Below are 144179 nucleotides of genomic sequence, written 5' to 3'. Positions count from 1 at the left end.
GTATTAAATCTCTTCTTCTCCCTCAAGAAACTTTGTTCCAAGTCTGCTGGAAAAAAAAATACACAGCATTGTTCCAAGTACCTTCAAATGGACTCCAATGCACAGATGGTTAGACTCAGATCCTCAGTTTGATTTAATTTCTTGTAGCTCTTATTGATTTTACTTGAAGCAATTTTCCTTTTCCATACCATTTTCTTGAAGTATGTATTTTGCAGAGTTGTATGATGAGAGTGGATGTCCATTGTGATGGGTGTAAAAGGCAAATGATGGAAGTGTTACAGAATCTAAAAGGTACTAATCTATTTCGATTGATGTTTTGTCATAACTTATTATGACCACATGAAAATATATTTCTATGTAACATTGACCTTGTTTTACTATAGATTTTTTATACCTGCTTTTATTGGTAGGAGTATATTCTGTGGTTCTAGATGCAGAACAAGGGACAGTGAAGGTCATTGGAAAAGTAAATCCCACAACAATTTTGAATGTCTTTGATAAATATGGGAAACATGGAGAGGTCTCATCTCTTAGGTTTGATGGTGAGGTCATGGAACAAATACCTTATTCATTTTATGGAGATAATCCTTATAATCCACATGAGGTACCATACCCTCCAATTCCAATTCCAATTCCATATCATTTCTTTAGAGGGCCAGAACAACAATTGTATGGGAGAAATCCGTATCCAATGCCACCGCCTCTGCTAGGGACAATGCCACCGCCTCCATGGCCTCCACCACCACAGCAGTATCCACCACCACCTCCTCTACCACAGCATCAACAGCAGCAGCAGCCATCACCAGTCAGTAAAGCTCCATCAGCACCGCCAGCACCCCTTCCACCTGACCCTAAATGTTGCACCATAATGTGAAAAGGCAGAGTAGGCCTATATTTTGTCCTTGGGTTTTCCTCATTTAGCATTTCATTTTTTTTTATGGGTAATAATGATAGTTATTTATTTTGATCCCCTTGTTTCCTTAATCTTTGTAGTTAAGAGGGAATATTATTGAATCTATTAAATTGATACTAAATATATTTTTATGGTTTTTCTTATAGAGAGATGTGATTTTTGAATTCTTATTAGACCGTTTATGGCTCTATATTTCCATAATCTAATACGTTAACATTAATAATAAATAAATAAATAAAAAGGCTCTATATTTCCATAATCTAATACATTAACATTAATAATAAATAAATAAATAAACCTGGGAGGGGGGGGGGGGCGCCTTTACTAGATCGAGTGGTTTTTTTTTTTCTTCAATTTGTTTCTTTGAAGTTGTCTTTAAGATTAAACTTAAAGGTTTGGTTATCTAACTTTTGTCACTCGATTAATACTAAGTTTAAAAACTAAAATGAAAATTTTAAAATTATAAGGATTAAATTTGAATAATAGATAAATATTCAACATCTTTTTCTTGGAAGAATCAATGACTGAATTGCTCGTGCAAGAGAAAGATCAACTCCATGTTTTATAGTTACTTGATTTTTATTTTTCAATTTGATCATTTAAAATTGATTTTATTTGAGATTGGATTTAATAGTGTTAAGGCTTAAGGGGTAAAATTTGAAACTAAATAGGACTCGGGTCTATGGGTATTGGTAAAGAGCCTAGTGCTTGCATTGCACGCGCCAACATATGAAGAAAGTCATTGTGTCCTAGCAGTTTGTGCAGCTTCCTCTTGTGTAGTGGTGTCGTCTTTCTTTTTTAGTTTAACGTGGGTGTCCGGGCCAGCTTTCGCGCACCTCGACTAATCCCACGGGCCTTGAAGTTAACGACCATGTAAGCCTCCAGTGGCCATCATATGAGCAACCACAGGGCTCGAACCTGAGACCACAGAGGGAGCAAACCTTTTGATCTCAAGCTTTTACCACTGGACCACCACCTAGATGGTTATGGTGTCGTCTTTCTTAATAGCATTGGAAGTGTCTCGGCAAGACCGACCTAGTAATGCAGTGAGTGACAATTTCTCTTTTTTTTTCTCTCTCATCTCCTCATTTTTCACGTCTATTCTCTTCAAAATAGCAAGGGGTCTTGTCATTTTATTTTTATGTTAAATTTGATTATCTTTCTTTTAATTGCTGATTATTTTGTTTTGGATTCTTTTTTTTTTTAATTGGATTTACTGTTTGATTTCAATATCCCTCATTATTGGATTAATTGGGGATTGAGCTCTGTGATCGTTTTTTGTTTGTCTTCTATGAGATAATTCCGGCCACATGACTTGGTTCATGGATTTAGAAGGTTACCTTGAATTGACGTCAGCTTTTTTAGGTCCTTTCTTAAAAACTTTTTTTTTTTAATTTTATCCTTTAAAACTTGATTGGTTAGGGATTAAGCTTCATAAATGTTTTTCACTTTCTTTTATATGAGGTTATCTTGGTTTCATGATCTAGACGCAAGTTTGAAGGGTTGACTCAGTTTTTTTATTTTTTTTAATTTGCTTTTTTTCCCAGTTTCACTCTTTAACATTGGGTTAGGTTGGGAATTAAGCTTTATGATTATTTTTAATTTTCTCTCTACAAGATTATGCTGGTCTTCCGAGTAACAGTTTAGAGGGTTAGTCAAGTTGTCTCAGATTGTTTTTTTTTTTTTGTGGTTCGTTTATTTTTAATTTCAACCATCAATATTTAGTTGGTTGAGAATTAAGCTTCCTAAATTTTTTCAATTTGATTGCTATTAAGTTAACTCGGTCCATGACCCGGGTCACGGATTTTCTAGGTTAACCCAGTTTGACTCAGGTTTTTTTTTAAATTATTTCTTTTCTGATTTCATCCTTTAACAATGAGTTGGTTGAAAGCTATGTTTCATACTTTTTTTAATTTGCTTTCCATTGAATAATCTTATTCTCATCACTCAGGTTGTGGGTTTGGTTAGTTGAGAATTTAATTTTGTGGTTTTTTTCTTATTTGCTTTTTATTAAGTTTTTCTGGTCTCATGACTCAGTCGCGGGTTTGCCAAGTTAATCCGGGATGACTTAGATTTATTTTTCATTTTTTAAAATTATTTCTTTTCTAATTTTGTTCTTCAACAATGAACTGGTTGAAAATTGAGCTTCATAGGTTTTTTTTTTTTGTTTTTAATTTGCTTTATGTGAGGTAATCTCGTTCTCATGATCCAGCACAATCTTAGTTGGTTGAGAAGTGGAATTCATAATTTTTTTTATTTGATTTCTATTAAGTTATCCTGGTTTCATAACTCGGGTCGTGAATTTTCTAAATTGACTCAGATTATTTTTTTACTTTTTTTTCAAATTATTTCTTTTATGATCTTGTTATCAACAATGGATTGGTTGAGAGCTAAGCTTAGTGATTTTTTTTTTTAATCTTCTATAGGATAATCTTGTTCTCATGACTTGGATCGCGAGTTAAACAGGTTTACTAGGGTGACTCGAGCTATTTTTTAATTATTTTTTTTATCATTTAATATTTTGGCTAATTAGAAATTGTGTTTTCTAATTTGTTTTGCTTTGCTTCTATGTGGTCATCACGATATCATAATATAGGTTTTGCAAGTTAGTTATGGTTGATCTAGATCAATTCAATATATCATTGTTTTAATATTAAGAAATAAAAGATATGGTATAAAATATCACAATCTTTATATATATATATATATATATATATATATATATATATATATATATATATATATATATATATATATATATTAAAAAAAAGTATATGATATGTGCTGACCAATGATCTATGTACCGTATTACGTGCCCGTTTGGTAACGTCGCTGCGGGTGAGGTTTACCCGCAGCCACACATAATATCGTTTGGTTAAGAAGGAAAAAATGTTGAACGCTGGTAGGACCCACTAAAAACAACGATTGTGCTGCAGGTTTTGAGAAGCAGCATTTTGCTGCTTCTCGTTAGGGAGGAACCACAATAGTGGAGCATGGCTCCACTGTTCAGTGAATAGTGGAGCCATGCTCCACTGTCACGTTGTTCACTAAAGTGCACAGTTTTTTTTTGAAAAACCAGTGCGAGTGAATTAATTCACTCGCACTGTTCACATGAAAAGTTTAGTTTTTTTTCCTGAAAAACCAGTGCAGTTAATTGATTTCACTCGCACTGTTTACGTGAACGTGAACAATAATTTTTTTTAAAAAAAATAGTTTAAGATGAATTAAATTTACTCGTACTGTAATCTCAATTTTATTTCTAATAATATTTTACCTAATTTTATTGCACGCTCAAAAAATCATAGAACTGTAGTTCTTGTCGAATGAATTTTGTACGTAATGAAATTGTAAATGTTTTTTAAAAAATTGAGTTTTACTCGAAAAAAAGTATTTAATATTATTTAATAACACTATATAAATTAGAAGGATATCGCATGATGACGTAGCATTTGTGGAATTTGATCGCAATTCTAATTATGTTCTTGCCGGGTCCAACCCAGTTAAAAAAAATTCAGTTTTTATTTTTTTTTTAATTGTGTTTTATTCAAAAAATTAGAAGGAGATCGCTTGATGACGTAGCCAAAAATTCAGTTTTTGTTGTTGCGTGCTTAAGAAACCATGGAAAATATAGTCCTTATTGAATAGATTTCGTATGTGATGACACTGCATATAGTTTAATAGAATAATAAAAAAATATTTGATATCAATATTATTTATTTCATGATGTAATAACAGTAGTTAAATCTATAATATTTAATTAAAAATCATTAATATATATATATATATATATATATATATATATATATTATGTTATAACCTCAATTTGAAAATCATTTTTTTTTAACCAAACACATTAAGCTACTTTTTGTTCAACTTTAATTTCAACCATAGTTTTAACCAAACATATATTTTTTCAAATCAACCTTAACTAAAAGTATTTTTTATAAAATATATTTTTTAAAACCACAACCACGACAATAAACTCGTTACCAACCTTATTTCTTGTTTTTATGGAGAAATTAGTTAACTGTGAAATGATATGAAAAACTTTCACGACACATGCAGTAAGGAAAATCCATAGCACTTAATTAATGGTTATATGGAAAATATTGCTGATGCTATTCTGATATCCCTTCTGTACATGAAGATGATTTGCTGTCATTTTGGCCCAAAATAACAGCAAATCATCCATAGCCATTCTCTTTCGTGCGTGCGTGCGTGTAGATGGCCCTAAATGGTTTTCTGCTGCGTTCTACCAGATTATCATCATGCCTAGCTACCCATCTTCATCCATGATTCTGGGCAAGTGAAAACCACATGAATTAATATCCCCAAACTTCATGTGTCACGTGGGCATCTAACACAGGGTAGGTACCAGCTGAGAAGTACAGGTTTTCGGACAATCACCGTTCACTATAGCTTAAAAAATCTACTTCGATATAAACTATGTAAATTTGTTTTCTTTCTATGGCTTTTCGAGTGTCCCGCCAAAACAATACCAGAACAGTACAACTTTACCTAGCAAAGTCTTTACTTCCCCTCGAAGATTATAGCAGCAAGTTGCCCATCCAGGTGGGTATGCTGTGTCACGTCTTATCCTACTCTTCAGCCCCACATAATTTGGATGGATTCTTCTAGATCCATTCACTCGCTTTCTACGAGTTTTGAGACACGGGGAGTGTTGAATCAAGCATGTTCGTTCGATTTGGGAACTGGTTTCCCTTTGAAATACGAGGAACCAGCCGTATAGATAGAAATTGAATTTTGATGTGAATCCATGAAAGTGAAAGCTCTTGAGTTTATAACCACAGGTGTAAAGAGCTCATAGATTCGTCGGCCACATGTAGCCGTACCATGCAAATAAGACGTCAATATCTCAATCTCTCTCATACAATATGGAAACAATTTTTTTGTGTTTTCATGCTGTAACAACAATAATGTGTTGAAAGAACTTCCCAAGTCCATGGCTGTCGTCGTTGGCATCGATTTATGATTCAATTGGGAGCAGAGGTAACCAAGCACGAATTAAGCTGGATTGCCTAAGATCATTCATCAAAAGCTCGATGACAAGTTCATATGGTGGGTACTGCAAAAGAAGCATAGATTCTATGCTAATGATTGGTGACATGTGTCAGTTTAAAGGGCTGAAACTGGAAAGTTTTGGCTAGGAATATTGCTTTTGTGAACACCATGCGTGTCTAGTTGAGTGTCCTTGTTATTTTTGGAGGAAGTAAAGATCTGATTTTGGCTTGATTTTACTCTTGTTCCCACAGAATATTGTTGATATGGTAGTAGTGTTCTATAAATATATTTTCAAGGCAGTCAATGTAATGGAGCACGCGTCTTCCTGCTAACCTCAGTTTTAAAAATTAACCAAGCATGGTGTCCCAATTTAATTATTTATTTTAGAAAAAAAGTGATTTTGATTTCGCAAAAACTTCAATACATAATTTAAAATAATTACTTCATTCACAATTTATAACGTTGCATTCAATTAGTTTGACACATTTAATTTTGCATTCGGTTGATTTGACACAAGTAATTATAATGGTGAGTCAATTATTAAAAAAAAAAAAAAAAGCGTAATCTTTAATGGACTACTTATAATCTTGTATATATATTACATAAGTGAAAAGAAATACATTTTGAAATTTTAGATAAAATAACTTAATACTTGTTTAAGAAATATATTAATTGAAAAGTTTGGAAATTGAATTTAAATAACTTAATACTTGTTTAATACATGTTAATTTGTTCGTCAAAAAATAAATTAATTACTTTTAAAATGTGAATTCATGGAAAATAGTTTTTTAAAATAAATTATTTTTTAATATTTAACCGTAGTATAAAAAAATTTAGGTCATCATTGAGGTTTTTATTAATTGAAATTTCCAGTTATCTTAATAAAAACTTGATATATTTATTATTGTCTCACAAAATAATTTATTTTCCACAAGGGATCGGATATCTTTCTATGGGCTCTTCAATTTGTTAATTATTTTTTTGATTAATGTGAGTATTTGGACCAGCTTGCGCACATCTCGACTAATCTCACGGGCCCTGAAGTTAACGACCATATAAGTTTCTGGTGGCTATTATATTAACAATTGCAGAGCTTGAACCTGAGATTATAAAGAGAGCAACCTCCTTAATTTTAAGCTTTTACCATTGTATCACTTGCTAAATGATTTCTTCATTTATTTATTAACTCTTAATTTTGGTGCATAATTTTATGGAAGGTAGGTAATGGTAATGATTGATTCGATAAAAAAAACAAAGAAGGAATACTATATTTTTTTGTTGGGAAAAAATCATAACATTTTACTTGGACTCTTTATAAAAGATATTATTTTATCAAAGGCCATAGGCTAATCCTTTGACTTGTGGTGATGAGAATTTGACTCCACAAGAAATTGAAAGCTGCAGAATTAGCTTATTTTTTACGCATATGATCAATTGCAGTATTTTGAAATAAATCAAAGCACTTTTCTTAGCATGAAATAAAAAAAACCAAAAACAATCCTCTGTTTTTTCTATAACATAGCTTAATATAAATTTCTTCATAATATTGGTGAACCAATAAAATCGTATATCGTAGAAAAATAAAAAATTTGAAAACAAAACTTTTTTAAATGATATTCAAGAAAATAGTATTTTGCATTTTTTGATCAGTATCCATGACATGAATCCGTATTAATATGATTTTTCATTTTTTTGACAAATATAATATGTTTTTGTTATTCTAAGTTTTTTTTTAGTTAACTAAGAACTTACTATTCTTGATTTTTAGGTTAGATAATTCATATATAACTTAACCATACGATAAAAGCCATTTCTATTCATATATCACTTGATCCGTGAATGCTTTCACCGACCATTATGAGCATTACTTTTGGCAAAAGAAGTTCCCAAGTAAAGGGGGTAATTGTGAATTACTCTCTCCAATGGACTTCTGCAATATTGCAGGCGGACAAAATTTGTCAATCTTTCATCTTTTGTCTTATATAATTACAGCAGGTCCTCCTGATTTCAATCTCGACATGAATATCATTGTCATATATGGGCCTGATCTTAGTCCAAAATAATAACATTAAATTAACTCTTCAGCATCATGGACATGATTATATAATTAAGAACCACAAATATTTAGATCTCTTGCAAATTGTCGATAAAAGTTTCTCAGTTTGACAAATTACGACGACTGTTGAACTGTTTCGCGAGAAATACTGGATACACTGATGAATATTGCTAATGAAGCTACGGATGGATGAAAGCCATGCAAATATTTGTGGCTTCTAAGTTCTAATTGTGTTAGATGCCAGTAGCTAGATTAAAGTTCAAGAAGAAGAAGAAGAAGAAGAAGACAAACTATATAGATTAATGTGATTAATAAGGCTGTCTATATTAAACAGAACGAGACAATTATACATCGTTTACAGACATGATAATTGGCTGATAATATGAATTAATTAGCCATGACTAGATATTGTTGTTGAGCTTCAGTTCTTATCTCTTCTTTCGTCTTTCTAATGAATTCTTCAAACTTCTCGTTCAACTCTTGTGTACTCAGCACTCCATTTTCTTCACCATCGTCGACATAATATTCTGCTTGATATTCTTCTTGAGTAGTGGCATGGAATTCCTCATCATTCAAGGACTCTACCTCCTCGTGTCCTTGAAGAGAAAGTTCACTTCCATGGTCTCCTTCTTTCCCAATAATCAAGAACCCAATTCCTCCATCTCCCTTGTCATCATCCTTTTCTTCTCGATCTCCCACGATGAGCTCCTCAATTTCTCTATCTTCTGTTCGTCCATGATCATTATCATTCACGAACCCATCTTCTTTCGTGACAGCAATGTTTTCTTGCAGGAAACCATCAACATTCTCCACCAAACCTGATCCATCCCCCTGCTGCACTGGCATTCTAGACTCCGATGTGGCATCTTCATACTTCTTGAAAGACTGATGATCATCAATAGTGGGGGCCAAACCCGAGTATCTAGCGACGAAAACTAGGAGTCCATTGCAGAGGAGGAAGATGCAGTTCTTGTCTAAGGTATGGGTAAACAACTGGACAGGGACTGTAGACAAGTAGAAGTACAAGGAATGAAGGAAAGAAGGCCCAGAGGAATAATTAGATAAAAGCAAGGAAAACACTGAAACTGAGAGTAGGAATTGGGTTATTTTCTTTAGAATCCGAGACTCTGTTAGCTTACTCAGGACTCGTAGGTTTGGATGCTTAGCTCGGTTCATCTTTTCTTTTTTTTAATCTTGAAGAAGAAGAAGAGGAAGAGTTAGGAGGGGCTGGTGGTTCCTCGGTTGGTGTGTCAAAACCCAGCAAGTACACCTCTCTATATATAGACCATGGAGAAACTGCGATGGACAGAGATGTGCGATCGTGTCGTGTTCTACAATAACATTACTAAAATACCCTTTCATTAGGGGCATATGGACCAGGAAATCAAGATTTTAGTACCCCTTGAAAGTTGTGTGGTGGTCGGGGTTTGCCCGAGCGGAGAGGGTATCTACTTGAAGAGGATACCTGAACATTCTCAGCCACCCCGTCGGTAAGACGTAGTTATCTGCAAGTTTATATTTGGATTACGTTTTTAAAATGTTTTTTATTTAAAAATATATTAACACATCAAAATAATTTAAAAATATTAAAACAATATTAATTTAAAATAAAAAAATTTAATTTTTTCTAAAATACTTTTAAAATATAAAAACAATCTAGAAGATCTCTACTTTAGAAAGTTGATCATGCGCCAATCACAAGGCGATCGGGACCAGCAACTGCACTAAGAAACCAGCAACTGCACTCAGAAAAGAAAAGGAGATTCACTTTAAAAAAAGCTAACTACTCTACTGTAGATTTCCATTAAAAACAGAAACATGTTGTTTTTTTAGAGTATTTTGAAATATTTTAAAATAATTTTTTATTTTTTAAAATTTATTGTCAAAACAATCTAAAAGAAGTAATTTGAAGAAAAAAAACACCTTTAGAGATAAATTAGAGTGGTTCCGAACCGCGTAGAAGACAATATTTTGAGGTTTTTCCTCGAAGGATAAAGGGATGTCGCTGTAGGTGTAGTTGATTTGGATACTGTAGCGCAGGAGGCTTCAGAAGGAAGCATTTATAATAAATACTCTCTCTATTGTTTTCAGCAAACTTCCCACGATACCAACTTCAAGCATCATTACATAATTGCGATCGGACCAATCTCATTGGTCACAATATCTTTCCACGTGTTAGCTTTTCACACATGCACTCCCAGTAAATAATTAAAGTTTTTTTTTTTAAAAAAAAAACAAAAATAGAAGGGTTAGTTAAGTAAAATAATAAAATGGGTTCAGGACTAAGTAAAATTGCCCTTTTAACCTTTATTCTTGTATTTTTTTAAAGCTTTAGCTGAGGGTGAGGGGTAGGATGATTTTTGCACAACATCAATTTGTTATTCTTAATTTATTTGGGCGTAGCACTGACTTTATATTTTTTAATAATAGTGTATTTATTGTATTGCCCTTGAAAAGTAAACAATTAAAATCTTTGATTTAGGAGTTGTGTGGTGGTTTTAATTTTGTTATGAATAGTTAAATTACACAGGTATCTTTAATATGCAAATTTGTTAGTCTTGATTTCAGGGGCTTGATTGTCATTTTTTACTGGTTTTCTTTTGTTATTGTTATTTAGTCCAAGAGCATTTTTTTTATATAATTTTATGAATAGTTGGATAACTCCATTATCCTTGCTATTTAAATTTTTTAGCCTTGGCTTCAAGGGCTTGGTTGTAACCTCATAAGGGTATTTTGTTATTGTTGTTTAGTCAAAGGGGAATTTTTGGTTTTTCGCACATAAAATAAAAGGCTACTGATGTGTGCCTGACACACATCATTCTCTCTGTCGCTTTCGAGCAGCGTATGTAACTGATGATGGTGGTTCAAATCAAGCTTCCGTTATATTATTTGATGTGTCTTGGCCGACAAGGGTCTTTTTATAATTCATTTTTTGTTTTCCTTTAAAACTAATTTTTTTTTAGTTTTTCTATGTTTTTCGATTTTTTATTTTAAAAATCAAGTTTTAAATGTACTTTATATCTTACGGACTCGAATGCTAAATACAAATTGGAGAAAGGGTCCAATGTTTCTAAAACACGAATAATCTTAGTTACTTTTTTTTTATTATTAAAAAACAATGTTTAGGTAATACTTGCTTTTCTTCGAAATCAAAGCAAACGTTACTTTCAAAGAAAAATGTTTTTGTTTCCAACCACTAGCACAATGGCTTATTTAGGTTCCTTTTTATTTATTCAAATGACAGCTTTCTCCATTATTTTTTTTTTAAATGACACTTATCAAAGATATTAGTACTTTTCGTAATTATATTTCAAAATCTTTTTTTATTATGATTTTATTAAAATGATGCGTCTTGATATATTATCATCTTACGATGTAATATCGAAAGCTTTAACCGACAATGAAAGTGTAAACTTATTTTCTTGTACAATGTTACAAGAGTTCAATGTCAAGCACCCATAGGGTGTTGCACCATTATAGCATCACAAGTTGGACAATTACTTCCAACTAGTTTACACTGCATGTCATGCTATGAGTCATATAAAAAGTTTTTTAAAAAATTAATAAAAAATATTAATATCATACAGAACTATTTGATATTTTTATTAAACTTGATTTAGTTGGTTAATCTTGATATTTTCTTATCTGACTTCTTATCTAGCATATATTTAACATTAAACTATGTAGAAGTTATCTTAATATATCTCATTTAACTTGGCCGATTCAAAGACATCTCGGTTAACCAGTTAAAAGAAATTGAGGATGAAAATGGGGGGAAATGATGAAATTGACATAAATAAACCCTTCAGACCCAAGTTCTTGTATAGTCCAAGTTAAAAATTAAACCGTGTGCGAGTTTTTCTAACATGACCGAATCGACTTGGTTGGTCAAAAAATAATTTGGTTGACCAGTAAAAAAACAGTCTAAAGTAGAAATTGAGAAAAGAAAAATATGAAATTGACAAAAAAAATTCTCAATCCAAATTTTTGCTTGGCTTAACTTGGCTTTAAAACTAAATCTTGTGAGAGTTGTCTTGACGTGACCTAATCGACTTGGCATGTCAAAAGGTAACCTAGTTGACCAGTAAAAAAAATGATTATGATGAAATTGACAAAAAAAAACAAACCCTCGATCTATCTCCTTTCTTAGCCTAGGTTTAAAATTAAATCATATGAAAGTTGTTCTGACATGATCCAACTAACTTGGCCGGTTCAAGAACAATTCGGACAATTGATAAAAAAAAAGATGATGAAATTGAGAAATAAAAATAAAAATAAAAATGAAGAAGAAAAAAAGGCGCATCACAATGAAGCTATGTAACGATTTCCAAGTTTTTTTTTATTAACGTGGGTGCTCGGGCTAACTTGTGTACACATTAACTAATCTCACGAGTCCTGAAATTAACAACCATGTAAACTTTCAGTAGCCTGAAGTTTATAGAACTTAAATTGATGATCTTTAGAGAATAAATATATAGTCTAATCAATTAAGGTGAGGGTTCGATTTCCAAGTTTTTTTTTTTAGTTTAACGTGAGTGTCCGGGCCAGCTTGCGCGCACCTCGACTAATCCCACGGGCCCTGAAGTTAACGACCATGTAAGTCTCCAGTGGCCATCATATGAGTAACCACACTGTTCGAACCTGAGACCACAGAGAGAGCAAACCTCTTAGTCCCAAGCTCTTACCACTGGACCATCACCTAGATGGTTGATTTCCAAGTTTTTTAAAAGGCTGGGTGCTAGACTCCAATAAGGCTAGCAATATTAACACTCGAAAAAAAAAAGCATGGTTAATTGATTCCTAACCTAACTTCCTTGCGATCAACACATTCTACTTGTAAGCTCGTACACACGTGTCAGCTGCAAGAGATGGGTATCTCAATAATTTTCCATCACATACAGCACGGCTCTCACATAATATTCCTTGTAATGACAGGTCTGTTTTTTTTTTATGATTGCCTCGCTCTTTGGTATATCTTCTTTTGGAGCTTTTCAGATTAGAACTGCCTTCCTTTTGCTCTGCGGTCTACAGCACGTAAAGTCCTCTCTGCCTAAATTAGTCAACAGCAGATTAAATTTCAAAAATATTTATCCACGCCCCCATTATTCAAGCTTATCCTGAAAAAAAGATAAAGAAAAATCCAGGTTTTCATGAATAATAGCAGATATAAATAAATGTATATTAATTATTGTGTGCGGTTATGCCTTGTTTAAAGATTTGCAAAAATAAATTATGTTAAATTGGTGTGAAAGATCACCCTCATACCTGCCTACTAATTCCAGTCCTCCCCATAATCATATTCATAACTGATAGTACGTTTATTTATGATAACTTGCAAAATCCAACACAGGGAACGGAGACTTTGCTTCAACTTCACTGCTAAATCTAAAGATTTCCAACATGGACTCATTACAGGAAGTGGGGTGGTTCACTTGCTTCTTGTCCTGCTAGCGCCTAGGAAAAGGTTAGTTCATGGGAAGAAAATGTTTCAAGGGTGATCTGGCCACAGGAATATATGCTCCCATGGCAGATGCCCTTTTCTCATCTAGGGCGTATTCCTTGCGAAGCAAGTCAAGCTTCCACTCGGCCTCCATTTTCTCATAATCTGCCTTGGGAAGTGATGAAGAGGCATTTGGAACCCATTTGGACGTGCTTCTTCTTTTGGCAATATTCCAGCAAGTCCCTCTTTTGCGTCCTTCAAGCTCTCGAGACATTCTTGGATGTGTCCTTGATCATTTTGTCTGCGTGACCAAAAACTTGAGCAAATGCAGAATTGAGAAACCATTCCAAGGCCATCCTTCCCAAACTCAAGAAAAAGAGCAGGAAATTAAAGGCAAGAGCTTAAAGAACAGACCTCACCTCTATTAATATATAAACAACATCAACGGCTACATATTCATTATTTTGCATAAATTATCTCAATCGATCAAGCAAGATAGTTTTTTTTTTTTTAAAAAAAAATCTCTCTATTATTGGGGTCTCATTAAATGCATTTTTCGAAAGAAATCACTACACCATTAAACAGTTTTACCAACGGGTTAATTCCGTCGGTGTAAGGCACGCAATTCTTCAGTAAAATTCTTACCGATGGCATCACCGACGGAATACGTCCGTCGGAATATCGATCGTCGGTAATTTCCTGTTCCGTCGCTAACTCTGTCGGAAAAAAACAAACCAAACACCGACGGTCTTACACTGGAAGACAAACATCTATATTCCGCACTGAACTGCTCGGACCTGGTATGACCATAGATAAAAACATGAACGACGATGGCAAGTTATAAACCGTTAGTATGACCGGCCAACAAGAATAAGGAGCAGCAAATGACCCGAATGGGTTGAATCCGTTTGTACACAACCCAAGACGCACGTTCCTTGATTCAGCTAAAAAGTGAGGATACACACTGTTAAAGTGTTTCCATGCTTCGCTGTCAGAAGGATGCACCATCATTCCATCAACTGCATGGTGATTGGTGCCATGTTATGTGCTCAGCAGTCCTTGGTGACATGAATAACCTCTGCAGTCTAGGTGTGATTAGGAAGTATCTAAGTTTTTTATATGCCACGAGAGTCTTTCCCCTGCCAGTTCTGGGTTTTTAACGGGAATGCCCACATGTCATGCACTCGGCCAGCTTAGCATTTTCAAGGTGGTATAACATGCAGAAGTTAGGGCACATGTCAATTTTCTGGTATCCCAAACCAAGGGGTTTCATCATGGACTTTGCAGTATAGAAGTTCTCTTTCAGTCTGTTCCCTTCAGGTAAAATGCTTATCGCCCATTCGATAATCTTGTCATAACCGGCCTCACTCAACCCGTGATCTAACTTGATGGTAAACACATGTGCTACGGCCGATAATTTACTGTGGTTCATATAGTCATTTCATAATGGTTCGTTAGAATCTTTCAACAGATCAAAAAACCTTGCTGCATCTAAATTAGGTTCTTCTACGATTGGACATTCACTAACATTACCTTCACTCATTCTCATTGCATCCATAACCATATTCCGGTAAGGATTACTGTTGTCATTTCCAACTTCATGCACGTTGCTAGCACTAGAAGTTGACCCAACCACCTTTGCTACCATGCTCTCATTAGGAACAAATAGTTCTCCGTGTGCATACCAACACAGGTAATCCTCCATGAACCCTTTGGTTAGAAGATGCATCGTTACAACATCTTGATGCAATTTTTTTTTTTATTTTTACACTTCCTGCATGGACACCTAATACCGCCATCAGTAAAATTTCTCGGAATAGATGTTGCGAAATTAATAAAACCCTAAACCCCGTTACAATAATCCATCATCCGCAATCCTTGGAGTGAGTCCCGATACATTCATGAACGATCATCCATGACTTCTTCGAACCTCTATAAAATTATAACGATAACATGTATTAATTAACCATGTTACGTAAATAAATTTATAAAAATATTGGTTTACCCCGACATTATCCAACAAACTAAAAAAACACTTATGTTAAATATTCATTATCAATTATCAACTATCAACGTCCATACAAATTTATACATATATAAATTTACGAAAATCACAACTTCGTAATAGAATTGATAAAAATTAAAACAGACCCGTTAAACAAGCAATTATTTATTTCATCACAACACATCTAATTCAGTGTAATTCAAACAAAGTTTCAACAATTTACAAACAAATACAATTTGACAAGATCTAAAACAAACTATAACAACTACAAAATTATACATTCATACTACAAGTTTCTTTGACAAATAACAATCAAACAAGTACATACGTTAACAAAATACATATACTAAAAAAAAATTGACATTTAAATGTTAAAACTAAAAATAATAGATTTACTTACAAAAAACGATAAAATCCATAATAAATTGCTCAGAGAACGGATGTTGTGACCACGTACCAAAGTATAAGAAACTTGAGTGCTTGTGTTGAGAAGAGGGGGAGAGTTGGGATGGGAAAGAAGAAGGAGAAATAGAGGAAGAGAGTGTCGGCAGAGTGGGTATATATTGGCTTTTACCGATGGAATCACCGACGGACACGTTCCGTCGGTGAGTCCACCGGTGACTGTGTCACGTCAGTGTATGGAGATCCCGGTTTGAATCCCTCAGTCATTCCGATGGTAAAATCATCTGAAAAAATCCACGTCATCACACCATTGCAACTTTTCAAAAAAACTATATAATCCGTCGGTGATATGGTTGGTATATACCAACAGACGTATTTTGTCGGTATATACCAACCATATCGTCGACGGGGATTGTCTGTCGGTATATACCAACAGAAGTAGAGAAGGAAATTATTTCATTCGGTAAAAATTACTAACGAAAAAATTCTGTCGGTAATTCTGTTGATATTCGCTGATTTTCTGGTAGTGAATTGTATAGACTTAGACTATATATAGATGGCATGTTGTTATTATGGTAGTTGTTTCTCTTTTGATATTTGAGTTCACTAACTTCTTTTGAAGTTGACGACGAGAAATATTAGCCATTTGTTAACTTTCTAATTTTCCAAGTGGCTTCCACTAATAAATTTGAAGGGCGTTATTAAGCTGGGGTTGGTGCTTATTTAAGGAGCCATCGTGCTACTTGTAGTGATGTATGGATAAGGACCAAAATTCAGAGTTAATAGATAAATAAGAGGGTTAATGTCACATATTATCCTTTTATTCTTTAAATTAGATGTTAAAAATTAAGAAAAAAAATAATAAAATTAAGGCGAAATGGTGTATACTTTACCTGGTAATTTTATTTTAATTTCTCTAATATTATTCTCTTAATTTAATTTTATAATAGTAATATTAATGTAAGGATGAAAGGCTTACTGTGTCCCAACGTTTTTAATTGTAGTTATTATGTTCTTGTACAGTGTTCAATTCTCTAATATGTTTTTATTATCAAATCTTTTCGGTCGAATTTGAAAAAATTGTATTTTCCATTTCAAAAATGTCATTAATAATATCATTTTTTAATTCCTTGAAAAAAATTAAAATTTTAGTGATTGAGTAATTTCTTAAAACTTTCCAATAATTTGAGTAATTTTTTATTATATCCTTGTATAACTAGAGGATTTTTTTATATGAAAATACTATTTTATCTGTCAAAAAATTAATTTAACTCAAAAGTTTATGCTATTAGGTGAGGTCTCAAAATATGATTTATATTATTCTCTAATACATCCCCTCAAATGAAAGCTCTTTGAGCTTGAAACTTGCACAGGTCCACATTATGTTGTGCTTAATTTTTATCAAATAAATTAGAATGATGAGATTCGAACTCGTGACCGCTTTGTCATCAAGGTTCTGAACCAATTTAACCTAAAATTAAAGCTTAAGCTATTAGGTGAGGTCTCAAAATATGATTTATATTATTTTCTAATATTATCAATTTGAATGAAAAACATATACACAAGGAAATATGTATTTGAAATATGTATATTTTTTAATTTTTTTTTTTTTTGTATTTGTTGTATTTTTTTATTTGAATACTCGTATTCATAAAATATGGTTAATTAAGTATTTTCGTTAGTTTTGTTATCAAAATATTGATGTGATAGTTAACTCTTTGATGTATCCGATATCCAAGGAATTTATGAACATCACTGTACTATGCACTATGCAGTAGATAATTAAGTTTTTGTGTGTTTTGAAATTTTAAGTCTGAGGCTGATATTTGAAGCATTCCTGCATGTGGCTGGCAATGGATTCTCTTTCCACATCTGTTCTTCTCCATGGTGTCTCTCTCTGCTCATATCAATTTCTGCAATTACTGTCTTGGCTGCTTGTGTGGTAAGTCTACAGTTCAGTGATAGCATGTACATCTGTTTTTCCCAAGAGATTGACGATGCCACGAGCTATTTCATTTCACACTCAGCTGCGCCTCCACTCATTTAGTCCTGGTCTCATCATACTCGACTGCAGCATCTTCCTTCTACTCAGAGATTCAAGAATTCCATGCACAATAAGCCCTACTCATTAAAAGTTTCATCTTTTTTTTTTAGTTTAACGTGGGTGTCCGGGCCAGCTTGCGCGTACCTCGACTAATCCCACGGGCCCTGAAGTTAACGACCATGTAAACCTCCAGTAGCCATTATATGAGCAACCACAGGGCTTGATTTCATCTTTAACCATTCCTGTATTTGTCTGTTATTTCGCTCTCATTTTCGGGTTTCAATCAAGTGAAGTTGATCGGAGACAATTTAAGTTTAATGCAACCGAGAAAGCAATAGACAGAGACACCATTCCTTGTTTTCAAAACATAATTAAATTTAACTATTTTCTTTTATGCATTGGCACATAAGACATCATCTTCAGCTTATTTATAATTTCAATCGCCATCCCTAATGTTGATTTCCGTTGTATCGTTATTATATTTATGTCCGAACAACAGCCATGAGAAATTCCATGAAAACAGACCGGAATACATGCTGCTTTGTGTTTAAAACTTTCATGATGATTGATGAACTATAAGATATTGAGGTTTTACTTTAGCGTTTTTAGTGTTCATTGTTGTTTCTCCTCTCATTAATCTCTGTGTGAATTTTTTTCAAAAACTTTCAATTTAATTCTCAAACTTTTATTTTTGCACAATTGAGTTCTTTTCAACTTAAATTAGAACTCAATACTTTTTTTTTTAGAGGGAAGGTTGGATTGAAAGACAAAAAATTGAAATGAAAAGGATGGATAAAATAGGAGGCATCTTTTAAATTGGTTTGCAAAGTTCATTTTAGCCTCCAATTTTTTTAGCTATTAGGTAACTAGTCTCTAAACGTTAAAAAAATCTGTTTTGATGCTAAATTTTTTTTTTTATTATTTTTCAGTTCTTTTTTGGTGGAAGAGGGAGAGGGGGGTCGCCAGATTCCTGCGTAGAGAGAGAAAGTTGTTGTTGGTGATGATTTCGACCATCAAATCAAATTGTTCCATATAATGAGGAGGGTTAAGATTGAGTGTTATCTTACCTTGAAAACACCTACAAACTACATGAGCTCAGGAAGATTTTTTCGGGTTGATTTTATGTTTTAGGGTTGTTTTTTTTGTGTTTTTGGAGGCAATGGATTGGTTTAGCAAGGCTTTTAGGGTGTTTCCTGGGTATTTTGAGTCAAAACGGTTCGAAAATAAGTTTTTGGATGAAAAAACAACAATCATGTTTTTGTATGACAACAATCATGTTTTTCCAACAATAAGTTTTTGGATGAAAAAAATGGTTTGACATATCATCTTTTTTTTTCCAAACAATTAAATTAAGAAAAAAAAATAAAAGGCTCGCAATTTCTAACAATTTAAAATGAATATCTTACAAACAAAGACATGGTTAATTTCTGACAATTCATCTAAAAATATTATGAAAGATTATCTTGAAGTTTCTTTATATACAAAGGTTGGAGTATTGGAAGTCATAGATGATGAGGAGATAAGTTTGAATTAGAAGACTGTGTGAAGGAACTACATGTGGACTTCATAGGAGCGAAAAGTATAAACATTAAATATGGATGCTTTTTTAGCGTGCACGCATCATAAATTAAATTTTGAAATTCATGAATCAAAGACATGTTACTTCATGAATATGTTTGCTACAATGTTATATTTGAAATATTTATTTTGTTTAGCGTGGTTGAGTTCAATTTTTAACAACTAACTCGAGGATGAGTTTTTTGCAAGTAAAAATGATTAACGTGGGGCATTTTCTTCATTATTTTTGGTATAATTATTTTTATTGTATTATTTACTTAATTGTTAAGATTTTCTAGGTTTTGAGAAGTTTAATAAGAGTCTAAGATGCAGTTTAATAAATCAAATATAACTTTTAATTTTACTATTGGATCAACATGAGATTCTAACAAAAGATTTTGAAGGTCTTGTTTTCTATTGGGTTAAAATTTCATGATGATCGAAAATCAAGAAGGCCTTCAAATGAGAACCGGAAGTTACTATGTGAAAAATCTTTTTATTTATCTTATTGTATTTGTATTTTTTTTATTTAGCTTAAAATTTTTAATTTAATTAATATTTTACTAGTTAAAAACCTAATACTAAATGGATTTTATTAGTTAGATAAGTTTTAATTAGTAATTATATCATCTAGAACTAATATAAATAGAAATGTAAAATTTATTTTGAAAACTTTTATAAAATATCATAGATTTTTCTCTAATTCTTCTACATGTTAGGGCTGTATATCTAAGACTTAAAAATCTTAATTTTTATTCACGTCAGTAGGGAAAAAACACATATATCATCATTGTAATGAAATTTATTTCACTATTTTATATAACATACTTATATACAATATTAAATATTTTGTTTTTGAAGAATTATATTAGAGAACCAACCCTCATGAGCTTTAGGGCGGTTCGTCGACTAGGATTGTTATAATCTTGTTTATAAATAATTATTATATGTATTTGTATACTTCCTATTTATTATACAAGAATATTAACCATCTAGGTGGTGGTCCAGTGGTAAGAGCCTGGGACCAAGAGGTTTGCTCTCTTTGTGGTCTCAGGTTCGAGCTCTGTGGTTACTCATATGATGGCCACTGGAGGCTTACATAGTCGTTAACTTCAGGGCCCGTGGGATTAGTCAAGGTGCGCGTAAGCTGGCCCGGACACCCACGTTAAACTAAAAAAACAGAATATCGATGGATCTCATACCGTCAAAAATAATTACCCCAATTTTTTTATAGCTTCATAGCAATTTCTTCTCTTTTTTTCAACTTATTATCAATGTTTAAATTTTTTTTAGTGATTTTAAAAAACTATATGCCAAAAATAATATCAAAAGGTAATAAAAATTTCAAAAATATATAATATAATTTATCTTCTCGATGCATATTAAATTTAAATTCTTAATCACTTTCTATTTTTTTCTGAAAATATTATTATATCACTAAATTTCATAATTTTATTAAAAAAAGAGAGCTTAATTAAAAAATAATAAGAGTACAAATAATACAAAATTCAATTTTTATACTACCATAAATTTTTGAAAAACATAAAAAAAAAAACCTTACAAGAATTAATCTAGTATTCATTATATATATATCTTAAATTGAACTTAAAATGGGTTTTTAATTGATATAAATAAAAATAATTAACAGCACGTGTTTTAGTCAAGACTTTTCTCATTCTCTCTATTTCTTGAGCTTGTTATCAAATATCTCTAATCTTTGCCTTGGAGCAAACAGAGAGTTGCTCCCATTTTACTATTGCATATACAGATAAATAGATAGAAGATTGTTATGGACCTTACTGTCAAGAGAGTTTTCCAGCAATTGAACAAAGGCACTTCAGGTACGTTATGTGAACTGATAAAATAGAAATCAAGAGAAAGACATTTCATAACATCGACAGAAAATGGCTATCATGTCTTAATGGGTGTTCAATTTCTGAAAAAAAAAAAAACAAAATTAATAACAGAATAGCTAGATTTTTGAAAGCCTAGATTGGCAATAGGACTACAATTATTTCAGTGCTAGAAAATCAGTGGCATGCATCCAAGTGTTGCTACAGGGAAGAAGAAAAACTCAGTGAATCTCAATCTCTTCAGTAATCTCGATAGTTTTGTAAGAAATATGACTCCAAAAGCAGGGGATCAAAAATCACAAATTCTCATGTCAGACATTGAAGTTATGCAGGGAAGTGAATTTCAACAATCCTTATCTCATTAAGAGGGAAACCGGTTTTTAATGGAATGTGCTTTCAATATCTCCAATAGCAATCTTCACTTTCATCTCCTTGTCTACCAAAAATTCATTTACTGTATTGTACACTAACCCCGAGCCTCAACGATGCCAGATGCGACCTTGCTGCCTCTGTTCTTGCATTCGCCTGTATCATCATTTGAGCAACTCAAAATGCCGTTCAAATAAAATATTATTTCATGTACTCAATTTACTTCTCACATTGGTGTCTCAGCTTTCTCAGCACAGAATTTCACAAATTCAACAAAAATAAAAGGACAAGAATGTAAAATACCTCTGATAATCTTTAGAACGCTCAAGGAACTCTTTTCCTACATCTTTTCTTTCATAAGATGCCAACACCTTTCTGATATCAGATGGACTGTTGCGAGCAACATCTGTGTGCAAACCAAAATGGGAATACATTTTATACAATATTAACAATAATAAAGAATTGTGATGATGATTGAAATAAGGTAATAGCCTGGGTATTTACTCCAGGCTCAGTGTATAGAGATCGATAGATAAGAAAGTTCTATAAAGGGAAGAACTGAAAGTATACTAGAGTCTCAGCGCTTCATAAAATAAACCAAATCCCATCAGTAACAGCAAGGGTTATATTATTTTGGCCTTCTTTATGGCTGTGCCTCTTCAAGACAAATGTTTATAACTAGTGTGCAATGAAATCTAAGAACACAACCGTTTCAATTCCATGAGGACAATCAAATGAACTGTTATATACTCATGCAAAAAGGAAATTCAACTTTACTTACACTCGAGAAAGGGAATGAGATCCAAAAGTGCTGTATCCAGTGGTACTTCACCCATTTCGTCGGTCTTAAATGGCTTAATTGGGACACAGTTTTCTGGCTGAAGGCTATTTTCAAATGCATGGCCACTCACATAGAGAATTTTACCTGGATCCCTATTTAGTTTTGAAAGATCCTGCAAACAATAACTAACATCAAATACAGCTTTTCCATTTCACAAAAACACAGTAAAAATAACATTAAGAATAAAACACCACGATGAAATAGAAAATAGTGAAAAGCTTTAGAGGCATTGCCACCATTACCACATCTCATTAAATGGTGCTAGCATTTTGAGAGGTAGCACCACACAGCAATACGAATAGTATAATGCAAAATGGTAGAAATTTGGCTGATATGGTCTATGAGAATTATAAAGCTTCACTAAACCTTTCCAGACACGACAGTGCTACACTAGCTTTGCAAAACCCACGATGGTAGAGACTGTTTTGCAAAAAATTAAAGCTAATGAGTTGAACCCCAGTCCAAATATCAGGCCCTAACTTCAGAGTGTTTCAGCTCTTATCCTCAAATTCAAAGACCACTTAACAGCACCTCATATGTAGATATATATCAGTTTCATTTATGATTCCATCCCAGAATCCAGCCCACCTGTAAACTTTTGCCAAGGCCTAGAGCTTCACTTTTTTTTGTCGCCTTTGTTTGGGGCTTCAGTTTATATCTAAATCTTATGAACCTAAGATAGAATTTCTAACTTTGATTTCCAATTTCATCCTTAGGGTGTGTTTTGGCATTGCAGTTCAAGAAATGCAGTTATAGGAGTAGTTAGCCAAAGATCCCCATTAATGCTTTGGCCAACAACAATTATAAACCCCATGAAATGTATTTGCATTCCAAATCACCATTTCAGGCACTCTTTATAACATCCACAAACTTAGCAGCTTCACATCTAGGACATGAGAGTTTAATCAGAAATGGAAACTAACATCCCTGATTTGGAATGCTTCGTGTATAGAATGAATATGCCCTTATTTTAGATTGTAGACATGAGACTTTCTGGTTTACAGAAAGGCAAGCAGCATAACAGTACCAATTTTAACCAAGTAAACAAATCCAAATTACAGACTTTTTGGTGAAGTTCAATCGTTACCATAACTCACAAATCAAGCAAACTTGAAATGAACGTGAAGAAAATCCTGTATGTAAAACCCTTACATGTGCCCAACCAAATCACGATGATGAAGAATAATGCAGAACTAAGAAATACATGCCAAGGCGAATAGAATGCCAAAAGCCCCAAAACATACTGACAAACAAAATTTGAAATTCTGAGAAATGACTTCATAGGCTTGGTTACAGAATTTTATCAAACTGACTCAGTTTTGCAGATAAGCATCTTCAATTAATTTAACAGAACATTCTAAAGAACGGTTATCAACTCCACTATAACAAAATCAAACCTAGATGCTTAAATGTAATTCAGTAAGCAAAAACACACTGAGAACCGTGCAATGTTTCCAGCTGGATAAACATTAGAAGGACCTCTAATGCCATCATCAGGGCACATGCAGAGGACAAATTTTAACTTCCAAACAGAGGGAGAAACAACCATGGAAACAATCTTGTACAAGCTGCAAATGTCAAAGTAAAAACAAGAATAATGGCAAAAACTGAAAAACAAACCATCACCCTTAAAGGAAAACTCTAAAAGGCACATAAAAGAAAAGAAACGGTGAAAATAAATGGCATGTTGAAAGCAATCAAATATAACAGATTACTCTATAATGCTTGCCATCCTGATACTTGGTAGCACTCCTTGATAGTCTATATCGTATAAAGTGGTTTGTATCCAACCTTTCAACAACAGGATCAACATACTGCAGAAGCCAGAAAAGGAAAATTCATAATGAGCGACTTCATGGATTATAAAGATTACCCAAAACTGGGAGACGGGGAAAGGGGAATTTTGTTACCATACTCAGCTGGTCAGAATACACAACAATTTCATAGAACCGTCCAACATGTTGCAAGAAGTCATCTACTCCAGGTCGTTTGAATGTTCGCCAGCCTCTATCACGCTTCACACGGAGGCACAGAGAATATTATCATTACAAATTCACCAGATACAAATGTTATGTGCATATACAAGTAAGAAGTGGACAGCAAGCACATATAATTTTATACACTAAACATACAGAGACAGAAAGGCTAAAGGAATATCTCATTCTAAATTGGTTACTTACCCGAATAGAAGTATCAAATGACTTGCATAATCATGCCAAAACTATGTACAAGATTTAAGTTATCATGCAAACTCTGAAGACATGTTTGACACTACATACTTCCAGTAGAGGCCTTACCTTCCAATCACTATAAATTATTGTCTCATTAAGATCTAAAACTAGCGTAAAAACATGCTGCTCCGCAGGATGCAAATCAGGAAGAAGCTTTTCTGCAGCTGGTTCAGTAAAACCCTGCATGAAGCAAACAGAGTTCATTGTTTATAAAGGAAATGAAATGAAGATGTAATGGAAATTATGAACTCATAACAATATTTGCACTCACTTTGACATGTTCTTCCAGCAGCCTCCTCATATCCAAGTAAAGTTCCACTGCTTTAGCAGGAACTGAAATATAATAGGCAGAAAATGATATTATTCTAATGCCAGCAATTATCAACAGAGAACATATCTGCCACGTAGCAGCAAAGCAGGTGTGGAAGCATCACTTAATTACAGTTGAACAGCCTGTAAACATGCAAACCTAACTACCAAAAAAACATCATCGCTTCCATAGCTAGATTTGACGTGTATTTCAACATTCTAGAGGTGTGATATGTTTCTGCAATTGGCACGCGTTGATAACAGGAAAAAAAAATCCAAGAATCAATCTTGAGATTTCAAACTATAAACTGGGGGGCAAAAATTAAGAGCTTTGATGAAAAGCAATTTGGTATTAGGTGGGGCTATGAGCACACCAAATTTATAGAGAGAGAGAATGAGATGGAGAGAAAAGTGGAGTGTCATTAACACTTAGAGGGGTGCTTATAGCCCCATCCCTTGGCAGTCAACAGACAGTTGAGGATGGCAGAGAAAAGATCAAGCAAAGCATCACTGGCAACAGAATTCAGTAAAAACGCTTTTAATGGTAATACACTATGATTACCGATATAGATAGAAAATAATTCAGAGGACCACACCTGTCATTGCAGTGGAGTACAGCAAACCTTGATATTTCTGCGAAAGGGAATGATAAAGAAATCTCAATCATCTCTTTATGTCTCATTTGTTCAAGTATTTTATATAACAGCGGCACCCCAACATAAAATCAACTCAACTATGCCTAAAATCAATAATGCCGAACCTATCTCATAACACAGATGACATCAATTCAAAACAATCAAATTGAAAATAAAGTTACGAATCAGAGAGAGTTACCTCAACATTGGACGCATCATTAGCAGCAGTATAGTTCACTGATTCTCGCAACGCTTTCGTCTTTTCCTCCACTTCATCCAAGCTGTGTGCTGAAAGCAAGGGAGAAAAATAGAAATGAAAATCCCAACTAGACTCCTCCTTTTTCCTCCGCATTTAAGTTTTAAGATTAAGCAAGAAACTGAACAAAACCGACAAATTAATATACATAGATATATAATAAAACAAACCGTAAGAAGCGTAGCCAGCAAAAGCAGTGGCTCCAGTGAGAGCGCCAACAATTCCGTACTTAAAGAAATTCCACGCCTTATTCTCCGAACTCCCAACAGCCTGCGCCGGTGCTTCCCCCGCCGCCGCAGATTGATCGGATATAATTGATTGAGAAGAGATGGTGGATTCTTTGTTTGAACAAAAGAATCGGCGATTAGGTTTATTGGTTCTGGATGCGATAGATAAAATGCGAGATCGAAGCATTGTTGAAGCCATTCTTTCTTCTTCTTCTGATTATTGTGTTTTTGGGTTTTCGGGGTTTAAATAGGGTTTTGGGTCTGCGTGGATTTTCCGAGAAGGAAAGATATACGGGGAGGCAGAGAGAGAGAGAGCCAAAAGCAGTGTTTGGTTGGTTGCTTGCTTGCTTTCAAGGCTTCGAAGTATGTAAGAGGGTGTGTTTGGATGCCGATGCATTATGTAACTAGTCCTGTTTAAACAAATTTTCTTTTGGTTTAGGAAGAACAATTAGGGGTTTTACTTTTACCCGTGATTCTTCTTTGTACTCTTTTTATTTGTTTTAGTTAAGCCCTGCTTTTATTTTTTTTGGTTTGACCGGTTATATTTATGATATGCAATGTCTCTATTATTATTATTATTATTATTATTATTATTATAGGCTATGTTTGTTTCTTGAAAAGTGGTCTAATAGTTAACAGAACTTTAAACCCCAAAAGAAAAATAGTTTTGATTAATTGTGGATTATAATAGTGGAATTATATTTTTACCCTTCAAAAAAACTACTCAAGACTATTCATTTTTCATTTTATCTTTGTTCGGGGTACTCAGTCTTTCCACAATTTTTTGCACAATTCAATTACTTGGTGACCCTTAAAAGCAAAAAAAAAAAAATTATTGCCCTTGGAATTAAAAAGTCTTAGGTTTTGCTTTAGGGGCATGTTGGTATTTTCATATTGGTTTCTTTTTGTAATTAACGTGTGGTCCCAAGGGTGATTTGGTGATTTTTTAATTAAAAAATATTTAAAAAAGAAAAGTCGATGGCACGTTCATCGAACGCACCAGCGAGTACGCCACTCCGTCGTCTTTAAATGGTGTGTGTTGTGGCTCAAGATAGGTAAAAACTAGTTTCCCTGGTGTTTTTCGATTCACAGCAACAAGGGCTACCTCTTCTTACGGCACATGAGACTTAATTCCTGACAGTTTGGTGGTGATTGACTTTTTTTTTCTTATTTTTTTTATTTTCTCTTTCTTTCTCGATTTTTATGTATGCCCTTGCAACATTTCACAATAACCCTTCAAGTTTTTTTCCAATAGGATTTGGTCCCTACTTTTTTAATTGCTATTTCTTTTATTTGAATTAGTTTAATGAATTGAATTTTTTTTCGATTTCATCCTCCACCAATTTTTTTCATTTTAAATTTGGTTCTCATTCTTTTAATTGTTATTTAATTTATTTTTGATGGTTTTTGGAATTGATTTTTTTTTTGTTTTTACAATTTCATCCTCCTTCATTGTATTTACATATTAAATTTTATTCTCATTCTTTTGATTGCTATTTTTTAACCTTAAATTTTTTAAAAAATTTAATTTTTTTATTTCATCCTTCTACCTTAAATTGAGCTTTTTTGATTGACTTCATGTCTAAGATTTAACGGGTTATGAATTTGAAAAGTTAACTCAAGTTTAGGAGAATCACTCGAGTTCATTTGTTGTTGTTTTTTAAGCTCATGTATTTTATATTTTTTAAAATAAATTGCTCGATATTTATTTTAAAAAATATATCATCCAATATATCACCATCTCCATTCATTTTATTATTTTTTTAAGGTTAGAAAAAATAAATTAACCCACAAACATAGTGTAAGGTATTAAATCATTTGTTTTTTTTATTTTTTCTTAAACTCATGTTTTTTTTCGGTTTTATCCTTCGACACTTGATTTATTTGAGGATTGACCTCCTTTTTTTTTGTTTCTATATGATTTCTCACTAATTTTAAAAAATAGCATGGGTTATCTCGGGTCTTTTTATTTATAGTTCATTGTTATTTTTTTAATCATATTATTAGATTGACCCAACTTAATGGATCAAATCAAATCAATTACCCTAGTCTTAAATTTTTCTTTCTTCTTTAAAAACACTAGTTTGAGCCTCTTTATAGCGTAAGACACTATTCTAGGTTTGCTCGAGTCATTTTTTTTATCTTTTTTAATTAAATATTTTTGTTTTTATTTCACACCCTCAATATTTGGTTGATTTTAATTAGAGTTTTTAATTTAAATTTGATGGTGTTATCACGAGCTCATGTCCCATATCAAGAGTTTCACAGATTAAATATGGTTGGCTCTGATCGATCTAATATATTAGCATCTCGATATTTTTTTTTAAATGTCATACGGTGTGTCATGATCTTAATATTTTAAAAATTAGTCATCCACTATACATTGGACTTCAGACTTCTGACTTCATATTGTTTTTATATTTTTTATAAGGTTATAAAAAAAAGATCAAACTCGCAGCATAACACGAGTTAAAAATTAGACACTACTAAATAAGTAGATCATGCAAGTCAATCTATTAGAATCTCAACCATTTCTGATATTCAAGAAATATATATATATATATATATATATATATATATATATATATATATATATATATATATATTTGTTTTTGACAATGCTCTTCTTAAAATAATAACATGTGACTATGTTTATTTTAGGTGTGTAATACATATAAAATTTTGTAGTTATATTTCAAAATAGAAAAATTATACTCTGGTCACAAAAATAGCAACAAAAGAATATCAGGAATGACAAATTAAATACTAAATATGATAGGGAAGTGATGAAGAGGGAGAGAGTTCTGGTCCTAATCATGTGAGTATTTAAAAAAAAAATCTTCTTTTGCTTGTCACATGCTTTATATATAGAACTTACAGTCTTTTTAAATCAAATCATGTGCATGATTGACTAGATTAATTTTTTTTAAAAAAATAGACTAATAAATTGGAAACTTAATTATTTTATAAAGATAAAATTGACTAAATTAAAAATATAAAGATATATTAGAAACATATATCATGATACAAGGATAATAAGTCCTAATCGGATTCTTGAATCAAAAGTTATGGTTTGATGAAGCTATAGTGTCTATTTGCTCTTTCAAGCTTATTTTTTGACTTACAAGCGCCAATAACTTTCTTTTCTAGTGAGGAACTTAATAGATATCAAGATGCACTTAAAATAAATTCAAAACATGTGCACAACCGGCTCACCGAGATTTTTTTTATTTTTAACTTTTAATAATTGATTTATTAAAAAATAATTTTTATAATTTGTTTTAATTTATTTTTTTATGATTATTACAGTCTTGTGATTTTGGTCTTGAATTTGGCAAATTAATCCAAATTGACTTAATCATTTCATTTTTTACTTTTGATAAGTTTATCTTGATCTCATGACCAGGATCATAAGTTTAGCAGGTCAAATTTTCTTGTTAATTGTTTTTCAATTTTATTATTTAACATTGAGTTGATTGGAAATTAAACTTCATAATTAGTTTTGATTTGTTTTATATGAGTTGTAATGGTCTCATGATCCGGATAATGGATTTAGTAGATTAACCCAAGTTGATCCGGATCGATTCAATATGTTGTTATTTCAATATCATTATTTTTTTAAAATATAGTCTTGATTCTTTATGAAACAAATTATGTTTTTACTTGTTGTTTGTATTATTTTTTAACCCATCAAATTAATCAAATCACAACAAATTAACTCTATGATTCAGTTCTAAATATTTTTAAATGTTCAAAAAAAATTTGATCATGCAATTGTAGTATAAATCAATGGTATAGTTATGAGTAGTAAACAAAAGTTGACCATCAGTCAGCACAATCAAACAAAAATAGAAAAGGAAATCAATACCAAACGGCTCCCCTTTTTTTTTAACCTAGTTTTTCTCTGACCCGGGTCAAGCTTTCTAAACTCTAACCCAAGTCATGCCTTGATTGTTTTGATAACTTTATTTTTTGAAATTTATTTTATTATTTAATTAAATGTTCTAATTAATGTAATTTTTGTTACCACACAATGGTTTTTTCATCGGCCATAATTTATTAAATCAAAATCAAAATAAATCATAATTAGAAAAAATATTCTAAACATCTATAACAATTTAAACTAAAAAGGAAAGAAAGTGTATTTTTAATCAAAAACCTAATTTCCTTGTTTATGTTTTTTTTGGTAAAATCATGCTAAATATCTATTAAAAAATAATAGAAACATAAATTTTATTTTCATCAATATTCATGAGTTTTTTTTTACATATTAGGTATATAATAATTGAAAAGGAGATTATCGAAAATTTTCATAAAAACCTATGACATTATATAAGAACTATGCCAAATTTGAAAATAATAATTTAAATATCGTTTTAACTATTTTATTTATAATGCATTCCAATCAAATTAAAAAAACAACGGAAAAAAAGACCATAGAAAAAGACAAAGCTTCTAGGCCTAAAAGATTAGGCTTGTGTTTTAGGCCCAACAAAAAAAAGGCCTAGCACACACACTGGCCTTCTTGTTTTTTTTTTTTTTATTATGTTCAAGGATAAATAACACGTTATCCACCCTTTTATTTAAAAATAAAAAAATAAAGCACACGATATGTCATCTACTAAATCGGTTTTCAATCACTGAAGAGATAGCTAGAAAGTCAAGCCAAGGGTTTTTCAAACCCAAAGATCTATTTTCAATTTATTTTCATCTAAAATATCTAATAAACACCCTAAGAATCTTTATAAACCAATTACTTACCTCAAAAACCCTAATTTGGTTTCAAAATACAAAATTAAATTGAATAAAAAAATCTTTCTTAACTTTGATCTACTTTTTCTAGTGATATAAAAGTTTAAAACACCTTAATGACATACTTCTCCTTGAAAGAAAATTATCAACACCAAAATCAACATTTTTCATCGATGGAATATGGATAACCGACTACTTTCTCCTTTTTTCTCTATTTTCCATCAACTATTTCTCTCTCCTCTCAAACTCCAGATACTGAAATATAAGATAAATAAAGCTTAGGATTGAAAAGTAAAATCCTTAAACTAAAATCTTAAAACTCAACAAGCATGCTTTGACAAATTTTAAACTAGATTGTTAAGAACACTTGTTAAAGTGCTTAGAATTTGATTTAGATGAAGATATTTTGTTTTTAATGACTAATTCTTTATCTTCAATGCTTTATTACTTGTCTTTTATTGCAAACTAAATCATTACAATTAGTCCTTCAAAATTTCAATAACACAACATTGATTAGTTACACTACTAAATAAGATCCACAAATTTTAGAACATATGATTCAAAATCCCTTTATAATATAATAGAACATAAGCTTTACAGTGGAATGGAAAAAAAAGGAAAAATCATAGCATAAACTTAAATAAAAGTATTTTAAAAAAAATTAGTTGAAGAAAAGTCCAAAATATATTTAAAAAACCTTTCCTTCCGCCATTATTTATAGTGAATTTTAGAACCAAAACTAATGTAGAATATAATTTTGGTAATCATTAGAATTAATTTTATCTATCTTTTTTCTTAAGAGTTTTTATTGATTTCTTTTATTTACAACTTTTTTTATTTTCCTACACTTTAGATTTTTATAATCCCTCTCTCTCTCTCTAAACTCATGTATTTCTTTATTCGATGGTGTTTCTTAGAATAGATAACCCTTTTTGAGTGTTCAAAATTTAAAGTCCTCACTTCTCGTTCAATAAAAGTAGTTATTATCTCGTTACAAGTTTAATCTTAGATAGATTTAATTGGTAACATATATGTGCCACATATTCAAGATGAGGTTTTAATAATAACATGTCACATTAAAAAAACAACTAAAAGGCCTTAGTGTTTTCCTATGGCATATGATTAGAAATATTGTGGATTTAGATAATGTATTGACTATTTTGACCTTTACTGCACTTAACAATTGCCTTGGCAACATGGGTAAAGTCGTCTTTTTCAAGGGATCCAAATGTCATTTATCAATTGATTGAGAAAAAATTAGTCGTTCATTGTTTTTTATGTACAATAAAATTAATTTGTTGCCCTTAAAAGCTAAAAAAATTGGCCTTTCATACAGGGGTATTTTTGTCTTTTCCTATTTATTTGCACAGTAAAATGATGTTGAAACTTAAAAGCTAAAAAATATTGACCTTGGAAAGAGAGGTTCTGTTGTCTTTACATATTTTTTATACAGTAAAATGATATATTTAACTTTTGACTTAAAAAAATCTAAAGCTAGGTAGGGAAGGCGTTTTGGTCTTTGCAATATGGTTTTTTTTATATAATATTCATACGCCTTGAAGGCCTATTTAGTAATTTGCATTGTTAAAATATTAATAAATCAATTAAAAAAGCTGACACGTGCTACGTAGCGTCTGTGCATCATCGTCCCCTGCTCCGTTTTGGAGGCATGTGGGGAGTATTTTGGTGGTCAAAAACTATCAATTGTTATCTCATCTAACGCGTAAGGTGGTTGCGCAACTGCTAGAGTGGCGTGTTTGGTCAAGTTGACAGCGATTCGACGACGATGAACTTTTTTCTTCCTCCCCTTTTTCTCTCTCTCTCCTGGGACTTGGTATTTGTGTCGAGCCTTTAAAAATTCAATTGTGTCCTCCAGTTTGTATTTGTTTTGAATTTAGTCATTGTTCTTTTGATTTCTATTTGTTTTGATTTTAATGCTTCTTGAAGTTTTTTTTCAATTTCATCCCTCAACATTTAATTTCATTTAATTTTTGTATCCAATCTCGTTCTCGTTCTTTTGATTGCTATTGTTTTTTATCTTTTGCATTTTTTTTTTATTTTGTCCTTTAGGATTTCTTTTTTCATTTTATTTTGTTTCCAATTTTGGTCTTTATTTTTTTATTGTTATTTTTTTAATCTTTTTCTTCACTTTTTTTATTTTTCAATTTAATCTCTAATTAGTTTATTTCAATTATTTTTTGTGCAAGGTTTAGTCCTTATTGTTTTAATTTTTGTATCATTGAGAATTTTGCTTTGTAATTTCTTCGTGTCTACCTATTACAGGTAATTTCAGTCTCATAACCCGGTCCACTAGTTTCCACTACTTCGGTCTTTTTTAAAATTCTTTGTAATTTGTTTTTAATTTTAATCATTTGACAATGACTTAGCCTTGAATTTCATGATTTGTTTTGCTTTTCTTTTAGTGAGGTTATCCCTGTTTCATATCTCAGGTCGCAAGTTGGTCGAGTTAAACTTGGCTGACTCGATTTTTTTTTTAAATTGATTTTTTTTAATTTTTATCATTTGCCATTAAATTATTGACCCCTGAGCGTTGTGATTTTTTCCGTTTTCCTTTATGCGGGGTGGTCAAGTTAACACGTGTTGGCTTGTGTTTTTTTTTCATTTTCTTATTTTACTTTAGTCTTTTTTTTCTAAGTCTTTTTTTTTAAATTTAATTTTTAGACCCCGATCTTATATCGTATTTGGTAGATTTGTAAAGTTAACCAAACTTGACTTGGATCTTTTTCTTTGATGTATTTTTGTTTTAAATTGATTTTTTTTTATCCTTTCATATTTGGTTATCAGACCTTGAGTTTTGTGATTTTTTTTTTATTTTCATCCATTCTTATTATCATTTCTTAATTTTTTTTAAAGAATTACCCTAATCTCATATATCAAATCACGTATTAATCAAGTTGGTCTGAATTTACTTTATCATTGCCAGGACGTCTATATTTATTTTATAAAACTGAGCCACGGAGCAGCCCGGAGAAGCATAGAAACTAAAGATGTTATAACATATGGATGATAAAGAAAGAATGAAGACTTGGTGGGCAATCAACATAAAAAAGAGCACGAAGCTTTGATCAAGATAATTCAAAGAGACATATGCAAAACCCGTTTAAAGCCCAGTAGAAATCAAAACCCTAGAGAAGTCCAAAAATTAAAAATAAAAAGAGAGAGAGAGAGTAAAGAAACCGATGTTTTGATAGTGTGAACGTAATTAGACTACTGGGTCTTTGCTTCGTTGTCAATGGAGTTTGCATTTATTGTGAATGGTTTCAGCATCAGGAGGATTAGGACCTTTGATTAGCTGCACTCCACAATCCAAAGCCGACGACTTGGAGTGTGGAATATGAAAGTCTTTCTGGCCTGTACCAGCTCCAGCTTACCGGCGACGCTAATTCAAGTGGGGCCTGACCCTCCCTTCCTCTCTCTCTCCATGATTTCTTCATCTGCATGTGAATAATTGGACCGAGGAAATTTTAATTCGAGTTACTTGATAGAGGAATCATTTTCTCTGGTGGAAAAACTGGTACCCCAGCGAAGCCCACAAACATGATTTTTTTTGTGGTCCATCCAATAACCATAAAACTGCTGGGTAGGGAGGAGAAGGCACCAAGAACTAAAAATAAGAAAGGGGTTAAAAAATGGAGTTAGAAGACTTTCAAGGGTAAAAGGTGACCTGTTTTGTAGGACGTTGTCCTCTTAAGTACTATATTAGAAATTTATTCATTTCTTTGAGTACAAGCTTCTACCACACCAACTGTGTCCTATATAACCTTGTACTATTTTACTTATCATTTCCTCGACAAATGCTAATCTTTGTTTAGTCTAGGCTACGTTTTAGAGCTATCCATTATTTCTTGCCCCATGTCTCGCTCTCTCCTCTTCCTCTCTCTCTTCCTCTCTCTCCTCCTTCTAACAGCCGGGCACAGTGGCCACAACGACGATGACGAAGCCGACGCCGACGCCGACGGTGACGCCACAAAAATTAATCTCCGTTCGACATCCTTAATCCTGGTTAAGATATGGTGCTTGATATTGATCTTTATTGGCACTTTCATTGGAGCGGTGTCCCCCTACTTTTTGAAGTGGAACGAGGGGTTCTTGGTGTTAGGGACTCAGTTTGCTAGCGGTGTGTTTCTGGGGACTGCTTTGATGCACTTCTTGAGCGAAGCAAGTAAGAGCTTTGAGGATTTGACAGAAAAGGAGTACCCTTTTGCTTTCATGTTGGCCTGTGCTGGTTATTTGTTGACGATGCTTGCGGATTCTATCATTTCTTATGTTTATAGCAAAGATGTGGCCAGCCAGGTTAATGTTGGCGATTTAGAGCTTCAAGGTATGTAAAATCCCTACAATATCTGCTTCTTTAATGTTTTATATATTCATCTACTTCGTGTTTCGTTGAGCAAATGGTTTTCTTGAAAAATAAAATTTTAAAAAGCGAATTGTTTTTATTTTATATTTAATAGTGTTATAAAAAATAAATTAAAAAATAATTTATTAATAATTTTTTTTTAAATTTATCCAATATATATATATATATATATAATATTTAATGTAAATATTTAATCACTTACAATAAAATAAAAGAATAAAATCTAAAAAGTATAATGATGAATTTTTTTTATTATATCCTATATTCATAAATAGCTTATTTTATAAAATATAACTATATATATCATATCATTTTATAAAAAAATAACATTGTGAAATATTTTTTAAGTAAAATCTATTAATATATTTTTTTTAATTTTAAAAACTTAAAATAATTTTTTTTTTAATATGAAGAAAGCCAAATTAGTTTATGGTAGGAGTTAGATATTTGGGTTTTTTTTGGTATGGAGAATTTTTTAAAAGATAAAATAGATATAAAAATATTTTGATGGGTTTTTTGGATAAATATTTTTTTTTTACCAGGTATAGGCAATTATCCCCTTAATATCCCTTTAATATATATATCAAATAAGCATCAAGAAATAAATATAAATATCTAACATCAAACATAATCATGAATAAATATTAAGTTTCGATGTCATATACATACATTTTGCTTCCAATTGTTTTCGAAAATTGTTCTTGCTTCCAATTGTTTTCGAAAAGAGAGAGAGAGACCATGATTTGAGAAAATGTGTGTAATGAAAGAAAGGAAAGTGTTTTCCTTTCCTTATCAAAAGGAAAACACTTTTCTCTGCTAAAGTTACTTTCTTGTTTTGATTGGAATTAACTTTCTTTGACTTAGTTTTTCGTATTGTTACCAAACATGGAAAAATAAGAAAAATGAATTTCAAAAATTTGTTTTCCTGGAAACAAACAAGGCATTAGTCTAATTTCTTGACATGTTCTTGTGAAGACTGTCCACTAATATCAATTCCTTTGTGTTTGTGTGTGTGTTTTTTCTTTTTGAAGTTGCTATCATGCCTAGCTAGTAAATAAAGAATGAAATTTAAAAAAAAAATTAGAATTTGGGTTTTGTACTTTAGGCGTTGATTTGCATTTTGAAAAATAAAAAGTACACAGAGTTTGTGCTTATGATGATGTAAAACCATGGTTGATGTATTTTGATTTTCTTTGCAATGATGGTGGTGGAAAGTGATGAATTGTCTTCTACCTTCCTCTGCTGGTGGAGTTTTGATGAAACACTTTATATTAAAAAAGTACTTAATGTCCGTTGACGCGCCACTAATGTAGATTACTTTTTCTTGCTGAAAGGAAAATAAAAACAAAAACAATGATCAAATGACCATATATCCCCCAACATGTCCAAAATCTGGTGATGCGAACTTTGTCTCTTGGCTACGTTCTTAAGAGAATGGAGAGTGATGCATTCGTTTCTTTCTCCTTCTTTTTGTTATTGCAGGGGGTGTTCTGCAGGGAAAAAGAAGCCACACCAGCAGTTTCCAGTCACATTTTCAGGTGGAAATTATACATGTGATATTTACAGCTTTAGTTGATGCTAACAATTTTCTGTGCTTGGCTATGCACAAACTCCTTTATTGGAATAATTACTTTTACTAATATTTTTCTTGATGGAATTGTGCCTTGAAAGATGCACAATGGTACAGATCTTGCCTCTGCACAATCCACTCTCCCAACTGCCAGTTCATTTGGGGACACCATTTTGTTAATATTTGCATTGTGTTTCCACTCTGTCTTCGAGGGCATTGCAATAGGAGTTGAAAAGACAAAAGCCAATGCCTGGAGAGCTTTATGGACTATCTCTTTGCATAAGATATTTGCAGCAATCGCAATGGGCATATCTCTCCTTCGAACGATCCCAGATCACCCCTTTGTATCATGTGTTGCCTATGCTTTCGTATTTGCCATTTCAAGTCCAATTGGCGTGGCCATTGGGATTATAATTGATACCACAACTCAGGGTCTTGTGGCAGACTGGATCTTTGCCATATCAATGGGACTGGCATGTGGTGTGTTCATCTATGTATCAATTAACCATCTTTCAACCAAGGGTTACCTTCCCCAGAGATCAGTTTTAGTTGATACGCCGCTTTACAAGTTCTTGGCCGTATCATTGGGGATCGGAGTAGTTGCTGTTGTGATGATATGGGGTGAAAACAAAGGAAGGTAGATGCCTACTTGGATGTCTGATGTTGTCTTATTGGAAGTCTACTGTCTTTTGCTCCACATGAGTGCAGAGCATGGGTGGTGGTAGAATACAAGCTCTCTCACAAGCTATTACTAGAAAAAACTAAGTTTTGCTAGATTGGCAGGACATAATCTATAGGTACAAGCATCATTAAAGATTTTTGATGGTATGGATCCACCCTTCAATGTATAATGATACAGGTAATAGATTCATAATCCAATACATGGATTGAAAGGGTCAATATTATAGTGGAACTTGAGTACACCATGCATTATTTAACACAAAAGTAGAGACAAAAATTCAAACTATTAACGTCTCAAGAACGGAACCAACTATTTGAAATCTCTTAGCGTAAAAAGAAAAATAACATCGGCCTCAATGGGTGTCATGCAAGTATAATAATCAGATAGAGAGAAAGAAAAGTTAAAAACTAGTCAAATTTAAAGCAGGGGGGATAAATACATTGTGATAATTTATTTATTCCAAGCGCTCTAAAATTCGGTGTGAAGAACTTTTTCCAGGCAAATAGAAACAACGATCGGACCAGCCAAATCCCCAAGAGCACAACCTGCATGCAAACTTTGTGAATTAGATCACAAAAATATATGCTAGAGTAGCATGTTTGGTCAGGCTGACAACGATGAATTTTTTTTCTCGTCCTCCTTTTTTCTCTCTCTTGGGATTTGGTATTTGTGTCGAGCCTTTAAAAATTCAATTGTATCCTCCAGTTTGTATTTGTTTTGAATTTAGTCATTATTCTTTTGATTTCTATTTATTTTAATTTTAATGCTTCTTGAAGTTTTTTTTCAATTTTATACCTTAGCATTTAATTTCATTTAATTTTTGTATCCAATCTGGTTCTCATTTTTTTTATTGCTATTTTTTTATCTTTTGCATTTTTTTTATTTTGTCCTTTAGGATTTTATTTTATTTTGTTTTGTTTCCAATTTTGGTCCTCATTTTTTTATTGTTTTTTTAATATTTTTCTTTATTTATTTTATTTTTCAATTTAATCCCTAATTAGTTTCTTTCAATTGCTTTTTGTGCAAGATTTAGTCCTTATTATTTTAATTTTTGTATCATTGAGAATTTTACTTTGTAATGTCTTCGTGTCTACCTATTACAGGTAATTTCAATCTTATAACCCGATCCACTAGTTTCGATAATTAAACCGGTTTAAGTTTGGTTTTTTTTAAAATTTTTTATAATTTTTTTTTGAGTTTCATCATTTTACACGTAGTAATCAGTTGGTCTGAATTTACTTTATCATTGCCAGAACGTCTATATTTATTTTATAAAACTGAGCCACGGAGTAGCCCGGAGAAGCATAGAAACTAAAGATGTTATAACATATGGATGATAAAGAAAGAATGAAGACTTGGTGGGCAATCAACATAAAAAAGAGCACGAAGCTTTGATCAAGATAATTCAAAGAGACATATGCAAAACCCGTTTAAAGCCCAGTAGAAATCAAAACCCTAGAGAAGTCCAAAAATTAAAAAAAAATAAATAAAAAGAGAGAGAGAGAGTAAAGAAACCGATGTTTTGATAGTGAGAACGTAATTAGACTACTGGGTCTTTGCTTCGTTGTCAATGGAGTTTGCATTTATTGTGAATGGTTTCAGCGTCAGGAGGATTAGGACCTTTGATTGGCTGCACTCCACAATCCAAAGCCGACGACTTGGAGTGTGGAATATGAAAGTCTTTCTGGCCTGTGCCAGCTCCAGCTTACCGGCGACGCTAATTCAAGTGGGGCCTGACCCTCCCTTCCTCTCTCTCTCCATGATTTCTTCATCTGCATGTGAATAATTGGACCGAGGAAATTTTAATTCGAGTTAGTTGGTGACAATACTTGACAGCACCATCTTAGACAACGAAATGAAGAACAAGTTAAAAACCTTGCATCTTAAGATCTATGCCTATTAAGTATTAACTAATATTTTAAAAGACATGGGAAAGGACTGTTACTTTTTTCATGCCACATATTTTTTTTTCTATATATATTTTATTATTTTTTTTATTTTTTCTTTTTTTCCTCAGATTTTTTTTCTTTTTTGTGCTTTACATGTTTTTTTTCCAAGATTGTCTTTTTTTTGTGTTTTTTTTAAATTATCTTTATCGATTTTTTTTTTAATATTGAACTGGTTGAAAATTTAGTTCTGTAGTTTTTTTCTTTAAAACATTATGGATTACTACAATGTTTCCATACATATCTTTTTTTATGAATTTTTTTTTTCAAAATTTCAAAATGGTATTTGTCGATTTTGCTTTGTAGTTTTTTTCTTTAAAACATCGTGGATTGTTACAATGTTTTCCCACATGGTTTTTTTTTCTACAGTGTTTCTTCACATGTTTTTTTTCAAAATTATCTTTGTCGATTTTTTTTTTAATATTGAGTTGGTTGAGAATTCAACTTTAACTTTCCCCACATGTTTTTTTTCTATTTTTTTTAAAAACATTGTAGATTACTACAGTGTTTCCCCGCATGGTTTTTTTCTCTTTTTTTATGATTTTTTTTTCAGAATTGTCTTTATCGATTTTATTTTTTTCATATTGAACTGGTTGAGAATTTAGCTTCGTAGTTTTTTTCTTTAAAATGTTCCCCTACATATTTTTTTTTTGTTATGATTTTTTTCAAAATTGTCTTTGTCAATTTTTTTTTTAATATTGAACTGGTTGAGAATTACAACTGTATATTTCCTTATGAAACACTCTAGATTGCTACAGTGTTTCCCTGAATGATTTTTTTTCCTTTTATTTTTTTTGTTATGATTTTTTTCAAAATTTTCTTTGTTCATTTTATCTTTTAAATATTAATCTGGTTACGAATTTAGCTTTGTAGTTTTTTCCTTAAAAACATTATGAATTGCAATAGTTTTTCTCCATACAATTTATTTATTCCACAAACTCACGATAATGCACAGGCATGCCACAAGCCCGCAGCATCGCGCGGGCATGGTATCTAGTGACAATATAAATTTTTTTTGATTTTCACTGTAACAAGAATTTCATGCTATCAAAATATATATATTAGTTTTTATGTTATTTTGATATGTTTTTAAATAAAAAATACTTTAAAAAACAACTATTATTATACTCGTAAACATCGATTTTTACTATAAGAACGATTTCATGCTATCCAAACATATATCAGTCTCTTAAGTTATTTTAATGTATTTTTAAATAAAAATAATTTAAAAAATAATTATTATCACACTCGTAAATATCTTCAGGGTTGTCGTTGGTTTCTTTTTTTTTTTTTCCTTAAATGTTGTTTAAAAAGAAATTTAGTGTCTTTTCAGATAATGGCCATGTACAAAGAATACACATTCAATCTAAATCTAAGTCTGAATAAAGCTAGTAGCATCTTAGAATATTGCTAAAGGGTGGCGGTGTGCATCGTGAAATGCACGATATTGGTGGTTGTACTCACACAAACTTTACGTATTTGATAAGTCTTTATGTTTATTTTTATTGTTTATGATATTATATTTTTTTCTATAAATATTTTTGTTTGAATTATTGTTCATGAAGTATATTAATTAAATATATATCAAATATAATTTTAGTTTGTTGTCAAAGTAGATAGATACATGACTCTTATTTAATAAAGCTAATGACATTCTTGAACTTGTTTTTATTAAACAAATACATATAATAATAATAATTTATAGTTAGATAATATTCATATAATCACAATAAATAATATATGTATTAAATTCAATGTTTCAGGGAAAAAAACTTTGATAAATTACTTCTTTATTAATTAATAAAATCTTTATCGTCCAAAATATTAATTTATAGAGGTTTTAATATAGTTAGAAATCTCTTCTCACTTAGTGGTACAGTAAACATGATATTTTAAAAAAATTATTACTATTTATATTTTTTGTATTATATTTTTAACTATATTTGGAAGGTTTTAAAATTATGTTTGTTTTAAAAAATATTAAATTAATATTTTTTTTAATAATTTTAATGTATCAATCTCATAAATAAAAAAATTTTAAAAATTATTTAAATATAATTTTTTTTTTTAAAAAAAAAACACCCTGTACCAACCAAATGAAACATTCTCATTCCTAGAGATCCACTTCGTCAAACATTACCCTTAACAGAGGAATCATCTTCTCTAGTGGAAAAACTGGTACCACAGCCCACAAACATAATTTTTTTTTGTGGTCCATCCAATAATCATAAAACTGCTGGGTAGAGAGGAGAAGGCACCAAGAACTAAAAATATGAAAGGGGTTGAGTAAAAAATGGAGTTAGAAGACTTTTCAAGGGTAAAAGATGACCTGTTTTGTAGTACTTTGTCCTCTTAAGTACTATACTAGAAATTTATTCATTTCTTTGCAGTACAAGCTTCTACCACACCAACTGTGTCCTACATAACCTTGTACTATTTTACTTGTCATTTCCTCGACAAATGCTAATCTTTGTTTAGTCTAGGCTACGTTTTAGAGCTATCCATTATTTCTTGCCCCATGTCTCGCTCTCTCCTCTTCCTCTCTCTCTTCCTCTCTCTCCTCCTTCTAACAGCCGGGCACAGTGACCACAACGACGATGACGAAGCCGACGCCGATGGTGACACCACAAAAATTAATCTCCGTTCGAAATCCTTAATCCTGGTTAAGATATGGTGCTTGATACTGATCTTTATTGGCACTTTCATTGGTGGGGTGTCCCCCTATTTTTTGAAGTGGAACGAGGGGTTCTTGGTGCTAGGGACTCAGTTTGCTAGCGGTGTGTTTCTGGGGACTGCTTTGATGCACTTCTTGAGCGATGCAAATGAGACCTTTGAGGATTTGACAAAAAAGGAGTACCCTTTTGCTTTCATGTTGGCCTGTGCTGGCTATTTGTTGACGATGCTTGCGGATTCTATCATTTCTCATGTTTATAGCAAAGATGTGGTCAGTCAGGCTAATGGTGGCGATGTAGAGCTTCAAGGTATGTAAAATCCCTACAATATCTGCTTCTTTAATGTTTTTTATATTCATCTACTCCGTGTTTTGTTGAGCAAAATATTTTAGTCTAAGTTCTTGACATGTTCGTGTGAAGACTGTCCACTGAAATCAATTCCTTTGTGTTTTTTATTTTTTGAAATTGCTATCATGCATAGCTGGTAAATAAAGAATGAAATTAAAAAAAAAAAAATAGAATTAGGGTTTTGTACTTTAGGCGTTGATTTGCATTTTGAAAGATTAAAGTGCACAGAGTTTGTGCTTATGATGATGTAAAGCCATGGTTGATGTATTTTGGTTTTCTTTGCAATGATGGTGGTGGAAAGTGATGAGTTTTCTTCTACCTTCCTCTGTTGGTGGAACTTTGATCAAACACTTTGTATTAAAAAAGTACTTAATGTCGGTTGACGCGCCACTAATCTAGAATACTTTTTATTGCTGAAAGGAAAATAGAAACGAAAACAATGATCAAATGACCATATATCCCCCAACATGTCCAAAATCTGGTGATGCGAACTTTGTCTCTTGGCTACGTTCTCAAGAGAATGGAGAGTGATGCATTCGTTTCTTTCTCCTTCTTTTTGTTATTGCAGGGGGTGTTCTGCAGGGAAAAAGAAGCCACACCAGCAGTTCCCAGTCACATTTTCAGGTGGAAATTATACATGTGATATTTACAGCTTTAGTCGATGCTAACAATTTTCTGTGTTTAGTTATGCACAAACTCCTTTATTGGAATAATTACTTTTACTAATATTTTTTGTGATGGAATTGTGCCTTGAAAGATGCACAATGGTACAGATGCTGCCTCTGCAAAATCCACTCTCTCAACTGCCAGTTCATTTGGGGACAGCATTTTGTTAATATTTGCGTTGTGTTTCCACTCTGTCTTCGAGGGCATTGCAATAGGAGTTGCAAAGACAAATGCCGATGCCTGGAAAGCTTTATGGACTATCACTTTGCATAAGATATTTGCAGCAATCGCAATGGGTATAGCTCTCCTTCGAATGATCCCAGATCGCCCCTGTGTATCATGTGTTGCCTATGCTTTCGCATTTGCCATTTCAAGTCCTGTTGGCGTGGCCATTGGGATTATAATTGATGCCACAACTCAGGGTCCTGTGGCAGACTGGATCTTTGCCATATCAATGGGACTGGCATGTGGTGTGTTCATCTATGTATCAATCAACCATCTTTCAACCAAGGGTTACCTTCCCCAGAGATCAGTTTTAGTTGATACGCCACTTTACAAGTTCTTGGCCGTATCGTTGGGGATCGGGGTAATTGCTGTTGTGATGATATGGGACTGAAAACAAAGGAGGGTAGATGCCTTCTTGGATGTCTGCTGTTGTCCTGTTGGAAGTCTGCTGTTTTTTGCTCCACATGAGTGCAGAGCATAGGTGGTGGTAGAATACAAGCTCTGTCACAAGCTATTACTAGGAAAAACTATGTTTTGCCAGATTGGCAGGACACAATCTATAGGTACATGCATCATTAAAGATTTTTGATGGTGTGGATCTACCCTTCAATGTATAATGATACAGGATTCATAATCCAATAAAGGGATTGAAAGGGTCAATATTATAGTGGAACTTGAGTACAGCATGCATTATTTAACACAAAAGTAGAGTCAAAAATGCAAACTCTAAACGTCTCAAGAACAGAACCAGCTATTTGAAATCTCTTAGCGTAAAAAGAAAAATAACATCAGCCTCATTGGGTGTCATACAAGTATAATAATCAGATAGAGAGAAAGAAAAGTTAAAAACTAGTCAAATTTAAAGCAGGGGGAATAAATACATCATGATAATTTATCCCCAGCGCTCTAAAGATCGGTGTGAAGAACTTTTTCCAGGCAAATAGAAACAACGACCGGACCAGCCAAATCCCCAAGAACACAACCTGCACGCAAACTTTGTGAATTAGATCATAGGAATCATTTGATGCTATGTCATGGTACCCAGAAAGTAAAATGGATTGAGCAAGCTTGCTTACCAATCCACTGACCCCTTGAAGGACGAAAAAGAGTGGCACCAACCCCAGCACCAATGGAAGCAAAAACTAGCGATGCACCGCACCTGATAGTGACTCCAGTAACCTTCTTCCCAAGAATTTTAACTTGTTCAGATTTGTCAACATCATTGCTTTCTTCTTCAGGCTTTGTTAAATGAGAGAAGAATCGGTAAATTTCAATACCAACTTGGACAAGCCATGATGCTGCAACCCCTAAAAAGTGTCCTGCTTACACATAGAGAAGGGAAGCAAGAAAATTATAAAAAGAAATGAAAACGAAAAGGAGGTCAGGTTGAAAGTGTGAATGTTTGCATAATGAATCTAACCTCTGAAAGTTGATCTGCAAACTCTGAAGAAGTAAACCATAGTGGGCATTCCTCTTTCAGCCTTGCGGATGGCTGATTTAGGAACATCTGAAATGTTGATAAACTCCATCAGTTGTTCAGAATATATAAAAATAAGCATGGTAGCTAGGGAAGGGGAAGTTAAAATTACTAATCTAATATTCTTCATAAAGAAACCAGAAGCATCTCACTTCTTCAGTCGGTACTTAATTTCAGTAGCTTTACATTTGTTAGGTGAATGGGAAGAATATCACATTAGTCACATCATGGAGAGAAGATACCTTTCAAAAGTTTCCATGCCATCCGCTGTGAAATGTGATGGACAGCAAGTCTTTCTAAAATGCGTCTTGTAGTTACAACAGTAGTCTGAGATCACAGACAAATAATAATAATAATAATAAGTAGTATAAAACCTAGTCTTTGAACACTTTAAAAACGGTAAGACAAGCAACTAAAACAGCTGAACTTCTACAGTCCATTCACATATCAGTCTGAGGCAAAATATATTTCAAAGCTAGTTTTTTTTGGTTGTTCCTTGGGAGGTCTAGTTTCGACAGTGTAAGAGTATGCATGGGCAATGGATGGCAATGCCTGGTGTCGCTCCACCCAATCCGTTGTGCAAGGCATATTGACATTGCTGTCAAAGACTCCATACATTATTTTCTAAAGGCGGCTACCAAATAATATTTGTATAGCATTATCAATATGATAGACTATATGTTAAAGGGGAGTATAGTGAAAAAAACATGATAATTATAAGGAAATAACTTAGATCCCTCCAGAGCACCAGTCTTGTTAAATCTAGTAATGCAGGCTTACTGAAGAATGATAACTAGGCGAAAAAATTAAGCCAGGAACAAAAACAACTAAAATCCACAATCCCTTCGTTTACTTGCAAGAGCAGTAAACAACTCAAGTATTGAAGAAGCACTATTAGAATGCTGTCCACAGTTGACAAGTTTTTTTTTTTTTATCATTATCAAGTCATAACACAGATGTAAGAGCATTTAGAATAACTGAGCAGGAACAGGAAAAGCCCCTGTTCGCTATAGCTAATCAAGAAGATGGTAAAGACTAGGAAAGCATCCATAATTATGCCTAAAATGACATAGGCCCCATATGGGATTCAAGTGGCCACCCACCCAGCCACTGCAGTCCCACGGTGAATTTGGTCCTTTTGCAAAAGCACAATAACATGCTAATTATTACAAGGTGGAGCTACAAGTTCAAAATGACTACCATTATGTTCTCATAAAACAAGCATTATAATAATAAGCAATTCATTTCAGGGTAGAGCAACAAGCTCAATCCTTAAAGTAGCAAAAGCAAAATATCAAACATCTGCATATGAATTCATGAATGTGGATAACTGTGGACAGTTCACTTAGATGGCCACCGCATTCAGAAAACTATTATCATTTCAAGGTCAGATTTCTAAACTCAGTCCATCCAACTAAGCTCAGTGCTAAATTAGTTGGGAACTTCGTTCAATTTTGCAATGGTCATTTCAGATAAGAATATTTTGATTTATGATAACTCATAAAAGGACACAGTGTGTTTAACTCCTATATGAAGTATAAGCTGGCTGCTCCACAGACTGGAACTTGATGCAGTCACTAAGCGTAGGACAAGAAAATGTTGAAATACATGCTATTAGGAAACATCTTTCTTTATAGTAATCATGCCCTTCAACAAGGTTAATACTATACACAGTTTTATGATCTACTACCCAGGAACTTGCGCAACAATTTAATTCACTAATGACTCGAATAAACAGTGCTTTTATTTAGTGATACTAAAGCAAGAAATTAGAATTTGGTATTGAAACCACTAACGCTGATAAGCATGCTTACAGTCCCAGATTTACAATGAGATAACTCTAAATAAAGGAGTTGCAAGACTTAGTGATGGGAAATTTGCAGCACAAAACCTACTAAAATAGATAGACTGGGAAGACCAACAAAAGTATACAACTCACCTCACGAATAATTTGCTTCACTGATTTTTGGAAGGGAACAACCAAGTCTACACGTTGCACTTCATGAGCATCCTGAAGGAAGTCATCATCATCCTCTTCTGTATTAGTACTAGGCTCCAGAAGAGGTAAATAGAACATCAAAAATGACCTCAAGGATGTCATAGCAAGTTGCTTCCATTCAAAAGCTGAAAACAGAGGTTTCAACTCAATATAATACTCCTTGGTAGTGTATTTCAGAGAGCCTTTCTGAAAAATATCTGCAGATGCTCTTCGTATACTAGAAATATAGTCACCAGACAATGCTGCACCAGCATCACAGTAAGCAACTGGTATCATGGGTTGCCTGTCATGGCCATTAAGAAGGTCAATGTGAGGTAAAAGCAAACCCAATGACATAAACATACTTTTACAAGTAACATAAGAAATAAAAATAGCTGGTTTCAAATAAGAAACATAAGAGAATAATATCAAATCATCACTGGTAGAACTCCCTACTATAGCTTTAAAACAATCTCTTGACAACAAAAGCAAGTGTGCACTTCCAAGTTCCAACCTCCAATTTCCTCCACCTAACTTATATTCCCTTTTCTTCTACATGAAAATGATGCAACCCTGTGTTGGTATAAGTATGAACTGCTGAGAAATTTATGTTATATGCTAAAATTTTAAAACACAACCAGTTTCATTGATTCAAGAAAGAAAGAAAAGGACGATGACAGACGCATTAACTTGAGCAGTAAACTAAATTCACGGAACAAGTGTCCCGCTCACTCCAGAACATCAATTTATAAGCTTGTTCATGGCTCCAAAAAATTCCACAATTTAGGACAATTTTAAGAGGATGATAAGTGCCGGATCAATCAATAAAAATGGAGTGGCTCATTCTGAAACAATGTTGTTCATCTTAGAGTGTGAGGATGTATGTGTTAAAAACCGTAAAAGATTCAAATCCTACTCTCCAACTATTAAAAATATCGTCATCAAACCACAATTCTGCTACAGCTGGGTGAGGAAGCGAAGGGGTGCATAAAGCAAAAGAAGGCAGTAAAATCACGTGATGTGATGGAAACCCCCAATACATGAAATTGAATCCACGTGAAAGCAAACGAGTGAGAACAAAAATCAGGGGTGATGTATAGAAGAAATATAGAAAAGAAGCAAAGAGATTAGAGAATACCCGAACAGGAACCTAGAAGCAAAAGGGGCGGCGGAGGCGGCGATGGAGGCGGCGGCAGCGGAGGCCGAGAAGTGGGTTGGATAAGAAGAAGGGTTTTTCCTTGACAACAGATCTAATACTATTGCTATGCCCGCCATTGTGAACAAACTAGGAGGACGATGTTTGGTTTTTTTTTTTTTCTATTTAATATTAATAATGTAAACTTGTTAATTAAGCAGCAGCGCAAGTGAGAGATTTAATTAATTTTATGGGGGAGAAAGTGAAGGATCATAAAAACTGAAAAGATTGTGTCTTTCCTTTTCCTGGGGTGAATGCAAAAGAGAAGAGAAAGTGTGTGTGTGTGTGTTGACTGGCTACTGATTTATTGGCGAGGAGAGGGAGGAAGGGAAAGAGGGACACTGCTTCTGGTTGGCCAGTGTACAACAAAAACAACAACAACAACACGGTATTAATTTTAGAAAGTTTTGCTAAAGATTTATTTAATTTTATTTAAAATAAGTGTTTTAATATTTTTCAACAATTTTAATGTTTTAATATAAAAAATAAATAAATAAATTAGTTTAATATATTTTAAACGAAAAAGAATCGTTATCACAATACAAATAAACATGTGTTTAATATTTATTTGTTATAAATAAAGCTATTTTTTATTTAATATTAATATTAAATAAAAAATAGTTTTATTTTTTATTTTTTATTTAATATTAATATTAATTCACTTTTGCTATTTCATTGATTTTATTAAGAAAATGTTGTAGAAATGATGTTTCCACCCTGAACTTAATAATTACTTTAATAAAAAATTATTTATTTATGTGATGTAAGTTCAAGAAATTAAAGATGATTTAATAATTAATATAAATAAAAATATATATTTAAAATATTTTAATGTCACGAATTCCTAAACAACTTAGTTGTTTTATAATTCTTGTTTTAAATATTTATTAACATAAGTAATTAAAAAAGTAGAATAATTTAGTATAGTTGATAAATCAAGTTTTTATCAGTATATGTTTATAAAAAAGATTATTAGATCAAGAAAGATTTACGGGTATAAAATTTAAGGACAGCAAGCACATCCAAGTGAATGCGCGTTAGGTCTAGCTCTAGCTAGACCCAACACCTCAGGTTTGGTAGTGTGCCAAGTCCTAAGACGCAGCGTTTGGCAATGTGCCAAGCCTTGAGAAAGCTAAGTCTGACGCCAGCCAGACCTAGACGCAATTGGGCTTAGTAGTGTGCAAAACCTCGAGCACGCTAGGTTTAGTGTCAACCACACCTAGACACGATTGGGTTTGGCAGTGTGCCGAGCTCTGAGAAAGCTGGGTCTCGTGTAAACCATACCTATACGCGATTGAGCTTGGTGGTATGCAAAGCCCTGGGTATGATAGTGTGCCAAGCCTCGAACACACCTGAGGGAATAACCATCCTTCTTCGGCACACCCATGAGGATGTATATCCTCCCCTGGCACGGCTATGAGAATGTCCATCCTCCTTTCGCACGCTAAAGCAAATGACCACACCTTCCTTTGCACACCTAATGGAATGTACATCCTTTTTTGGCATGCCTAAGGGAATGACCATCTTTCCTTGGACACGCCCAAGAGAATGACCATCCTCTCTTGGGCACGCCTAAGGGAATGTTCATCCTCTATTGGCAACGTCCAAGGGAATGACCATATTCTTTATTGGCACGTCTACGAGAATGACCATCCTTCCTTGAGCCTGCTTACAGGAATGACCATCCTTCATTGGCACGCCAAAAAAATGACCATCCTTTTGTGGGTACGCCCAAGTAAATGATCATCCTCCATTGGACACGCTTAAGAGAATGTCCATCCTCTCGTGGCACACTCAAGGAAATGACCATCCTCCCATGAGCACGCCCACGAGAATGACCATCCTCTCGTGGCACGCCTAAGGGAATACCCATCCTCCCTTGGCCACGCCTAAGGTAATGACCATCCTTCCTTAAGCACGCCCAAGGGAATGTCCATCCTTCATTGGTCACGTCTAAGGCAATCATCATCCTCTCTTAGGCACACACAAGGGAATGCTCATCCTCTTTTAGCACACCTAAGAGAATGACCATCCTTCTTGGGCACGCCCACGAGAATGACCATCTTACCTAGGGCATTCTTAAGAGAATGACCATATCCTTCATTGACACGCCCAAGAGAATGATCATCCTATCTGGAGCATGCCCAAAGGGATGACTCTCCTCTCTTGGGTCTAACCTAGGAAAGAGCTCAGCCTCCATGAGCTCAGCTACATTTGATGTCTTGGGCCCTAATCTTCCTACACCTTTTAGGTGTGTAAAAGTTCTTCAAGGACCACCATATTTCTATAAAACATTAATATAGATGTAAGAGATATTTATACTTTATGAAATACTATCAGGGTAAAATTCCACTCCAGACCTTCCTTTTCATAAAAGGCAAGACTCATTGGGCTATAAATACATAAGGTGACCTTCAAAACAAAAGTTCACAATCTTTATTCTTTACTGCATATATATTTTCAAAGCATCTCTCTTTAGAATATTATTGTATTTTATCTCTCTAAAAATATATTTATTAAGCATTGAAGAGTCTCTACCTTTACAAAATGAGACTTTTTGGAAGTACTAGTCACAAGCCACCTTGGCCTACCAAACACCAAGTATATGCTATTAAACACCTTAGCTAGTGAGAATGGATGAAATTGTTAGGACCAATTGATTAACTGGTTATTCAACCAGGGAACCTTATTCCTAGGCTATTTGGTTTTTTTGGGACTTTATCAATGGCGTTGTCTATAGAAACTGATCAAAGAGCCATTGATTTCTTTTTAAAGCTTGTTTTTGATATTTTTAGACTATTCCATGGCACACAACCAATACCTACCTGGGCTAGGACGCGAGATATGTCTTCTCGTTACTGCAGACTCCTGCTCAAGCAAAGCCTCAACAACTTTCGAATTAGGTTCGACTCTTCATTGAGGTAATGCTAGTCACTCAATGTGAGACAAGTAAATTTGGGTTATGTTTTGCCAACTTCACAAATGCAGTTGGAGCTTTGAGATTTTGAAAAGCTTTCAATAAGTACGAGTGGAATATTGATTCAAACCATAAAACATGTGAAGTATTTTTTTTTTTACAATTATCCAAAGAAAAGGGAAAAGTCTCCCTCACGCCGAACACTTTGCTAAAAAAAATTTACCATAGCCAATGAGAATAAGAATGTAAGTTTCTTATATATAAATGACTTATTCAAAATTACTATTTTTATTTTCTCTAGGTGATGCCTAAGAGCCTTTCAATAATACACCTTGAAATGGATGAGCTTGGTCTCTCTAGTGCTATATGCACCACTCTTCATGGGATTAACTTAGTCTCCTCAGTTATTTACATCAATCTTCAAAGGATAGATGCAATCTTCTCAATGCTATATGCATCAATCTCCAAAGTATAGATGTGATTGGTCTCCTTATTACAAATAACAATATCATGTAATCACCACTCTTAGTGGGGTGAGGCTCTTATGCCCCCATAAAAAAAATCATGATAGTCACTCTTTAGGGGATGACTTTTAAGCCCTATGACAATATTGGAAAAGTTATAGGCTCCCGCTCACCAAGAACCTATAATCACTTAGAAGTTTCTAAGTATAGGTTCACCCTCATTGGATTCCACATAACCACTTAAGAATTTATATAGATGATGGGTAGGGGTATTCACGGTCCGGTCCGGTTTTAACCAAAAAATTCAATTGAATCGGAAAATAGTATTCTTTGTTAATATAACCCGGACCGAACCGAGAATCTGTTCAAACCGAACCAGTTTTGTTCGGTTCGGGTCGGTTTTTTAGCATTATAAACTAGAAAAACCAAAACGTTTTTGTTGCTGTTGTTGCAAATCGACCATGAAATAAACCAGAGAGCAGGAGTGATTGTAGGAGAAGTCGACCATGAACTAAACCAAAGTGATGAAATAAAGTAAGATTTAATGTGTAAATGCTATTACTCGCCAATCTTTCTTGAAAACAAATTATGTACACAGGCAACTTTTTTGGACGCAGCATTCCACCACTGTTTTTCGAAGATAAAATATTCTTAATTAACCGACAATGAGAGAATGAGAGAGAAGAGCACAGAGGAGAGGGAGCGGGAGGGAGGGAGGGAGGGAGGGGTGGGGCGGCTGGAAAGGGGGAAGGGGAAGGGTAGGGTTAGTGCATTTAGGTTTAAGTTGTTTCTATTTATACCTTTTTTTAGATTCAATTAAACCGGTTTGGTTTGGTCCGGTTCAATCGGTTTAAGTTTTTTTAAACCGGAATCGACCGGGACCAGGTGGTTTTTTTATTTTTTAATTAGTTTATTCAGTTTTTTCTATCAGTTCGGTTTTTTCGGTTTAATTGATTGGTTGGTTTTTTTGAACACCCCTAATGATGGGTACGGTATCCTTAATCTCTTAGAAATTTTCTAAGTACAGATTCTTGTTATTTTATATATGAAAGAATTTTTTTAGTCCAGATACATATTTCTCTATATTTTTTACAGATTACCCCCTTTTTTATACGAGCAAAGCTCACTACTCTACCTAATCTGAGAGATTAATTAAAGTCTTTGTATATTATTATATCGCAAAGACTGAGGGCTACTGATGAACCAAGTTTTTATCAGTATATATCTTAAAAAAAAAAACACTAGATCAAGAAAGATTTACAGGTATAAATTTTAAGGAAAACTAACATGCTCCAGTGTAGGCGAGCTGAGCTTAATAATGTGTCAAGCCTCAAGAACGCTGGGTCTGACGCTAGTTAGACCTAAACATGATTGGGTTAAGCAGTGTGCCAAGCCCCGGGCATGCTGGGTCTGGCGCTAGTTAGACCCAGATTCGACTGCCAAGCCCCAGGCACATCCAAAGGAATGCACATCCTCCCTTGGCACGCCCAATGAAATATGCATCCTTCATTGACATGCCCAAGGGAATAACCACATCCTTCGTTGGCAAACCCAAGAGAATGTCCATCCTCCCTTTCCCTTAGGCACGCCTAAGGGAATGACCATCTTACCTAGGGCACTCCCAAGGGAATGATCATATCCTCCCTTGGCACACCTAAGAAAATAACCATCCTACCTGGAGTACGCCCAATGGGATGACCCTCCTTCTTTGGATCTAGTCTAGGAGAAGACTTTAGCCTCCATGGACTCAACTACATTTGATGTTTGGAACCTTAATCTCCCTACACATTTTAGGTATATAAAAGTCCTCCAATAACCCACCATATTTCTATGAAATATTAATATAGATGTAAGAGATATTTATACCTCATTAAATGTTATCATGGTAAAATTACACTCCAGACTTTTCTTTTCACAAAATGACAAGACTCATGAGCTATAAATACACGATGAGATCTTCAAAACAAAGGTTCACAATCTTCATTATCTACTGCATATATATTTTCAAAGCCTCTCTCTATAAAATATTCTTGTATTTTATCTCTCTAAAAATATACTTATTTAAACATCGAAGAGTCCTCATCTTCATCAAAGAAAATTTTTTACAGGTACTAATTACAAACTACCTTGGCCTACTAAGCATCAAGTATATGCTATCAAACACATTGACTAAGAAGAATAGATAAAATTGTTAAGACTAATTGATTAACTACTTGTCTAACTCAGAAATCTTATTCCTCAGCTACTTGGAATTTTTAGATTTTATCAATACTATTTTTTTAAATTTTCATCAAATAATTTCTTATTAAAAAACTATAAGGGTGCATTTTTGCAACATGAATTCGAGGGGAACATGGAACATCTCCTAGTCCTGTGTAAAACCTAGACCTCATCATATATTTTGATCAGTTTGTAAATTATATTTATAGAATAATTGGTTTTCTGAAAATTAAATTTGTCTTTTTATTATTTATATTATATTATGATAATAAAATTACAGTAAAGCTAAATTTTTTATAGACTTATAGTTTTTTAATTGTGTATTTACTCTATTCTATATTATAAATAAAAAGCTGCTCTCTATAGCCACCCCGAACCCAATGAAAAAAAAGCATTTCTCACATGACAATTTAATAAAAAAAAAAAAAAAAACTAGATACCTTAAGAAAATCACTATAATTACAATTATATAATAACTTTAATATTTTTTAAAAACAAATATACTTTTAAAAAACCTCTAAAGACAGAAGATCAAACGGGATCCATGTGGATATGCATGCCAAACCCCTAGAAATCTTTCAAACACTCGTGAAAAATGGCTTCTTCTTCTACTCTCTCTTCTCCTCTTTCGTGATCATTTTCTTAATCTTTTCTCTCTCCTCTCCCTTCCAGTACTGCGCTCTGGAAAGCCCACAAAACCCTCAACCTTTCACTTCTCTCTCGAACCCTTCCAAAACCCACCTTCACAAGGTCCTCCTCTTCAATTATTACCAAATCCTATCACCACTCATTTTCCCAGCCCAGACTGAGATGCCCATTTCATAGTTTTGATGATCCTCTTACTTAACTCGGTCAAAGCCATATCTTGGTGGCTTTTGCTGCTTTCAGGATTAGATTTCAGTTTCGACAACTGGGTTACTCATCTGCTGTCAGATCTTCGTACCATAGATTTCTCTCACTTCTGCGCTGCATTCTCTACTACTAACTTTTTCTTTGGTAGACTTCTTTGAGTTTTGACCTCGAACTTCTTGGTGGGTTCTAGGTTTCCATCAATTTGGATAGCTGCTACCCTTAATCTGCTTTGACTTTTGACGAAGAATTGATTTTGAAGAAACCAAGTTAGTTTGTTTTTGATATTCTGTCCCCGTTTGTAGTATATGTTGATTTTCCCTAGCTTTGTAATCTGATTTTAGTTCCTTAAACTGTAGTTTTGTACTTGTGTGAGATACCCACTTTTTTTTTGTTTGAGGTGTATCACTTTTGGGTAGATAATTCATGGACTTCAGGGCAATAATTCACCTTTAGTTTGAAAGATTGCAGTGATTGTGGCCATAATTCAAGTGGGTTTTCGACCCTTTTCCATCTCCACCGAGCAAATTCATCTTCCAGCTGTGTAATCAGGGTTGATTATACTCTTCTCTTGGTGCTGTCTGTCAAAATGACTGGAAGTGGTCACTGTTTTGTGGAGTGGAAAGAGCAGTTTATTTCGCAGGAGCGTGGAAATCGTGTGGTTCACTATTTCCTGAAGGATTCTGCCGGAGAATCTATCATTGCCGTTGTGGGAACTGAGCGGAGTGTTAGGCATATGTTCTATGTGGTTGCTGAGGAGTTTGTGCAGGTTTACGGTGCTGAAAATTCCATTCATGCTGGTTTCAAGTGGAGGTCAAGAAGGGAGGTTGTGGATTGGCTTACATCAATGCTATCAAAGCAGCATGTACAGGGTGATGGATCCAGTATGTATTTTTATTGTTCTGCATTTTTTTTGTTTTCTCCATGTGTTTGGTGTTACATGTATCCTGTCATTGATATATTATAGGATAACTTGCTATAATAGATTTCCAATGTGATATTGTGTATGAAACGTTATGTACTTGGTCCAATTACCTTTGGTCTTGTATGAGTAATGCTTTATGTATTTTCTCAATGTGTTTTGTGTCACATGTAAGCTGTCATTGATATATTATATGATAACTTGCTATTATTGATCTTCAATGCAATACTATGTATGAAATTATATATTTAGGCCATTGATCAATGGTCAATTACTTTTGGTCTAGTATGAGTAATGCTTAATGTATCATGGTTTGGTTGTTATTTTATATCCTTGTTCCTCCTTTCTTTTTAAAATTATCTTCCTTACTGGTCATGTATAAGGTTATTAACTTTCTTCTTCTTTAATGTTTATAGATTAGAACCTCATTTCTGATAATTTGCAATTGAAATCTTTCTGAACTAGCCTTAGGTGCATTATTTATTAATTGTCTCCTACAGGAGGCTGGTCGGCGTGCTATCTTTTACAACCTTCAGATTTATTCAATTTGTTGATATTTTTATTAACTAGAATGTATGATAAGCCCTATCAAATGCAGCCTGGAGGCATGAAGGCTGCTGAACACAAAGCACCAGTGTCTTCAGGTTGCATTTGGAACAAGCACCATATGGATTTGATTTATTGCAAGATTCTGGCAGTATTTTCTGGAACAATTATGCACAGCATCATGGAAACTAGTTCTTTATTTTATCTGGTACAATTATTTTACACTTTCTCAGCAAGATTTAATATGTGCACTTTTAATAACAGAAACACTACAAGGTGTAGAATCAGTAAATGGGCTTGGTGGTCAACATATGCAGGTAAGATGCTGAATATACTTTTTCTTGGCACATATCTGTATCATTCTAATATTAATGCTTTGATGTATCTCTATATGTGAATTGCAGGGCTGTCTTTTGAAAAATCCCAGTGGACATGATTCAGACATCGTGTGGTCAGGCATTGCATGGACATGTGGGAAACAACTGAAGCATTATCCTGCATTCTGCAGGAATGCCACTACAATAGCAGTAAGCATTCATTGTCAATTAAAACGGGAAAGGAGGAGTTGAGTTGTTTTACATGCATGGGCTAGGCTCATTTGTCTCCCTGATGAAACTTCCTTATCTGTACTAGAAACTTGGCTTTTCAATTTCACTAGTTCAATGTAGAGGCATAATTCCAAGTGTAAATGATCAATTGATTGAAACTGTTGCTGGAATATTTTGTCTAACACTGGAACCACTTTCGAACATGACCTTGCAAGCTGATCGAGAAAATGGCCTCTGGAGGGAAATCTGAAGCAGACGACTATTGAAAAACAATGAAGTCTCTAGGTCTTTTTTATTTTTTCAGAAATAACTTGAAAGTAGGAAGAGGACTGGTTTTAGATTGTAATTATGAGATGTGATTCTAAGATGTGTACGATTCACTTGTAGAAGTGTTTTTCTAAATTTGACTGATTTGGAAGGTGAGATGCGTTATAAACTATATGATCGCAAATGCAAATTCTATTTCCCTTGTATGTTAATAGCTTGATGTGCCTTATCCACTTCACAGATTATTTTTATTTTCTTTTTACCTTCTCTGCTGAGATGTGTGTCTGACCTGCTATCTTTTCTTTAGAAGGCATGCAAATATTTTCCACTCACTATTTGAATTTCATTGGCTATCCTGAGTTTTAGCTCATTTTTCCATTTGCAGATCCAATCGTTTGTCTTTGTCATGGCTAAAGGACAGAATCATTATCTTGCTTACTTGGAAGATATGTATGAAGACAAGAGGGGACAGAAAAAAGTAAAAGTGAGGTGGTTTCACCACAGTGAGGAAGTCAAGGGTGTAGTTCCTCTAAGAAATGCTCACCCACAAGAAGTTTTTATCACACCTTATTCACAAGTCATAAGTGCAGAGTGTGTTGATGGTCCTGCCATAGTCTTAACTCGTGAACATTATGAGGAATGTTTTGCTGCTTTTCCTGATGCTTTATCAACGAGAATACATTTGTGCTTTAGGCAATTTAGAAGCAAAAAAGTAAAGCCCTTTGATTTGAGTAAATTGCGTGGCTATTTTGATCAACCTATTCTCTCTTGTTTGAATTCCAAAGCCTTTCTAGGGGCTGAGCGCATAGCCTGTGGACTAACTGAAGAAGATGAAGTATTGAATCCAAGCGAGAACATAAAGCTGGGAGCCAAGAGGACCAGAAGCGGCAGTGTGTCTGAAGCATTTGTGACAGATCATTTAGGAGTTGGAGTTTCTGGTAGTCAGATTATGGCTTTTGACTCGTCATACCTGAACTTAAGATATGGTTGGTATAGCCATCTATTTAAGGTTGATCAAAAGATTGAGCTGTTGTGCCAAGATAGTGGTATACGGGGTTGCTGGTTCAGGTGTACAGTCTTGCAGGTGTCTCGAAAACAGATAAAAATACAATATGATGATGTGCAGGATGAAGATGAGTATGGCAATCTTGAGGTATGCTTAGGCATCATTAAGCACTCTCTTTAGATTTATACCACCTGACTTGAACTCTATATAGAAAACTAGATAATGGTGTAGTAGCATTGGAGTTTATTGTAATTAAAGATGAACTATTTCTGTTCCTGGTTGGATTGATGTCTGGAAATTCTCAAAGAAGTTAACGTCCAGGTCAATTCAGATTGTTAGAGAAATTGTTAGGGCATACCTTGTTCATAAGCTTTGATGCGATTTTTTAATCATTACTGAGTGGTAGTTTCGGATGCATTCATGCTTCATTGTAAAAAGTTCCATTCATGATTCTCAAATAATAGGTGCAGTCCAACAGATTATCTCTAACAATGGATATGTCCCTGCAACATGTGTTACATGTATCTTGTATTTTTCTTTTGACAAGGAGGTTGAATTACTCTCTCAATTGTAGGAATGGGTCCCAGCTTTCAAATTGGCTGTGGCTGATAAACTTGGCATGAGGCGCTTAGGCCGCCCAACAATGCGACCAGCCCCTCCTCCGAATGAACAAACAGACCCTGCTCTCGAAGTTGGGTCTGCAGTGGATGCATGGTGGAGCGATGGGTGGTGGGAAGGTGTAGTAACTAAAATCGATAACAATGGTGGTGATGTTCTGCAAGTTTACTTTCCAGGTTTGCTTTTTAAGAATTTAATGTGAAGCACTTACTATTTGTACCCATCCTTTTATATTATCTTTTTTGTAATTTTCCCCTTGTCTTCCTGTTAGCTGTATGATAAACTGTTGTGGTATCAGGTGAAAACTTATTTTTGGACATGCACAAAAAGGATGTACGAATTTCCAGAGATTGGGTGGGCAATCAGTGGATTGATATTCAGGCAAAACCTGACATACTCTCAGCCATATCGGCTACAACTAGCCCTGAAACAAAAACATCCATTTCCTTGATGATTAACAAGGACCTGGTATCTGATCTTGTTGCTATGTCTTGTGTCGAAGTTCCTACCAGTGCTAAACCTAATACTATTGAAGAGAGAAAACCTGAGTTTGCTCTGTTAAGTGGTTCTGATAGCCATCTTGAAGCCACGGAATGTGTTGACCGTGTGATGCCTCCAACACCAGGTTCCATAGGCAACAAGGATGGTTGTGAAGACATCAATATCAGTCATGGTAAAGGTGAAGTTGCAGGTGATGATGAAGTTCAGGGCAATGGTCAGGTTGAAGTAGTTGGTGATGTTAATGACTGTGCTGACAAGATAGATGTGGAAGTCTCGGAGACTTCTGAGAAGAATAGTAAAACTACAGAACTCATGGAAGTGATGGCATAAGATGTTTAAAATGAGCTCTGACTGCATCATCTCTAAATTGTCATGGTGCTGCTGGTTATAGCTAACGTGGAATTGTGGATAGTTCTCATTTGGTGGTCAGGATGCTTGTAAATAATAACAGGAGAATCGCTGCTTCTCAACCCTTCTTACCTCCACGTCCACGTCCACGTCCATAGATGTACAGGAATTATCTTAGATTTGTAAGATTTCCGTTGTAAGTGGTTGTATAATTGGGATTGGAGTTAAAGATTACTTTGGTCAGAAGCCCTCTAATTGATTCGGCTCCCTTGGTGGTTCATGCTTTTGTGATTCTCGCTTGTAAGTTGCATCATCTACCAAACCTTCGGCTCTTGTAATATCAAATAATTAGTTGTTTCTAGTTCTGTTTTCCCCCGAAAAGTTGCGAAATGTTTCAATCCTTGCTCAACTTTTAATATAAGCATTTTGCTTGATTTCAAGTTGGAAAATGAAGGTGGGTTTGGAAAGGAAGAACACCTATCATACTGGCTGTAACTTGACAGTCGTGCTTGATTATAGCCATTTGCATAAATATATTTTTAAAGAATAAAATTGGTAAAGAATAATGAATTGGTAGGCGTAACTATAGTTTAAGCCATTGTTCTCCACCTATGAATCCTATGTCCAAGTAAGGTCTTGCATCCTCGTACTTGAGCGGCTTTAACCATGGCACTCGACCTCCTGCGTTTGTTCCTCCTCCACTGCACTCGTATTCTCCAAAAACCACAGTCCTGCATGTTTGTGAAATTCGTTCAAGTTGTGTGTTGAATTCCTTGAATCTCTAAACAGAACGATTGCAAAAAACTTAAACATAAGAAGAGTTTATATATCTATATATATATACTTTTGCCTGTATGGATAGTTCCAGTCACTCCATCCTGAAGGATCTATAATATCGTTGAGATAACAGTATGAATATATCGTCCTTGAATAGTTTCCCCAAGCTCTTCCTAGCAGAATTTTGCCAGTTCCATTGATCACGCAGCCTACGAAAGAGAAACCCGTGTCCTCATTAGGTGAATCCCTGTGGTGAGCTGCAATTGCTCCAGATTTTTTAGCCGTTGATTGAAGGACACAATCCTGTTTCAAAACAATAAATCTCGTTTACCACAACCTTCAAGAACAGGAAGGGAACTTGTATAAATGGCTCTCTAGGTCATATAACCTGAAACAGTGATTTTGCTCTGCCGAATATGAAGTCAATACTTCCTTGGATGTGACACTTGTAGAAGTAATGCGTTCCAGTCTCATCTAAGAGAGTGTCTTGAGCACCCAAGACTCTAACTTTATAGAAAAATGCTTTTTTACTAGAAACTCTCATTGCTACTGCTTGCATTCCCTGTCCTCCGGGCTCTGCTACTACTGTATTCTGTCATCAACCCCATATCAAATTAATTACCCCTTATACAATCAAAGTGCATAAAAAAGAGAGAAGGAAAGCTGCAAAATCAAATGCCAAGGCTGCAGGGTAGGCGGATGGACGTTAATTAATTAATTAATTACCTCAAAGGTGATACCGGTTGCGCAGAAATAATCAGATTCTATGGTGACTGATGCTGATCTATATGTTCCAAGAGCAGTGCCATTGCTATCTGCATCTGAAGCCTTGTTGTTCCAAGAAATAATAGTGTCACAAACACGATTTTGGTCTCCGATCATTGAGATATACGGCTTGGTTCTAGGCACCAGTACCTTCTCCCTGCATATTTCACTTGATCAAAATCTGATCATCTATCAACTGCTGGAGATTTTAAATCAGGTCAAGATATGCATATGCATGCAAGTGTAAGCAGTAACTACCCCCTAAATAACTAATAAAGAACCCACGTTGCCCTGCCACGATCGTGTGTCCTGTCCACTTAACACCCCCACAAAAAAATAGCACTAACTGCAAAAAGAGTGGAGCATGTTTCAAAACTCTATATTTCCGGTTCCAATTAGGAAAAAAAGAAGTTCTGCAAACCTGTAAATCCCTGGAAGAATGTAAATTTTAACTCTTTGAGTGTTATATTGAGGCACCAGGTCGATTGCACCTTGAACTGTTAACGAATCTGCTCCGCCATTCTTGTCAACTACAATTACTCGGCTTCCATTAAAATCATATTTAGAACTCACTCTTGCACCACGCTTATTCATCTTCATATCATCCCAACTAATAGCTATACGTTTCGCATTCGCACTGCTTTGTGCTAAGCCCACCTGTAAACAACCTAAAAAACACAGCAAAACCACAAGAAAACCTCCACCAACGTTAACAGACTTTCCCATGAATAATTCTTGCTGTTTTAATTCCCTGATCTCCTCGACGTACGTGCATGCGCTAACTAAAACAAGCTGGTTGTTTAAGACTGAATCTTGTTGGTTTCGGTGAAGGTTGTGAGAACAGGTGAGCCTAATAAATAAGGGAGCGTGGTGGTAGAGTCCTACTGTTCCTAAGGAACTCAAATTTAAGTAGGACATTACTAAGCTAATAAAGAGTGTTGCATGCTACTTTAAAGAAAGAAAAAACTCCACTGCTCGTGTGTATATATATATATATATATATATATAGAGAGAGAGAGAGAGAGAGAGAGAGAGAACAAGAACAAGTGCAAAGATTGAATTAGAGATTATTAGAATTCAAGACAGAAAGGTCAGTCATGAAAGTTTTGCTAAACCCAGAGAAATAGATTTTGCTTTCTTAAATGGGCTTAGAACTGGTTCATAAATAAGATGATGGGAGGTTAAAAAAAAAGGCGGTTATGCTGGCTTTCTTTAGCTGAAACTGAAAAGATGTTGCCTTGGATTATATATACTTATGGCTCTCAACCTCTGTCTTCTGATGAGCGTTGAGAGAATTGGTTGTTGGAACTGTGCGTTTTGCACAAGTTTGTCGTTTCAGAAATTAAAAACGAAAACATTCAATTATTATACAGTTAAATTACTTTCCATTTCATAATCAATTATTTATTTATTTATTTGAAGTTTGGGGATAACTGAATTTTTTTTAATGAATGTACTGAGTTGATGTGGAAATGCTTCTTTGAAATTGTCAAGCAAATTAAGTATCCACGAATATTTCTAACCATAATAAAAAATAATTTTGGCATACTATAATTTTCTATAAAATGCAAAATATAATAAGTCTTCTTTTTTCATCCTCTTTTTTTTTCTATTGATTTAGCCTTTATATGACCAATTTGTAGGCCAATTTAGATTAATTTGTTTGAGGAAAATGAAATTAAAAAATAAGTGATTAAAGCAAAAGAACAAAACAAGTGGATGGTTTTTTCGAGTTATGGGGTGAAAAACCCATTTGACCCTTAAAAAACATAACCAAAATACATGTTATTGCTTGTAATTAAGTAATTTCATAATGGTTCATTTGTCATTGTCAAATTTAAAAGAGGCAATAACATTCTTTTGATTTTACATGCTCTTAAAAGTGGAAATTTTTATTACTTACGCACGTGGACATTTTTGTATTTGCACTTATGGTTTTTATTGTTATTATTATTATGAAGTTAGTTTATGGGAAATCTAGTAATTTAATATATACAAAAAATATTTAAAAAATAAGTTGTTGATGTGTTTCACACGTTAGTGCATGGGCGGCGCATGCGTTGTTGTCCGGTGGTTAAATGTCGTCTTTTACGTCAGCGTTTGAATCATTTAGGCATCTTCTCTATTATGAGGCGATGTGTATGGCCAAATGCCATTCATTTTGGCTTTGAAGATCTTTTTTTTCTTTTCTCTCTCATCCTTGATTTTCGCACCTGCCTCTTCAAAACTTTAAATTAGCCCTTCATTTTTTTATTTCTTTCGGATTTGGTTCATATTTATTTTTATTACTATTTATTTTATTTAGAATAATTTATAATAATTAAAATTATTTTTTAATTTCATCCTTCAATTTTTTCATCTTTTAAATTTGGTTCTTATTTTTTTTATTGCTATTTGTTTTGTTTGAGATAATTTTTAAATTTGGTTCTTAGGTTTTCACGAGTTTCAAGTTTTAGATATTACCTCAGGTTTAAGAGGTTCTTCCGGGTTGTCTTAGTTTTTTTTGCCTTTTTTAATCTCATGTTTTTTCAATTTCAGACTTTAGAATTTATTCAATTGGAGATTGAGCTTTATTATTTTTATTTATTTGCTTTCTGTAGAATTTTTCATTTATTTTTAAAATGACCTGGGTTATCTCGGTTCTTTTTATTTGATATTATTTGTTGAATTTACTTTGGAATTTTTTTTAAAATGATATTTTTTCTTTATCCTTCATCATTAGACTGGTTTTAACTTTTTTTTTTTAGTTTTGCCATTTAACATTGAGTTGTTTTATAGATGAGATTCATAATTTTATTCTATTTACTTTCATTGATGACTTTATTTTTACCTTTATACTAGCATGGATAATTATTTGATTAAATAAAAAAATTATTTAATCTTAATTTTAATTATATCTTGATCAAATATCAATTTAATTAATTAGATATGCATATAAACATTTTAATTTATGATTAAGAATTTTTTTATATCAAAAAATATATTGAAAAAACCTATATATATTTTTTATTTTATTAAAAACATTATTCAATTTATAACAACGAACGGGTAAAATAATAATTGAATATCAATTAAAATTGCATTTAGAGCAGGATTTTGTAAGTTTGTAATAAGGTAGTTTTAAGCTTTGTTATTTTTCAGTTCTTCTTCTATTCTCTTTCTCTTCTAATATTATATTATATAATAAAAGAGATGATGTTTTTACTGCTCATCACCTCACAAAATACTATTCATTTCAATAGTATTTATTTTTCCTTTCTAAATCTATATTTCTTTTTCTAATTTCATACTTCAACATTTAGGTTATTGAAGATTAAGCTTTATAATTTATTGTGCTTTGCTTTATACATGGTTAACTTGGTCTCATAATCTGTGTCACGGGTTTGGTGGGTTAACTTGGTGAACTCGATTTTTTCTTGTCTTTTTTTAATTGATTTATTTTTTCAATTTCATCTTTCAATATTAGGTTGATTATGAATTAAACTTCATGATTTATTTTAGTTTATTTTTTATGAGGTTATCTTGATTTCATGACTCGAGTCGCGGGTTTGACGGTTAACCCAGTTGACTTGGGTTTTTTTGTCTTTTTTTAATTTGTATTTTTTTTAATTTTATCCTTCAATATTAAGTTGGTTATGAATTAGGTTTCATGATTTATTTTAATTTGCTCTCTATGATGTTATCCCAATTTTATGACTCTGATCACGTGTTTTATGAATTAACTCATGTAGACTGGAGTCGTTTTATTGTGTCATGTTCTTAGATTGTATTTAAAAAAAAAAATTCAACTTTCAACAATAGATTTATTGAAAATTAGGCTTCATAATGTGTTTTTATTTACTTTCTATTGGGTTATCATAGTCTTAAAATCTTGGTCGCGAGTTTGACAGGTTGATTAGGGTTGACTTAAATTATTTTTTTATTTACTTTCTATGAAGTTATCCTAATCTCTTGACCCAGCTTACGAGTTTGGCAGGTTAAGTTAGATCATTTTTTTATTTTAATTTTAATTTTATCCTTCAACATTTAGTTGATTTGGAATTACGCTTCATAATTTTTTTCTATTTTTCTTTCTATAAAGTTATCTTTGTCTCATTTTTTTTTAATCTTTTTTAATATCATCCTTCAATATCATAATTGTTTATTCCGAGTTGCGGGTTAACTAGGGTTTTGTTTGTCCTTTTTTTGTTAATTTTTTTTAATTTTATCATTCAACATTTTATTGATTTGAAATTAGGCTTCATATTTTTTATTTTTTTATGTTATCTCAGTCTCATTATTTAGGTCACAAGTTTGGTTGTTTAACCCGGGTTGATTTAGGTTTTTTTTAATTGATATTTTTTTTTCAATTTTATCCTTCAATATTGAATTGATTGAGAATTGAGTTTCATAATTTTTTTTTATTTTTTTTCTATGGAGTTATCCTTATCACATGACCTGGGTTGCAGCTTTGACAGGTTAACCCGAGTTGAATTAAGTTGTTTGTTTTTTTATTTCTTTTTTTTATTGATTTTTTTTTCAATTTCATCATTCAATATTAGTTTAATTGGAAATCAGATTTCTTATTTGATTTTGATTTGCTTTCTATGCAGTTATTATAGTTTTATAATCCGGGTTACGGATTTGACAAGTTGACCCGGGTCGATCCAATATATTTTCATCTCAATGTTTTTTTTTAAAAAAAAAACATGTCATCTTGAATTATTTTCGTGGTCAAATTATGTTTCTAACAATTTTTCAGGGTTCCTTCAAATCTGTCAAGTTGATTGAGACATATCGGGTCAACTTCTATACAATTTAATTTTTTTTTTTAATAAAAAACAATTTAATAATATATAAATATTTATTTATATTAAATAAATTAATCTGGAATAATAATCTAGTACGTATGTGTGTGTGGCTTGGGCCCATTTATGTTGTATATTTTTTTGACACATCATTAAAAAATAATTAAATGGCTGAAAATAAAACCACACTTTCCCTTACAATAAGAACAAATTTGAATTGGTTGTCAAATCCAGTAACACTCCATCTTATTTTCAGAGAAGCTATTATAATTTAATCATTGTTTAATATATATAGAATATTTATAATTTCATTGAATATTATATAAATATCTAGTTTTTCTTACATAGCGTACAACGAATAAGATATAAATATAATAGAAACCCAACTCGTAGCTATCTATTATCATTTATTTCTCTTAATTTTGATGAAAAAGATTTCTTTAATATTAAAAAAATCATTATACAATCTTTATTATTATTTTTTGGACCTTGTAAACTCTTGTCCTCGATTTCTAATATAAGGCCCAACCCCAAGCAAAGCCTACAGAAAAGAACAAAGTTCATGTGCAGTGTGGGCTTTTAGTCCAGCCCAAACAAAAGAAAAATAATAATTATATATATGAAAATTGGAAAATAATTGGATAATCCACCAAAGCAGCTAGGAAAAGGTTCGCACATCCAAAAATAATAACCAGAAGAAGAAGAAGAAGAGGTTGAAGAAGAAGTAATGGCTGTAGTAAATTCAATCACTGCAACATTAACATCAATCCCTTCTCTTACAATCTCGACTCCTCTTTCATTTCCTTGTAAAACAACAAAGCTCTCTTCCTTTTCTCTTAACAACAATGCCTTCAAGACGAACACCACCCTTATACCCTCCCTTTCAACAAGTAGGGTTTTTGCTGCTCCTGAAGCTTTGGATTCTCAAACCACTCTAGACCCACTTCCAGATACCCTCGATGCACCTTATTCTGATACCTTCCAGGTCTCTATATGTCTCTCTCTCTCGTAAAGTTATCATTTGTTTTTCTTTCAATTATGACAAGTTTTTCAATTTTCTGTTCGGTTTCCCGTAGTGAGAAATTACTTAGTCTTACTCAATTCACTTGCTAATCTTGAATCTTGTAGGTTGAAGGTTCTGAGACACCTAGTTCTCAGTCAGTCAGTATTGCTGCAGATGCAGACAAGGTAATATATTTACATATTTCTATCTGCCTTATCATTTTACCTTTCTTACATTATATAGAGGAAATTAAAGAATTAGCATTGCAAAATTATGAAGCTTGTATCTGTTGGGGAATTCTTCCATTTACTCTATGAGTAATTTTGTGGTGTTGTATTAATATTTGGGGTAGCCAAGATAATAGAACACTTAGATATTTGATTTGATTTTCTATTTATTTCGATCTTCAATTCAATGAATCAAATGGTGGCTCCTTTTCATGATTCCATGTTTTCGTAATCTTATTCGTTGCTTGTTTCCATGGTGAAAATTTTTTACTCGCAACACATATTATTCTGTGCTAAGTAAGAAGGAATGTCTCCATCTGGCTGCTCATGGAAGCTTAGATGATATGGAGTTTCTCTTGGCTGGTGTACATACTGTAGGGAATATTACGTGTACTAAATAGTGAATACTAAACTTTGGTTATTTCTGGGGGTTAATTTTATAGACTGTTGTTTTCAAAAGACTTGAGCTTTGCTTCAAATGGAAGCCTTTCTTTGATATACATGCTTCCGAGTAAGAATTCTTGTTCAAATATCTTTGTCTGGGGTCAATTGAAGACTGAATGACCCTCATTGTTTATGGTCTATTATTTTTCCGTCCTGCACTATGTAATCACTCTATAAAACTTCATGCATATAGTTAAGTGCGGAGTTTTCATTTTGTCTCTATGTTGCTTGTGTTTTTAGATGGCACCGAAGCAGAAAATTAGAATCAAACTAAGATCTTTTTGGGTCAAATTGATCGAGGACTCCTGCAAGCAGATAATGGATGCTGCAAGGACCACCAATGCAAAGACCATGGGTCCTGTGCCATTACCAACCAAGAAGCGTGTATACTGTGTTCTTAAATCCCCCCATGTGCACAAGGATGCAAGGTTCCATTTCGAGATCCGAACCCACCAACGTCTTATAGATATTCTGTACCCAACTGCACAAACAATCGATTCGTTGATGCAACTAGACATTCCTGCTGGAGTTGATGTAGAGGTCAAGCTCTGAAGTTAGTGATCCTTCAGTCAGGTAAACTTCATAACATTTTTTTAGTTTCTCCAAATCGTTTGCTTAGCTATGACTTGGCTTTTCTCCATAAACCAGCATCGCAGAATCCCAAGTTTTTTTATTACTCTCTCTCTCTCTCTCTTTTCTCCTCTTTTATTATTCTTATTGCATTATGTATGCAATGCTATCTCATATGAAGCATTTGACAACTTATTCTCACCCCCTCAGTGTTTCCTGGATCTCTTACATGATTACTAGTATGAATGGCGCACTGTTTATTGTAGCAGAAGAAAGATTATTAGTGGCAAGACTGAAGTAACAACTGTGATGATTTTCATGTATTTATTTCAGGGTCTTTAGCTTAAAAATATTTTCATAATTAGATGCTTGGACGAAAAATTTCTGACGTTCTTATTCTCCATGCTTTGCACTTAACTATGCTAGCTTCCCAGCTATGAAACTTGAACCCCATACTGGCAGCTTCTATTGTAAATCCCATCTTTTGTGCTTTGTTTTATGCTGATACATTCTTTGTGGGGGCAGTGCTTGAAAGTGGAAAATGGATGATGACCTCCCTGCAATCATCTGCATTGCTTTGTAATTGTTGTTTTCATTTCATCTTGGTATTGTAGCTAGTCTAACATAATATTCTCATTGGTATTGTAGCTATGGTAACCTTAACATTTTGTTCTGGGGTGTATCTCACAGCATATTTACTTTCTTTTGATTCCCTCTTCTTGTTTTAACTCTTAACAGTTCTTGATGCATATGAAATGGATGTTGTTATTCTAGGTGCTGGATTTCTTCCTAGAAGACTAAGCTAAGAAAAGTTGCTGTTTCATTCAAGGCTATGGAAGGTGATTGCATGAACAAGATTGTTAAGATGGCATACCCATCCAACAACGGCTTCTTTTACCCCTTTCTTTTTTGCTTGGATGATTTTGTAAGCAATACTATCATGTATGAAAATTCATCATTGCTGATCAGATATTCGTAGTGAAACATAGGTGTATAGAGCTTTCTGTCTGTTTCTTATGTTCTGATTTACGTTTTCTTTTAGCAAACTTTACAGCCAATGAATGAATCAACCTCAATTAATTTTCCTTTCTGATCTAAGCTCGTATTGTCTCTTTGTACTGTGCATGCGTGCATTGCAGTCAATAGTTGTCTTCAATCTGCAAAGCATGCTGGGAATAGCCTCTTTTAGCAAACAATTTGTTTTTTCCGGCAAATTATTTCATTTACTATAGGGTAAATTATTTGTGCATCTCAAAGGTTTAAGTAAAATCGAATTTTAGTCTGAATTCTTAAAGCCTTTACATAATAGTGCCTGGACTTCCATGTTATGGTAAATCTTTAGCCCCGCCATAGGTATTCTATCTTTTGAATTAAAACTATGTTCCACGCTACAGGCCTAGCGCTATAGATTTTAGAAACTTGAAAACTAAAGGCTATTTAAATTACAAGCTCAGGAACATGAAAACAACCTGCCCTTCACTTCTCTGTATTGAATGATCCTCCACAAGTTAAATGGCTCGATGTATAATTTTGCTCTGAAGTAGATCAACAATATGGGCCGCCCTTTCTTCCGAGAACTGATAGCCTCATAGGAGGAGCACCTTGGTTTCTTCAACATGTCGGGTGTGTAAAAGGAGCACCTTATAGCGACTCTTTTCTACCTGTTCATCATTACTACTATGGAATCAGATCCAAACCAGGCAAGAACTTGACCAATTTAACATGATCATCATTACTACTATGGAATCAGATCCAAACCAGGCAAGAACTTGACCAATTTAACATGATCATCATTACAGGTGTGTTATACGGATTGACATGAGCCAATATTAAAATGAAGGGCTAGCTGTTTTCTTTTTCTTTTTCTTTTTCTTTTTACTCCCTCCCTCCCTTCAATCAAATCATTCGATTTTAATTAAATTTATTTCAGAATACTGTGCTGTGGTACATGTTATAGTTGACTAAGTAGCCATTTATCATGTGATTTGCAGCGGGTTAGTTTTTTTTTAAAAAAATAAAAATAAATATCAGATATATAAGTTATTTCAATGTATTTTTTTAACATAAATAAATTTAAAATATAAATTGAAAAGTTTATACAAGTATCTAGATAAATAAATTAATGACCTTTCATATAAACAAATAAAAAAAATCATTAAAAATAACTATAAAAGAAATTAGAAAAATTAAGAGATGAATACAAATTAAGATATTCAATCATACAAAATGAGATATTCACTTGATTGTGTTCACTAAACAACAATATTATTTAAAAATAAATATTTTTTATTTTAAAAAATAAATTTCATTTGTATAAAACCAAAAAAAAATTAAATAAATTAGAATAATATCTTGAAAAATCAAACACAAACATAACAATTCCAAATCAATTTATATTAAAAAAATAGCATGCTAAACTCGTGAGTTGGAATCATGAGACCGGGACAACTCCATAGAAAAAAATATTTGAAAATAATCACAAAACTAATATTAAAAAAAATATAAAATGATAAGATCATACGAAACTGAATCCCCAACAAATAAAGTATCAAAAGATGAAATCATAAAAATATCAATTATAGAAAAGCATCCAAAAAAATAAGGGTGAAAATACAATTCATTACAGGGCAAATAAAAATTTGATTTGACATGCGCTCTATTATGGACCGTAATTTTTTTTAAGAAAATAGCATAGTACAAAGACTATTTTGATATGTTTTTTTACATAATAAAAATTATAAGTGTAAATCAAAAAGTTTATCTAAACATCTAATAATCATTTATGTAAATTAATAATAACTAAAAAAGAAAGTGAAAAAATTGAGAGATAAACGTGGATCACGATATTTGATCTTGCAAAATAAGATATTTACCCACCTGTGTTAACTGAACTTTTTTATTAAAATCAATAAAAGATAATAGAAATAAAAACACATATGAAACCAAGTGAAGAAAATTAAAAAAGACAATGCAAAACAAAATAAATAGCAATTAAAAGAATTAGGATTAAGTTCGACATAAAAATTAATTGAAATTAAATGTTTAAGGAAAGATAAAATGAAAATAAATGTTTAGGGATGGAATTGAAAAAAATAAATTAATTAAGAAAATGAATAAAAAAATAGCAATTGAAAGAATTATTAGGAATGAAATTAAAAAACAAAAACAAATCAATCAAGAAAATAACTCAAAACAAAACAAATAACAATTAAAAAAATATGACTAAATTTGATAAAAAAAGATTAAAGAAATCAAATGACCAGGGATTAAATCAAAAATAAAATCCAATTAGAAATAATCAATATAATTAAAACAATTGCAATTAAGAGAAGAGGGACTGAATCTTAAGCAAAAGGAAATTGAAGGGATGCTTTAATTTTTGTATGGCTAGCATGCAACCCGAAGAAGAAAGAGAAGGAAAAGAAGGAAAAAAGAAAAGCAAATTGACGTTAAACCCAACTGAACCACGATGCACGCTTTATCTAAAGAGAAAAAGGACGTCAAAACAAATCAAATGATACGATGAAAGCACGATTAACAGCACTGAAGTCAGCCGCACATGCCGCTTGAAGGTGGCGGAGCTACATACATGTTGACACGTGCGGGGCACGCGTCAACAACTTTCTCGTTTTTTTTTTTGCACAAAATCAAAAATGTCCTTAGGACTAAACAATAATAACAAAAAAATCATTATGAAATTAGAACCAAACCCCTAAAGTCAAGGCTAAAAAAATTGGATATTAAGAGTAATGAAGTAGTTATATTGTTCAATGAGAAAAAGTTATTATAAGGTCCCTAGACAAAGGTTATGGCTATTTACTTTTTAAAGTCAATATCGTAATTGTAATCTTAAAATCAATGTAAAATTACTAAAACGACCTCCATTATCCTTAAAAATAACAAATAAACCAATAGAAAAAAAACAACAATATCCCCATCCCAAGCATTCAGAGCTATGAAATCCTACTCTGCAATTCCGCAATAGAATGTGTCTTAGTCCAAAGTACATATACATTAGAAATCTCACATGGTTTAGAGTTTTACTTAATGACTACTGTTGAGCCCATTTGTTTATTTTAAAATAAAAATTTTAATTTTTTTCTTTGCTTCAAATTATTTTTTTGTGTTTTCAGATCGTTTTGAAGTAAAAAAAAATAATTTTAATATATTTTTAAATAAAAAACACTTTGAAAAGAGACTGCTACTATAATACCAATTCTGTTTAGAAAGATGCTTTCAATTGACATTATTTGATTGCAACTGTATAATATAGAATCTAATTGACTCAATAAAAAACAGAGATGCTAAATAGACGAATTGGGAATAATATAAGGACTAAATTATGGGTTTAATTTAACCTTAAAATATTCGAAGCCACTTCTGTTTTTGGAAAACTTTCACGCTACAGAAAGAATATCAACTGCACATTCTATAAGATATTCCTTTCCGTCATTGCCAATAATAATAATAATAATAAATAAACCTTTCACTAGTTTTAGAGGTCTTTTCACAATTTAACAAGAGAAAAAAAAATGATGATTTTTGTCACTATACTATTGATAAAGGATAACTCATCTTTTTGTAATTTTAAAATACAAAAAAATAAATAAACTATTTTTAAAAACAAAAAATTCTAAACTAGTGTTCAAGTTTTTTTTTTAAAAAAAAATTTAATATGATTTTTAGTTACAATCAAGTTTAAAAGGAGTAATTTGATATTTTAATAAATAAAAAATATAATTAAAAAAATAAAAGTACAATAACACGTGCAATGAGTGGGAGGCGCTCACAATCTTTTGACAACATGTGAAGTGTCTTTTAGTGGTCAAATATTTCTTTTCATCGTGTTATTGGAATTGTTACAACGCTTTTTTTACCTATTGAAGTGGCGCATGACGTCAATGGTGGAATGATTTGTTGCCAACAATGTTTTCTTTTTTATTTTCCCTTCTTTCTCTTGGAATTCATGTTGGACATTCAAAATTTTAAAGTTGTTCTCTTATTTATTGAGATTTTAATTTTGTTCCTTATTCTTTTGATTTTTAATTTTTGTTCTTGATCATTTTGTAAAATTTAAATTTATTTTCAATTTCATCTTTCAATCCCAATTTGTGATATGTTATTTTATTCAATTTGATCCTCGTTATTTTGATTATTATTTTTTGGGTCCTTTTATTAAACTGTTATTTCTTTTCAATCTCACCATTCAATTAAAAAATTTTAGTTGTCATCTAATTTATTTATTTTTTCAATTTTGATCCTAATTTTTTAATTGTTATTTTTTTGTTTTAGATCCTTTTGTATAATTGATTTTTTTTTCAATTTTATTTTACAACATTTGTTTGGTTTGGAATTGGACTTCGAGGCCTTTTCAGATAGAGTGCTTCTAATTTAATGACTCGGATCGCAGGTTGACATCGTTTTTCTTTTTAAATAGACGTTGTGATTTTCTTTATTTATTTTTATTGAGTTATCTTAATTTTATGACCTAAATCTCGAGTTTGACGAGTCAATAAAGGTTGGCTCAGTCCTTTCTGCAATGTTACTTTTTTGTTCCACAAAAAAAGAAATTTTAATCCTTTTCGATTATGACCTTGAAAATTTTATTCTTTTGAAACTAATCTTCATCATTTTTCCTGTTTTGAATTTTATTGCGTTATCATATTAACATGATTTGAGTTGCAAAGTTCAATTATCTTACCTGATATTGATTGTTTATTAGTTCCTGTTTATTAATTTTTATTTTTCAGTTTTATCTTTCTATAATTAATTTGTTCAAATTTAAATTTTATAATTTTATTTATTTATTTATTGAATTATCTCACTCGTATTATTTCTGAACATCATTTCTTGAGAGAGAAATCCGGCCCCGCAGCGTAGCAATGGATGGTCCATGAATCTAGAAATAACTATAAGCTGACTTTTTCTAGGTTGTGATGGTAACGTATCACCAGCTACGTGCTATCTAATATGGTCAAGCTGCATTTCTGTTGGCTGGTAAACGATGTTTATATCAGCCCTAGTTGGCAACTTGCTTCAATTATGAAGACGAAACTGTGGAGAATTCAAAACAGTGTAGTTGAAGTTTCCATCCATTTCGAAAATTAAACTCTTTTCTACCTGCGGAACCTGATCCAAACCAGGCAAGAACTTTGTCCAATCTAACATGATCATCATCACAATTCACAGGTGTGCTGTTTTATGGATTGATTGACATGAGCCAATATTAAAATGAAGTGCTAGTCGTTTTCTTTTTCCCTCCCTCCCTTCAATCAAATCATTCGATTTTAATTGGATTTATTTCAGGATTCTGTGCTGTGGTGCATGTTATGGCTGAGTGATGACTACTGCTAATTAAATCGACTGAATTGTTATGGGTTTAATTTAACCTTAAAATATTGGAAGCTTCTTCTGTTCTTGGAAGACTCTCACGCCAGAGAAAGAATATCAACTGCATATTCCATAAGATATTCCTTTTCTTCATTGCCACAAGAAAAGACCTTTCACTGGTTTGTGGGCGATCCTAGATCACCATGTCCATGTTTTGTAGCTGGGCAAAGGACATACTTATCCCCTAACTATTATCTTAATCCAAACGATCATATATCTTGATGAACAACTGTATCTTAGTTTTTGTATTATTATTAACAACTCTTTATGATATTATTTACACATATAATTATTGATTTGTTTTATTATAAACATGCTTTGTGATGTTTTCATTCCGCAAATGAAATATTTTCTTACGTTAAAAAACACTAGAAGGGATTGCAGATTTTATTGTTTTTTTGCCTTGAAACGCGTAGCAAGAGCAACCGGACTAGTCATACAAGTAAACTCCATTGGAGTTCTTCTGGGTTCGAGAAGAAAACAAGAAGAAGGTAATCATAGATGCTGCTAAGTACACACACGCACACACACGTGTGTGTGGATAAAATCATGGGAGCTCCAGTAGAAAAAGAAAACAATGGAAAGGTGCATGGATGCGTAGATGCTAGGCTAGCTAGTCTTCCATTCAGCAGCACAGTGAGTAGTCGGTGAAGAAAAGCTAAAGGGCATTCATGATTCTCGGGCCCCTACCACTTCTATTACCACTCCTGGGTGTCTTCTATTCTGCCTATTGTTTTTCAGAGAAAATATTCATATATATATATATATGGAGAAACAATTTGTGTCCTCCGAATCTACTACCGAGGAGAATAACACTATAATTTATCCGTCAAGTTGATATTAACTTTATTTAAAGAACAAATTCTATTATCATAATAACATTTAGAATATTTATACAGAACACACACAATTTTGTTTGAATATCTATTTAATAAAAAAAATATTTATATAAGATATGCGTGAATTATATAGTTAATCTTAGTTTGTGTGGGTTCTGAACTTAACGATCATGTAAACCTCTAGTGACCCTAAAAGAACTCGAATTCGTGATTATTGGAGAGCAAACTCAAAACCTGACCAGTTGAACTATCCTTAAAGATTTATTCAGTTCTATTTTTACAAATTGTTTTAGACAAGGATTTGCTTGTTAGAAATTGTTCGTAAAACCATTTTCATTTATTTTCTGGATGGAAAAGTGACTTATAATTAAGCCATAGCTAGATTAGTGTATAAAGAAAACCACGCTCATTGTAATTCTTTGATTAGCTCTCTCATACATAAAATTCTCAGTACAACACTTTTCTCTGAAGTCTATGCTTCGTGATTATTTTATTTCAAGGTCCAAGTTTTATCTCTCTACATTTCACTTTTCTATATCAAAGTTATTTACAGTCTCTTTTATTGGTTTCTTTAATTACTGCTTTTCTTAGAATAAATTAATTTATTGTTCGTTCTTAATTTTTATCAACTCCTGCTCGTCGTGAACATTCTTTATCTTTGCTACTCGTTTGAACTCTCTTGATTCCACTTATTACGAAAACTATTTCATGATTAATAAATGCACCAAATATGAGATTATTATTATTATTATTATTATTATTATTATTATTGGAAAAAAACAATCAAAACCCATTTAGTTATACAAAGCTAGCCGGTAAGGTTTGTGAAGCCTTCATGAGCTAACTTTCTTTTCTTTTTATAGCTTTGCAAACTTTTCTAGTTCTTTTTCCTCATTGTTTGCTATCTCTATTCCAACATTATCTTATTTCTTAGCTATTCTAGTAAACAAGCAAAAACAAAAGGTGTTTCACTGTAATCAAGTCCTGCTACAGTGAAATAAAACAATGTATTTAATTTGTGTACTTTTACCATGAAACGATATCATTTTCTTAAAAAAATTAAGTAATATTGTGGAGGTTTTATGTATATTCTTCACTTTAATTAGTCCTTCGAGTTCTAAGATTGTGTAAAATAGTCCCTGAACTTTATTTTTTTTTATTAACAAGATCCTTGAACGTAAAGGGAGGAGATAGAACTTGGACCTTTCAATGAGAGAGAGAGAGAGAGAGAGAGAGAGAGAGAGAGAGAGAGAGAGAGAGAGAGAGAGAGAGAGAGAGAGAGAGAGCACCCTTTCAATGTTAGTTTTGCCTTCTTCCGATTATAGACTTTTCGTATTATATTTTTTTGTTAAATAAATTTAATTAATTGTGGTTTTTATTATTGATCAAAATCAAACATATTCATATATTATATTTAAGGTGAAACATAAAATTCACCTATGGAGTTAAATAATTCAAACCACATTTAATATTGATTCAATTAATTTCATTCACTTGAAATTTTAAATTAATTAATATATTAAAATAAAACTTATATATTTACCCATGGCTAGGCAAGAGTTCTAAGCTAATTATTAATTATACAATAGGTATATTACTATTTGTTACTATGAGCCTCCTCTAATTTCACTGGGACGGGCACTGTTCAATGGATGATTTTTATTTCTTTTTGCCATTAAACTTTATTTTTATCAATTTCATCATTGCATGTGATATTTGTGGTATTTTGTGTGTTGAGGTTTTATTTTCTTTGCACGTTCTTGGAAATTTAAGGTGTTTGGAAAGATTTTAGAGATGACTTAGGATACTATTTAATGAAATAAAATTTCAATTTATAGTATAAAATAAACTGAAAAGAAAAAGACCAAACCAAAAAAAAAAACAATGGTTTTTTTTTTCTTTTTATGTGAAAAAAAATCATTTTTATCCATATAGTCTTTATTTAGACTTCTTTTTGTGACTTCTAGCTTATATTCTAAACTTTTTATTATTAGTTTTTAGTCCTTAAAATTTAAGAGAGGAGAGAAAAAATTATTAAAATTAAAAAGGAGAGATAAAGTGGTCAATTGAGTATATTTGGACAATAAAAAATACTAATTTTGATTTCAATGAAATCTTCTTAACAAGAAGAATGTTGTTAAGATGTTTTTAAACTTCCATCTCCCAAAAAAACAGATAAGGGTTATGGAATAATTTTTTAATTTGGTTTAATTTTATATTTTTTGAACAATTAAGGGGTGTTTTAAGGGTGAAAATTGATTCATTGAGATTTTCAAGGTGTTTATTTGGTGTTTTCAAGTGAAAATAAGTAAAAAAAAAATGAGTTTTTTGATCCAAAAAACTTGAAACCTGAATTTTCAATCACATCTCCAATAGCTAAAACTTGAACCCGAAAATATCATGTAATTTGTTTTATTTATTTATTTATAACAAAAAGGTAGATAATGTATCGTTAGACCTTAAACCAAAAAAAAAGGAAGAAGAAAAAAGGCAATGTATGTATGCCCAATCTTTGAGGGCCAGTGCATCACCTCTTTGTGTAGTCTTTATTTTTTACTCCAATTTTTCTTTTTAGTTTTTAATTGAAATACATTATAAATAAAATACTTAATATAATATTCAAATGAGTTGTTGGAAAAGCCACAACATCATTTTTTTGTAGGCGGTATATGTGGTTGATAGTGGCTAGTTTGTCACCTTCGATACTTTCTTTCCCCCTTATTTTTTTTTATCTACTCAATTTTTATATTGGCCATGCTAATTTTTAAAGTTGTCATCTGATTTATAGAGATTTTCACTTCGGTATTTCTTCTTTTAATTTCTAATTTTTGAATTCCAATTTATGATATGTTATTTTTAATTTGATCTTCATTCTTTTGATTATTGTTTCTTGTTGGGTTCTTTTGTTAAATTTATTTTTCCTTTTATTTTCACCATTCAATAATTTTTTTTTACTTTTTATATCAATTTTGATCCTTATTTTTTAGGTCTTTTTACTAAATCGACTTTTCTTTTTAACTTCACCATTCAATTAAAAATAAAATTTATTTTGTATTTTAATTTTGATCCTCATTCTTTTAATGATATATATATATTGGTTTTAAATCCTTTTATATAGTTGAAATTCTTTTTTCAATTTCATGCTTTGATATTTGATTGATTGAGAATTAAGCTTCATGTTTTTTTTCATATAGGGTGCTTCAAGTCTAATAACTCGGGTCACGTGTTGAAAAGTTAATGCACATTGACATTGTTTGGTTTTTTTTAAATGAGCTTTTTGATTTTTTTTACAAGATTATCTTGATCTCATAATCTGAACTGCAAGTTTGGTAAGATAATCTAGGTTGGCTCGACTCAGATTACTAAGATTACAAGTTTGTCATGCTAACTTTGATTGTATATCTAATTTTTAAAGGTTTTTTTTTTTTATCCCTTGTCATTCTTTCTTATTTAGTGGGTTAAATATTGAACTACATGGTTTGGTTTTTTTTGAAAACAACGTTTTTTTTTCAAGTTATAGTGATTATTTTCTTAAATTTTCTTTGTCAATTTATTGTTGTTTTATTTTTATTATCTAATTTAAATAAAAACAAACTTATTCAATTCATTCAAGTCTATAATTTAAATCATAATTTTTTTTTCTTAAAACATGTTTACAATACTTGAATATATATGTTTTTTAAAAATAATTTTGACCCATCACGTATCGAGAGTACAAACTTAATATAATTAAGATAGCATTTGAAAGCGTGGTAAGAATTATTTTTTAAAGTAATTTTTATTTATAAAAATATTAAAATAATATTTTTTATATATTTTAAAATTAATTTTTAACGCGAATATATTAAAACAACTTAAAAATATAAAAAGGTATTTTAGTATAAAAATATTATAATTTTTTTTTTAAAAAAAACATGTTGAAAGTTCTCCTTGATGCATTCTAAATCACCACGTAACTTCTAGAAGATACAAATGGAAACTATAACCATTTTTTTTTTCCAGTCTTATAGCCACTTCTTTGACTTTTGGAGAGAATTGGGCACATTCATGTCGACATGAATGAATGTAGAAAGCACAGATAATATGCACACGTGGCAGCCACATGAGTCATCGTATAATGTAAAATAAAATATTAAGACCAAAGGAAAAGTTAACTGATCATGACGTAATCAATTACATACCAGGGAAGGATGGCTTGCAAGAAAAGCCTGATTTTAATTGCTGTGGCGGTTATATTTTTTATTTAAAAATAAATTAAAATAATATTTTTAACACTAACACATAAATAACAAAAAAATAAATAAAATAAAAACATAAAAATTTTCAAAAATAATTTTAAAATAAAAAAATAATCGTACCTAATTAACGGGGAACAGAAGGGCCCAGTCACAGACAGTAATAATAAATTGCGGTGTCATTTCCCAGGAAAATCAATCTGTACATGTGAATCTGACACAACCACGTCATCACTAACGTCACTACTTCTGTCCTTTCTTGTTGTGACTGACTGACTTGTCAAACCAGTTTCGTAGACGAGTTTAGATCCTCCATTACTATAGGAATAAAATCATTAAACATTATCCACAATTTCCTTCCTAATTATACTCTTAAATTAATCATGGACAAATTGATGTTTGAGTATGGACGGATCTCAGAGAAGACATTTTTGTGCTCCTTACCGATTTAACATGATATATGATCTAATTGATTAAAATTAAACTATATCAATAAATATACAAAAACACAAATATAATTTCAGGTATTTTCCCATTAAATATGCCAATAAATCAAATAAATGTCAATAAATCAATAAATATGTCATTTGATTTTATAGGTTTTTCTCATTTATTTTTCCTCTTAAATTCCCCCATATGTTTTTATATCACATGGAGAACTCTCAAATAAAAACTCTTATTTACGGCTAATGTTGGAACTTTAAAAACTATAAGAATAATATTGGACAATTTTAAACTATAAGAATAAAAATGAGAATATATAGAGGCAAAAACAAAGTTTATTCCTTTTATTTTTAATTCACAAATTAAAAATAGAAAAATCATTATAGATACCAAACAAAAGGATAATTATAGTAAATCAAGATAATTTTTTAACCTAAATTTTAATATTTAGAAATTTATTGGACCTCGACTAATCTGGTTGAGCTGGATTAAACTACTAAAACGTCAAATTCTTCTAGCAAAAATATATTCTATGTATCATACTTCAATTCAAGATTTTGTTTTTAAAAAAAACAAATATCTAACCACCTTAACTAGCACATTTGATTATAATCCAAGATATTTGTAGCATGTGATGGGCACCTTTTTCTTGTTTACAGGTATGTGTTTAGTGGTAATTATTGTGTGTGAGAATCAATGGAGAAATTTCTTACTTGTAAACCAAGCCTTGGGTGGTGGACAAGGCTGCTTTTGCCTCCATTAAATGATACTCCAACTTTGTCCATCCAAAATTCCAAACGGCAAAATCCTATGCTACACTGCGCACTTTAACGAAGATATCATTTTCTTGTTCCTTTCTTTATCCATGAAAATAAAATAAAAATAATGCCATTTTGATTTCCATTCCCATGAAAGTTCTGGTCATAGATCCTCTTCCTCTCTCTATATAAGACTTTTTCCCCTCCTCTCGCTCTCCTCAAACCTCTATTATTTCAACAGCACGATCCCTCTTCTTCGATCTATCTTTCAGTCACAAACTTCATTACCATTTTTACCATAACAACATACCAATGGCTGCTTGTATTGACACCCCACGGACAGACACCTCTCAGCTTTCTCGCAATCCTAACAGGTCTCAATCAGATGATCATGCCTACAACTACGCGAAGCTTTGCAGGCCTCCTCATGTTTCTTGCACACCCTTTTCCAGGAATCACACAAAAACCATCAACAAGCCTGCTGTCGTTGATGATTTTGATGAACAGAATAGCTTATGGCTTAAAATGAAAGAAGAAGCAAGGTTTGATGTTGAACAAGAACCAATACTATCTAGCTACTACTTCACCTCCATTTTGTGTCACAAGTCATTAGAAAGAGCGTTGGCTAATCTTCTATCAATAAAGCTGAGTAATTCCAGTCTTCCTAGCACCACTCTTTTTGACCTTTTTGCTGGGGTCCTTGAAGAGAGCCCTGAAATCATTAGAGCTGTGGAGGAGGATTTGAGAGCTGTAAAAGAGAGAGACCCTGCATGCATGAGCTATGTTCACTCTTTCTTGAATTTCAAAGGCTTTCTAGCATGCCAAGCGCACAGAGTGGCACACAAGTTATGGTCACAAGGTAGACAAATTCTAGCTCTATTGATACAAAATAGAGCATCTGAGGTTTTCGCAGTTGATATCCATCCCGGGGCAAAGATTGGTCAAGGAATATTATTTGATCATGCCACAGGAGTGATTGTTGGAGAGACCGCTGTGATCGGAAACAATGTGTCAATTTTGCATAATGTGACCTTAGGAGGCACAGGGAAGGCATGTGGAGATAGGCATCCAAAGATTGGGAATGGGGTGTTGATTGGGGCTGGAACTTGTATTCTGGGAAATATTAAGATTGGTGATGGGGCCAAGATTGGGGCTGGCTCAGTGGTGTTACATGAAGTGCCACCTAGAACTACTGCTGTTGGGAATCCAGCTAGGCTGATTGGAGGGAAGGCGAATCCAATTAAGCTTGATAAGATTCCTAGTTTCACCATGGATCATACCTCACATATTTCTGAGTGGTCTGATTACGTTATTTAGATGACTTTTCTTGTTTACATGTTTCGAGATTTTGGAGTTTTTGTTTGTTTGTTTGTTTGTGTTGGGAGTGAGAATTGAAGTTCTCCAGCTATTAGCAAACAGAGTAGGCTCTGTCCTGATTTTATTCAGTGATATATTGTATATGTATTGCCTTGTGACATGTTATTCAAGATCACATCTTCTCGAAGTATAAATCTAATCAATCTATGTTTCTGCTGCTTCTAGCTAATTCTCTTCCAATTGTATTGATTTACACGCTCAAGTCTTTTTTCTTATTCTGTTGCTTCTTGTTCTGTTTTGTTGTGTTTCTGAAAAAACTTTCCCAAATTTGTTGACTGCAATATTATAAGGTAGTATCAATAGACTAGGTTTTCAAAGCTTTGTATTTGGAGGAAGGTCTGGTCTAGTTACAAGCTGCAGCGTCGAAATGAAGAAGGTGGACATTGTTATATATGCTCCGGGCTAATGATCCATTACTTCGGATGAGATTTGCTACGTCCATTAATTGATCTAGCACTAGTTTGGGAAAGTTAATACGGAAGCTGCACTAGTGTGTGCGTTTGGTGCTGTGTTGCAGGGTGGTTTTTGCTCGCCAAATGTACTTTTAAAACACAGTTACAAACGGTGAAAACTTGTACATGATTATTTATGCCTGAGGCCATGATCATTGCTGCAGCCTCAGGTAGTGAAGGGCGTGTAAATAGCAGAAGCTCAAGCTGTCAGAAATCAAGATGGTCGGTCTAACGTCTGTGTAGAGAGCTAAAGACTTCGGTCTCCATTGCATTCAACTGGAAACCCAATCTAGAGCCCATGACAAAGCTTCAAGATCAGCAGATTGGAGCCTCGTGCATGTGTGGGTGATCTGATTCATGAATTGTCTCCAGTCATCACAGTTGTTTCATTAAAATGTGTATGCTCGTGGAGGTGGAGATCCAGTAGAATTCTCAAAACTTCAAAACAAAACAACAACACACCCATGTAATAATTTCCTGGATGGATCACGCTTCAATCATGATAAGCAAACACCAGCCTCAAGAAAGAGTGCGGGTGTTGAATTTGGTGACTTTCTGAGACGTTCAATGATTTTCAGGTTCTTTTTATGTGAATCAATCACTCGAACAAGTTTTGCTAACTGGGGTCAAATCTAGTCCACCTGTTGATGGATAAAGTAGGTCAAATCTGTGATGGCAGGCCAACCTACTGATCTTGGCCAGCTTCCATCTTTTGTTTCCCACTCCAGGTAGTCAACAGAAACATCGACGTATCACATTTGAACATGCATAACAATTTCCAAATCCATATTCCTCCTTTGAGAAGATGGACTCCAACAGACTGCACTCTGTTATACTGTGATACTGCCTCCTCTTTGTTCTCAAGCCAGTTATTATGGCACAAAAGCTCTAAATCAAAACTTTCCTTGCAATGCCAATGATCTATTCAGAAGCTCTGGAGGGGTAAAAGTGCGGTCCTCGCCTAGACCAGTTGTTGCTGCCATACAGCGGGCACCTCCCTTGTCTTCCTAGATCAAATCGACGGAGACGAAAACAACACAAAAAAAATAAAAAGTACAAGCTATATAGAATTTTACTGAATAGGGTTACTATACAAAAACTTCTATTACTTATATTTCTTTTCAAAGTATTATGCCTATCAAAGAGTTTATTTAAATAAATAGAAAAATCAACCTGGATAAACTAGAAAACCACAAAATAAAAAACAAGCAATTAAAGTCATAAATAAACAAGGAAAAATAAAAATTATTGAGCATAATATTTAATTTACCACACTAAATAAAAAAAAATAAAAATAACTAAAAAAAATAATTTCTCTTAAAACCTCTTGTATTAGTCTTTTGGGTTGAAAATACTTGTCTTTAAGTTTAAAATGCTCTTGCTTGGATCTGGTGGATGCTCAATAAAAAATTACGTAGATATAAACTCCAATAGTTTTTTGTTAAATTTTACACAAAAAAATATTAATTGACAATTTATTTTTCTTTATTTGGATTATAAAATAATGAATTGTAAATTTTAAACTTGCTTCTTCAACATGTGTTTTATCTATATAACTCTTGAAAAAATCTATATTTTTAATAATAAAAAGTTTATAATAAAAAAAATCAATATAATCTAAATGAATAATTTTTATTTGTTTGTTGATCACCTTTTATATTCTCTTTATACTAAACCTTGAATTTATTGATGAGAATATTATTGATGATATCATCATATCTTAATTGTAATTAAATATGTTATCATTATCAATATATTTATTATCGTAATAAATATCATAAATTGACAGAGAATAATAACCTATATCTATCTTATTATAAAAAAAATTAAAAAAAACTATACACGATGTGTTTAGGATTGTGTTTTAACTTACTTTATATGAAATTTAAAATTATTTTAATATATTTTTAAATAAAAATATTTTAAAAAATAAATATTAATAATTTTTTTTAATGATTTTGTTTTGTAGTACTGTAAAGTCGTACTATCAATATACTATAGACTTTGCTTTCATGTACTACCATCGCCCCCCAATCTCGCGCCACTTTGATAATTAACTAAGATCTTTATTTATTTATTATTTATTTATTTATGAATTCAAAGCATCTAATGATAGGGAAGATAATAATAACAACATGGGCGGAGTCGCTTCAACATTGCCGCGAAGTTCGCTTTCTTTCCACGCCATCTTACACGGTGGAAACTGATGAGTCATCAAAACTGATGAGTCACAATTTTCTACTTTTTTTTTTCTTCTCCATCCCTGTTAAGTAATGAAATAATTCTTCAACTTATTTATTTATGTAATTTTATTATCATTAGCTGACAAATTAATTTATTATTTGTCCCTTCATTCCTCCTATTAATAATTTCTATTTTTTTTTAAGAAAGAACCTTCTCATCATCTTCTACATGTTTATGTAATTTTTTTTAATCATTAACTGCAAATATTATTTTAAAAGAGATCCTTCTCATCATTAGCTGACGAATTACTGTTTCAATATACCATGTTTTGCAATAACCTTTTTCGGCCTTATTATTCAACAATTAATCTCTAGAAATTATTGAGCTAATACATTTCCTCCTGTCATATTTGTATCGGGAGCCAAATATGGCTGAGCTTAATGCCATTGCTAAGGCTTTGAAGATCCCAGTCTCCGAAATGGGTGTTAATGGTTCAGCCGTGTGTGTGTGCGTGTGTAGAATCAGACTCCATTAATGCTTTAGCTTGCGCTAATTTGATTGCAGGGCGTTTAGGCTTAGCTGCAATTAATTAATACTTGTTCACCGATATAATAATAATAATAACCTTGCAGCTCCAGAAAACAGAGTAAATAGTTTATTCCAGACAAACCCTTCTGATCTGTCTAGGATCATTCGGATTGAATAATTTATATCAAACTTGTTGAAATAGAATGAGGTAACATCCAACTACTCATATCACACATGGAGTAATGCGAAAATGAAGTAGAACGAGATACTATCCAACTACAGGACAAGTATGATTATCAAATAAAGACTCCTGTCCTGAGCGGCTGACGCTAAGGTTAGCCTCACAACTTCAACTGAAACTAGATCATATATAGAAGAGAAGCAAATTTACAAACCAACACTCGATAATGGAGCAGCTTCAAATTCCCTCCTCCTTGGTCCTTCTCCCATCACTCCTCTTTATCTTCATGGTATTAAGGATGCTCAAAAAGTCGAAAACCAAAGACTTGACTCCAAATCTACCTCCAGGTCCACGGAAGCTGCCTGTGATAGGAAACTTGCACCAGTTATTTGGTTCTCTACCCCATCACCACCTGCGAGACTTGGCCGAGAAACACGGACCTATCATGCACCTTCAACTCGGCCAAGTTCAGACCATTGTTATTTCTTCTCCAGAAACTGCTGAACAAGTGATGAAAGTCCATGATATCAACTTTGTTCATAGGCCCCATCTCCTTGTAGGACAAATCATCTTTTATAACTGCACAGACATAGTGAATGCAGCATATGGAGACTACTGGAGGCAGTTGCGGAAAATTTCCATCTTGGAGCTATTAAGTGCTAAACGTGTGCAATCATTTAGATCTATCAGGGAGGAAGAGGTATCCAGTCTTATTGGAAGTATTTCTTCCAGTGCAGGATCAATAGTCAACCTTAGCAGGATGCTGTTTTCTGTAGCATAAGCTCACTACGAGAGCAGCCTTCAGTAAATTGCGGAAAGAGGAAGAGATATTCGTTCCGCTTGTTCAGGGAATAATGCAGGTGGGAGCAGGTTTTAATATAAGTGATCTTTTCCCTTCCATCAAATTGCTTCCATGGATAACTGGGATGAGATCCAGAATGGAAAGGTTGCATCAAGAAGCTGACAGGATACTTGAAAGCATTATCAAAGAGCATAGAGCTCGCAAAGCGGAGGGCAATTCTAGTAACGAGAGTAAAGTAGATGATCTTGTAGATGTTCTTCTAGATCTCCAGGAACATGGGAACCTCGACTTCTCCCTAACTACCGATAATATTAAGGCAGTCATCCTGGTAAGTGTTTATATTGCTGTACATTTGGTTTTGCATGGTCTGTATATTTGCTTACCTCAATTTGATTATCGTGTCTCGCTCTCAGGACCTTTTCATTGCTGGGACTGAGACATCATCAACTATTCTAGAATGGGCAATGTCAGAGCTGCTAAAGCACCCTGAAGTGATGGAAAAGGCTCAAACAGAGGTACGAGAGGTCTTTGGCAAAGATGGAAGTGTCGGTGAATTAAATTACTTGAAGATGGTTATCAGAGAAACTATGAGATTACACCCTCCTCTCCCTTTGCTGATTCCAAGAGAATGTCGAGAGGAGTGTGGAATAAACGGATACAATATTCCCATTAAATCCAGAGTCCTAGTTAATGTATGGGCAATCGGAAGGGATTCAAATTATTGGGTTGAAGCTGAGAGATTCCAACCAGAGAGATTTCTTGATAGCTCGATTGATTATAAAGGGGTTAATTTTGAGTTTACCCCATTTGGTGCTGGAAGAAGGATGTGTCCAGGCATTCTGTTCGGCATAAGTAACGTCGATCTTCTACTAGCAAATTTGCTCTACCATTTTGACTGGAAGCTCCCCGGTGACATGAAGCCAGAAAGTCTAGACATGTCTGAAGCTTTCGGTGCCACGGTTAGAAGAAAAAATGCTCTGCATTTAACTCCTATTTTGCACCATCCTCATCCTGTTAGATCTTGAAAATCACAAGGAAAATGATCTTAAATCTGCTTTTGTTATGTGTTACCTTATGCCAATGGTGTTGCCCGGTCACGATAATAATAGTAATAAAAAGCTGCTTATTTTTCAGTGTTATCTTTAGCTTTTCCCAGAACTTGTAATAATCCTACACTTTGATCCAAATTCCGTCCAAAATAGCTGCAGGATGAACTGTTAATTTAAGTTATTGATGTAGAAACTTGGACAGAGCTGGCTGTAGAAATAGCTTATATATAATTCTAAAGCTTGAATTATAATTTCTATGTTGTTCCGATCAAGATAACAGTTGATACACACCTATTTTCTTAAGTTTGTGTTTCTCTCCTTTTTTACGTGGGGATCCAAAAATGAATAACAACATATAACCCTCATTACAATATTTACGGAGCAAAGAATAGTTGAGAGCTTTACATAATAAGTTTTGTAAAGATAAACATAACTGAACTTCCAAAATTGATCTTCTCAAAGCTTGGTTGATTTGAAACTCTATCTTTACAATAATCTCCTTCAACCAGAAACTAATGATCAAAACTATGTACAACTTAGTTATTTTGAGATCCCGATCTGGCGATCCTATAAATTCTGTCTTTGGTTGGGTTAGCCTGAAATCCCATCTGGCGATTCCTTTTAACCAGAACAAAAAAAAGTTCTTCTGATGGCAGGGTTTGAACTTCTTTTTTTTTTGAGAATTTCCTAATGGCAGAGTTAGAAATTTCTTTTTTCTTTTGAGAATTTCCTAATGGTAGGGTTGTTCTCACTTTCCTCCCAGTGTTAAGATAATATTGGTGGCTCGGTCAACCTGAGATCCCATCTGACGATCTCTTTTAACCAGAACCAAAGTCTCTATATAGCTCGGTCAACTTGTAATCCCATACAGCAACTCCCTTTAACCAAAGCTAAAATCTGTGTGCCGTTGGGTTAACCTGAGATCCCATCTGACGATCTCTTTTAATCAGAACCAAAATCTGTTTGTTTGTAGCTCGGTCAACCTGAAATATCATCTGACAATTCCCTTTAACCAAAGCTAAAATCTATGTTGCGATTGGATTAACCTGAGATCCCTTCTGCCAATCCCTTTTAACCAGAACTAAAGTCTGTTTGTAGCTCGGTCAGCCTGAAATCCCATCTGGTGACTCCCTTTAACCAAAGCTAAATTCTAGGTTGCGGTTGGGTTAACCTGAGATCTCATCTGGCGACCCCCTTTAACCAGAACCAAAGTCTGTTTGTATAGCTTGGTCAACTTGAAATTCCATCTGGCGATTCCCATTAACCAAAGCTAAAATTGGTGTTGCGGCTCGGCCAACCGGAGATCCTATTTGGCGACCTCCTTTAACCAAAAACCAAAATCTATGTGTAGCTCGGTCAACATGAAATCCCATCTGGCGATCTATTTTAATCAGAACCAAAGTCGGTGTGTTCTTCCTGATGACAGGGCTCAAACTTCTTTTTTTTTTAGAATTTCTTAATGGTAGGGTTCTTCTCACTTTTCTTCTTGATGATAAGGTTTGATCAAGTTTTTCACTTGATGATTTTTTCTATTTTGACTTTTGAGATTTTACAGGATTGACATCGATCCTTCCTGATTGCAGGGTTGACATCTGTCATTCCTGATGACTGGGTTGAAAACTTGGTGCTTCCTGATTACAAGGTTGACCTGATAATTCGTGATTGCGGGTTTGAAACTAGGTGCTTCCTGATTGCAGGGTTGACCTGAAGACTCTTTTTAATGGCATGGTTGATCTTCTCATTTCTTTATCTCATCTTTCTTGATGCTTGGTGATTAGTACTTAAAATTGTATTTTTATCAAGGTTTTATATCATCATTTTGCACTTGAAGTATCAATAACTCCTTAACTAAAGAATGTTTTATAATAACAAGTCTGATACTATAAGATACCTGTAATTTATGGTAAATATTCATCTTAAATGCAGGCCTATCACATAAATCAAAGGATTGATTGATGAGTTTAACTACTGAAATTGAGAAGACAAAGAGAGGGGCAAACTTAGAAAAGAGATGCTGGTTCAGTCCAAACTAGAACACCATTCGGTTATTGGATCATAACTGGAGCTGTAGAACTTGGATTTAGGTCTTGTTTATATGTATGAAAAGCTAAGACATAGGCCTAAAACTTTCATGAAGAGTCCAAGATTTAAAAGTGCCATTTTCGAGTTCAAATGGTAGCAACAACATAGAAGTCGAAATCTGTCCTGCAGCCTAGACACTGTTCAGTGTTCAGCCCATATCTCGAGTTCTAGAAGTCCAAATGCACTGATTCTTTTTTATGAGGGAAAGCGGAGACAATTTCCTAGAACTTTCATGAAGACTATCTGTTCAAATTCTGATGTTAGCAATGACGTTTTGTTCAAACAAGAAGATAAGGATTGTCACCAAGTCAAGATGTGGCCACCCACTCAACAATTAGTCATCAAATCAATAGTTCCAAATTTTGCCTATAAAAGGAGGTATTTGCTATGTATTTAGGCATCTTGGTTTTCAGATCAAGATCATGTTCTTGCTCTCTCTCTTTATATTTTTGTAACGCTTAAGTTTTGCTTTTATTAATCTCTTATTTATGCCTTTCATTTCCTTTATTATACTTATATAATCATGTTCTCCTCTTGTTTATCTATGTTTCTCTTATTCATAATGTTCAGTTAAGTTTATTATGTCAAGGTGAAAAGGTTACACTAATGGTGTAAGAATAAATATAGTATAAACTCAACAAGAACTTTAATGTTTGATACAACATGTTTAATATTTATTATCTTACTCACTCTTAATACCTTACTTGTTATATGGTTAATCTAGATTTGTGTTGAACAACTCTTGGTTACTTTTATAGCCCAACTGTATGGTATAACCGACACCTGTGCTATGAAAGGAACTTGATTTGTTGTTAACATAAGTTATCACCATGAATACCTGATAATATTTACAAGTATTGGCATTACTCAAATAAGATAATTAATGTAATCATGTTAACAATTTATAATCTGAGTGGAACCTCCTTTGTGTGTGGTTTCCAGTCAAGTAATAAAAAGAGTTTATACTATACTTATTTGAAATACCATTAGTGGATCCTCTAACCTTGACAATTATTTTATCCTTATTTAATCCTTATATCAATATCGCATCTCAAAGCTCTCTTCAACTCCTTTTTATGTTATTATCTATTTCTTTATTTGTAGTTTATACAGTTAACCTCCCTGTGGTTCAACCCTGGTCTTGCCGGGTTATTTATTACTTCGACACTCCTATACTTGGAAGAAGATATCAACTCTTTGGTCGTGTCAGTTGACTTTTCTTGTTCTTCTTGATGACAGGGTTTGAACTTTTTTTTTCTTTGAGAATTTCCTAATAGTAATGTTCTTCTCTCTTTTTTTCTTTTTGATTGCAAGGTTTGAAAATAGGACTTCTGATGGCCGGGTTGAGAACTTGGTGCTTCTTGATTGCAGGGTTGACCTGAGAATTCCTGATTGCGGGGTTTGAAACTCTGTGCTTCCCGATTGGAGGGTTGACCTGAAGACTCTTCCTGATGACATGCTTGATCTTCTTATTTCTTTTAGATTTTCCTAATGGTAGGGTTCATCTCATCTTCTTCTCGTTCCAAGGTCAAAATCATGATTCTTTATTTTATTATCAACTCAATGATTCTTTCTTTGTCCACATTCTTGCTCGACTTTATTGAGGATTTTCTTGTAACAAATCAAAAATATATGTGCAATGCTTTGAGGTTAGATGACATGCATGCATTCTTACCTGGTTTGAAATATAGGGCCCCCCTCTTTGATGTTCCATTGTCATAAGGTGCCTTTGTTTGTTATTCAAAGCCTTCTTTGCTCTTTCAATGTACTGGCTCATTTGTGTGCTAGCCCTACTCAGCTGTAAGTGTTGGGTTTTAATAGTGTTTGGGCAAGTGGGGGGGGGGGAGAGAGTGAGGCGGGAAGAAACAGAAGAAAAAAGCAAAAAGTTTATCTTCCCCTGTTGTACGTCCAGGGGAAGAAGAAGAAGAGTGCCGCTTAAAACAACATTGTTTTGTGTTTCTCTTCTTTTTTTGTGTGGGGACCCAAAAATAGATAACAACATACAAGATGACAAAAGGTTCCTCTATGAACACCCATGTACTATTTATGATTGAAAATTATCTTTCTACTTCACATGACAATTCTTAAGTATTCGATATCATATGTGGTTTTCACATTTGTAAGAATATGTAGGAACTAAAGAGAAGTAGAAGATTGCATAAAGATGAAGTGGATCTACAAGTTGGCAATGGAGCAATATATGATGCTTTAGTTGTAAGAACTTATTATTTGACTTTACAAAGAGGGATGTTACTAGAACTTGATAATTGTTATTTTGTTTCAATATTTTCTAGAAACATCATGTCTATCTTATTATAAAAGAGATAAAAAAACTATACACGATACTCATCTCGATCAAAGTAGTTGGACTGAGAGATTTTAAGGGTGTTTGAGATTTTGTTTTAACCTGTTTTTCATGGAAATTTGATTTGATTTTAATTTTTTTTTTGTTTTTGAATCGTTTTGATGTGCCGTTGTCAAAAATAAATTTTAAAAAAATATATAAAAATATTATTTAAATATATTTTCAAGTAAAAAATATTTTAAAAAGTAATCATTGATACACTTACAAACACTTATGATGGCTAACTTATTAAATAAAAATTAATAACAACACTAAATAATTTTACATAAACTATTTTTTTTTCATAAACGTTTTCGATCCTAGTGCGGGCAATAAAGTCGCACTATCTATATACTATGGACCATAGGTATCAGACTCGGCCTGGCCTGGCCCAGTCCAGCGGGTCATCCTGGGACCCGGGGCCTTGGTCAGGTCTATTTCATTCAAAACCCGTGTCAATAATTGACTAAAAAAACCGTTCGACCTGCTGAGTCAACCCAGAATCCAGGTGACCCGACAAAACCCGGTAGATACTTTATTTTTTTAAAAGTTTGTTTTCCATTAGCCAAATACTATTTTATTTTCATATTTTTCAGTTGGTTATTAATCCATTTCAAAGCTCACTATATAAATAATAGAAGAAAGTTCACAAGAAAAAAATTATGTTTTTCAATGTGGGATAATTTTTTTTTTCGTTCAAATACTTCAACTTAAAAGGATAAGATAATATCTTTTCAATGTGAGATTAAAAAACCTTTTGAAATAATTTTTGAAATTTCATTATTTACAACATATATAACTTATATCCATAGATTGTTTCTTAATTTTTTTTATATGAAATATTAAAATTAAAATTTTACTTTTAAATTTTTTCTAATTAACCCGTGTAATCATGAACTCTAAAGTTAGCTATCATGAATTTAAAAGTTAGCTATCATGAAACAGTTTTGAAAGTTAGTTATGAATTGGATTTTGAAAGCTAGTTATGAATTTGTGATTACTTCAAATAATTTTCTAGTTTTTTCTTTTTCATTTCTGTTAATTAATAATTCTTTAACTTGTCTCTAACTTTATCATTATTAGTTAACGAGTTAATTTTATTTTCTATCTCTGCCTGTTTTTTATCAATAGTTTCTGAATATCTCTTTTTCAAGGAAGAGCCTTCTTAAAACCCCGTCCATCACAAATGGGACGTTGATGGCTACTTTTAACGAAAAGCCAGGGGAGGGAGACTTTCTGTGTGTTTCCTCCTGTCATATTGGTATCGAGGAGTCAAATATGGCCGAGCTTATTGCCATTGCTAAGGCTTTGAAGATCCTAGTCTCCAAAGGGGATGTTAAGGTTCATCTGTGTATGTGTGTGGAATCAGACTCCATTAATGCTTTAGCTTGGGTTGTGGGGGCGGTAGAAGTTCCTTGGAAGATTAGAATGGCTTTCTAATTAGTTCTTAAAACTGGAGATTCTATTGCAGATGGTTTGGCAAAACACGGCAGTAAGAGAGCATCTAACTTGGTTGCATGGTTGTAATGGGGTGTCAAAAAACCATCTCCACCCAATAGCTTAAGCTGTTAGGTGAGGTACCAGAATATGATTTATATTATTCTCTAATACACCCCCTCAAGTGAAAGCCCTTTGGGCTTGAAACTTGCACAAACCCATATTACCTTATGCTTAATTTTTATCAAATAAATGGTGATGGTAAGATTCGAACTCGAGACCACTTGGTTATCAAGGCTCTGATACTATATCAAAGAACCATCTTAACCCAATAGCTTAAGCTATTAAGTAAGGTCCCATGATATGATTTATATTATTTTCTAATATGAGGCAATCCCTTGAGTTTGGAAGATGAAGAGGGTAGCTATACAGGTGCAGTTGGTAATATCTGCAGATAAGACAGCAGCAACAAACAATTTGTTTAGTTTAGGATTTTCCTAGCCCTCCCTTACCGGAAGGTAGAATGGATGAGACTTGGACGTCATATATCAACATAACTGTGATTTAACCTTCGCGGACCACTTGACTACTTACCTACCAAGCTCTGGCTCGAAAGCAATAAGCAATTCCTTGTAAAAATTACTCATATCACACATGAAGTAATGGAAAATGGCCCCAATCTAGACTGATGAGTCCATATATTTATTTTCTTCTTCTTTCTCTTGGTGTTAGCGGTTTAAGTCACCTCCATTTACAAAAGAAGAATAATGGTAAAAAAGTTTTGATCTTTTTTGCCCCTAATTTTGTTTTTGTTTCTAGCTAGATAGCTTGGGTTTCAACATGTCGTTAAGCTTATTGGTAAGGAGGGGAGGCATGAGGACTACCCCGTAAGCTACAACACTTCACTTTCTTCCTTTTGGTAGTTATAGATTTGAAAAGAAAACTTACTTGTGGGAATTTGCTTTCTTGTTCCTAGATCAATTATTTTAGTGTTACTTCAATTATTAGAACCAAAATGATATTCCATAGTACAAACATCTTTATAGATCTTGTCAAAATAATGCAGAGAGTCCAAGATGGAAAAAGAGAAAGAGAGAATTATATTCTGGTTAACAAATGGAAAAACTTTCTTTTTGATATGAGTTATGTCCTTATTTATATAAGTATAGGAAGCGGTTACTTCCTTTAGTAACCCTTCTAAATACTTGAACCAGGTCCATCCCACATGGACGGACCAGACCTAACCCAACAACCAATATCTCTCACTCGCTTATGAAGGACTGGATTTATGTAATACATTATATTTCAAACTTGCACAAGAATTTCATACTTGATGAATAAACCGTGCGACCTGAAGCATATAGTGAAAAAAACTCCAACATATAAACCTAATATAGGCCGTATAGGAGACATCAACCTTACAATTAATTATTTCTTAAAGTGTACTAATATACCCCAATCATTTTTAGTTACACATGACTGAATATAATTCAATTCCTCAAGAATCTCATATTCAATCCATCTTTACAATTACAAGTACTTTAAATCATATCAAATTTATTCAAGTGATATGATCCCGACCGGTTAATACAAGTAACCGGTGTATAACTAAAATTACATTTTTTTTCGTACTCATATCAATCAAAATTGAATTAACTCGCTTTCCTTAGAGTATTCCTTTAAGTCGAATCATTCCATGACAAGTGCTAGAGGTGATTGTTCATGTGAGTGAGTCAATCAAAGTCTATCGACATACTTTAATAAATTGTACTATAAGATACTCATTTTAATCCATAAAACAAATAATGAATAAAATGGTATTCTAATGATATTTATTCATTATTCAATCACTGCAAGCTTTCGTATGATCCTTAAAACTAGTTACATTACTAATTAAATTCTACATAGGCCAAGGGATCTCACATGTTTAATAAATGCATCCCTTGTTATTGGTTTTGTGAGTGGATCTGCAACCATTGAATTTGTAGAAATGTGTTTTAGGATCACGTCATGTTCAATAATTGCTTCTTTAATGTAGTGATATCTCATCTTAATGTGTTTGATCTTTTCATGGTATTTACTATGATCTTTACTTATTATTTATTTATGAATTCAAAGCATCTAATGATAGGGAAGATAATAACAACAACATAGGTGGAGTCGCTTTAACAATTGCCATGAAGTTCGCCTTCTTTTCACCAAACTTGCCTTCTTACACAGTGGTAACTGATGAGTCATTAAAACGAGTTTTCAAAGTTAGTTATAAATATACGATCAGTTTTCATAATTTTTTAATTTTTTCTTCTCTATCCCTGTTAATTATTAATTGATGAAATAATTCTTCAACTTATTTATGTAATTTTATTATCATTAGCTGACAAATTAATTTTATTATTTGTATATCCATGTCTTATCAATAGTTTTTTTTTTTTTTTTTTTAAGGAAGAGCCTTCTCATCATCTCGCACATGTTTTATGTAATTATTATCATTAGCTGACAAATATTGTTTTTTAAGAAAGAGCCTTCTCATCATTAGCTGACAAATTAATGTTTCAATATATAATGTTTTGCAATAACCTCTTTCTGTCTTGATTATTCAACAATTAATTTTTATAAATTATTGAGCTCTGATGGCAGCTACTACATACTCAAATCAAACAAGAAAAACTGTAAATACAAGCAATATACAATTTTTCTGAATAATTACCACTCTAAATTTTTATAATTAAATAGTTTTTTTAAGTATTATGATTTTATAAAAGGTTTACAACTCCTCAAATAAATCCCAAAACTAACATAAATAAATAAAAAAACCTAAAAATAAAGGAAAAGTAATAAATAAAAAAATAAAATTATTAAAAATAATATTTAATTTAAGAAAAAATAAAAATAACCGAGAAATTTTTTTCTTAAAACCCACTCCAACACAAATGGGATGTTGATGGCTACTCTTAACGAAAAGCCAGGGGAGGCAGGTATTGGTGGAGTTTTGAGAAACTCAAGTGGAGACCTTCTGTGTATTTCCTCCTGTCATATTTGTATCGGGGAGCCAAATATGGCTGAGCTTAATGCCATTGCTAAGGCTTTGAAGATCCCAGTCTCCGAAATGGGTGTTAATGGTTCAGCCGTGTGTGTGCGCGTGTGTAGAATCAGACTCCATTAATGCTTTAGCTTGCGCTAATTTGATTGCAGGGCGTTTAGGCTTAGCTGCAATTAATTAATACTTGTTCACCGATATAATAATAATAATAACCTTGCAGCTCCAGAAAACAGAGTAAATAGTTTATTCCAGACAAACCCTTCTGATCTGTCTAGGATCATTCGGATTGAATAATTTATATCAAACTTGTTGAAATAGAATGAGGTAACATCCAACTACTCATATCACACATGGAGTAATGCGAAAATGAAGTAGAACGAGATACTATCCAACTACAGGACAAGTATGATTATCAAATAAAGACTCCTGTCCTGAGCGGCTGACGCTAAGGTTAGCCTCACAACTTCAACTGAAACTAGATCATATATAGAAGAGAAGCAAATTTACAAACCAACACTCGATAATGGAGCAGCTTCAAATTCCCTCCTCCTTGGTCCTTCTCCCATCACTCCTCTTTATCTTCATGGTATTAAGGATGCTCAAAAAGTCGAAAACCAAAGACTTAACTCCAAATCTACCTCCAGGTCCACGGAAGCTGCCTGTGATAGGAAACTTGCACCAGTTATTTGGTTCTCTACCCCATCACCGCCTGCGAGACTGGCCGAGAAACAGGGACCTATTATGCACCTTCAACTCGGCCAAGTTCAGACCATTGTTATTTCTTCTCCAGAAACTGCTGAACAAGTGATAAAAGTCCATGATATCAACTTTGCTCATAGGCCCCATGTCCTTGCAGCACAAATCATCTTTTATAACTGCACAGACATAGCGACTGCAGCATATGGAGACTACTGGAGGCAGTTGCAGAAAATTTCCATCCTGGAGCTATTAAGTGCTAAACGTGTGCAATCATTTAGATCTATCAGGGAGGAAGAGGTATCCAGTCTTATTGGAAGTATTTCTTCTAGTGCAGGATCAATAGTCAACCTTAGCGGGATGCTGTTTTCTGTAGCATATAGCATCATTACGAGAGCAGCCTTCAGTAAATTGCGGAAAGAGGAAGAGATATTCGTTCCGCTTGTTCAGGGAATAATACAGGTGGGAGCAGGTTTTAATATAAGTGATCTTTTCCCTTCCATCAAATTGCTTCCATGGATAACTGGGATGAGATCCAGAATGGAAAGGTTGCATCAAGAAGCTGACAGGATACTTGAAAGCATTATCAAAGAACATAGAGCTCGCAAAGCGGAGGGCAATTCTAGTAACGAGAGTAAAGCAGATGATCTTGTAGATGTTCTTCTAGATCTCCAGGAACATGGGAACCTCGACTTCTCCTTAACTACCGATAATATTAAGGCAGTCATCCTGGTAAGTGTTTATATTGCTGTACATTTGGTTTTGCATGGTCTCAATATTTGCTTACCTCAATTTGATTATCGTGTCTCGCTCTCAGGACCTTTTCATTGCTGGGACTGAGACATCATCAACTATTCTAGAATGGGCAATGTCAGAGCTCCTAACTGTTACGTACCTAGTCTCCAAGATAGAAGCAACCACAGCAGCAGTGGCAGTTTTGGCTAATACAGAAGTAGGGGAACTATTAGCAGATTATGCAGAGGTTTTCCAAGAACCTACTAAATTACCACCAAGGAGGAGGCATGATCATAGAATTCCACTGCAAACAGGAGCTCAACCTGTAAACTGCAGACCGTATAAGAACTCCTTCTTCCAAAAAGAGGAGATCGAGAAGATGGTCAAAGAGATGTTATGCAACAACATCATTCAACCAAGTGTGAGCCCATTTGCTTCACCAGTACTTTTGGTGAAAAAGAAGGACAACACCTGGCATTTCTGTGTAGACTTTAGGCAGCTGAAGGAAGTCACTATCAAGAACAAATTTCCTATTCCCTTGATCGATGACCTACTGGATGAGCTGCAAGGATCTAGTTTCTTCTCTAAACTGGATTTAAGGTAAGGATATCATCAAGTGCGAATGCATGAGGGAGATATAGAGAAAACAGCCTTCCGCACTTACCAAGGGCATTATGAGTTTAGAGTCATGCCTTTTGGCCTCACGAATGCTCCTGCAACATTCCAAGCCTTGATGAATGACATTCTGGAGCCATTCCTGAGGAAATTTGTCTTGGTGTTCTTTGACGACATTCTCATTTATAGTTCTTCTCTAGAAGCACACCTCAGACATTTGAAGCAAGTTCTGGAGATCCTGAAGACCAACCAGTTGTATGCAAAGAGATCAAAATGCACGTTTGCTGAACCAAAGGTAGAGTATTTAGGGCATATAATCTCTGCTGAAAGGGTGGCCACAGATCCTAAGAAGACACAGGCTGTACAGGAGTGGCCAATTCCAAAGACTATCAAGGAGCTAAGAGGATTCCTTGGCTTGGCTGGCTATTATCGAAAGTTCATCAGGAAGTTTGGTGTCATCAGTAAACCTTTGACAAAATTACTCAAGAAGAATAATTTTGTGTGGCGCGAAGGGGCATTGGAAGCTTTCCAAAATCTGAAGAAAGCTTTATGTGAGACTTCAATCCTAGCCTTGCCTGACTTTACCAAACCATTTGTCTTGGAAACAGACGCCTGTGACACTGGAATTGGGGCAGTGCTTAGCCAAGAAGGAAGGCCGTTGACATTCATGAGCAAGGCCTTGGGAGTAAAACATTTGGGATTGTCTATCTATGAGAAGGAATACCTGGCTATACTGATGGTAGTAGACAAGTGGCGACACTACTTGGAACAAGATCAGTTTATTATACAAACTGATCATGAAAGCCTAACATACTTACTTGATCAGAAAATCCACACTCCTATTCAGAAGAAGGGGCTGACCAAGCTGTTAGGATTAAACTATCGAATCAGGTATAAGAAGGGAAAAGAGAACAAAGCTGCTGATGCCTTATCAAGAAGGATTATGTAGAGTGAAGATAGCTGCCAAGGAACAGATATGACAGGGGGATGGCTCACAGCCATAACACAAGTGGTTCCTTCTTGGTATGACCAGATTTACAGCTCTTACAAAGATGATGCCAGGCTGCAGGACATCATACAGGATAAAATGATAGATGCTACACAAGCTCCAAATTTTACCTATACTAACGGGGTGGTGAAGTATAAATGAAGAATTGTTATAGGAGCTGCAGGGTCATTAAGAGAGGAACTCGTCAAAACTACCAATGATTCCTATATTGGAGGGCATGCAGGGATTCAGAATACCTATAGGCGACTTAAAGCTCATTTTTACTAGCCTTCCATGAAGAAATGGGTCTATCAACTGGTGCAGCATTGTGACATTTGTAAACAAGCCAAGGCTGAAAGGGTGCCTTACCCTGGGTTGTTACAAGCTCTTTCCACTCCACATGGTCCCTGGCAGGATATTACCATGGACTTCATAGAAGGGCTCCCAAAATCCGAAAGCAGAGATACTATCATGGTCATTGTTGATCGCTTCACCAATTATGGGCATTTTATCACCCTAGCACATCCATTCACAGCCCAGGATGTTGCTAAATTCTTTTTAGATCACATCTAAAAGTTCCACGGCTTGCCTGCCACGATCATGACCGACAGGGATAAGGTTTTCACAAGTTTATTCTGGAAGGAATTGTTCAAACACCTAGGGGTCAAGTTGTTACTAAGTACAGCCTACCATCCTCAAATGGATGGGCAGACTGAAAGGGTAACTCAGTGCCTAGAGACTTACTTAAGATGTATTACTATGCATTGTCCAAAGAAGTGGCACCAATGGATATCCACAGCACAATGATGGTATAATAGCAGCTTCCATTCCACTATCGACATGTCCCCATTTCAAGCTTTGTATGGATATGAGCCTCCAGCCAGAGAGATGGTATTATTGAGGCTACTCAAGTAGCTGCTGTGGAGGAGTGGACGCATAGAAGGATCAATATGGATCAATTAATCAAAGGGCTGCTGAAGGGGCACGAAATCGGATGAGACAAGTGGCAAGCAAAAGACGATCAGATATGACATTTTTTTTTATAGGAGATTGAGTTTTTCTAAAGCTTCAACCTTACAGGCAGGACAATGTCATGTACAGGAAGCATTACAAGTTAAATCCCAAGTACTATAGTCCTTACCAAGTCCTTGAACGTATTGGTGCAGTAGCATATAAGCTTCAGTTACCCCTAGGAAGTGCAGTGCACCCTGTGTTCCATGTCTCATTATTAAAAAAAAAAGTGGGAGAAGTGGCCATCGTTTCTCAAGCCCTGCCAATGGTAGATGATGAGGGCAGGGTAAAAGTGTACCCAATTACAATACTAGAAAGGAAACTTATGAAGAAGGGTAATACAGCCGTGGTGGCGGGCTTAATTCAGTGGTCGAATTCGTTCCCTGAAGATGCTACATGGGAGGAGTTGACAGAATTGCAGTTACAATTCCCAGACTTCAATATTGCTACGTGAACTGATCCAGCTTTCGATTCCTGGGACAAGAATCTTGCATGGAGGGGGTACTGTTACGTACCTAGTCTCCAAGAAGGGTGCAACATATGAGAAGAAGAAGCTAAGGGTGCTGCAGAGTTGATAACGTCTGCAACACGCAACCCTTGATGGCTGTTAATTCTGTTAGTTTGTTATTAATAGTTAGTTAGCAAGTTGTTACAACAGTTATAGTCAGTTAGAATAATCAGTTAGTAGTGATTTCTGTTACTATAAAACACACATGAGGGGTATCAGTTGGATATAGAATATACACACAGAAAATTCAGTCTCAACTCTTCTCTATCGTATTCTCTCTAAACAATTCCTCTGTTCTTCACCTCATTTCTTCTTCACTTGTTAAGCAACCTTAACACTAAAGCACCCTGAAGTGATGGAAAAGGCTCAAACAGAGGTACGAGAGGTCTTTGGCAAAGATGGAAGTGTCGGTGAATTAAATTACTTGAAGATGGTTATCAGAGAAACTATGAGATTACACCCTCCACTCCCTTTGCTGATTCCAAGAGAATGTCGAGAGGAGTGTGGAATAAACGGATACAATATTCCCATTAAATCCAGAGTCCTAGTTAATGTATGGGCAATCGGAAGGGATTCAAATTATTGGGTTGAAGCTGAGAGATTCCAACCAGAGAGATTTCTTGATAGCTCGATTGATTATAAAGGGGTTAATTTTGAGTTTACCCCATTTGGTGCTGGAAGAAGAAGGATGTGTCCAGGCATTATGTTCGGCATAAGTAACGTCGATCTTCTACTAGCAAATTTGCTCTACCATTTTGACTGGAAGCTCCCCGGTGACATGAAGCCAGAAAGTCTAGACATGTCTGAAGCTTTTGGTGCCGCGGTTAGAAGAAAAAATGCTCTGCATTTAACTCCTATTTTGCACCATCCTCATCCTGTTAGATCTTGAAAATCACAAGGAAAATGATCTTAAATCTGCTTTTGTTATGTGTTACCTTATGCCAATGGTGTTGCCCAGTCACGATAATAATAGTAATAAAAAGCTGCTTATTTTTCAGTGTTATCTTTAACTTTTCCCAGAACTTATAATAATCCTACACTTTGATCCAAATTCCGTCCAAAATAGCTGCAGGATGAACTGTTAATTTAAGTTATTGATGTAGAAACTTGGACAGAGCTGGCTGTAGAAATAGCTTATATATAATTCTAAAGCTTGAATTATAATTTCTATGTTGTTCCGATCAAGATAACAGTTGATACACACCTATTTTCTTACAGGACTTGCCATTTGGCGATACCAACAAATATAATAATTAAGACATAAAAAATGTCATGCTCTACCCTCTGGCTGTATTAAAAAGTTCTTTAAGTAATTATGAGATTCCATCAAGATTTGCAGCTTCCATTCTGCTCTGCCAATCTTGTAAAGGTTACCAGAAATATATTTCTTCAATATATTAGCTTTTAAAAATAAAGATGGGCTTTTTTCTGTGGAGTGGCAGATCCACTGACTAGAATAAATATTTTAAAGGAGAAACTAAAATTAAGTATATAAATTAATTATAAATTAATATTAACTAAATATTTTAAAAAACATTATAAATTAATTATAAATTCTTAACAGATTGACTAATAGAATCTATAAAACTTGAAATTTTAAATTATTATTTTCATTGCGTTAATCTTTTAAAATACTCAGTAGGGCAACATAACCATCATTAAATATTAGCTTGTTGATTGAATATTTTGGTTGTTATTAACATTTATTGTAAATTAAATTCATGTGCAAAACATTGATTTTCTAAAAAAAATAGTGTTTTAATTCTAATTATTGACTTTATGTATTGGGATAGGGTTTAGGAGACCTAATTAATAAAATTCAATAATTAGAATTAAAGCATAGTTGTTTTAGAAAATTCAATAACAACCATACCAAAGTTGGAGACCTAAATAATAAAATTCTAACCCACTAGGATATATAACCTATATTTATCAAATTAATTGGGAGGGCTATTAATTTGTATGAAAATAGTAGGAGAATAAATTATACTTAAAAATATCATCTAAATTTTGTTATCAATATTTATATAAAAATAATACATGTTATTTTTATATGAATGAATTGATAGATCATTATGAGTAGCAATATGTCCTTGCGTAACATACTTGATATAAGCAAATTGATTGGATCAAACTTCTTGAACTGGTACCACAATATAAGACTTGTTCTTAAACAAGGAAGAAGATTATGTGTTCTTGAAAACCCAATTCCTCATGTCTTTGATATGAACGTTAATGATAAAGTTAAGACTGAATATTAATGTCATATTAATGATAATAGGCAGGCTATAATTGTAATATTAGCCAACATGTCATATAAAATTCAAATATAGTATGAGAATATGGATGTGCATGCTATGATTATGCATCTTAAAAAGGTTTTTTGATGCAACTTGTAGGATTAAAAGGTATCAGATCTCTAAGAATTTTTTTCACTACAATATCGCACGTGCCCGCACGGTGTCGCGACGATCGTCCACTCTTGTAAGTACGTATCCGGAAAAATCAAGAAAATAGGTAAGACAAGGAATTCTTGTATTTTATCAGTGGAATGGAGGAATGAGAGTCGCCACCTAGTATTTTGGTCACTAGAAACCCTAACTGGTCTTAGAGATCGAGCATGGGGAGTGGTTGCATAAAGGGAAGATATTAACACCCTAAATACGTCCTACCTAAGGTAAGCTGCATTGTTTGATTGTCTGATAAAAGCTAAGGTAGATGGTCATGTTTTCTAGTTGTTGGCATGTCTAAGATTTAAGAAAAGTCATTCTTAGGAAGGAGATCTTTATCTTATCGAGTTAAACCTAACCGTCTAACATGAAAAAAAAAATACCTTTTTAATAACGGGAATACATTTTACGTATAAATTTGTAATCCCATATACTAAAAGAAAACAAAATATTTTTTTGGGTATTTTTGAAATATTAGCCCAGTTCTCATGACTTTAATAAATTGATTATTAAAGCCAAAATGCATGCTGAACATATATATTTTTTTAATTTTTATTGTATGAAAATACGATATGATTTTTTTTTTATCTTTGAGAGACTTGGCCGTATGCATGAAAACAAAACATTTTTTTTGTTTTATAATTTTTTTGCAATGTTTCGATGAAAACCGAGTGTTTTAATACCGTATTTTATATCTTTACGGTATAAAAGTACAAACCAATATTAAGCAAAGTTGATAGAAAAATATGCGGGAAAATCATAAATTTTTTTGAAAAGATTTTTTTGGTTTTTTTTTGAGATTTTTTTGGACTGGGCCTAACCCGGCCCAACCATTTTGGTCTGGGCCGGTTCTATCTGGCCTAGTGATCATGGAGAACTCCACTGTTCACGTAAACAGTGGAGGTTGCACGCAAAGAAGGAGAAGAGGAAAATAAAGGAGGGGGAAGCTAACATGCGGTGACGGTGCTGTTGTTGACGGTGGGCGAAAAGGAGGACTGACGGTGGTTTGCGGTGGACGCTGCTGGTTGTTCTTCCTCCTTCTCTGTATTTTCCTTCTGCCTTTCTTCTATTATCTCTTCTCTTTCCCTCTATTTTTATGTTCTTATCCTTTTGTTCCATGGTATTCGTAGTGCTGCTGGCGGCGATGTTAAGGCGACTGGCGATGGTTCGCGACGAGGAAATGGTGGCAGCTGCTACGGTTCTTCTTTTTCCCTGTGCAGAGACACCAACCTCCTATTTTCTCTTTCTTATTTCCCTTTGTTTTTCTCCATTTGATTTCTCTCTATTCTCTCGTCCTCTTCTCAGTTTTTTTCGTCCATAGCAAGGTTTTTTTTTCCTACCCTCTTCTGTTCTTTTCTGGTGGTATTTATAGGGGTAGGGGGAGCGGGATCGACCCTGCCCTATCTTATTATGGCGTATGGGGAGCGAGGCCACCCTACCCTGCCACGGTGCTGGGTAAAGTGGCCAATAGGGAGCCGTTTGCAGTGCGTGACTCCCCTGGTATCTTCATCATGAGGGGGTGTGAGTTGCGTTGGGTTTTGACAATGCTTAGGCAAGTGGGGGGAGAGAGAGAACGAGGCAGGAAGAAACAAAAGAAAAAAACAAAAAGTTTCTCTTCCCCTGTTGCACATTCAGGGGAAGAAGAAGATGAAGAGTGTCGCTTAAAACGACATTGTTTTGTGTTTCTCTCCTTTTTTGGTGTGGGGATCCAAAAAAGAGTAACAACAAATGCCTCCTCTTTACAATACTTATAGAGCAAAGACTAGTTGAGAGCTTTGCATAGTAAGTTTTGTAAAGATAAACAAGAATGGTTTGCCTTAATGCGAAATGAAGGTAGCACATACAACTTAAGGACAAGTTCTATTCTTTAAGTGAGCATGGGTAGGTTTCTACCTGGTCTAAAAAGGGTCTCATATTTGCCAATGACGATCTTTGTAAAGACAGTATGGGGGCGTTGCGAGAAATGGTTAAGGCACGTGTGCCCACCATTACCAAGCAGACACTCATATATGAGTTGGGTTTTTACGCATCTAAACCCTGACCCATAGTCATAGGACATATCGCTAATCCCCCACCTAACTTAAAAGCTTTGCGCACTTTCAAAAATTAAGACATGAGATGCATGAGACAATTCTATACAATGCATGAATAAATATGTACACAATTTAAAACATATAAGAAAATAAGGAAATGCAATATTAACAATAACATACAAACCAAATCATAAAACACAATAATCAGAAAAAAAACAAAGCTTAGTCCACAAGATCCCTAATGGAGTTGCCATTCTGTCGCACGTGCCTGTGCAGTGTCGCGACGATCGTCCACTCTTGTAAGTATGTATCCAGGAAAATCAAGAAAATGGAAAAGACAAGGAATTCTTGTCTTTTATCAATGGAATGGAGGAATGAGAGTCGCCACCTAGTATTTTGGTCACTAGGAACCTTAACTGGTCTTAGAGATCGGGCACGAAGACTGGTTGCATAAAGAAAAGGTATTAGCACCCCAAATACGCCCTACCTAAGGTAAGTTGCATTGTTTGATTGTCTAATAAAAGTTAAGGTATGGTCGTGTTTTCTAGTTGGTTGTCTGTTTAAGGTTTAGGAAAGGTTCTCCTCGGTAAGGAGATCCTTATCTTATCGGGTAAAACCTAATCGTTCTAACGTCAAAAAAAGAACTACCTTTTTAATATCAGGAATATGTTTTATGTATAAATTCATATTCCTAGATACTAAAAGAAAACAAAATATTTTTTGGGTATTTTTGAAATATTGGCCTAGTTTTCATGGCTTCAATAAACTGGTTATTAAAGTCAAAATGCATGCTGAACATCTATTTTTTTTGAATTTTTGTTGTATGAAAATATGATATGATTTGTTTTGTTTTTTTTTAAATCTTTGAGAGACTTGGCTGTATGCATGAAAACAAGATATTTTTTTCGTTTTATAATTTTTTTACAATGTTTCGATGAAAACCAGGTATTTTAATTATAGATTTTGTATTTTTATAGTATAAAAATACAAACCAATATTAAGCAAAGTTCATAGAAAAATACGCTGGAAAATCATAAATTTTTTTGAAAAGATTTTTTTGGTTTTTTTTTTTAATTTTTTTTTGGACTAGGCCGGACCCGACCGAACCATTTTGGTCTAGGTTGGTTCTGTCCAGCCGAGTGAATATTAGAGAACTCTCCACTATTCACGTGAACAATGAAAAGTGAATTAATTCACTCTCCACTATTCACTTGCAGAACAATGGAGGTTGCACGCAGATAAGGAGAAGAGGAAAGTAAATGAGGGGGAAGTTGACCTGCGATGGCGGTGTTGTTGTTAACGGTGGGCGAAGAGGAGGACTGACAGTGGTTTGCAATAGACGCTGCTGGTTGTTCTTCCTTTTTCTCTGTATTTTCCTTTTCCCTTTCTTCTATTATCACTTCTCCTTCCCTATGTTTTTCTGTTCTTTTCCTTTTTTTCTCTGGCTATGGTGGTGCTGCTAGTGATAGCGTTGAGGCGGCTGGTGATGGTTCGCGGCGAGGAACGGTGATAGCTGCTGCGGTTCTTCTTCTTCCCTGTGCAGAGATACCAACCTTCATTTTTCTTTCTTATTTCCCTCTGTTTTTCTCCATTTGATTTCTCTCTATTATCTCGTCCTCTTCTCTATTTTTTTGTACCTCGCAAGGTTTTTTTCCTCCCCTCTTTTGTTCTTTTCTGATGGTATTTATAGGGGTAGGGGGAGCGAGATCGACCCTACCCCTGTCGCATCATGGCATATGGGGAGCGAGACCATCCTACCCTGCCCTGGTGCCGAGTAAGGTGGCCAATGGGGAGCCGCTTGTAGGGCATGACTCCCCTGGTATTTTCATCATGAGAGGGTGTGGGTTGCGTTGGGTTTTGAGTTTTGATAGTGCTTGGGTGAGTGGGGGGAGAGAGAGAACGAGGCAGGAAGAAACAAAAGAAAAAAACAAAAAGTTTCTCTTCCCCTGTTGCCCATTCAGGGGAAGAAGAAGAAGAAGAAGAGTGCCGCTTAAAACGACATTGTTTTGTGTTTCTCTCATTTTTTGTGTGTGGGGATCCAAAAATAGGTAACAACAAATGTCCCCTCTTTACAATTCTTACAGAACAAAGACTAGTTAAGAGCTTTGCATAGTAAGTTTTGTAAAGATAAACAAAACTTAACTTCTGAAATTGATCTTCTCAAAGCTTGGTTGATCTGAAACTCTATATTTACAATAATCTCCTTTAACCAGAAACTAACGATCAAACTATGTATAACTTGGTTATTCTAAGATCCCGATCTGGTGATCCTATAAATTCTGTCTTTGATTATGATTAGTACTTAAAAGTATATTTTTATCAAGGTTTTATATCATCATTTTGCACATAAAGTATCAATAACTCCTTAACTAGAGCATGTTTTATAATATCATGTCTAATACTAAAAGATACCTTTAATTTATGGTAAATGTTCATCTTAAATGCAGGCCTATCACATAAATGAAGGGATTGATTGATGAGTTTAACTACTGAAATTGTGAAGATAAAGAGAGGGCTAAGCTTAGAAAAGAGATGTTGGTTCAGTCCAAACTGGAACACTGTTTAGTCATTAGGTCATATCTGGAGCTGTAGATCTTGGATTTCAGTTTGGTTTATATGGCTAGAAAGCTAAGACATAGGCCTAAAACATTCAGGAAGAGTCCAAGACTCAATTCTTCTGTTTGGAAGTCCAAATTTTAGCATCAAAAGAGAAGTCTGAATCTGTCCTGCACCCCAGACATTGTTCAGTGTTCAGCCCATATCTCGAGTTCTAGAAGTCCAAATGCACCGATTTGTTTTTTTGTTGGAAATCTAAGACAATTTCCTAGAACTTTCATGAAGACAATCTGTTCAAATTCTGACATTAGCAATGACGTTTTGTTCAGACAAGAAGATAAGGATTGTCACCAAGTCAAGATGTGGCCACCACTCAACAATTAGTTATCAAATCAATAGTTCTTAATTTTGGCCTATAAAAGAAGGCATTTGCCATGCATTTAGGCATCTTGGTTTTCAGATCAAGATCATGTTCTTACTTTCTCTCTTTATATTTTTGTAAAGCTTAAGTTTTGTTTTCATTAATCTCTTGTTTATGCCTTTCATTTTCTTTATTATACTTATATAATCATGTTCTCTTCTTGTTTATTTATGTTCCTCTCTTTCATTATGTTTAGCTAAGTTTATCATGTCAAGGTGAAAAGGTTACACAAATGGTGTAAGAATAAGTATAGTATAGACTCAACATGGACTTTAATGTTTTATACTAACATGTATTGTATATGTTATTTTGTTTACTTTTAATACTTTGCTTGTTAAATGGTTAATCTAGATTTATGTTGTATAACCCTTGGTACAACAAATACTTTGCACTTTCATAGCCCAACCGTATGGTATAACCGACACCTATTCTATGAAAGGAACTTGATTTGTTGTTAACATAAATTATAATCATGAATACCTGACAACATTTACAAGTATTAGCATTATTCGAATAAGATAACTAATGTAATCATGTTAACAATTTATAATCCGATTGAACCTCCTTTGTGTGTGGTTTCCAGTTGAGTAATAAAAAGAGTTTATACTATATTTGTTTGAAATACCATTAGTGGATCCTCTAACCTTGACAATTATTTTATCCTTATTTAATCCTTATATCAATATCACATCTCAAAGCTCTCTTCAACTCCTTTTCTGTTATTATCTATTTCTTTATTTGTAGTTTATACAGTTAACCTCCCTGTGGTTCGACCCCGATCTTGCCGAGTTATTTATTACTTCGACACTCCTACACTTGGGAGAAGACATCAACTCTTTGGTCATGTTAGTTAGGTTAACCTGAAATCCCATCTGACAATTCCTTTTAACCAGAACTAAATAAAGTTCTTCTGATGGCAGGGTTTGAACTTTTTTTATTTTGTGAAATTCCTAATGGTAGGGTTTGAAATTTCTTCTTTCTTTTGAGAATTTCCTATTGGTAGGGTTCTTCTCACTTTCCTCCCAATGTTAAGATAATGTTGGTGGCTCGGTCAACTTGAGATCCCATCTGACGATCTTCTTTAACCCGAACTAAAGTCTTTGTATAGCTTGATCATCCTGAAATCCCATCTGGCGACTCCGTTAAACCAAAGCTAAAATCTGTGTGCCGTTGGGTTAACCTGAGATCCCATATGCCTATCCCCTTTAACTAGAACCAAAGTCTGTTTGTGTAGCTCGGTCAACCTGAAATCCCATCTGGCAATTCCTTTAACCAAAGCTAAAATCGATGTTGCGACTCGGCCAACCTGAAATCCCATCTAGCGACCTCCTTTAACCAAAAACCAAAATCTATGTGTAGCTCGATCAATATGAAATCCTATATGGTGATTCCCTTTAACCAAAGCTAAATTCTGTGTGTGGTTGGGTTAACCTGAGATCCCATTTGACGATCTCCTTTAACCAGAACCAAAGTCGACATGTTCTTCTTGATGACAGGGTTCAAACTTGCTTCTTTCTTTCTTTATTTTTTTGAGAATTTTCTAATGGTAGGGTTCTTCTCACTTTTCTTCTTGATGATAAGGTTTGATCAAGTTTTTCATTTGATGGTTTTTTCTTTTTTAACTTTTGAGATTTTGCAGGATTGACATCAATCCTTCCTGATTGCAGGGTTGACATCTGTCCTTTCTAATGACTAGATTTTATTGATGATTATGGTGAAAACTTGGTACTTTCTAATTGCAAGGTTGACCTGATAATTCTCAATTGCGGGGTTTGAAACTAGGTGCTTCTTTATTGCAGTGTTGACCTGAAGACTCTTCCTGATGACAGGGTTGATCTTCTCATTTCTTTATCTCATCTTTCTTGACAGTTGGCTTTTCTTGTTTTTTTTTTTATGACAGGGTTTGAACTTATCTTTTTCTTTGATAATTTTATAATAGTAGGGTTCTTCTTTTTTTTTTTCTTTTTGATTGCAAGGTTTGAAAATAGGACTTCTGATGGTCGGGTTGAGAACTTAGTGCTTCCTGATTGCAGGGTTGACCTAATAATTCCCGATTGTGGGGTTTGAAACTCTCTGCTTTCCGATTGCAAGGTTGACCTGAAGACTCTTCTTGATGACACGATTGATCTTCTCATTTCTTTTAGATTTTTCTAATGGTAGGGTTAATCTCATCTTCTTCTCATTCCGGGGTCAAAACCATGATTCTTTATTTTATTATCAACTTAGTTATTCTTTATTTGTCCCCAATCTTGCTGGACTTCATTGAGGATTTTCCTGTAACGAGTCAAAAATATGTGTGCAATGCTTTGAGGTTAGATGACAAGCATGTATTCTTACCTGGTTTGAAATATAGGTCCCTCCTCTTTGATGTTCCACTGTCATAGGATGCCTTTATTTGTTATCCAAAGCCTTCTCTGCTTTTTTGATGTATTGGCTCATTCGTGTGCTAGCCTCCCACTCAGCTGTAAGTGTTGTGTCTATCCTAGGTTGTCCGCGACAATTACTGCTCTCATTGTTTATCAAGCATGACCATGCCCCTAAGTGTGGTGCTGCGTGATTCATCATGAAGGAGCTTAACAAATCATTCATCTGCTGGATTCTCTCGAGAATTGTTCTCTGATTGGTTGTGTGCATCCTGCCAATACCCATCAAGAGGTTTTCTAATGTTGTACTCATCTTAGTGGTCGTTTGGTATTATGGCTGCGAGTGAGGTTCACCCGCAGCCACAAATATTATCATTTGGTTACTTTGAAAACACAATTTTATTGAAGTAGGCCCCACCATAAATTATGGTTGTGTCGCAGGTTTTCTAGAAGCATAATTTTGCTACTTCTTGCGCGGAGGAACCACTGAACAGTGTAGCCATGCTCCACTATTCACGTGAACAGTGTAGCCATGCTCCACTATTCACGTGAACAGTGGAGACATTCTCCACTGTTTCGGCTGGTCCGGGTCCGGTCCAAAGCTAAAAATGCATTGAACCGGATCCGACCTAGTAAAATAAAAAAAATATTTTTTATTTTTAATTGTGTTTTATTCGAAAAACTAATTTTAAACATTATTCAATGACACTACATAAATTAGACGGAGATCGCTTGGTGACGTAGCATTTGCAGAATTTGATCGCAATCCCAATTTTGTTCCTGATTATATTTTACCTGATGTTGTTGCGCTCTTAAGAAACCAAGAAAACTGTAGTCCTTGTCGGATGTATTTCATACGTGATGAAATTGTAGATAGTTTAATGGAACTGTCGCACCCGACATCGCGGCGGCCTTAAAAATGTAATCAGGATTATGGAAAAAGAACAGATTTCTGGCATTCTATTTTTTTAGGGGAAAAGGTCTTGTTTAAGGTGTCGCCACCTAGTATTATGGTCACTAGGAACCCTAACTGGTCAACAGAGATTCTACGGTACGGGACTGGTTACGTAAAAGGGAAGATATTATCACCCCTTAAACGTTCTGCCTGAGGCAGACTGTAATGCTGATTTTGTCTTAAATTGCTAAACATTTATTAGTTTATGCTTTGATGGTTTACTTGCGATATTCCTGACTCTAGCGCCAGTGAATATTCGACTACGAATAATTCCAACTCTGGTGTTGGTAAATATTACGTAGCTATAAAATAAATTTATATCAATATTTTTTTATTCCTAACTCTAACGCTAGTGAATAAAAAAAATAAAATAAAAATAATTCATTTTATTACGCACTCGCATATTTTTTATTTTTTTATGTAGTTAAATAAAAAAACAATTAAATCAGTATTTTTTATTCCTAACTCTGGCGTCAGTGAATAAACCAATAAAATAAATTTTATCTTTCACGCATGCACATATTTTTTATTTTTTCTTGCTAAATAAAATAAAAATAAAATATAATGAATAAAAATAATATAAATTTAAACCAATATTTTATTCCCGACTCTGGCATAGGTGAATAAACCAATAAATTTACATTATTTTTATTCATGCATACACATATTGTTTCTATATTTTTATTTTTTTTATTTATCTTTTTGGAGCCAGTGACCCGGCTAGGCCACAGCACGCATGAACTAGTTTCATGTGTGCATGGCACTGAAGTTTCGAAACAAAAACGAAGAGGAAGAGAAAGCTTACCTTGCTGCAGGTTGCTTTGCCGGAGTGTTAGCGTGTTAGGCGAAGATCAGTGGTGGCGTCCGTTGATACGAAACTGGAAATCCTCCTTTTACCTCTGCTTTCCTGCCCTCTATTTCTTCTTTTCTCGTCTGTGAAATTCTCCCCGTGCTCTGTTTTTCAAACTCTCTCTACTCTCTCTTGGTTTGTTTCTGCCTTCGTTGTTTTAGACCAGTACTGGTGAGGGGAAGCTCGTTTCTGGTATGGGGTTCTAAAAAACACTTAAAAGTTCGTCTGGTATCTTTGTGTCTCTTCTCTTTTCGGTTTTTTTTCGTTTCTCTCTCTCTAACCCACCCTTGTTTTTTCGATGCTCATTTGTTTATATAGAGTTCGGCGGGTCGGTAACGGGCGGCATGCTAAGGGTCAACAACCATTAAGGTGCCCATAACTGCAGCCAACAGACGACGATTACTGCTGTGATGTTTCTCAGCTTTTACTGCTGAAAACGGTTTCTAGTTTAAAGAAGAAGAAGATGAACACCGTCTTCAAAACAATGTCGTTTGGAGATAAAAGGTGGCCATTTTACATTTTGACCCTTGCAGTTTCGAAAGTCTTGTAATTAAGCCCCTGGTCTAAACTGTAATTGGCCCCCCTGCATTTGCGCGCCCTTTTCAATGTAGTCCTTGGATTTTAATTTTGCAATTTTGACCCCACACTTTAATATTTCTTCAATTAAGTCCCTGAATAAGTTAATTCCAAGCTCAATTAAGTCTCAAAACTTATCAACTCTCCAATTAAACCCTTGATTGAATTAATTAAATTAGTTTCAAGCTTAATTGAGTCTCAAAACTTATCAATTATCCAATTAAACTCTTGATTGGATTAATTAAATCAATTTCAAGCTTAATCAAGTCTCAAAACTTATCAATTCTCCAATTAAACTCTTGACTTGATTAATTAAACTAGTAAAAGATTTAATTAAATCTTTAACCTTCCAATCATGTTGCCATTAACCTAAATTTTAATTCATTCTTCATTTATTTCATTTTTACTTGTTTTTCATCATTATTTTTTTCATCATTTTTTTCATCATTTTCAATAAATAAAATAATAATAATTAAAATAAAAGGGTAAAAAATTGGGTTATGACAGTTTCCCCCTGTTTATAATATTTACGATGCAAAGATATTGGAAAATTTCATTTTCCTTTAGCTTTGTGTAGTAAATTTATAAAGAAAAGTAGATACAGAAAGAACTTTTCCTTTTTTTTTTTAGTCTTGAAAACTTTGAAAACAGTAGATTGAAATATGACTTTTACAGGGAAATGTAGAAATCAAGAAACAAGTCATTTGGAAGATGACCAAAAAAAAATTTTTGTTTTTTTTTTGTTGTTTTTTTTGTTTTTTGTTTAGAAGTGGTCTTATTGTAATTGGTGACCTACCCAAGTGGAAAAATACAAAGAAAGGGTCTCAATGTGATGGGTGACCTATCCAAGTAAAAAAAGAAGAAAGGAAAATGAGGGCTCGAAAGTGCACTCAAAAGAATGGTCGAGGGCTCGAAGGCGCGCTCGAAAGGAAACGAGGGCTCAAAGGTGCGCTAAAAAAGAAGTGAAAGAAAGCGAGGGCTCCAAGGCGCACTAAAAAAGAAAACAAGGGCTCAAAGGCACGCTCGAAAAGAAGGCGAGGGCTCAAAGGCGCGCTCGAAGGAAGTGATGGCTCAAAGGCGCGCTCGAAAGGTAAGCGAGGGCTCGAAGGCGCGCTCGAAGGCAAACGAGGGCTCAAAGGCGCGCTCGAAAGGAGATAAGGGCTTGAAAGCGCCCTAAAAATGATGATCAAAGGCTCGAAGGCGCATTTGAAGGGAGATAAGGCTCGAAGGCGCACTGAAAGGAGATAAGGGCTTGAAAGTGCCCTAAAAATGATGATCAAAGGCTCGAAGGTGCATTTTAAGGGAGATGAGGCTCGAAGGTGCACTTGAAAGGAGATAAGGGCTTGAAAGCACCCTAAAAATGATGATCAAAGGCGCATTTGAAGGGAGATAAGGCTTGAAGGCGCACTTGAAAGGAGATAAGGGCTTGGAAACGCCCTAAAAATGATGATCAAAGGCTCGAAGGTGCATTTTGAAGGGAGTGGAAAAACATAGAGATTTTTCAGATGGCCTAATTCTCATGGGCGGCTTGCCCAGGTTGAAAAATTCTCAAAAGTAAAAAATTTTCAAAAGCAATTTCAATCTTTGGCCATTTCAAGTTGGCCTTCCACTTGATGGATTCCGCTAGAATTTTCTCTTTGCAAAACTCATTGTCCAATGTCTCAAAATTTAGATGATATGCATGCATCTTTACCTGATTTGAAATATAGGCCCCCATTTCTTCTTAATCTTCTTGTTGCTTGATTGATGAGGACTTGCTACCTCTGATTTGGGTCATCTTTGTCGTTTGGCTTCTAGCCCACTCGAGTTGGCCCATGTAAGTCTATTTCCAGATTTGTTTGCACAACTCAGCCTTAGTGGTGCCCATCGTGACCCACATGCTTGCTAAAGATTTTCTGTCTCGTCAAATAATTTGAGAGGACCACTCATTACTTCTCGTTTCACTGCTAGAAACATTCGGTGTCACTTGCTGAAAGGATCAAGTTGTCTTTTGTAAACCAAAATGCCCCATTGTCTGGTTAAATGAAATTACCATCTCATTTTCTAAAATTTTTTCCTTCTAAACACAATGTTGCCCCCTTGTACTGGTCATTGCCCCCAAGTGTGCTTTGTCAGTGACTTAGACAAATAATGGTTTTAAAAGACCATTCTCTTATTTCTCTGTTTTTTTTTTCATTTTGGTGAAGGAATATGGGTCTAGAATAAATCTTGAAATCTTGATCATGCATTTTGAAAACAAAAATTATTTCGATGTGAGTCTAAAACAATTTGCTTTTGAAATCTTGCAACTCCTTGGTTATTTTCTTTCTTGGAAAAGAGATTATTTGCTCTTGTGTTTGGCAATAAGGTCTTCGGTGAAAATACGTCATGAGATGACCTTTTGTTTTTACAGGTTTTCAAAGTGAAAGGCTCAAGAAAAAGCTCGAGGCTTTGTTTAAGAAAAACTTGTCTCTTTTTTAACATTCATTTTTATCAGCATGAATAATAATGTGTAGTTTATTCTTGATGTCATGAATCCTATGAAAAAGTATTCTTTGCATTTTGAGAGCATTGTTTATTATTCCAGGCTGCTTGCTTGCTTGATTAGAAAGGACTTCTACAGGCACGTAATGTAGGCTGTGGTTTTTGGCTATGAAAGAAAATGATTCATAAGGCTCAAATTGTGTTTCAGGGTTTCAAAGACTAAGGATCACTATCAACAGTTTGACTCTTGACGTCATTCATATTTTCTTTTGCCGCTCTTCTTTGATTTGCTTGCTTCTTCATTTTTTATTGCTTTGCTAGGGCATAACCACTTTATTTTTTATGTCACTTTTTCTAATGATTTGGGCATGCTCCCTAGCATTTGAGTTTCTTGAGCTCTTTATGCCTTTTGGCTTTCTCACGATTTTTTTCTCTTTTCTTATTGAAATTTTCTCTTGCCCCCTAGTGTGGGGTGTGATCCTAGTCAGGATTTGTTTCATGAAAGAAAAATTATTCAAGCTCAAAAAGGGATCGCAAGGGATATACTTATTTCAGAACGTGAAAGGAATAACAAAGATGGTCTTTCCTCATTTCAAGCGCAAGTAGTTAAGATCAATAAACTTTGACCTCATCCAATATGAAGTTTTGGTATTTGCAAAGATGCATTTCATGAATCATGAGCAAGGAGTTCACTACATACCATTATTCATACATTTAAAAACACATGATTCAAAAGTCATAGGGTAAGGATGTTTATTCACTTCTTTTTTCTTCTTCTTTTTCTCATAATTTAGTTACCTCAATGATGGAGTTGCTTGATTCACTTGTCATTCTACAAGTAGAATGTCAAAAATATCATTTTTGAATGAACATCAAATTATTTTGAAATCAAAATGCCAGATCAATTTTTCAAAACTCCAATAGGGAAATGGATTTTGGTAAAAGAGATCAATTACGTCTATGAGATCATGCGAGGTTGTAAAGGTATATTTTCGGGTTCTTTGGTTTTTGTGGCAGACACCTTTTATGAAAAATATGCAAAGAGAATTTATTGGCCCAATCTTATTTATTGATTTGATAAATACTTATACATCATGGTGCCCATTCCAGCAATAGCAGGAAAAAGCCATCAAAACAGAGACCCGACAAGGGGCCAGGGACCACGCATCAGGCAGCATCGCACGCAGAAAGCAGGGGATTACTGAGCTTCACCCAAGTCACTCCTGCAATATGGGGATGGCAAGCTAACGACAACTGCAAGCTACACTCCCAACAAAGGGGAACATGCAGGGGAAGATGGACTCATGGTAGTAAGCCAGAAGTAACAAGCCAGAGAAGAAAGTCCAACTCTAGCAAACCATAATTCCAGCCAGCTTCAAGAAGCACAACATACCAAGCTGCTTATAGCAGCAACCAAGAGGCCAATCACCAGCAGACCATCCCTACACCATAGCATGGATGTAACCCAAATATGAGGGGAGAGAACCTCACCCAAACTGTTGGGATCCATAGACCACTATCAAGATAGGCCAGCCGAATCAAACCTGCAGAAGAACCAAAATGGAACAAGAGGCATAAATTATGGACAAGAGGAGAGAACCTCACCCAAGCACACCCTAAACAATGCCCCGTAGCAGGCAAAGAAATCCTTTGCAACAAACCACCAGCATCCAACGACCCAGAATCAGGCAACCCTGAGGAAGGAACACTACTGAAGGTCAACCCATACAACAACTGGGGAGCCAGCACACAACACAGCTCCAACAAACCAACTCCACAACGTGAAGAAGCAGAGCTAGTAAAACCCCCAAATATAAACCTGCATATAGCAGCAACAAACTCCCACAAGAGGATTCAAGGTCATGTCCAGAAGCCAACCATAAGAGCCAAGAGAACCCCAGCAACAAACAACTGACCACACAAAGCACACGACCAAACAAAACCTGCAGCTTCAAGAAGCACAACATGTAAACTCTAGAGCAATGTTGTATTTAGCAGCAACACCCAAGAGAGCCTATAGCAGTAGACCACAACATGCAGTGTACCTTACAGAAAACGGCAGCTCAGAGGCCAGTATCAGTAGAAGGCCACAACCAGTCTAGCAAACCACATTCACTCAGCAGAGGTGGCAAAGATGCCACCAGAACATGCTCCACCAAGCTCCTCTATTGCAAATATAGCAACACAACAGGAGCAAACCAACAGAACACCCTACATGAGAATTGGTTGCCATTGGTACACTCCAGTATACACTGGCATAGAACGAGAGCAGCCAAGGATGGCATCCAGCCATCTTCAAGAAGGATAACGCATTGCAAACCAAGCTCCATATAGCAGCTACACCCAACACTGCAGTGAGCAGCAGCCAGGGATAACAGCTCCCATAGGCAACGCAAACAACACTGCAATGGAGCAGCCAGGGAAAACAGCTGCCATAGCAACGCAAACAAAGCACCAAAACCAGCATCCAACTTCAAGGAGCGAAGCAAACAGGACTGCATGGAGCAACAACAGCAGATGACAATATCCACCAAGCAAAACGCCTCAAAATCTTGACCTGAGGGAACAAGACCAAACACCAACCAGCAACAAATGGCAGGCAAAACAAGCATACTGCAACAACAGACCAACTAGCAAGATAAACTTGCAGCAACAGCAGAGACACTATAGCTTGCATCTGGGATGCAAACCGATGTATATACCAAGAGAATGAGACCCAACTATAGCAAACCAACACTACAAGGAGTAGCAGAAAACAAAATAGCAATCCAGAGAACAGAGCATTCAAGAACAATTAAACTCAGGAACCAACACACCAAAATCATGAGGTAGACTACCTCATGTATATGCAGAGGGCATAACCCTCTAGCAAAATAGCAAAATTGTTACAGAGGAGAAGCAGTAAGGGATGCCCTACCACTTTCAGGTTTAGAGAGCAATTCTCGCCATAGCCTTAGAACAGGTTCAGAGTTACCTGAGCAAGGAATACACCCATTGGCATCAGCAGCTAAAGCAACCAAGGAGAGAAAGACCCCAGCGGTGGTGACCAAGAGAATCTGCCCGCAAGCACCAAACAACATATTTGCATCGTTGTTGCAAGTAGTGTTCATACCCATGAAATGGAACAAATCTTCCTCCAGATGCCTCGCCAAGGAGAGGGTCACGCTCACAACGCCAAAACCCATAATCGCATTCCTAGAACAGGGTCCGCCAGCTAGGGTTTTAGGAGATGGAGATGTCGTAAGATACTCAGCCCTAGATCTAGCACAGGCATCCACGACAAAAGACCCATCAGCAAAGGTTTTGAGGGCTAGGTACTTGTGATCTGGGGGAGACAAGACAAAAAGAGCTTGATGTGCAGAAGGCACACTGAAGACCAAAACCGGGTGTCGAGAGACAATAATCCAAAACTTCTCTGGGAAGTTAAACCGAGAGAAGAGAGATAAAAAGTTTGAATTCACGATGGCCATAGAAAGACCAACGAAGAAAGAGACCCATGAAGTAAAAGGCTTCAATCTGGTTCTCATGAGCTGCAGCTCACCATCGGGAGCAGAAAATTCCAAAATAAAAGAGAGCATCTCTCTCTAGTTTCTCTCTCTAGCTGCAGTTCTGCTCTTTCATGACCCTTTTTGGCCATCCTTCTTTGATACAACTGGTGGTGACAAATCGCTGCTAACCTTCTCTTGCTGATCATATTTAGCTAATCGTATCGTATTTTGGCCTACTCAGTCTCCTCGAGTCCAGATTCCATGAGGACCCTTAAAGAGGGAATTTCTACTTCCAATGGTACCACTGCCTCCATTCCATATACTAAAGAGTATGGTGTAGCCCCTGTTGACGTCCTCATTGCTATTCGATACGCATGGAGAGCATAAGGAAGCCATTCATGCCAATCTTTGTAAGTAATCACCATTTTCTAAACAATCTTCTTTATATTTTTATTAACAGCTTCTACGGCGCCGTACATCTTAGGTCTGTAAGGGGACGAGTTAGAATGCTTGATTTTCCACTTTGTGCATAGCTTTGCTATCATCTTTCCATTGAAGTTTTGAGCATTATCAGTCACTACTCTCTCGGGTACACCGTATCTACAGATTAGATCTTTCTCGATGAACCGTTTGACCACTTTCTGAGTCACATGGGCATATGAGCAGGCCTCTACCCATTTGGTAAAGTAATCAATCGCTACAAGGATAAAACGATGTCCATTACTGGATTTTGGATTAATAGGCCCAATCACATCTATTCCCCACATTGTAAAGGGCCAAGAAGACGCCATGTTAAATAAGGGTGCGGGAGGTGCATTGACTTTGTCGCTATACACTTGACATTTGTGGCACCTTTAGACAAAATTTATGCAATCTTTCTCCATGGTCAGCCAAAAATAACCTGCTCTTTGCAATTGCCTAGCCATTATGTGTCTGTTTGCGTGGGTAGCACAAATTCCCTCATGCACTTCTTTTAGGGCCTTATTGGCTTCCAGATCACCTAGACACCTCAGCAAAGTCCCATCAAATGACCTTTTATACAAAATCTCCCCATCTATGTAGTATTCTATAGCCATTCTTCTCAAGGTCCTTTTATCTATCTTCGAGGATCCCGACGGGTACTCTTGATGCTGGATGAATCTTTTTATATTCGTGTACCATGGTTTGTTGTCCGTTTCTTCTTCTATTGAACAACAATGAGAGGGAGAATTTCTGATCTCGATGCTTACAGGCTGAATTTTGGCACCACAATCAATTATAGCCATAGAAGCTAAGGTAGCTAACGCATCAACAAATTGATTTTGGTCTCTCTACAAATGAGTAAATTCTATTTCATCAAAGCTTTCAGCCAATTTGGAGAGGTATTCCTGGTATGGTCTCAATTTTTCATCCCTTGTCTACCATTCACCTTTTACCTGACATATTATTAGCATTGAGTCTCCATATACTTCTAATTTGCCTACCTTCATCTCTAATGCGGCTTCAAATCCGTGGATGCAAGCCTCATACTCAGCTGTGTTGTTTGTACAACTAAAGTGCAGTTTTACTGAGATAGGATATTGCTTTCCTTCTGGGGAGATTATCACAGCACATGCTCCGTTGCCTGATACATTTACTACGCTGTCAAAATACATGGCCCACCAACCACTCTTCTCTTCCTTTTCCGTTACTAGCACATCTTCATCAGGAAAGTCGAAGTTCAATGGCTCATAATCCTCAATAGCATTATCGGCTAAATGATCAGCAATTGCGCTTCCTTTTACTGATTTTCTTGTCATGTAGATGATATCATACTCAGCTAGCAGTACTTGCCATCTGGCTATTCTACTCGACATGTATGGCTTTTCAAAGATATACTTTAGTGGGTCCATTCTTGAGATCAACCAAGTAGTGTAGTATGACATATATTGCCGCAACCTCTTCGCACTCCACACCAGACTACAACATAACTTCTCTACCATACTGTAACGGGATTCACACTCGGTGAACTTCTTACTCAAATAGTAGATGGCTTGCTCCTTTCTTCTTGACTCATTTTGTTGCCCCGGCACACAACCCATAGCTGATTCAGTCACAGTTAAATACAGGATGAGTGGCCTTCCATGCACAGGCGATACCAACAATGGTGGTTTTTGTAAGTACTGTTTGATCTTATCAAAAGCTTTTTGGCAATTTTCATCCCATGTTCCAGGATTCTTCTTTCGAAGTAATCGAAAAATCAGTTCACAAGTGACCGTAAGTTGTAAGATAAAACGAGCAATATAGTTCAAGCGCCCCAAAAAGCCTCGAACTTCTCTTTCGGTCTTTGGAGCGGGCATGTCTTGTATGGCTTTTAATTTGTCGGGGTCCACTTCTATGCCTTTATTGCTCATCACAAATCCTAATAATTTGCCTGATTTCACCCCGAATGTGCACTTCGCGGGATTCAACTTCAACTGATATTTTCTCAACCTCTTGAACAATTTCCTCAGAGCTGGGATATGGCTTTCTTCATCTTTGGACTTCGCGATCATGTCATCCACGTAGACCTCAATTTCCTTATGCATCATATCATGAAAAAGTGCTACCATTGCCCTTTGGTATGTTGCTCCAGCATTTTTCAACCCGAATGGCATTACTTTATAACAGTAAGTTCCCCATGGGGTAATAAATGTTGTCTTTCTCTTATCTGCTTCAGCCATTTTAATCTGATTACACCCAGAGAATCCATTCATGAAAGAGTAAATAGAACTCTTAGCAGCATTGTCCACCAACACGTCTATGTGGGGTAACGGGAAGTCATCATTCGGGCTTGCCCTATTCAAATCCCGGAAATCCACGTACACCATGATTTTGTTGTCCTTCTTGGGAACCGCCACAATGTTAGACACCCATTCAGAATATTCTACTACCTCCAAGAACCCAACATCCCACTGTCTTGTTATCTCTTCTTTTTACTTTGAGCAATACGCCAGGTCTTGTCCTTCTTATCTTCTGTTTGACTGACCGGCAACCCTCAATCAAAGGCAACCTATGCACTACTATTTCAGCGTCCAAACCAGTCATGTCAGCGTATGACCAGGCAAAAATATCCACATATTCACGCAAGAGGGCGACCAACTCGCTCTTCAACTCTATAGTGATCAACATCCTTATTTTCAACTCCTTTTTGTCATGCTCGGTACTTACGTTTATTAATTCTAATTCCTCTCTTGCAGGCTTCCATACATGTTCGGATTGTTTTACAAGCTTCTTGAACTCCTCAATGTCATTTTCATCATCTTCCTCCTCATCCATTGAAGTTATGATTTTATCAAAATTAGGCCAATTATTCTCAATGCAATGGGTTTGTAAGTTTATCGATGACCCGCTTTCAGATTCCCTGAAAGCAGAAAGTGCCTTTGTTATGAGTGCATAATGGAAAAGGTGAAACTAAAAGGCATGATGAAGGGAAAAACAAAGCATGATCTTATTAAAACTTGAAATGATAGAAGGGCTCAAAAACAAAAATCTTGTTGCCAATATCTTGAGCCACGATTACTGGCAACACAAATTTATTCAAACAAAATGCAACAATAACAAAAAGCAAGCAACCAACAAATGTTTACTTTTTAAAGATAATTGGGACTTCTTGAATTTCCCAATTGTTCAACTCTTTCCCTTCAGCTAATCTTCTCACAAACTCCAGTAGACCATCCTCTAGAGCACTCACAGTCAGTTGGGGTAGTGCTTCATAAGGGCTCTCTTCGTCTTCAAAACCTCCTTGGGGTTCTTGTTTGTTGATCTCTTCCAGAGAGTGGATGGTAGCGTCGCTAAATTCTTTGCTCATCCTCTTAACTTCACCCTCAGCATTGATCACTTGTGCGGGTCGTGGGAATGTTACGTGGATTGGAGGGATCTGTATCCGACCTTCATTAGGCTCCCTTCCTTCGATTCGAGCCAACCTCCTTTCTCTTTTAAACTCGGCTGCTCTCTTGAAATCTGCCTTTCTAGGCTTAAAACCTAAACCGAACCTCTAATCGGCGCATTTCATCTTTATTACGTTGATCCTCTCGGGCATTCCTATGATAGGGTCATACTGGAATGGCAGCCCGTGCTTCAGAAAGTATTTAGCAGCCATCCTTGCAGCCTCAGAAACCTCTGGTTTCCTTCGCACTGTATTCTCAGGTACCCATTCAGCATTTACTACCTCAAATGCATGTAGGTTTCCGTCCTTACTCTCTTCAGCCTCTATGTAAGGAATCGACACATTTCTCACCATAGTTAAAACCTCTTTAGCCCTTACTGTTACCAAGTTTCCATTGATGATAAACTTAACCCGTTGGTGTAATGAGGATGCAACAGCTCGGGCTGCGTGGATCCAAGGTCTTCCTAACAACATGCTGTATGTGGGATGAATATTCATCACTTGTAAAGCTACTTGGAATGGTTGGGGGCCAATTACAAGCTCAACATCAATATTTCCTATAATTGGCCTTGGCGAACCATCATATGCTCTAGCTGTCATGGTACTTGGCTTCATATGAGAGACGTCAACTGGCATTTTATCAAGCACATGCCTTGGCAACACATTCAAAGTAGAACCATTATCTATTAGCACCTTGGCGATCACACAATCCTTGCATTTCATAGTGATATATAATGGCTTGTTGTGACCAGTTCCTTCATGATCTAGTTCATCATCTGTGAAGTAGAGATAGTTAGTGGCTTGAATCCTTCCCACCAAATATTCTATAGAATCCTGTGTGATATCTTGAGGAACATATGCTTCGTTAAGGACCTTCTGAAGAGTGTTCCTATGCAACTCTGAACTCAAAACTAATGACAATAGAGAGATCCTAGCGGGGTTTTTTTCAACTGGTCCACCACACTATATTCACTGTGCTTCATCAGCTTCAAGAACTCGTTAGCCTCCTCATCGCTCACTGGTTTGTTGACCTCATCCATCTTGGCCAATTCCACCACATTCTTCCCTTTTGTCTTCCTTTGGTCTTCTAGCTCTTCAGGAGTATAGCACCTCCCACTTCGGGTTAACCCCTCAATTTCAGCATGAAAAGTAGGAGTCGGTCTTGTGGTATGAAAAGAATAACCATAATTATAAGGTATGGCATTATAATTCCCACCAACTGTGCTTGTAGGTATAGCCAAAATAATTTTGGGGGTCCTCCCTCCGTTGGTTGATATCTACAGACTTCAACTTTTTTGTCGAAACCAGTCATGGTTCCTACTAGGTTTTCTTCGGGCGCCCCTACCCTCAACATTCCCAATGTCATCATGTCTTCTACTTTCACCCGAAACTCTTTACAATAGTTTATATGGTGTCCCATATGCTGGTGATACTCACAATATTAACCCTTATGCTCTATGGCTTGCTTTTTGATGGGTGTTTTGAGGTACCCAGTCTGCTCCAACATTTTGTACAATCTCTCCATTGATAACCTTAGGACATTAGTACCCCTCTCTTCTTCTTCCAAAGCATTCACCCCTCCACTTCTAGAAGCATGGTACGGTAACGGGTTGGACTTTACATTCAGAAAATCATCAAAGGAAATTCACTCTGTCTTGATGAGTTGGAGGATTCTCCTTTTAAAAGCCAGACAACCGTCAATATTATGGCCGGTGATACCATCATGGTACTCACATTTCTGGTCTGGCCGATACCATTGAGGGAAAGGTGGTTGCAAGGGTGTTAAAGGAACAGGTGTTACTTGGCCAATACTGAGCAATCTTTGATACATCTCACTGAGAGGTATGGGAAGTGGGGGCAGTTCTTCTTGGTTTGCGGAGAAGCTTCTGCGTGGGTGAAATGTGTTGTTTTGGCGGTACGAGATATTTTGGGTATTTGTTTGGCTTTTTAGATAAGGCGAAATGAAATTTATGTTGGATGTGGGAGGAATGGTCATGAGTGGCCTAACATTGTGCTTTCTTCCCTTACCTTCACCTTCGACATTGTGGACGTCAGCCTCCTTCTTGCGTCCAATAAAACCCTTTTTTTCACTAGGGTCTGTGATCCTACCTATTCGAATGGCTTGTTCGATTTGTTCAGCTATAATAACCAAATCAGAGAAGCTTTGTGCAGAACTTCCAACCAAGTATTCAAAGTACGGTGCTTTAAAAGTATTGGAGAACAAACCTATCATTTCCTTCTCCAATAGTGGCGGATTAACCTGTGTCGCCGTTTCGCGCCACCTTTGTGCATATTCCCTTACAGATTCCTTATGACCTTTCTCCAACGAATGCAAGCTTGATCTATCAAGGGCTATGTCCATATTGAATTTATATTGCTTAATAAAGGCATCGACTAGGTCTTTCCATCCCTTTACCTTGGTTTTGTCCAACCGCATGTACCAAGTGAGAGCGACATCGCTCAAACTATCCTGGAAGAAGTGGATCAACAACTTCTCATCTTGTACTACTTCAGCGATCTTATTGCAATATGACTTAAGGTGGGTTATTGGACATTGGGTTCCAGTGTATTTGATGAATTCTGGCACCCTAAACTTCTTAGGAATGACTACGTTAGGTACCAAACACATCTCGGTGGCTTTCACCGGGTCATACAAATGGTTCCCCTCAACTGCCCTCACCCTCTCCTCTAGGGCAGCCCACTTCTCCAAACCTTCATCTCCTATCATTTTGTTCTTGTGAGACCCCTCTAAGGTTAGCTCATCAGCATGAGGAATCCTCATTGGGTATATAGGCTGAGCTGGGAAATGCGTAGCATATTGGAGCTCATGCGAAGATCCACTTGCCCCCATGTTTGGTAGGTTAAAGATAACCGGAGGCATCGGTGGTATCTGAGCGGTAAATGCTGGTTGGGAGGATGTCCCTTCTCCCGACTTAGATCTCAGGGTTTGTTCGAGTAGGCTAGTAAGCCTGGCGACCTCTTCCTTCAGACCGTTCAACTCCTTTTGATATTGGGCATCCAATTGAGTTCTTTCTTCATTTTCTATTTTTTTTCCGCAACCATGTGTTATGACAGTTCATAAGTGCATGTTAAAAAATGCATGGATATGAATGCAACATATTGGGCATGGCTTATTTCATGGGAGGGTGACATAACAATTGTTATTCTTTGGATGCGTGGTCAGATCTACATTCGATACTTATTGCAATGTCGAGAGGAGATCTGTTTAACCTTTTACCACCTGAGCTTTCAGCCTTGTATACACATTTTGAATTATAAAAATAAATAAATAAAGGTCTCCACTGCCATAAAAACTTTCATTACAAACAAATGATTCATCTTAATCTATTACAGGGGGAAAGGCACTACCTCTATTAGCTATAGCTTTTAGAAACATATCGGTGTTATTCATGCTTCTTCGATACTTCGCGATGTCCCCTCCAACTTGACGAGCCTCCACTCTTAGCCAATGAGCCTCGGCCGCAGCTCAGTCAATTTGCTCTTGAAATTCCCTTATTCTTTCAGTATTGATCAAGTTGTTTCTGGATAGAGAATTATTAGCAGTATCTAATATTTGATTGTGACACTCCATCATTTTCTGACTTTCTTGCAATTGTTCGATCTTTGCTTCTCCTTTTGCCAACTTGGTCCTCAATGCTTTTGCTTCAATTTTACTACTATTGAGTTCAGCTCTCCAATTCTGGGTGGCTTTGACCATCTTCTTGGTTTTACCCAACTCCAATTCAACCTCTTTTAACTGGCTCTTGAGTTCTTTTATATCTGTTAAACGCTTGCTTGACACAGCTTGGGTTTTGACGGCCAATTCTTCCCAATACCGGGCCTTTTCCACTTGAAACGTCTTGTCCTCATTGATGACTTTTAGTGATTCCAAGTCGTCCATTGCTTTCACCCGGTCTCGGCCCACAGAGTCTATTTCTTCCTCAGCCAATTTCCTCATAGCTTTTTCTTCGGCTAATTGATGCTCTAATGACAGTCTCAATTCCTCCTTTGTTTTAAGCTCGGCTTGCAACCATTTTACTTGCTCCCTCAATTCTTCTTCACAACTCACCCTCTTTCTTCGGGTGCCCACAGATTCTGAAATTTCTACCATGTTGGAAACTCCTCTGTCACGCCATTCGGGATATTTTTTGCTAATTGTGGGATTCCTTGATCCATTCTCCTTCTTTATCAGCAACAAAGATTTCCAATCCTGCCTAATGCTTTCTAAAACCTCTATGGTGGCCCCTTTATAGACCCCGGTAAATTGAGCTATGTCAATTGTCCTAAGGACACTTTGTATGCCCCCATGCTGCCTTGCAACTAAAGCAGGTGCGTAACTGATGTATCCTGTTACTCCAATTAATGGTACCCAAGGCTTTTTTCCACAACTCATCAAGCTTGCCATATTCCTCATCCAAGGAGCTTTCCAATTAAAAACACTTAATGGAAGTCTTTGTAATTTTACCCTCCAATCATCTTCCGAAAAACTTTCCCACTCTTCTGATATGAACAACTCGAGTGGCTTTTGGTCAAACCACCAGAAATTTTTTAATATTGGCATCTCCGTTTCTATATGGCTTACCAACTAGATGAATAGTAAAGAGACACAACACCTCATGGAACCTTTACCTGTTTTCTTACAATGACTAAGAGATAGGAAGGTTTCAGCCAAAATCACGGCACACGGGTTAATCTTTGTCTTTTCATATTCCACAAACAAATTAGCAGTTTCCAAACTAATAATTCCCGTAGTAGAGGGACATAGAACTAAACCAAATATTCCCAAAGCCAATATTCTATGTTCCTCTAATTTAGCACCCGGGTTAGCCTTTTTAGCAATCAACAACTCCTCTAGTCGTTTCCATCTAAGACCCCCTAGAGTTATCTTTCTCTCTATACGGTATTAGCTGAGGGATTCCTAGCAGTTTGGCCAGCTCATCCATGGTGTCGTCAATTCTCTGGCGGAAGTACACTTTGTAGGCATCTTCGGGGAATTCAGTCAACACACTATACTCTTCAATGGTAGGTGTCATGTCGACATTTTGGAATGTGAAACGACGGTAATTGGGATCCCAAAAATGGATCATGGCTTTTATAGTTGATGGCAACACCGACACTTTCAAAAGGTGCAAAATCCTCCCATACTTCATAGCAAACTCTGCTTCATCTACCTGATACTTGGTGAGTGAAAACAACCGGCTGGTGTCATTTATTATGCACCTGACATCTTTGAGTAGCGGTGTCCCATTGGCATTTGGTCTAGGGCAGTCTCCCTCGGTCATTTGCAAGGATTCAGATTCAAGTCCATACTCAACAGTTGTAACCTCACGAATAACGGCCATTATGTCACCCGAAAGCCTTGTAATGAAGATGCTTACATGTTAAGCTTATCTCAGTGAAATTATGAAGGGACCAATCTTAAAGAATAGGTTCTAGTCATTAAATGCATCGGGGTAGTTTTGCTATCTAGTCTCAAAGGTCTTTTGCATGCTCAGTGATCGTCCTTGAAAGGTTGATATGAGGTTTGCAAGCAGTGTGAAGATAAAGGCCCTGAGTAATATCAGTTTGGCATATCGACCACTATCGAGCAAACAATCATGCGAGAGTTGGATAGTTTCGCGAGCCTTACCCAGGCTAAAGCCATTGGGGTGCCGTTACTCCTCCACTTATCTTAAAGTTGATACCACACATAAAAACAAAATGAGCTTGAGTGATGTGTGAATGCCTCATTTTCGTATCCAATATATATGCATGATAAACATGAATAATTGTGCATGCTAAAATAGTAAAATAATAAATAATAAATAATAAATAATAAATAATAAATAATAAATAATAAATAAAACTTGATAAATACAAACAACACAACAACAAAAACACCGTAAAACATTTTTAGCAATAAAAAGACAAAAAAAACAAAGCTTAGTCCTAGTCCCCATTGGAGTCGTCATTCTGTCGCACCCGGACATCGCGGCGGCCTTAAAATAATCTTGATTATTTAAAAAGAACAGATATCTGCCATCTTGTTCTTTTAGGGGAAAATATCTTATTTACGGAGTCGCCACCTAGTATTATGGTCACTAGGAACCCTAACTGGTCAACAGAGATTCTACGGTACGGGACTCGTTACGTAAAAGGGAATATATTATCACCCCTTAAACGTTCTGCCTGAGGCAGACTGCATTGTTGATTTTGTCTTAAATTGCTAAACATTTATTAGTTTATGCTCTGATGGTTTACTTGCGATATTCCTGACTTTGGCGCCAGTGAATATTCGACTACGAATAATTCCAACTCTGGCGTTGGTAAATATTACGTAGCTATAAAATAAATTTAGATCAATATTTTTTTATTCCTAACTCTAACGCTAGTGAATAAAAAAAATAAAATAAAATAAATTCATTTTATTACGCACTCGCATATTTTTTATTTTTTTATGTAGTTAAATAAAAAAACAATTAAATAAGTATTTTTTATTCCTGACTCTGGCGTCAGTGAATAAACCAATAAAATAAATTTTATCTTTCATGCATGCACATATTTTTTATTTTTTCTTGCTAAATAAAATAAAAATAAAATATAATGAATAAAAATAATATAAATTTAAACTAATATTTTATTCCCGACTCTGGCGTCGGTGAATAAACCAATAAATTTATATTATTTTTATTCATGCATACACATATTTTTTTCTATTTTTTTCTATATTGTTTTTTATTTTTTTTATTTTTTATTTTTTATTTTTTTGGAGCAAGTGACCCGGCTAGGCCACAGCACGCATGAACTAGTTTCATGCGTGCATGTCACTGTGCGAAGGTAATTAATCACCTTCGCACAGTGCTAAATGCACTAAAGTTTTGAAACAAAAACGAAGAGGAAGAGAAAGCTTACCTTGCTGCAGGTTGCTTTGCCGGAGTGTTAGCGTGTTGGGCGAAGATCAATGGTGGCGTCCGTTGATACGAAACTGGAAATCCTCCTTCTACCTCTGCTTTCCTGCCCTCTATTTCTTCTTTTCTCGTCTGTGAAATTCTCCCCGTGCTCTGTTTTTCAAACTCTCTCTACTCTCTCTCGGTCTGTTTTTGCCTTCGTTGTTTTAGACCAGTACTGGTGAGGGGAAGCTTGTTTCTGGTATGGGGTTCTAAAAAACACTTAAAAGTTCGTCTGGTATCTTTGTGTCTCTTCTCTTTTCAGTTTTTTTTCGTCTCTCTCTCTAACCCACCCTTGTTTTTTCGATGCTCATTTGTTTATATAGAGTCCGGCGGGTCGGTAACGGGCGACATGCTGAGGGTCAACAACCATTAAGGCGCCCATAACTGCAGCCAACGGACGACGATTACTGCTGCGACGTTTCTCAGCTTTTACTGCTGAAAACGGTTTCTGGTTTAAAGAAGAAGAAGATGAACAGCGTCTTCAAAACGACGTCGTTTGGAGATAAAAGGTGGCCATTTTACGTTTTGACCCGTGCAGTTTTGAAAGTCTTGTAATTAAGCCCCTGGTCTAAACTGTAATTGGCCTCCCTGAATTTTACATTTTACATTTTCAATGTAGTCCTTGGATTTTAATTTTTCATTTTTGACCCCAAACTTTAATATTTCTTCAATTAAGTCTCTGAATAAGTTAGTTCCAAGCTCAATTAAGTTTCAAAACTTATCAATTCTCCAATTAAACTCTTGATTGGATTAATTAAATCAATTTTAAGCTTAATCAAGTCTCAAAACTTATCAATTCTCCAATTAAACTCTTGACTTGATTAATTAAACTAGTCAAAAATTTAATTAAATCTTTAACCTTCCAATCATGTTGCCATTAACCCAAATTTTAATTCATTCTTCATTTATTTCATTTTTGCTTGTTTTTCATCATTATTATTTTTCATCATTTTTTTTCATCATTTTCAGTAAATAAAATAATAATAATTAAAATAAAAGGGTCAAAAATTGGGTTATGACAGGAACAATAAAAAATATTTTATATAAAGTATTATATATTTCATGATGTAATAGCAATAGTTAAATCTACATTATTTATATTAAAAATCATCAATATTAATATATATTTTTTAAAATTATTTTATAACCTCAATTTCAAAAGCATTCTTAACCAAACACATTAAACTACTTTTTGTTCAACCTCAATTTCAACCACAGTTTTAACCAAACATACATAAATACCAAATCAATCTCAACCAAAAGTACTTTTTATAAAACAACTTTTTTCAAATCATAACCACAAAAGTTACCACAATACCAAACAGACGAAAAAGGCTATACACGATACTAATCTAGATCAAAGTAATTGGATTGAGAGATTTTAGGGGTGTTTGAGATTTTGTTTTAACCCGCTTTTTATGGAGATTTGAAATTTGTTTTGCTTTAAATTAATTTTTTTTATGTTTTTGGATCGTTTTGATGTCAAATATTTTTTAAAAAATATAAATAAATATTATTTTAATATATTTAAAGTAAAAAATATTTTAAAAAGTAATCATTGATACACTCACAAACACTTATGATGACTAACTTATTAAATAAAAATTAATAACAACACTAAATAATTTTATATAAACAAATTTTTTTTCATAAACTTTTTTTATCCTGGTGCGGGCAATAAAGTCGTGCTATCTATATACTATAGACCATAGTAATCAGACCCGGCCCAGTCCAACGAGTCAACCTGGGACCCGGGGCCTTGGCCGGGTCCGTTTCATTCAAAACTCGGGTCAATAATTGGCCCGGAGAAAACAGTTCGACCCGCCGAGTCAACCTGGAATCTGGGTGACTCGGACAAAACCTGGTAGAGCCCTTTTTTTATTAAAAAAAAGTGTTTTTTCTACTAGTCAGAGACAATTTTTTTTTTCATATTTTTCAGTTGGTTATTAATCAATTTCAAAGCTCACTATATAAATACTAGAAGAATATTTTATTTTCTCAATTTAAATTTGAAATCTTTTAGTATATATACTCTATGTTCACAAGAAAAAAGTTATGTTTTTCATTGTGGGATAAAAAACTTTTTTGATTTAAATACTTCAACTTAAAAGAATAATATAATATCTTTTCAGTATGAGATAAAAAAACCTTTTAAAATATTTTTTTAAACTTTATTATTTATAACATATATAACTTATATCCACACACACCAGGTTTTGAAAGTTAGCTATTATGAAAGGGGTTTTGAAAGTTAGGTTTGAATTGGGTTTTGAAATTAGTTATGAATTTGTGATTATTTCAAATGATTTTCTAGTTTTTTCTTTTTCATTTGTGTTAATTAATAATTCTTTAACTTGTCTCTAACTTTATCATTATTAGCTAACGAGTTAATTTTATTATCCATCTCTTCTATCAATAGTTTCTGAATCTTATTGCCATTGCTAAGGCTTTGACGATCCTAGTCTCCAAAGGGGATGTTAATGGTTCAGTGTGTGTGGAATCAGACTCCATTAATGCTTTAGCTTGGGTTGTGGGGGCGGTAGAAGTTCCGTGGAAGATTAGAATTATGGCTTTCTAAGTTCTTTGGAGAGGTGGTCTTAAAGCGTACCCCTAAAACTGGAGATTCTATTGCAGATGGTTTGGCAAAACGCGGCAGTAGGAGAGCATCTGACTTGGTTGTATGGTTGTAATTAAGATGTAGAGGGTGGCTCCACATGTGCAGTTGGTTGTACTTACCATTCTGATAAGATAGCAGCAGAAGACAATTTGTTCAGTTTAGGATTTTCCTAGCCCTCCCTTACCTGAAGGTAGAATGGATGAGACCTGGACGTCATACATCAACACAACTGTGATTTAACCTTCGCGGACCACTTGACTTACCAAGCTCTGGCTCGAAAGCAATTCCTTGTAAAAAATACTCATATCACACATGGAGTAATGGAAAATGGCCAGAATCTAGACTGATAATGAAACGCGAGATACTATCCAACTACAGGACAAGTATGATTATCAAATAAAGACTCCTGTCCTGAGCGGCTGACGCTAAGGTTAGCCTCACAACTTCAACTGAAACTAGATCATATATAGAAGAGAAGCAAATTTACCAACCAACACTCGATAATGGAGCAGCTTCAAATTCCCACCTCCTTGGTCCTTCTCTCATCACTCCTCTTTATCTTCATGGTATTAAGGATACTCAAAAAGTCGAAAACCAAAGACTTCACTCCAAATTTACCCCCAGGTCCACGGAAGCTTCCTGTGATAGGAAACTTGCACCAGTTATTTTGTTCTCTACCCCATCACCGCCTGCGAGACTTGGCCGAGAAACATGGACCTATTATGCACCTTCAACTCGGCCAAGTTCAGACCATTGTTATTTCTTCTCCAGAAACTGCTGAACAAGTGATGAAAGTCCATGATATCAACTTCGCTCATAGGCCCCATCTCCTTGCAGCACAAATCATCTTTTATAACTGCACAGACATAGCGACTGCAGCGTATGGAGACTATTGGAGGCAGTTGCGGAAAATTTCCATCCTGGAGCTATTAAGTCCTAAACGTGTGCAATCATTTAGATCTATCAGGGAGGAAGAGGTATCCAGTCTTATTGGAAGTATTTCTTCTAGTGCAGGATCAATAGTCAACCTTAGCAGGATGCTGTTTTCTGTAGCATATAACATCACTACGAGAGCAGCCTTCAGTAAATTGCGGAAAGAGGAAGAGATATTCGTTCCGCTTGTTCAGGGAATAATACAGGTGGCAGCAGGTTTCAATATAGGTGATCTTTTCCCTTCCATCAAATTGCTTCCATGGATAACTGGGATGAGATCCAGAATGGAAAGGTTGCATCAAGAAGCTGACAGGATACTTGAAAGCATTATCAAAGAGCATAGAGCTCGCAAAGCGGAGGGCAATTCTAGTAACGAGAGTAAAGCAGATGATCTTGTAGATGTTCTTCTAGATCTCCAGGAACATGGGAACCTCGCCTTCTCCTTAACTACCGATAATATTAAGGCAGTCATCCTGGTAAGTGTTTGTATTGCTGTACATTTGGTTTTGCATGGTCTCAATATTTGCTTACCTCAATTTGATTATCGTGTCTCGCTCTCAGGACCTTTTCATTGCTGGGACTGAGACATCATCAACTATTCTAGAATGGGCAATGTCAGAGCTGCTAAAGCACCCTGAAGTGATGGAAAAGGCTCAAACAGAGGTACGAGAGGTCTTTGGCAAAGATGGAAGTGTCGGTGAATTAAATTACTTGAATATGGTTATCAGAGAAACTATGAGATTACACCCTCCTCTCCCTTTGCTGCTTCCAAGAGAATGTCGAGAGGAGTGTGGAATAAACGGATACAATATTCCCATTAAATCCAGAGTCCTAGTTAATGTATGGGCAATCGGAAGGGATTCAAATTATTGGGTTGAAGCTGAGAGATTCCAACCAGAGAGATTTCTTGATAGCTCGATTGATTATAAAGGGGTTAATTTTGAGTTTACCCCATTTGGTGCTGGAAGAAGGATGTGTCCAGGCATTCTGTTCGGCATAAGTAACGTCGATCTTCTACTAGCAAATTTGCTCTACCATTTTGACTGGAAGCTCCCCGGTGACATGAAGCCAGAAAGTCTAGACATGTCTGAAGCTTTTGGTGCCACGGTTAGAAGAAAAAATGCTCTGCATTTAACTCCTATTTTGCACCATCCTCATCCTGTTAGATCTTGAAAATCACAAGGAAAATGATCTGAAATCTGCTTTTGTTATGTGTTACCTTATGCCAATGGTGTTGCCCAGTCACGATAATTATAGTAATAAAAAGCTGCTTATTTTTCAGTGTTATCTTTAACTTTTCCCAGAACTTATAATAATCCTACACTTTGATCCAAATTCCGTCCAAAATAGCTGCAGTATGAACTGTTAATTTAAGTTATTGATGTAGAGACTTGGACAGAGCTGGCTGTAGAAATAGCTTACATAATTCTAAAGCTTGAATTATAATTTCTTCAATATATTAGCTTTTAAAAATAAAGATTGGCTTTTCTGTAGAGGGGCCGGTCCATTGACTGGAATAAATATTTTAAAAGAGAAACTGAAAATAAGTTTATTTATTATGATTTTTTTTTATAATGTGATGGACCACCACTACCTAATCCAAGCAATAAAATAATTCCTAACCAAGAGGTTGTCAGACGATAATGATAACAAGGAATATACCAGGAAGTACTTTTTGTTAGATTCCATCAATTCAGAGCTCTTGTTTTTGAAATAAAAATATTTTTTAAAAGATTTATAAATTAATTATAAATTCTTAACAGATTGCCAAATAGAATGTATAAGACTTGAAATTTTTAAATTATTATTTTCATTCCGTTAATCTTTCAAAATACTCAGCAGGAGTTTGATTAAATATTTTGATTGTTATTGACATTTATTGTAAATTAAATTCATGTGCAAAACATTGATTTTCTAAAAAATTTATACTTTAATTTTAATCATTAGCTTTATGTCTAGGGATGCATGTTTATATATAATTATTATATATGATATAACAACCACCAAAATAAGAGACCTAATTATTAAAAAATAAATTCTTCATTAATATGATTTATTGTCATCTAATTTATAAGCATAAAATGAGAGTTCCATTTATAAATAATTTATTGAGTCTTTAGTTAATATATATCAAATATGTTTAATGCTATAAAAATCTGGTCCTAATTAACTAAACTTGTATGTGTCATATGAGATGCTCATGAACATGTAAGATTAGAGGTAATAATTAGACGAGTTTAAATAAAGAGTTGTCATCTAATTAATCTAGAAGTGACATAAAGATGTGATTGATAAACTATATTATTTATCTAATTTAATTTATTTTGACTTGTAGAGTAACTTAAGATCATATAAATTAAATGTGATCATAACCCACTAGGATATATAAGCTATATTTCTCAAATTAATTAGGAGGGCTATTAATTTGCATGAAAATAGTGAGAGAATAAATTATAATTAAAAATATCATCTAAATTTTGTTATAAATATTTATATAAAACTAATACATGTTATTTTTATATGAATGAATTGATAGATCACTATAAGTAGCAATATGTCATTGTATAACATACTTGATGTAAACAAATTGATTGGATCAAATTTCTTGAACTAGTACCACAATATAAGACCTGTTCTTAAATAAGGAAGAAGATTATGTGTTTTTGAAAACCCAATTCCTCGTGTCTTTGATATGGACTTTAATGATAAAGTGAAAACTGAATATTAATATCATATTAATGATAATAGGCAGGCTATAATTGTAATGTTAGCCAACATGTCATATAAAATTCAAATACAATATGAGAATATGAATGAACATGTTGTGATTATGCATCTTAATACGTTTTTTTGATACAACTTTTAGGATTAAAAGGTATTAGATTTCTAAGAAATTGTTTTACTACAAGATGACAAAAGGTTTTTATGAACACCAATGTAATGTTTATGATTGAAAATTATCTTTCTACTTCACATGACAATTCTTAAGTATTCGGTATCATATGATGTTTTCACATTTGTAAGAATGTGTAGGAACTAAAGAGAAGTAGAAGATTGTGTAAAGATGAAGTTGATCTACGAGTTGATAATGGAGCAATATATATGCTTTAGCTGTACAAACTTATTATTTGACTTTACAAAGAGGGATAATACTAGAATTTCATAATTGTTAGTTTGTTTCAATATTTTCTAGAAACATCATATCTATCTTATTATAAAAGAGATAAAAAAAAAAGTATACACGATACTAATCTCGATTAAAGTAATTGGACTGAGAGATTTTAGGGGTGTTTGAGATTTAGTTTTAACATGCTTTTCATGGAAATTTGAATTTGTTTTTGCTTTAAATTAATTTTTTTTTGTGTTTTTGGATCGTTTTGATGTGCTGATATAAAAAATAAATTTTAAAAATATAAAAAATATTATTTTAATATATTTTCAAGTAAAATATATTTTAAAAAGTAATCATTGACACACTCACAAACACTTATGATGGCTAACTTATTAAATAAAAATTAATAACAACACTAAATAATTTTATATAAACTATTTTTTTTCATAAACTTTTTTTATCCTAGCGCGGGCAATAAAGTTGTACTATATATATACTATATACCATAGTTATCAGACCCAGCCCGACCCAGCGGGTCAACCTGGGACCCGGGGTCTAAGCCCCCAGATAAATATTCATGACATTAATATGGAAAATTTTTATAAAGTTGGGGTGAAAATATTTAGAAAAGTATTTTAGAATTTTTTTTTTTAAAAAATTAATATATAGTTTTACGCGAGAACGACTCTAATAATCGGTTTAAGTCTGTATATAATCACGCAGTTTTTAACCCAAAAGGTACCTAATTTTAAGGAAAATTGGTAGGGATGGAAGTCCCCAATAAATTAATTAAAATATTGATGATTTAAAAAAATAAAACATTGAAAAATTCAGATTTTTAACGTATATAATTTTACTTTATTAAATATAATTTTCAATATAATTATTGAATCAAACTTACATTTTACAATTAACCTCATAACATGTTGCTTTAACTTGGACAAAGGTTTCAGGTCAATTGAAATCTAAAAATATCATACGAAATTATCAGTAACTACGGGCGTACCTGAAAAATATATTGAGAAGTATAATTAGTAACATTGTAAAAAAAAAAAAAAAAAAGAAACACGTCAGCTCCCATTTAAATGGGAGGGTGACTCTAAAGAAGAATATTTTGTTCTTCGTTTTAAAGCCATCCGAAAGTAGTAGCAGAGAAGAACAAATGTTCTTCACCATCTCAATCCTTCTCCCGTCACTTTTATCCAAGCAAAACCATGGAAACTTAAATACTTTGGCTGGAAGAGTGAAACCATGATCTAAACATCAAGCTAGAATAAATAGTGGAGAGAGAGGGTGTAAAGGTAGAGAGAAAGTGAAGAAATGGAAGGAAAATGGAGATTTGAGGTGGAGATCCGGTTTTGGGTTCGAAATTTGGCATCAAAATGACAAGGAAGGTGTGCTTAATCCACCTAGCTTACTTTGATTCCAATTACGTAAGTTCTACTAATAATTTTTAAATTTTGCTAGGTAGGGTTCTTGATTTAATTTTGGAGGAAATGCAAGAGAGTAATAAATTAGTGAAATAAACATGAAATACCTTAAGGAAGTGTAAAATTTCAGAAAAATTGATGAAGAAGATTTAGGAAAAAGGGAGACCATAAGTGTCGGCCAAATGGAGAAAATTGAAGGGGTTTCTTAAGTGTGAATTATGTGTGTGTGTGTGTGTGTGTATATTGTTGTGTGAGCTTGAAAGTATGTTAAAATAAAAACAAAAATTGAAAAGAATATTTAATGATATGGGAGTATTAAGTTTCGGCCAAATGGCATGTATGGAGGGGAGAAATTTTCCAATTTTGTTCTAGGTGTGTAAGTATGTGGATGATTGAAAACTTTAAGGTGAATGTGCAATTGAGCAAAGTGTATTGTGAACTAGCAATGGAGAAAGTTAGGAGACTTTGTATTAACTTGAACACATGGAAAATATTGTAAGAGTTGGAAAGAATGTTTAACAACTAGGTTGCTTTTGGTTTTGACTAAATAAAAAAATAAAATAACAATAGGAAAGAAGTCAAATGATGATATGCAAAGTGTATGTGTAATTACGTAACTGAAACTATAAGCATGAATATGTTGTTTAAATGAGACTGGTTAAAACAAAATCTTAATACCAAAACTTTGGACATATGCAATGATGTTGTAAAGTCGATGGAAGGAACCATGAGCAATTAATCTTAGTGACTTGGAATTGAATGCCCATTTTAATGATTTTGAGATGTACAGAGAGAGGTGAAAGATGTTTTCAAAATAGCCAAATTGTTAGTTTAGAGAAATTGGAAATAATTAAGGAATTGTATTGAATTATTCTATTAATGGGAAGGTATATAAGATGATGTGATATTAATGAAATGATGTGTTTGAGTGTCAAGGAAACATGAACATGAATTTTTATTGGGTTGCGATGTTGTGTTGGGCATGTATTAAGGAAATTTGAAAAAAAAATCTTAGTGTGTTTATTTACATGGAAGAGTTATTACGATGTATGGATATGCTAGCGATTTAATTTAATTCATGGTGTAAGTAGTAATGGTTGTATGGTTAGGGGTTGCAGGAGAAACATTCAGAAAGAAACCCGACTTTTCAGAAGCTGGGATGACGAGAGTTAAGGTAAGGAATTGACCCACCCTTTCCTTTTTAATTATTTATACATGATTTTATAATGTTAGAATTATAATGGTAATTAAATTATATAGTGTATTGTTGTTGTTATTGTTAATGGAAGGCATATGCCTTCGAAGTAGAAATTGGTATGTAATTTGTAGTTAATCGCATAAGAGATAATGGGTAGTCTATTATGAGATGTGATTTACTGTAACGGCAGATAAACCTTGTATATATTATTTTTTACTGCAACGATAGAATTGCTATGCAATAATTATTATCGATCGCATTGGCGGGATTCGATGTATGATCCGTTACCGATTAAAACGGTGGAAATCGTGTGTAATTTGTGTTAGACCGCCATGTAATCGTGTGTGTGTGTGAGAGAGAGAGAGAGAGAGAGAGAACTTCAAAATAACTGACGTGTGAGATAGCCGGCATATGAATAGATATTGTGTGGAAACTAGTTCCTTGGTTAATTGGACTAGTGCCCTGGTTAACAGGCAAATGGAGAAACTGGTGCCCTGGTTAATGAGTAATTGAAGAAACTGGTGCCCTGGTTAATGGACTAGTGCAGAAACCGGTGCCCTGGTTAATGGGTAATTGGAGAAACTGGTGCCTTGGTTAACGTGACTAGTGCCCTGGTTAATGGGCAAATAGAGAAACTAGTGCCCTGGTTAATAGGCAAATGGAGAAACTGGTGCCTTGGTTAATAGGTAATTGGAGAAACTAGTGTCCTGGTTAAAGAGATTAAGTGCTCTGGTTAATGGACTATTAGAGAAACAAGTTTCTTGATTAATGGGATTAGTACTTTGATTAATGGACAATTGAAGAAGCCAATAATTTGGTAATTGAACAAATATCCGGTTTGGACTAGAAAGGACATTAGTATGCCCTTAGTTTGTGCTAACTGTATTGATTTGTAAAGTTAAGGATAAAATAAGAAATTAAGTGTTTAGTAATTGATAGGGTAAATATATAAAAAAGATAATAGTAAATAATCATTGTGTATAAAGCTGATTGTATTTGATATTAAATAAAATATCAGGTACCTCGCAGTATTGTGCGGAGTGGTAAATTATGATTGTAGTATTGGATTAAGATATGGATGAAGATGCCGATAAATTGGTAAAGTTCAAGTATGAGGAAAACTCCACCGGAATTTCAGTAGAGTGTATATTAAATTATTTTAAAAAGACAGTTATGCATAATGATTTTCGAATGGTCGGGGTTGTCATATTAAGGGATTAGTAAGTTATTCGGCTGACCAATTGCCTGCAACAATAACATGTAATGAAGCAAGGTGTACATGAGTTTGATTGTGCTGACATGTTAAGGTTTGGGTATTAAAATATCCCCACGGACAAAGTTTAATGGAAAATAAAAATAATATGAGCACGTCTTTTAAGTATAAAAGTGGTGGAAGTTTATGTGATAAATTATAAATAATAGAAATGGACATGAAATATGTGGAATGAATAATGAATCGAAGAAATTTCTCAATATAACAAGGGTGTTGTATGGACTGATGTACCATGTATCATAGATTTAATAAATGCTAAGGAAACAAAAAAACAACTTGAATTACATATGTTGTGAATTAAATGACGATGTGAATTAGACATAATTACGCAATGATTTATTATATGGATTAAAGATGGTTTTGAGAGGAAAAGATCATACGATTTATATGTGTTGAGAAAATAAATTGTGGTGTAAATTTCATGTGATATGAAATAATAACATAAACTGAATATATTCATGAAATGAAAAGAGTTATGAAAGAAATTCAAGGTGAAAAGAAACATTGTATGAAAGTGTTTGAATGATTCCGAATCTCCGATCAATTTTAAAGTTGTGAGGAATAAATTGTATATTGATGTGTTCAACTAGATTAAGGAAAAAGAAAAAAGAAAAGGAAAGTTATCATGATATAAGAATGATAATGTGATGAATAAGATGTTGGAAATATAACTTATTAAAGAACGATGAAGATGTATAATGTTGGAAATTAATGTAAGATCAATGTTCTTAAAAAAATATGTATGAAATTGGTTTTGATCATATAGTTATTACACGTTAGTAATTAGGATGATGCAAATGTTTATTATGAATTAATTTTTAATTTTTAATTTTTTGTATGTCACAGGTAAATTCTTTTGAGGACATCAGTTTTTTAGGGTCACCGAGTTATCTAGTTTTATGCAGAAAGAATATATGTATTTTAAGAGAAAGATAAACTTATAAATAATTTATGTGAATATAATTTCAACAAGAGTTGTAATAAACAATGTTCTTTAAAAAAAAATTATTGAAAGGTTGTTGAGACTTTTTTTATAAAAAAATAATTTACTTGTATTTTTTGACATACTCGATCAATGAAAATAAATATAAACGCATGAGAATGTGCACGGTGTTACACGGGGCCTTGACCAGGTCCGTTTCATTCTAAACCCGGGTCAACAATTGGCCTGGAAAAAACCATTCGACCTGCCGAGTCAACCCGGAATTGGGTGACCCGACAAAACCCGGCAGAGAACCTTTTTTATATATAAAAAAGTGTTTTTTCTACTAGCTAGTTTATATTTTTCAGTTGGTTATTAATCCATTTCAAAGTTCACTATATAAATACTAGAAGAATGTTTTTTTTTCTCAATTTGAATTTGAAACCTTTTAGTATATATATTCTATGTTCACAAGAAAAAAAAATTATGTTTTTCAATGTGGGACAAAAAAACTTTTTTGGTTTAAATACTTCAACTTGAAAGGATAAGATAATATCTTTTCAATGAGAAATAAAAAACCTTTTGAAATAATTTTTTAAACTTCATTATTTATAACATGTATAGCTTATATCTATATGGATTGTTTCTTAATTTTTTTTATATGAAATATTAAAATCTATTTCTTTTTAAATTAATTCAAATAAACCCATGTAACCTAGAACCTGATCTTTTGACTATGTCAATCCGAGACCCGAGTTAAATATCTATGCTGTAAATTTTTTTTCTTTAAGGTACATAATAAAGCACCCCCCTCCCTAGTTACCACACGCCTATTTGCCTTTTATGTTTGGATTAGTTTATATGTATTTTGATTAATCTTACAAACCCCGAAATTAACGATCATATAAACTTTATAAACCCATTCATCACAAATGGGACGTTGATGGCTACTCTTAACGAAAAACAAGGGGAGGGAGACTTTCTGTGTGTTTCCTCCTGTCATATTGGTATCGAGGAGAGTCAAATATGGCTGAGCTTATTGCCATTGCTAAGGCTTTGAAGATCCCAGTCTCCAAAGGGGATGTTAATGGTTCAGCCGTGTGTGTGTGTGTGTGGAACCAGACTCCATTAATGCCTTAGCTTGGGTTGTACCTACCATTCTGATACCGGAAGGTAGAATGGATAAGACCTGGACGTCATATATCAACACATGGAGTAATGGAAAATGGCCAGAATCTAGATGCTACCCAACTACAGGACACGTATGATTATCAAATAAAGACTCACAACTTCAACTGAAACTAGATAATAGAAGAGAAGCAAATTTACAAACCAGCACTTGATAATGGAGCAGCCTCAAATTCCCTCCTGCTTGGTCCTTCTCCCATCACTCCTCTTTATCTTCATGGTATTAAGGATGCTCAAAAAGTCGAAAACCAAAGACTTAACTCCAAATCTACCTCCAGGTCCACGGAAGCTGCCTGTGATAGGAAACTTGCACCAGTTATTTGGTTCTCTACCCCATCACCGCCTGCGAGACTTGGCCGAGAAACACGGACCTATCATGCACCTTCAACTCGGCCAAGTTCAGACCATTGTTATTTCTTCTCCAGAAACTGCTGAACAAGTGATGAAAGTCCATGATATCAACTTTGCTCATAGGCCCCATCTCCTTGTAGGACAAATCATCTTTTATAACTGCACAGACATAGCGACTGCAGCATATGGAGACTACTGGAGGCAGTTGCGGAAAATTTCCATCTTGGAGCTATGAAGTCCTAAACGTGTGCAATCATTTAGATCTATCAGGGAGGAAGAGGTATCCAGTCTTATTGGAAGTATTTCTTCTAGTGCAGGATCAATAATCAACCTTAGCAGGATGCTGTTTTCTGTAGCATATAACATCACTACGAGAGCAGCCTTCAGTAAATTGCGGAAAGAGGAAGAGATATTCGTTCCGCTTGTTCAGGGAATAATACAGGTGGGAGCAGGTTTTAATATAGGTGATCTTTTCCCTTCCATCAAATTGCTTCCATGGATAAGTGGGATGAGATCCAGAATGAAAAGGTTGCATCATGAAGCTGACAGGATACTTGAAAGCATTATCAAAGAGCATAGAGCTCGCAAAGAGGAGGGCAATTCTAGTAACGAGAGTAAAGCAGATGATCTTGTAGATGTTCTTCAAGATCTCCAGGAACATGGGAACCTCGACTTCTCCTTAACTACCGATAATATTAAGGCAGTCATCCTGGTAAGTGTTTGTATTGCTGTACATTTGGTTTTGCATGGTCTGTATATTTGCTTACCTCAATTTGATTATCATGTCTCGCTCTCAGGACCTTTTCATTGCTGGGACTGAGACATCATCAACTATTCTAGAATGGGCAATGTCAGAGCTGCTAAAGTACCCTGAAGTGATGGAAAAGGCTCAAACAGAGGTACGAGAGGTCTTTGGCAAAAATGGAAGTGTCGGTGAATTAAATTACTTGAATATGGTTATCAGAGAAACTATGAGATTACACCCTCCTCTCCCTTTGTTGCTTCCAAGAGAATGTCGAGAGGAATGTGGAATCAACGGATACAATATTCCCATTAAATCCAGAGTCCTAGTTAATGCATGGGCAATCGGAAGGGATTCAAATTATTGGGTTGAAGCTGAGAGATTCCATCCAGAGAGATTCCTTGATAGCTCGATTGATTATAAAGGGGTTAATTTTGAGTTTACCCCATTTGGTGCTGGAAGAAGGATGTGTCCAGGCATTCTGTTCGGCATAAGTAACGTCGATCTTCTACTAGCAAATTTGCTCTACCATTTTGACTGGAAGCTCCCCGGTGACATGAAGCCAGAAAGTCTAGACATGTCTGAAGCTTTTGGTGCCGCGGTTAGAAGAAAAAATGCACTGCATTTAACTCCTATTTTGCACCATCCTCATCCTGTTAGATCTTGAAAATCACAAGGAAAATGATCTTAAATCTGCTTTTGGTATGTGTTGCCTTATGCCAATGGTGTTGCCCAGTCACGATAATAATAATAGTAATAAAAAGCTGCTTATTTTTCAGTGTTGCCTTGACAGCTGGATTGAACAAGTGTTATCTTTAACGTTACCCAGAACTTGTAATAATCCTACACTTTGATCCAAATTCCGTCCAAAATAGCCGTGTGATAATCGTTCTTCTCTTTGAACACCAAACCTCAGA

The 144179-nt window shown here is 34.3% G+C and overlaps 11 protein-coding genes, 2 long non-coding RNA genes and 1 pseudogene across 32 annotated transcripts in view; 10 read left to right on the top strand and 4 right to left on the bottom strand.

Moving 5' to 3' along the window:
* The window catches only part of LOC18095374 (uncharacterized), a 1556-nt gene extending 475 nt beyond the window's left edge, over positions 1-1081 (top strand). The window contains exons 1-3 of one of the 2 annotated variants that reach the window (XM_024601382.2): positions 1-108; positions 216-291; positions 414-1081. The exon at positions 1-108 is cut by the window's left edge and continues 475 nt beyond it. In XM_024601382.2, coding sequence (XP_024457150.1) covers positions 1-108; positions 216-291; positions 414-874 — 645 coding nt within the window. In that variant the 3' untranslated portion in view covers positions 875-1081. Of the gene's footprint in view, positions 109-215; positions 292-410 lie in introns of both variants that reach the window. The other variant, XM_024601377.2, reaches the window with a different exon arrangement.
* Positions 1082-8286: 7205 nt separating this feature from the next.
* Positions 8287-9461, bottom strand: LOC7487537 (uncharacterized). Its single transcript, XM_002298825.4, has one exon. The coding sequence runs from the start codon at positions 9165-9167 to the stop codon at positions 8379-8381; it is 789 nt and encodes a 262-aa protein (XP_002298861.1). The 5' UTR covers positions 9168-9461; the 3' UTR covers positions 8287-8378.
* Positions 9462-21396: 11935 nt separating this feature from the next.
* Positions 21397-26532, bottom strand: LOC7485107 (mitochondrial import inner membrane translocase subunit TIM50). The gene is made up of 10 exons (XM_002298824.4): positions 26104-26532; positions 25877-25965; positions 25639-25675; positions 25005-25066; positions 24800-24913; positions 24413-24517; positions 24218-24316; positions 22443-22614; positions 21965-22067; positions 21397-21817 (listed from the first exon to the last, which is right to left on the bottom strand). The coding sequence occupies exons 1-10, from the start codon at positions 26357-26359 to the stop codon at positions 21772-21774; spliced, it is 1083 nt and encodes a 360-aa protein (XP_002298860.1). The 5' UTR covers positions 26360-26532; the 3' UTR covers positions 21397-21771.
* Positions 26533-34313: 7781 nt separating this feature from the next.
* LOC18095372 (zinc transporter 11) lies at positions 34314-44075 on the top strand. 4 transcript variants are annotated; one of them, XM_052451095.1, is made up of 4 exons: positions 34540-35254; positions 36776-36831; positions 36965-37390; positions 43695-44075. In XM_052451095.1, exons 1-4 carry the CDS (start codon positions 34786-34788, stop codon positions 43791-43793), a joined length of 1050 nt encoding a protein of 349 aa, XP_052307055.1. In that variant the 5' UTR covers positions 34540-34785; the 3' UTR covers positions 43794-44075. The 4 variants fall into 4 exon arrangements, with proteins under 4 accessions (XP_006369999.2, XP_052307055.1, XP_052307052.1 ...); XM_052451088.1 differs by lacking the exons at positions 36776-36831; positions 36965-37390 and adding exons at positions 42445-42472; positions 43080-43135 and having other exon boundaries at positions 34644-35226; positions 43269-44075; XM_006369937.3 differs by lacking the exon at positions 43695-44075 and having other exon boundaries at positions 34314-35254; positions 36965-37784.
* On the bottom strand, positions 37998-48418 carry LOC7487535 (uncharacterized). 2 transcript variants are annotated; one of them, XM_024593887.2, is made up of 6 exons: positions 47996-48418; positions 46819-47161; positions 45122-45206; positions 44823-44909; positions 44479-44721; positions 37998-38090 (listed from the first exon to the last, which is right to left on the bottom strand). In XM_024593887.2, the coding sequence occupies exons 1-6, from the start codon at positions 48130-48132 to the stop codon at positions 38014-38016; spliced, it is 972 nt and encodes a 323-aa protein (XP_024449655.1). In that variant the 5' UTR covers positions 48133-48418; the 3' UTR covers positions 37998-38013. The 2 variants fall into 2 exon arrangements, with proteins under 2 accessions (XP_024449655.1, XP_002298859.2); XM_002298823.4 differs by lacking the exon at positions 37998-38090 and adding an exon at positions 44047-44385 and having other exon boundaries at positions 47996-48416.
* A 5753-nt stretch (positions 48419-54171) lies between these two features.
* LOC7487534 (uncharacterized) lies at positions 54172-59639 on the top strand. 2 transcript variants are annotated; one of them, XM_024585516.2, is made up of 7 exons: positions 54172-54771; positions 54959-55386; positions 56235-56287; positions 56375-56497; positions 57171-57938; positions 58366-58585; positions 58708-59639. In XM_024585516.2, the coding sequence occupies exons 2-7, from the start codon at positions 55092-55094 to the stop codon at positions 59238-59240; spliced, it is 1992 nt and encodes a 663-aa protein (XP_024441284.1). In that variant the 5' UTR covers positions 54172-54771; positions 54959-55091; the 3' UTR covers positions 59241-59639. The 2 variants fall into 2 exon arrangements, with proteins under 2 accessions (XP_024441284.1, XP_024441280.1); XM_024585512.2 differs by having other exon boundaries at positions 54172-55386.
* Positions 59640-59767: 128 nt separating this feature from the next.
* LOC112324147 (pectinesterase QRT1) lies at positions 59768-61909 on the bottom strand. Its single transcript, XM_024585526.2, has 5 exons — positions 61222-61909; positions 60762-60957; positions 60424-60627; positions 60103-60338; positions 59768-59989 (listed from the first exon to the last, which is right to left on the bottom strand). Exons 1-5 carry the CDS (start codon positions 61716-61718, stop codon positions 59842-59844), a joined length of 1281 nt encoding a protein of 426 aa, XP_024441294.2. The 5' UTR covers positions 61719-61909; the 3' UTR covers positions 59768-59841.
* A 4321-nt stretch (positions 61910-66230) lies between these two features.
* On the top strand, positions 66231-68922 carry LOC112323301 (30S ribosomal protein S10, chloroplastic). Of its 2 annotated transcripts, none has more exons than XM_024604927.2 (4): positions 66231-66572; positions 66716-66775; positions 67502-67834; positions 68606-68922. In XM_024604927.2, exons 1-3 carry the CDS (start codon positions 66315-66317, stop codon positions 67811-67813), a joined length of 630 nt encoding a protein of 209 aa, XP_024460695.1. In that variant the 5' UTR covers positions 66231-66314; the 3' UTR covers positions 67814-67834; positions 68606-68922. The 2 variants fall into 2 exon arrangements, with proteins under 2 accessions (XP_024460695.1, XP_024460700.1); XM_024604932.2 differs by having other exon boundaries at positions 68570-68922.
* Positions 68923-73753: 4831 nt separating this feature from the next.
* LOC112326869 (uncharacterized) lies at positions 73754-74514 on the top strand. Its single transcript, XR_002980855.1, has 2 exons — positions 73754-74020; positions 74138-74514. It is a non-coding gene; the product is annotated as an uncharacterized LOC112326869 (long non-coding RNA).
* A 6011-nt stretch (positions 74515-80525) lies between these two features.
* Positions 80526-82043, top strand: LOC7485103 (serine acetyltransferase 1, chloroplastic). The gene has a single exon (XM_002300335.4). The coding sequence runs from the start codon at positions 80810-80812 to the stop codon at positions 81812-81814; it is 1005 nt and encodes a 334-aa protein (XP_002300371.1). The 5' UTR covers positions 80526-80809; the 3' UTR covers positions 81815-82043.
* A 2195-nt stretch (positions 82044-84238) lies between these two features.
* Positions 84239-87263, top strand: LOC112328811 (desmethyl-deoxy-podophyllotoxin synthase). Its single transcript, XM_024609687.2, is given in 3 exon segments — positions 84239-85996; positions 85998-86349; positions 86435-87263. Coding segments are annotated over 3 exon segments (1515 nt in total). The 5' UTR covers positions 84239-85445; the 3' UTR covers positions 87047-87263.
* An 8724-nt stretch (positions 87264-95987) lies between these two features.
* Positions 95988-101529, top strand: LOC18095371 (desmethyl-deoxy-podophyllotoxin synthase-like; annotated as a pseudogene).
* Positions 101530-132399: 30870 nt separating this feature from the next.
* The window catches only part of LOC112323556 (desmethyl-deoxy-podophyllotoxin synthase), a 26229-nt gene continuing 14449 nt past the window's right edge, over positions 132400-144179 (top strand). The window contains exons 1-2 of one of the 12 annotated variants that reach the window (XM_052445370.1): positions 132400-133522; positions 143318-143428. In XM_052445370.1, coding sequence (XP_052301330.1) covers positions 132617-133522; positions 143318-143428 — 1017 coding nt within the window. In that variant the 5' untranslated portion in view covers positions 132400-132616. Of the gene's footprint in view, positions 133523-133607; positions 134334-142800; positions 143233-143317; positions 143980-144179 lie in introns of those variants that run through there. The other 11 variants (XM_052445373.1, XM_052445354.1, XM_052445365.1 and 8 more) reach the window with 11 other exon arrangements.
* LOC112323750 (uncharacterized) lies at positions 137218-141401 on the top strand. Of its 2 annotated transcripts, XR_002977207.2 has the most exons (3): positions 137270-137591; positions 138707-138762; positions 140906-141401. It is a non-coding gene; the product is annotated as an uncharacterized LOC112323750 (long non-coding RNA). The 2 variants fall into 2 exon arrangements; XR_002977208.2 differs by lacking the exon at positions 140906-141401 and having other exon boundaries at positions 137218-137591; positions 138707-139038.

This window comes from Populus trichocarpa, chromosome 1 (assembly GCF_000002775.5).
Source record: "Populus trichocarpa isolate Nisqually-1 chromosome 1, P.trichocarpa_v4.1, whole genome shotgun sequence".
In the NCBI taxonomy this organism is placed as follows: Eukaryota; Viridiplantae; Streptophyta; class Magnoliopsida; order Malpighiales; family Salicaceae; genus Populus; species Populus trichocarpa.
The sequence above is the reverse complement of the archived record's forward strand: the minus strand, read 5'-3'. Positions and strand labels throughout refer to the sequence as shown.

Bases quoted from the DNA above. Each gene is read 5' to 3' on its own strand.
- LOC7487537 (XM_002298825.4), bottom strand. From the start codon at position 9,167: ATGAACCGAGCTAAGCATCCAAACCTACGAGTCCTGAGTAAGCTAACA.
- LOC7487535 (XM_024593887.2), bottom strand. From the start codon at position 48,132: ATGGCGGGCATAGCAATAGTATTAGATCTGTTGTCAAGGAAAAACCCT. The intron at 47,162-47,995 runs GTATTCTCTAAT...TGGCCATGACAG, and splicing joins GCTTCTAGGTTCCTGTTCGG to GCAACCCATGATACCAGTTG. The intron at 38,091-44,478 runs GTAAGCAAGCTT...GTTTGCATGCAG, and splicing joins TTCAAGGGGTCAGTGGATTG to GTTGTGCTCTTGGGGATTTG.
- LOC7487534 (XM_024585516.2), top strand. From the start codon at position 55,092: ATGACTGGAAGTGGTCACTGTTTTGTGGAGTGGAAAGAGCAGTTTATT. The intron at 56,288-56,374 runs GTAAGATGCTGA...TGTGAATTGCAG, and splicing joins TTGGTGGTCAACATATGCAG to GGCTGTCTTTTGAAAAATCC. The intron at 57,939-58,365 runs GTATGCTTAGGC...TCTCAATTGTAG, and splicing joins ATGAGTATGGCAATCTTGAG to GAATGGGTCCCAGCTTTCAA.
- LOC7485103 (XM_002300335.4), top strand. From the start codon at position 80,810: ATGGCTGCTTGTATTGACACCCCACGGACAGACACCTCTCAGCTTTCT.
- LOC112324147 (XM_024585526.2), bottom strand. From the start codon at position 61,718: ATGTCCTACTTAAATTTGAGTTCCTTAGGAACAGTAGGACTCTACCAC. The intron at 60,958-61,221 runs GTTTGCAGAACT...TGAAATATGCAG, and splicing joins ATTCTTCCAGGGATTTACAG to GGAGAAGGTACTGGTGCCTA. The intron at 60,339-60,423 runs GTTATATGACCT...GTTTTGAAACAG, and splicing joins GAGCAAAATCACTGTTTCAG to GATTGTGTCCTTCAATCAAC.
- LOC112323301 (XM_024604927.2), top strand. From the start codon at position 66,315: ATGGCTGTAGTAAATTCAATCACTGCAACATTAACATCAATCCCTTCT. The intron at 66,573-66,715 runs GTCTCTATATGT...TGAATCTTGTAG, and splicing joins CTTATTCTGATACCTTCCAG to GTTGAAGGTTCTGAGACACC. The intron at 66,776-67,501 runs GTAATATATTTA...TTGTGTTTTTAG, and splicing joins TTGCTGCAGATGCAGACAAG to ATGGCACCGAAGCAGAAAAT.
- LOC18095372 (XM_006369937.3), top strand. From the start codon at position 34,786: ATGTCTCGCTCTCTCCTCTTCCTCTCTCTCTTCCTCTCTCTCCTCCTT. The intron at 35,255-36,775 runs GTATGTAAAATC...TTGTTATTGCAG, and splicing joins TGGCGATTTAGAGCTTCAAG to GGGGTGTTCTGCAGGGAAAA. The intron at 36,832-36,964 runs GTGGAAATTATA...GTGCCTTGAAAG, and splicing joins GTTTCCAGTCACATTTTCAG to ATGCACAATGGTACAGATCT.
- LOC7485107 (XM_002298824.4), bottom strand. From the start codon at position 26,359: ATGGCTTCAACAATGCTTCGATCTCGCATTTTATCTATCGCATCCAGA. The intron at 25,966-26,103 runs GTTTGTTTTATT...CCTTGCTTTCAG, and splicing joins TGCTGGCTACGCTTCTTACG to CACACAGCTTGGATGAAGTG. The intron at 24,914-25,004 runs GTGAGTGCAAAT...TGCTTCATGCAG, and splicing joins TGCTGGAAGAACATGTCAAA to GGTTTTACTGAACCAGCTGC.